This window comes from Melanotaenia boesemani, chromosome 7 (genome assembly GCF_017639745.1).
Source record: "Melanotaenia boesemani isolate fMelBoe1 chromosome 7, fMelBoe1.pri, whole genome shotgun sequence".
Taxonomy (NCBI): Eukaryota; Metazoa; Chordata; class Actinopteri; order Atheriniformes; family Melanotaeniidae; genus Melanotaenia; species Melanotaenia boesemani.
The window spans coordinates 33,545,550-33,673,160 of record NC_055688.1 but is presented as its reverse complement, the minus strand read 5'-3'; the positions used below and the strand labels follow the sequence as shown (position 1 = coordinate 33,673,160).

The 127,611-nt window shown below is 38.8% G+C and overlaps 7 protein-coding genes across 18 annotated transcripts in view; 3 read left to right on the top strand and 4 right to left on the bottom strand.

The window, feature by feature from the left end:
- slc7a2 (solute carrier family 7 member 2) overlaps positions 1-1,468 on the top strand; it is a 15,368-nt gene extending 13,900 nt beyond the window's left edge. For both annotated transcript variants that reach the window (XM_041991055.1, XM_041991056.1), the window contains exon 12: positions 186-1,468. In XM_041991055.1, the coding sequence (XP_041846989.1) occupies positions 186-373 (188 nt within the window). In that variant the 3' untranslated portion in view covers positions 374-1,468. The remainder of the gene's footprint in view (positions 1-185) is intronic.
- A 5,432-nt stretch (positions 1,469-6,900) lies between these two features.
- pdgfrl (platelet-derived growth factor receptor-like) lies at positions 6,901-14,663 on the top strand. The gene is made up of 6 exons (XM_041991069.1): positions 6,901-7,149; positions 7,729-8,002; positions 8,080-8,231; positions 10,557-10,850; positions 13,620-13,756; positions 14,205-14,663. Exons 1-6 carry the CDS (start codon positions 7,095-7,097, stop codon positions 14,391-14,393), a joined length of 1,101 nt encoding a protein of 366 aa, XP_041847003.1. The 5' UTR covers positions 6,901-7,094; the 3' UTR covers positions 14,394-14,663.
- Positions 14,664-16,637: 1,974 nt separating this feature from the next.
- Positions 16,638-51,405, bottom strand: mtus1a (microtubule associated tumor suppressor 1a). Of its 9 annotated transcripts, XM_041991048.1 has the most exons (16): positions 49,529-49,614; positions 48,698-48,781; positions 44,693-46,707; positions 44,276-44,501; positions 42,575-42,778; positions 41,313-41,405; positions 40,892-41,011; positions 35,888-36,090; positions 28,686-28,752; positions 20,465-20,679; positions 20,156-20,261; positions 19,949-20,022; positions 19,757-19,852; positions 18,981-19,097; positions 18,792-18,889; positions 16,638-17,713 (listed from the first exon to the last, which is right to left on the bottom strand). In XM_041991048.1, exons 3-16 carry the CDS (start codon positions 46,595-46,597, stop codon positions 17,485-17,487), a joined length of 3,753 nt encoding a protein of 1,250 aa, XP_041846982.1. In that variant the 5' UTR covers positions 46,598-46,707; positions 48,698-48,781; positions 49,529-49,614; the 3' UTR covers positions 16,638-17,484. The 9 variants fall into 9 exon arrangements, with proteins under 9 accessions (XP_041846982.1, XP_041846980.1, XP_041846981.1 ...); XM_041991046.1 differs by lacking the exons at positions 48,698-48,781; positions 49,529-49,614 and adding an exon at positions 51,325-51,405; XM_041991047.1 differs by lacking the exons at positions 48,698-48,781; positions 49,529-49,614 and adding an exon at positions 51,329-51,386.
- A 343-nt stretch (positions 51,406-51,748) lies between these two features.
- sybl1 (synaptobrevin-like 1) lies at positions 51,749-57,489 on the bottom strand. The gene is made up of 8 exons (XM_041991092.1): positions 57,342-57,489; positions 56,828-57,004; positions 56,630-56,687; positions 56,102-56,239; positions 54,718-54,808; positions 54,180-54,247; positions 52,935-53,027; positions 51,749-52,786 (listed from the first exon to the last, which is right to left on the bottom strand). Exons 2-8 carry the CDS (start codon positions 56,971-56,973, stop codon positions 52,718-52,720), a joined length of 663 nt encoding a protein of 220 aa, XP_041847026.1. The 5' UTR covers positions 56,974-57,004; positions 57,342-57,489; the 3' UTR covers positions 51,749-52,717.
- An 873-nt stretch (positions 57,490-58,362) lies between these two features.
- Positions 58,363-66,743, top strand: polr1d (RNA polymerase I and III subunit D). Of its 2 annotated transcripts, XM_041991099.1 has the most exons (6): positions 58,363-58,465; positions 61,028-61,125; positions 61,500-61,576; positions 63,133-63,215; positions 65,003-65,109; positions 65,423-66,743. In XM_041991099.1, exons 1-5 carry the CDS (start codon positions 58,427-58,429, stop codon positions 65,075-65,077), a joined length of 372 nt encoding a protein of 123 aa, XP_041847033.1. In that variant the 5' UTR covers positions 58,363-58,426; the 3' UTR covers positions 65,078-65,109; positions 65,423-66,743. The 2 variants fall into 2 exon arrangements, with proteins under 2 accessions (XP_041847033.1, XP_041847032.1); XM_041991098.1 differs by having other exon boundaries at positions 65,003-66,743.
- Positions 66,744-68,293: 1,550 nt separating this feature from the next.
- Positions 68,294-81,871, bottom strand: LOC121643576 (endothelin receptor type B-like). The gene is made up of 8 exons (XM_041991067.1): positions 81,715-81,871; positions 74,568-75,060; positions 73,581-73,693; positions 73,281-73,485; positions 71,704-71,853; positions 71,460-71,593; positions 71,238-71,346; positions 68,294-70,331 (listed from the first exon to the last, which is right to left on the bottom strand). Exons 2-8 carry the CDS (start codon positions 74,961-74,963, stop codon positions 70,191-70,193), a joined length of 1,248 nt encoding a protein of 415 aa, XP_041847001.1. The 5' UTR covers positions 74,964-75,060; positions 81,715-81,871; the 3' UTR covers positions 68,294-70,190.
- Positions 81,872-127,394: 45,523 nt separating this feature from the next.
- The window catches only part of cysltr1 (cysteinyl leukotriene receptor 1), a 2,812-nt gene continuing 2,595 nt past the window's right edge, over positions 127,395-127,611 (bottom strand). For both annotated transcript variants that reach the window (XM_041991071.1, XM_041991070.1), the window contains exon 2: positions 127,395-127,611. This exon is cut by the window's right edge. The gene's annotated coding sequence lies outside the window, so the exon portion shown is untranslated.

The window sequence follows — 127,611 nt, the reverse complement described above, 5'->3', positions numbered from 1 at the left end:
CAAATTATCCAGCCTTGCTGTCCTCATCCCAACAGTTTTTAAACATCTTGCTGGTACCACATTCAAAATGAGCATTTATTTTTGGAGAAATGATAACAATTCCCAAGGTCAGCATTTGATATATTTGGTGTAAGGCTGTTTTGTTAGATATCTCATATCTCCCCTGACACTTTCTTCTTTCTCAGGCTTTCTGATCTACTTTGGTTACGGCATGTGGTTCAGCGTAGAGCGACAGCGCCAACTTCAGGCTGCTCAGAGCTGCATCACCACCCAGGAAAACCTCAAGGCCAACAGGGAGAAGCAGTCCAACATAAGTGCAGAGGAAAAGGAGCAAGAGCGCTTCCTCTGCCCAGAGAAGATCAGCCAGTGTTAAAGTTACAACTCTTTCACAGACTCGGTGAGGCAGCAGGTGCATAGGGGCACTCAGCAACCATGTCTTAATGCACCTGTACTTACAGCTTCACCATGTGTGCTTCTCTCACTAGCACCTTTAGTCTGCAAAAGGCCGTGTCAGTGTTCTATATTAGCAGTGTTACATCACTGTGATGGGATCACGTCCTGTAGGTCGCATTGTGCTCACTGGAGCCGATGAAGAAAGAATAAAACAGACAGGTAACACACTGGAGAGTGATGCTCATGTACTTTAACAGTGAAGCAGTCGGTGCAAACCTGCAGCAAAGCTTGTCGCTTTCTTTTGGGACTTGAGATTTAAAATATATGGCACACCTTTTGTCTTATCAGTTGATTTTTACATTTTAAACCAATTTATGTAGGTGGGTTTTTAAATGTAAAAGTTATTTTTTTTCTGTTCTAGGTTTTGTTACAATGATAAATCCTGACCAACATCGGGGTGAAGATTTCCTGTGTGTAAACAAGTCTAAATGTAGTTTGGAAAGAGTTTGTAGCTTCATATGCATGCATAAAGCAATCAAAGACAGACCAATGTACAATATTTGAAATAGCTTTGTAGGCCTTGTGAATATGATGTAAAAACATTAAAATCTTTACTGTAGTTAGAGAAGTCTCTGCAGCTAAGATCTTATTTAGCACAGGGTTACTTTTTTATTGTTTCATGTGTTTGTGTCAACTATGAGCTGTTACAGAACTCTCCTCAAAATGTAATTGTGGTTTATTTTTTCACTCTATCACCTCATAATATGCTGTGTTTTCCTATCTATCTGATATTTAGTGTCATTTTGATACAGTTCCTGTTAATTTAACACTTAGGAAATAGTTCTATTTTTACCAAAAAGGAGTTTAATAGTTACTTAGAAGTTAAAGTTTTGTATAAAGTGCATCTGTCTCAACACATATTATTTGTGAAATGAGTGGTTGTGGAGTAAAAGTGCTTTCAATGTCTTATCGCTCGCCTGCACAGTCAGTAATTTTCACCATATGATCTGATATGGAAAAATCCTATCTTTTTCTTTTTCTTTCTTTCTTTGTCTTTTTTTTTTTTTTTTTTTTACAGGGGTTAAACACAGATGCTGTAGAGTTTTGGTTATTGGTTGATCAGGTTAACTATGTGTTCAATGTTTATTGTGGAACAGCCTGAACATCTACATGGACATGCAGAGACTTCCAATGAGGTTCCAGGATAAAACACACATTATAGAAGTAAACATGTTGTACTTGTATTGTGTCATTTAATACCAGCTGCACAAAGACAAAAAATAAAAAGTAAATTCCCGTAGTAGATATTTCTTTACTTCCACGACCTCTGAATGCAGAGGTTTCAGTGTACACATTTTTACCTGAACAAGGCATGAAGCAATAAGTCCTTACTTGAGTTTTATTGTGCATATTGCCACCATGTGGCTGCTAAGAAAACAACATATTTATGCCCCAGGTGTTGCTCAGAATATATTTAACTATTTATATTTACATATTTTTTATTTATAACTATATTTATAACATGAGTTATAATCAACACTTGTTTGATATTTACTTTTGGATGTCTTTTATAAAGTTAGTTGGATTGTGCAGGTCAGCTGCAACTCTCTAATGACACACTTGAAGAACGAGCGTTAGTCCATCAAAGATAATTATTATCTAAATAAAAATTATCCTTTTGTGTTATAGAACATCTCATGAGGAAAATCAGCCACAAATGCAATCACTAAGCATTTCTTATTCAGAACACTACCTGCAGACGGTGAAACCCGTATATACTCTGCTAGTACTGGGTTTGACCTTCTTTTTACCTCAGAACTGTCTTAATCCCTGGTGTCAAAGATTCAACAAGGTGTTGGAAACACTCCTCAGAGATGTTGCTCCATATTGACATGACAGCATCACACATGATGAGAATCTTCCGTTTTACCACATCCCAAAGCTGCTCTATAGCAGTTCCCAAACTGGGGCCCAAGAGCAGAGAGAATCCAAGAGGTTTTGACGGCACAGAGCCTGTGTGATTGTTAAAATTAGGGTCATGTCCAGTCAGAGACAAATCAAGATTTATCCACTTTTTTTAAAATCATTTGGATGTTTTGGTAACATAGAACCAGCGTTTGAAACTTTTAAAATCAGGTCCCAATATGAATAAAAGGAATTCATCAAAAATCTTTACAACAATATGTTAAAACTAGGGGTGGGACTCAATAAAAAAAAATCAAATTGATTAAAGTCTTTGTAATTAATTAATCTTAATTAATCAAATTTTAATCGCATAACAATAGTTGCCTCCAAAATCAAAGTTTTTTAATTTAAATGGATTTTTTTAATTGACTGATTTGATTTATTCCAGACATGTCAACGATATTGTACCAAACATAATACATACCAACACAAGAAAACATTATTTACACAGTTTATACATATGCATAAAATATATCTATACAGTATGAATAAATCTCTACCCACCATGCAGACACCCATCTTTATGCACATCTACATATTTATACACATACCTCCACACATATATTCATACAGCAACACAACTAACACACATACAAGTGTATGTAACATGTCTGAAAAGGAGTAGGACGAAGCAAAACTTATTTAATCTTACCCCTTCTTCAATAATCAACAATTACATTTTTAGTAGACGACTGTGTCAAATAATAGATACAGACATTAATCAAGTAAACTTAAGCTCTAGTAATGTCTGGAAAATGCATTTAATTGCATTTCAGTTCAAAACAGTAGAAAAAGAAATGAACAGACATAAAGTTAAAGTGCCATTTTAAGCACTTGAAATAACAGAGTCTACAACATGTTTAACAGAGTGGGATCAGCCAGTGGCAACTTTGTGCTTTTCATTTCAGTCTGACCTTCACGCAGAGGTGGATGGGGGCGGGGCCTGCAGCAGCACCCACTCCTCACTGAAAAGAGTAAATTCACATCAGTCTTCAAAAGTCTCCAATAACAACTAGAAAAAGTTGCTGGATTTGTCTCTACTCTTGTTTTTTAAAAGGAGTTGTGAGAGGGATCTGAAAACTTGCTAAATATAGCCTTGAAATTACCAAAGTTTGCAACACTGTGTTAGCTGAGGTCTGATGTGTGCGTCAGTATAATCGGTGTACCTGGAAATCATGCACTGACAAATGTTCTGTGTTGTTTGAAATGCAAACTGCGACTAAATGCATTCATTTCTATAAGGTGTTATTTTTTTATTTTGCAATTAATTAATTGTAATAACTTTGGAGGCTGCAGCTGCTCGGTGCAGCCAGCCCGGTTCGAGTCCTGGTCTGGGGTCATTTACTGCATTTCATTTCCCATTCTCTCTCTGATACCCTTTCCTGTCAAGCTACTGTTAAATAAAGGCCACTAGAGCCCAAAATCCTTTAAAAAAACAAACAAAACACATATATCTTTAGTCTAAAATAAAAAAAAGCTTCTTAGAAAGTCAGATCCTGCGCATCCAATCAGTTTTCGACCATGTTTTGTGTGGTTTAGTGATTGCCTCATGTGTGCTTTAGTGTGAAGTGTTGAAGTGCCTTATATCTGTGTTGTTTCTGGTGGCCAGCCCTCTGCAAACTTTGCTTTTGGCTTAGCTCCTTCTTCACAAGGACAAACCAATGCAGAGTCCGCATCATTTCAATAGTTTTTATTTAGAAGTCCAGATCTGCATCTGGTTCTTAAGCTGAAATCTTAACTTTATTTCTTTATTTGAGCTTTTTTTTCTTTCTGTTTTTATGTAATCAATTTAATTTTTTTTTTAATCTTTGTTTTTCTAATACAATAGTATTTTTTTCTCTGCACCTTGCTGTAATATCTTTATGTTTTGTGTAAAGCACTTTGAATTGTCTTGTACATGAAATGTGGTATACAAATAAATTTGCCTTGCCTTGCATCACTGCAGACGGCACACCAATCCACCTGTCGATCTCCCAATCCATCCTCCCCTCAGTCGTGAACAAGACCCTGAACTCCCCCACTTGGGGCAGGACCTCATTCCTGACCTGAAGAAAACACTTCACCCTTTTCCAGCTGAGGACCATGGTCTCGGATTTGGATGTGCTGATTCTCATCTCAGCTGCTTCGCACTCGGCTGTGAATCACTCCAGCGAGAGCAGAAGATCACAGCACGATGAAGCCAACAGAGCCACATCATCTGCAAAAAGCTTAACCGGATCCCCTCAATGCCTTAGCTGCACCCAGAAATTCTGTCCATAAAAGTTATGAATAGAATCGGTATCAAAGGGGAGCCCTGGCGGGGTCCAACCCTAATTGGAAAAGAATCTGATTTACTGCTGGCAAACTCCCATGCCCCCTCCAAGACCCCGAAGAGTTTGTAGAGCTGGTCCACTTTTCCACCACTGGGACGAAAACCACACTGCTCCTCCTCAATCCGAGGTTTGACTATATGACAGACCCTCCTCTCCAGGACCCCTGAATAGACCTTACCAAGGAAGCTGAGAAGTGTGATGCCCCTGTAGTTGGAGGACACCCTCCAGTCCCCCTGTTTGTAAAAGAATTGGACCACCGGCCCAGTTTGCCAGTCCAGGGGAACTGTCCCTGATGTACATGTGGTGCTGCAGAGATGAGTCAGCCAAGATAGCCCTACACTGTACACAGTGTTGACAGAGAACTGCTTACCCCTCCTGAGCTGTCGGATGGTGGACCTACTCCCTGAGCTCCCACCTTACTGCGGTGGTGGAGTTTGTGCGTCCTGAAGATCCTAGGAGCTATGTTGTCAGGGGTTTTATGTTCCTGGTAGGATCACCCACGGCAAGGAGATCTCTAGGATAGAGACCAGACAAAGTGAGATTCAACAGACCCCTATGATGAATAAAAACAATGGGCCCAGGTCTCCCTTGCCCAGACGTGGGTCACTGGGGCCCCCCTCCAGAGCAAGTTCTGGAGATGGGGCATGGAGGCAAGGGCCTGGTGGCCGGGCCTTTGCACCTGCGACACTGTTGGGCTCAGCCAGAAAGAATGACATGGGCCACCCCTTATGTGGGCTCACCATCTGCAGGAGGGGCTCCAGAGACAGCTGATGGGCGTCAGCAGGCTAAGTGGAACGTGGCTTCAGTGGTCATTGAGGCAAGAACTTGGGCATGGGAAGAGTTTGGAGAGGCCATGGAGAATGACTTCCGGACAGCTCTGAGGAGATTCTGGTCCAAATCAACATTGTACTCCCTAAAATTCTGCACGTTTCCTGGTGCATGATTTATGTTTCCTACCATGTCCCAGGATTATCTAATGGCTGCACTTCATCAGCAAGTGGTGCTTTAACTATGTAAATAACTTATTTTGATTGTAATAATATTTTATCTGTTTTTGAGTTGGATGACAATTTGCCCATGTGCCAATGTCCTCATTTTCCCCTAAATATTGTATTGTGTGAAATACTGTGTTATGTGTATAAGTAGCCTTAATTTTTACTGTTGTCTAAACTTGTCAGAATTTTTATTAATGTCGGCATTTTACACCCAGGGGCAACAGCTGAAAATGAGCTCAATAACACTAAAAATTTACAGTAATGTTCATCAGTGTGTACTGTTCCTGTCAAACAAACAAACATACAAACAAACAAATAAATACGTTGATCTGATGGTCTGATGAGTCTCCATTTCAGCTCCACATTCAGATGCTAGGCTCAGAACTTGGTAGAAACATCATGAAAACATGGATCCATCCTGCCTTGGATCAGTGCTTCAGGCTGCTGCTGGTGTAATCGTGTGGAGGATATTTTCTTGGCCCACTTTGGACCCCTTAGTACCAACGTGGCCTGGTTTAACCACCACAGCCTACCTGAGTATTATTGCTGACCATGTCCATCCCTTTATGACCACAGTGTGGCATCTTCTGATGCTACTTCCAGCAGGATAATGCACCATGTCACAAAGCTCAGATCATCTTCACCTCCAGTGGCCTCCACATAATCTCATGAGCTCCACATAACTGTACTATTCTTAAGCTGATTTTATGCATTTTGCATCTTTTTGTTAGTTTTATTTAACTGTTTTATTCTCTGCTGTGTTTTATATGTGCCTTGTTAGCCAGGTCTCCCTAGAAAAGGAGACAGTAGTCTCAAGGACTTCCTGGTTAAATAAAGGTTAAATAGATAAAAAGTGACAGTATAGGAGCTGTTTTTGCAGGTTTTCTGCTAAATCCCCCTCCCATTTCTAGCTTGTCAAATTGCTCCTAATGGGTGTTGGTTGAACCTTGCCTTGCATGGCAGCTTCCGTCATCAATGTGTGAATGTGTGTGTAACGGGTAAATGTGATGTTTATTGTAAAGTCTTTGGGTAAAAGTGCTTTATGAATACAGACCATTTACCATTTACCAAGGCTCAGATCAAAACAGAAATGCATAAACTGGTGGCAACGTCCATCTTTTATTCACAGCCTATGGCTTTAAGAATCACTTAGAATGTGAACATATCCTGTAAAAGAGATATAATTCACCCTCAAGCCCAGCAGATGGCTTCTGACTACATGTTTTCACTCTTGAGGCCTGACGAGAGGGAGGAAACATAAAAGCTCGGAAGTTATTTTCCCTCTTCTTCCTGTGAGGAGGATGGAGCTGCAAATCTGAACAGAGAAGCTGGAGTTTGCACAGGTTCAGTGAAGCTTGATCGTCCTTTCCTCCAAAACCCTCAGACCTCTTTATATCTGTACCCCTGCAGGGTTCGCACCAATCCGACGATGAAGTTGTGGGTTGTGCTTTGCTTGGCGTACCTCTGCATAGAGCTCCAAAATGGTGAGTAAAGTCTTTCCAAGTCTATTCACATCTGTCTGGTTTGAGCTGTGAGAGGAGCAACATTAATGTTAAAATGATCAGGACAACTAAGACAACTAAAGCTGTAACTTGGAAGAAGTGATTTGATTTGATTTGATAATGTTAGGCTGTATAAATGGTGGCTGGAGGGGAACCAGGATGTGTGATGGGTGTGGAAAGGGAGGTGTATTGACACAAAGGTAGATCATATTCACAAACTGCAAAGATAAACTTTGTGTTTAGTAGAATACTGAATTATTTCAAGCACAGCTCCTGATTTTCAAGCTGTAAAAACTTGCATACTAGTCAACTTGTGCAAGTTTTCCAAAGCGTTTCTGCAGATCTACTCAAACTGGCTGAATGTGAAGGAATGCAACATGCGTTTCTAATTATCAGGCTTTTGCTGCTGGCTTTTCCTTTGAGTTCTTATTCATGCAGCAGTAATGGATGAGAGATAACACTGTGAAAAGCAACACTGCGTGGATTTTACTCTTCCTGTTGAAATGTTGTCACAGCTGGACGACTTGCTGCCCTCCCTCCTCTGTGCCTCTGTGTATGCAGGTGCCTGCCAAGCAGTCAAGCGAACAAAAGACATAAGAGACGCCCGAACCCGGACTGGTTGGAAGCGAGTGAGGAATCGCCAACCTGATCTAATAGACAGAAAAGGTAAAGGCCAGTCCCTGCTGACGCAGGTTTTGGATAAAGGTCGCTTCCTTCGGCTGGGTCACATCACAACCCTGACCCCAGGGAAAAACCTGGAACTACGCTGCAAAGGAACCAGCATTGGATGGTCCTATCCAATCTACCTGAACACCTTTAATGACTCTCGCCTCAGGTGCTGCTAGGAAACATTTTCTGTTTCTCAAAGAGAGATTGAGAATGTAAGTCTGATCAATTATTCCTTGTCTGCAGCATCAAGCAAAGTGACAAGTACAGTCAGCTGATCCTGACTTCGCCGTCTGCTGCAGACACAGGGTCCTACAGCTGCTGGGTGATTGTGTGTGATGGAACCGAGTGTCAGAAGGACCAGGATCGCACTTATGACTCATACATCTATTTCACAGGTGATCCCTATAAAGAATACACTTTAAAAACATTTATTTTACCTTTATTTATACAGGTTTGACTCACTGAGACACATGGTTTCATTTATAAGAGTGACTTCTCCACAAGTCTAACAATAAATGTCCACAAACATACATTACAGACATAATTTTTTTTTTTTTTTTTTTAACTTGTCCAGCATGGTAGCAAACAGAATGATAGTCTGGCTGCTGTGTTGCGCCGAACAAATCTACTTTGCCAAGAGGAGCTTTATGGGTATAAGGTTCCTCTTCATAATCTAATTTTTTATTTATTTCTTTATTTAAATATATTGTTTTATCTTATTTAATTGGGATTATAGAATTTATGTAATCTTGCTGGACCTGACCGGAGGGGACGGAAAGAAAAAACAGGACTATAATGGAGAGAAGTAAAGTAGATAGAAGCAACGACCTTTCAGTCCAAAATAACGCCAGACAACCAACTACTACATCTGTACAGAAACACAACAAAGAATTTCTTACAACCTTTACAGGTAAACTAAGCTGACAGGTAAACGAAGATATATCACAAAAACAACCAAAGTACCAAAGACCCACATATTAAAAAAATAAGAAAAACCTAAACAAAAATAGCTTGTGTATAAACCCACTGGACAACTCAGTGACTGTATCAGCATGCAGAGGATGAGGAATGAGGAGGGATCAGAGATGAGTGAGATCGTGCAAGTGTGACCACGCCTCCACGGAGGCTAGAGGCAGACTAGGGTGGCCCAGATACCCGGACGATCAGCAACAATCCCGGAGCACTAACCCAAGCCACCCCATCACAAAGACTACCCCGGACCCGCCCCCAAGGGGGGCGGAGGAAGGCCCCAGCCAGAGCCCCCAATGGTCATGGGGCACAGACTCCAGCGGGCCAAGATTGGCAGCCATCAACCCCGCCAGGCACCGGCCATCCAGGGCAACTACAGCGAAGGACCCCAAACCCAAGAGCCCACCAAACAGTTAACCCTCCCCCCAAATTTTATAAGACATAACATTCTAATAAAAGTGCTAAATTAAATGGATTCAAACAAACAAGAACAACCCATCATTGTATTTTCCAGTGTTCTTAAAATGAGTGTGAAATTTTCCATTAAAATCAAACTAGACTGCAGGACTTCCTGCTTCAACGAATTCCAGCTGATGAAGGCCTGGGAGTGCAGACTAGGACTGCACCATCCGTGTGAGAGGACAATAATGTTGGTAGCAGAGTAGACACATCGAAGTCTGTGGATAATGGACATGTGGATAATGATGGCAAATTAATGAGAGTATAAAGTGCAGTGATGAATGGTTTACATTAAGTCCCACTCTGACGCTACTAGTTGTTAACTGTTTGGTGTTCTTCCTAAATGAACTTAGTCTGGGTAATGATCTCTTTTCTTTTTATGTGTAAAATTAGATTAACACTTCTTTTCTGTCAATATTGACCTGAAATAACCCCAGGCCAGGCAAAAACATAAATTATAACCCCCTAGTGGTTAAAACAAACAAACACAAAACGTGGCTTCTGGCATTTATATAAATATTGTCATCATAATCAAGAAGAAGAAAAATGGTGTTTGAAACAAGTCGTTTCCTGGCAGTGAACAAAAAAAAGTCTTGTTTATGAAAAATATATATATATATATTTTTCATAAGGGACCTCTTTCAATTTAAAACATAAATGTTGCCATTTAATGCATTTCACCAGAGTAAATTACGTCTGGAAAAGTCTACAGTTAAAAAATAAAACAAAGGTCAAATAATCCTTTAAGAACAATAACAACAAATAAGAGCAGGGATTAAAAAGTAATAAAATATAATAAAATAAAATAACATAGAAATAAAACATTAATTAGATTGAGATTAAATAGAATTCAGTTAAAAGCGAAGCTAAAAAGGTGGGTCCTGAGCCTCTTTTTAAAAACTTAACGTCTCTGCAGCCCTGAGGGTCTCTGGCAGGCTGTTCCACAGACAGGAACCGTAGTGGTGGAATGAGGTAAGTTTAAATCTGTGATTCAAAGCGAGACGGGCAGGGCTCAGGGATTTTAAAAATAGGATAAAACCCTAACTTTATTATAAATCAAAATGACAAATTTAAGCCTGAAGCGTCCCACTTCTGCAACCTACTTGTTTTAGTCATGATTAATACCATAGTTTAAAGTCACCATTAAAGATGTCTTATTGAGAAGGAGTGCAATTTATGACACACCATGTAAGCAGGAGGGGGTCAGGGCTGCTCTGAAATTACACAGCTTAGCTGAGCTCATTTTGTTCACAAAAAAATTAACTGTTGGGACTCATCTTTTTTCCAACCAGATAAAGACAATCTCTTTGTTCCATCTGCCATCCACTTTGAGATCGTGTACCTGCGTTCAGACAGGCCTGCTGTTGTGCCCTGCCGTGTGACTGACCCCCAAGTCAAGGCATCCCTGCACAGAGAGGTTCCTGCAGAGGAAATTACAGGAAATGGGACTATGTTGACCTTTGACCCCACTAAGGGGTTTGTCCTGCAACAACCTGGCCCAGAGCTTCAGGGGGTCTTTTACTGCAAGGCTATTTCCAAAGGCACCCCTCAGATCTCCACCAAATACCAGCTGCTTTATGTAGAAGGTGAGAACAAAGCAAAACTTAAACATCGTCACAAATAAACTAACGCTACTAACAGACATTTGTGCAGGAATGCTAGCCATTATCATGAACCTGTTACTTTACCTATTTACTTTACCAGCTTACTAAGAGTGGCAAGAACCACCATGAGAGGCATTTCAGAGTAATGAATCAAGTGCTTGTCACTTTGCTTTATCATCTTCCAGGATGGGACTGTATTTCAAAAATGTCAAAAGCCTCTACAGGCCTCTCTGCTGAGTGTGGTTTATAGGGACACTTGCCAGGTGAAATGAAAACAGTCTGGATTTTGCAGATGGGAGGAGGTGAATAAGAGCTGGATTTATAAAATGGGAATAGTGTGTGTTTTAGATACGGTAAAGTTGAGCTGCAGTGGTAAGTTAGACTGTCTGATGGAGATGAATAAGGATTTGAAATTATGATGATTTAACTGTTTAAATGGCACTAAAATGTCAACTAGGAGTGGCATATGTTTTACATGCACCCCACAGTGTGTGCCAGTAAAGTGGTCCTCCTGATGATGAGGTTGAAGTTGGAGCTGGACGAGCACAATATATCAGAAGTTTTTCAGTTAAGGTTCAAGACTCTTCATAGTGTCAATATTAAGAGTCTTTAATGATATATATCACCTGAGCATCACATTCTGGTGACAATGTGGTTCTAATCCTTGACCAGACTGCTGCTTTCCATACAGTGGACCACAACATTTTATTATCTTGTTTACAGCATCTTGTGGGTATCAGTGGTCTTGCTTTGAAATGGTCCAGGTCCTATTTAACAGATAGAACTATTTGTGTTAGTGTTACTGGTTCTACTCCTTTGTTTGTAGGGTACTGCAGGGTTCAGTTTTAGGGCCCCTGTTTTTATTGCTTAATTTACTATTATAAGAAAGCATGGTACTTCCTGCCACTGCTACGCTGATGATTGTCAGATTTGTGTAGCATTAGAGCAGAAGTATGCCGTTTCAGTTATACCTCTTCTTGGATGTCTTGGTGACATTAAAACTTGGATGGACCTAAATTTCTCAAAGTTTAATAATGAAAAACAGAAGTAATTGTGTTTGGACCCAGTGGCTCATGCAAGTCCCCCCGACTTGACTTAAGCCCTTTGGCACTGCTTATAAATCCAAATGTCACAAATCTAGGCTTTAGGATGGACTGATTTTAAACTGGATGGCCAAATTGGTGCAGTGGTAAGGTCCAGCTTTTTTCATTTAAGGCAGCTGGCGAAGGTGAAGTCCATCCTTTGGAGAAAGCACTTTAAAACAGTAGCCAATGCCTTTATTATGGTTGGATTCCTATAATGCACTTGATTTAGGAGTCAGCCAGTCACGTCAGGTATTTCCCTCTCATGTCTCTGGTTGGTTCAAAATGCTGCTGCATGACTTTTATTATAGTACCCACATTCTGGCTTCGCTCCGTTGACTGCCTGTGCATTTTAAAGTTAATTTTAAAGTTATTTTATTTGTTCTTAAATCTTTAAATGGGATTTTCTTTCCTGCTTGGTCTCTCAGGTCAGCTGATCAGCTGCTCCTTGTTGTATTAAAATCTAAAGAGAAGCTCATTGGGGACAGAGCATTTTCTATTGCGGCTCCTAAAAGGTGGAACAATCTGTCTTTGAATGTTAGACAGACCCCTTTATTGTCCACTTTCAAAAGATATCTTTAAATCCACCTTTATTTATTAGCTTTTGACTGAGCATGAGACATTGATTTTATTTATTTTGTGGTTTTTAGTGTAGAACTTTGTCTTTTACTTCTGTTTTAGTTGTATTTTTTAATTATTTGTATTATTAGTGTTGTTATTATTATTATGAGTGCCTATGGTATGGTATATTACAGTTTGGTTAAGTTAGGTATGGTATGGTTAGGTTAGGTATGGTATGGTATGGTATGGTATGGTTACGTTAGGTATGGTATGGTATGGTATGGTATGGTATGGTATGGTATGGTATGGTATGGTTAGGTTAGGTATGGTATGGTATGGTATGGTATGGTATGGTATGGTATGGTATGGTATGGTTAGGTTAGGTATGGTATGGTATGGTATGGTATGGTATGGAATGGAATGGTATGGTATGGTATGGTATGGTATAGTATGGTATGGTATGGTATGGTATGGTATGGTATGGTATATTATGGTATGGTATTGCATGGTATGGTATGGTATGGTATGGTATGGTATGGTATGGTATGGTCTATTATGGTATGGTATGGTATGGTTAGGTTAGGTTAGGTTAGGTATGGTATTGCATGGTATGGTATGGAATGGTACGGTATGGCATGGGATGGTATGGTATGGTATGGTATAGTATGGTATATTATGGTATATTATGGTATGGTATGGTATGGTATAGTATGGTATATTATGGTATGGTATGGTATGGTATGGTATGGAATGGTACGGTATGGTATGGTATGGTATGTTACGGTATATTATGGTATGGTATGGTATATTATGGTATGGTATGGTATGGTATGGTATGGTATGGTATGGTATGGTATGGTATGGTATAGTATGGTATGGTATGGTATGGAATGGTACGGTATGGTATGATATGGTATGTTACGCTATATTATGGTATGGTATGGTATGGTATGGTATGGTATATTATGGTATGGTAAAGTATGGTATGGTACGGTATATTATGGTATGGTATGGTATGGTATGGTATGGTATAGTATGATATGGTATGTAAGGTAGACCAAGCAGGGATGATTTGAGGATCATTTTTTTCTCTTTGCTTTGTTGACAGTACCCAGTGGGGCACCATTTGTGAGCCTTGAAGCCTCTCCAGATTCTGTGAGAGGAGGTGACGACATTAATCTGACCTGCACTGTGCTGGGAGAACCGGAGGTTAATGTGACCTTTACCTGGTCTTATCCTGGTCAGGTAAGCTAGGGATAGATGGTCGTACACATCTCCTAACCCAGTGTGCATGAGAAAAGATTTGTTCTGTTAGGTAATGGATGCACAGTAAAACAGATCAGAAATATAACTAAATTCAATAGAAAAATTACAGCTGTTTTTTCCCCTAATAGCATTATCACATTGCTCCACATTGTTAAGTAACCCAGGATGGACAAGCCCAACACTGGCTCTGGAGTCTGTTAATCATGCAGTTGTTAGCTCAGTGTCTAACCTTGCACATTAGCTTTTATTTAGCTCAGCAGTAAGAGAAGGTGGTGTTATGGTTAGCCTCTTAGGGCTTAGCGGCCACATACGTGGACAGCACTTTATGGAAATTCGGAATAAACTGTGTTGAATTATTCTCTAACATTATGAATGTGCATATGTCCTGATTCCATAATGGTAGCAAACTGTGTCTTGTTGTGTTTAGGATCAACGTCCTGTTCACATCCAAACATCCTGGAGGCTGGTTAACAGAGGTATGGGCTACACCACGAGGGTCTCACAGAGCATCATGACTGTGAAGGACTTGGAGACCATTGACTTTGGAAATTACATCTGTAAAGCCAAGAACCAGCATGGTGAGACGATTGTGACAACCAGTATTATCTCCAGTTAGCCCCAACGCTGTGGCTTGTGATAAGATTGTATTTGATATTGAGTTTATGACATGTTGTTGCAGACTTGATGAAAACCACATGTATACATATAAATATTACAATAAAAATTATCTAATTGCTTTGTTGAAAATTTAACTTTGACATTTAAAAGCACAAAAGTAGCTAAACTGAAAGTTTTACAGGAGAAGATAAACCCTGTAGGAATTTCCGCTATAACATCCTGAGGAAAGCTACTTGTTATTAAAAGATTACATCAGTGACACTGCTGCTGTTTGCATGAAATATGAGAAGTGGACTCCCTTTGGAAAAGTACACAAATCTAAATCTTCATCTCAGCATCATGAGAGCCACAGCCCTGCAGTCAGAGGCTTCAGATCTAAGCCAAAGCCACACATAAATATGTTGCTAAACATAAAGCTGTAAAAGAGACCTAGAGTTACATTTATTTGTAAAGGTAATGTTCTTCTTATTGTTGTTCAGGGTCTTTTCTGGAATATGTTGTCTCCTGTCTTTAACCCAATAAAACAGACTCCAAAGACATGCAGCCTCCATAAATTCATAGAGCTTGCAACATTAAATCAATACACTGCTTATGTGAATCATTGTTAAACCCACTGCAGAGCTGCCTCAGCATTATAAGGATCTATAGAAGCCCATTTTCTCACCTGCTTTTATGATTTAATAGATAAATCCTTATAAAGATTTTACATTAACTGAATATTAGCTTTTAATGAAAAATGCAGTCATCTGATGTCAACTCAACACACTTTGTCATGAAGACATGGTCAAGATGACCTGCTGAGGTTCAAACAGCATCAGAATGAGGAAGAAATAAAGTACTTTGAACGTGGCATGGTTGCTGGTCTGAGTATTTCAGAAGCTGCCGATCTACTGGGATTTTCACACACAACCATCTCCAGGGTTTCCAGAGAATGGTCTGAAGAAGAGAAAATATCCAGTGAGCAGCAGTTGTCTGGACCAGAATGTCTGGTTGATTTCTGAGGTCAGAGGAGAATGGGAAGACTGGTTGGAGATGATAGAAAGCTAACAGGAAGTCAAGTAACCACAGTTTCCTCTGAACACAAAACACATCATTTCTTAGCCCACTTTGAGCTTCTTAGTACCAGCGTGGCCTGGTTTAACCACCACAGCCTACCCGAGTGTTGCTGCTGACCATGTCTGTCCCTTAATGACCACAGTGTAGCATCTTCTGATGGCAGTGCTGATGTGTTTGAAGTCACACATATATTCATTGGAATGCTGCCAGTTTTAAACCCTCCAGATGTGTAATAACATGTTAATAACATGTTCCATGTACTGCTGCACACACAAAAAAAAAGTCTTTTTGTGTCACTTTAACTTGTAATTAAACTACAGTCTACTATTGTGGACCAGTAAAAATAAATAGCTGTCCCTGCTTCTGTAACAGGCCCGTTGCTATGACAACAGACTGGACTCTGCTGTGTTGGAAACCTCATTAGTTTGTCTTTAAACTACATTTAAAACAAACACTGATGCGTAGAGGGTAAAACCGGCAGTTGTTACACTTGCTCGTCTTCACATGGTTGAATCTGGGTTAAAGGTGAGCTGTTCGCCCGGCTGATGAACTTGAGGTGTCCATCTTTAACACACCTGACTCAAATGAATGGCTCATTAGCAGGCTTGCCAGGAAAGTAAAGTAAATCTGAATCAAGTGTGTTGGAGTTGGACAGAGCTAAAACATGCAGAGCAGTGGTCCCTGAGGACCAGGATTGAGAAACACTGCTCTGCTTCCGGTGATGTCATCACACTGAATGGCAGTCTAAGAAGAGTAGCTCCTGCAAGAAAAATAATCTTGTCTTGTTAATAACTTCCCAGTAAATTTTCACTCAAGATAAAACAAAGAAAAAAAAGCGAGACAATAATGGGAAGACGGACAAAAGAAAGCGGCAACAATATGTTCAACCAATGATGACAACGCTGAGAAAAGTCCTGGAAGGAAAAATGAGGAGGAAGCCAACAGCCTACCGCATGCTGCTAGCCTGACCAAACTTTTGGAAGAGTTGAGAGATTTTGAAAAGGACATGAAAGAACAACTAACTGAAATCAAATCTGAGATCACCAGTGTTAACTCTAAAATATCAGAGATGGAAAGACGAATGAATGACAGAAAAGAGCGTATTCAAAATACGGAACGGATGATGAGTAAGATGATCAAGATAATAACGAGAAACACTGATCTACAATAAATAAACATCCCAATGTCATGTTTATTACAAGACTTTATTCAATTGCATATTCTAAACAGGGTCAACACATCAATGTCAATTCCACACAAAATACTCAGACATTTCAAAGATGCAGTGTCCGACATGAACAAGCAAAGCTGCTTCTTTGTGCAAAGACCTCGACTTTAAAGCTGCATTAGGTGGCTTGAGTAAGGAGTAAGACTAGGACTGGTCCCTTGGTCAAACACAAACTTGAAAACAGAAACATTAAGGGCCATAAATGATCTTTAAGCTGGCAGTCCAGACATAAAAAACCCTTTAAAATGAAACAACGGTAGGGAAGTTCTGAACATGCTGTGGTGTTGGGGGGCCGGCCTGCATATGAATGGTACCACTTTGAAATGAAACACTTCTAGATTCCTTCGATATTTAGAATAAAAATATACCCGGCCTTCACTGAAGTCAGATTTTCCAAAGCTGTAGTCTCCAGAAACAAAGAAGCCCAGTTTCACAACGCAAAGCTAAATCTGCTCGTGTGTACACATGCATGTACTTTATGTGTGCATGTGCTGAGCTTCAGGAGAGAGAAGTCTGACGACATCTACAAATAAAAATAGTGTTTCAAACACAAAAGTCCTGAGATTTCCTCCCATTCATCGTATCAAAGGCAAATGGTGGCCTTGCTTATGAAGTGCTTCTGTGCAACAAATCTTTTTCTTTTTTTTATTTTTTTAAAACAACTCTTTGTACAGAAAGTGTCAGCTTATCTGATCCTGGAGGAGCAAAAGTCCAACTGTTTTGCTCCGTGAACTGGAAACAAACATGGCTGGTATTCCAGAGGGATAACATGAGGTTCTGCTTCCTGGGAGCAGGGGGCCCGTTGTTATCTGGGTGAGAGTGGAGGGCTGGAGAAGAGACCGGAGCTGCGAGGTGAGTGGAGGCTGAAGGAATGGGATGGGGAGGCTGAGATGGGAGACGTCTTGCGGGGGCTACTTAAGTCTCCATTATGGAGTTTCCAGAGTAGCTCCTCGTTCTCCATGGACAACCGCTTGTTCACCTTGGACTCCTTCTGAAGGGACTCCTGCAGCATCACCTGCTCTGTGGACAGCTGCCTGTGGGGCATTAACACAGGACAGTTAGAAACTGGAAGAACATCACTAGACATCGTTTTGTGTTTGACTCTATACTGAACTTTGATGTGAACAGCAAGTTTGAGATCAAAAGGTCAGAGAATTTATTTACTGAGGAAGCTGCACTTTGTTTCCTTTATGCACTTTATTGTTCATTTATTAAACATCTTTTAACTTTTTCTTTTACCTCCTGGTTTTATGGACTATTAAAGATGAGGAATAGTCTGAACAACAGTGTAAGGATCAATAAAGTTGTTTTGAGTCTTAAATATTTACTTTGTTTTAGACTGGCTTAAGAAATTATCCACAAGAACAACAAAATGAAATGTCTGGCGATACATATATATATATTTTTTTGTTTCATGTTAGTCACAAAAACTCAGACAGACCCTGCTGGTCTGCCCATTCAGCTCTACATCAAACCTTCTACAAATGTACATTTAATAAAGTGGGAAAAAAAACAAACAAACAAACAAAAAAAACACACACAAGTAATTTCCTGCTCAGTTATACAAGTGCTACAGAGGATTTATTGCCTTGTAACCTCTGGTAAACATGCACTGTTGCCAGAGGCTGCACCTCAGAAACATCTCAAATACAGGTCAGGAAAAAATAAATGTGCAGACAGCAAAGTTAGACAAAGCAAAGGAAACTGAGACAGAAAGGTCTCTAGATAGAAACGGCAACACACACTAACAGAAGCTCATGAATCATGACTTTATTCCTGAGGGATTACTGTTGCACTAGTTACACACTTCACAGCCAACAGGTTTACAATCACGTGTTCTGTATCGGTAACTTGATCATTAACAAGTTGGCTTGTTTTCACCTCTGAGCTAATTTGCCCTGTTCTTGGTGGACTGACTTAGTGAATCAGTTTTAGGAACTGTACACTCCAGCTGGTGCTGTTCTGATTGCCAGCTTAGTGAATTTGGCTTGATTATTTACACAGGCATTTCAGTGTAAAACTGCTCCATAATGAAAAGTTTTAGAATATTGGAATAAAATTTGTGTGACTACAGCTGTTCCAGTAAGTCCAGAGCTAAAAATGGCTTCGTACCTGGACAGTGCAGCGTGTCTTTCCATGCGGGCTTTCAGGTCTTCATTCTCCTGCTGGACCTTTTTCAGGCTCTCATCCAACTTCACATTTTTCTCTGTCTTTGAATAAAAGGAGGACAGATTTAATCACTTGTTTTTTCCCCCTTTTTTGTTGCAAGTCATTTTTTTTGGCATCAGCCCCAGTTCTCACCAATTTATCGACCTCCATCAGCTTCTTCTCCTGCTGGTGGAGCTGCTTGTTCTTCATCTCCAGCACCACTTTGAGACTCTCCAACTCCTGCTCCAGATACAGTGTGTGAGTGTCTTTCTGTGGGGAAGAATAAGTGCAATAAAATGTTTTAATCAAGTAAAGCTTAAAAATGGACACACACGACAGGTTCTGTAATTCTGATGTAAACAGAAACTCAGGTCACACAACAGAGGGCGCCACTGACCGGCTGAAAAAGGAGCTCTGGCTTCACAGGGACAATGATGTTTGTGTGTTTAGGTGTCACAACATTGAATTGAAGCACACATGATGGATACAGAACACAGAGTTGTTGCTGATGCTGGAGTAGCGAGCTAATGTGAGGTAATTAACTTAATTACACTGCTGTGCCAGGGCACAATGAAGAGTACGTGACAGCTACTTAATACTGATGAGGAGCGGCGGCTTCGCCGTACGACAGCACTCTGGCTAAATTAAAAACTCCCCTGCGCTGAGAGGGAGGGCAGTGTTATCAGAAATGCAACTACAGTGGATTTTAACTCAGTCCAGCTCACATTCTCACAGTTAAATGACCAAAGAGAAACAGATTTTCGAGAGTTAAGTGCATTTTTTTTTTTTGCTTCTACTGACCATTTATCTTTCAAGCAATCGCTGGTTTCATGTTTTCCACCGTTAATACTCCGAGGCAAACATCACTGGAGTCATGAGATGTTTCGAAGCTAAACTCCAACAATAATGAGTGTAAGACACAGAAGTACCTGACTATTTTGGGCCAGCTCTTTCCTCCTGTTCTCCTCAGCTGCTAGCCTCTCAATCAGGGCATTATTCTCCACCGTCAGCGTCTGAAGCTGTCCCTGTGGATTCACACAGCAAGCTCGTAAACACTGCTTCATCAAACTGTCATTAAATGCTTTGCTGAAGGCAAATTCTTCAAAAGCAAAACAACTTACAGACAGATTGGCTTCAGCATCTTTTAAAGTTTTGTCCAAAGACTTCAGATCCTGCTTGTGGACTTCCCTGAGCTCTGAAAAGTTCACAAGTTTTTAACACCAACTGTGCACCAAAAGGTTGAGGCTGATCATGTCATCATGATGCATGGGTAAAATAAAATGAAAACTAATAGAAATCTTTTAGTCTTTCCATACATGTTGACTCACCATCCAGTTTGGTTTCATACTGATGTTTCACACACTGCAGCTGCTCTGTGTGGTTGTTTTCTAATTCCAGCTTCATGGCTTCTTGATTGGCTTTCAGCTCTTCCATCTTAAAAGAAGAAAACTTAGTTATTTTCCAACAAGCAACGCTGCAGATCTAAAGACTAAATAAATAATTCCATAGAGAAGTAAATGATACGACTTCTCAAAGTGAGAAATTGAAAACGTATATTTCACCTGTAAAGTTTGCATAAATCTTGTTTTCTAACTTTCTTCTTGAGTTAAAATGAGTAAAATAGTTTAGGGACAGACCTGCTGCTGCATAAGCGTCTGGCACTTGTCAGCTTCCTCCTGGTGGCCGAGGCGAGCTCTGTCCCACTCAGCCTGGTAGAAGGCCTGCAGCCGCTGCTCCAGCTCAGTCTGGTCCTTCTGGTGCTGCTCCTGCATCTTCTGCAGCGCATCTTCAAGAGCAGCACGCAACTCTTCCTTCTCTTTCCCCAGACGCTCAGACGAGTGGATGGAACAGACTGGAAATAAAACCAGAAGGAAGCATTTTATCCACAAGGAAGTTTGCATCCTGTTCAGTGACAGTATGCAGCTGCGTGGACTGCAATATTCACTGAAAACAGTCAGTAAAATTGCTTTAGTGACCTCCTGTCTAAGAAACCTGACATGTTCACTAAGGAGTCCTTTTATAAATATTGAAATGTGAAACTAAAAAAGTCTTTAAAAAGGGAAGGAAAAACTGACTTTTGAGGGGGAGGTCCTTCCTGCACAGACCAGCTACAGCACAGTTATTTATAGGCGCAACAAGATATGGGAACAAGTTGCAGTTTAAACAGCCTTTAAATCTTTTAGCTACGTTATCAGTCAGGCTACTGATTTGCCATTTTTTATGTTTGTGATTTTTCTTCTATGAACCAGTTTCCCATTTTTTAACCAACTTATATTCCAGGACAAGAAGACTAATCTGAACTGGGGTCTGGACTGTAACAAACTTGATTGATTGAAAGTTTTTATTTGAACAAAAGACAAAAAAACAAAACAGGAGAACAAAAGGAATATACAAAAAAAGGAAAAGTAAAATAAGTCCTTGTCCAAAGGGAGTGGGAAGAAGCCAGCGCTTATTCAGTCCCACCCCTGTAGCCACACACCACTGCCTCATATGTTTATCATAATTTACCTATATAATAATATCTTTGGATCAATATTAATAATGATAATTACAATAATGTCCTCATCAATAACAGGAACAATATTTATACATATGTACTCAATAACTATAACAATAATACATGTAATAATAATAATAATAATAGTAATAATAATAATCACTGGCCCTTGTTTTCATACTTTTGGATGACCATGATTTTATGATGATGATGATTGAAATAAGTGTATATTTGGACATTGCCTGTGTTTCCACAGTTTAACCCCACATACAGACACACAAAAACTCATCCTTGTGGTTCTCAACAAGTGCCTTTTGAATGATGCATTTCCTCATAAATTATGACCCCCATCTCTCTGGCTGAAAAGATTTTGGATGCTGAGTGGTAGAAACTGCTTACTAACTTCATACATATCGTAAAAACAGAATTTGTGTGATCAAGAAACAAGTTTGTGTACGATAAGGACAGTATTCTACAATCCTGACAGTGAGCAAAGTGCATTTTATACTTGCTTCCCCACATCTCTGTACAGTTGGTGAAATATGGAAGAACTTGTGGACACATTAAACACTGCTGACTGACAGTGGATCTGAATTCATGGATAAAGGACCACAGACATACAGCTGGTAAGTTGAAGAATGTTTTTCTCCTTTTAAATTTGGGCCTCAAAAACAAACAAACAAACAAAAAAAAAACAATAACCACAGCTAATCAGACTGTGAACATGTAAAACTTTATGGATGTGAAATAATCTAGAATCCAGATGTTTCATTCAACCCTTTTCTTTAAAAAAAATCAAATAAAAAGAGGTGAAAAGCAAAGGGAGGAATTTTAAATACAGAGTCTGGGATTTGAGGATTCACCTTACTCAGAGTGGAATAATGGCAGCAAATCTGAGAACAGATGCCAAGTTAACACAGGGAGCATCGATCAAAGTTTGGCATGTACAAGCCAACAAAAGGAGCCAAGCACTCTGTAACCATGTACCTCACCAGTCCAGAAAACCCCAGCAGCTCACAGAGCTGAGGAACAGAAGCTGAAGTCAGACATTTCTGGGGCCACAGTTACTGAGATAATGGGGTTGAAAAGCATTAAAAAGGTAATAAAAGCGAACTTCCGGTGTGATGGCGAAGTAAGACAGACGTGCTGGTGACTGCTCCCCAATACTTTTGCAATTGACCTGCTTTAAATTCGCAATAACCAAGGATATTTGATATTACAAACAGGCCGAGCGGGTCAAGCAATATAGTCGAGGCCAAAACGTCGCAAAAATGCCCAGAGCACAAGAAAAGAACAACCCGCAGACTAAAGCTAACAACGCAGCAGCACAAGCTAGCGCTAGCCCAGGCGCTAGCGTGACTACAAGCGACCTGCTAAATGCCATTGGAGATCTCAAGACTGAACTAAAGGGAGATAATGAGTCCCTAAGGAAAGACATAAACTCGCTACGTGTGGAAATGGGCAACAAACTCGACAATATTACAAAAGACATGCAAGGCTTGACGGAGAGAATGGATGAAGCTGAGTCACGCGTGGGACAGGTCGAGGACGTGACAGTGAATTTAACCGAAGCGCTAATCATGAGTATCGAGCGACAAAGGACCATACAAAACAAACTGACTGATCTTGAATCCCGTTCCAGAAGGAATAATATCCGACTTTTTGGAGTGGGCGAGGGAGAGGAGGGGAAATCAGTGGCTCAATTCATCACGGCCCTTCTCAAACGGGAGCTACCATTACCAGCTGAACTAGATCTGAAAATCCAGCGAGCCCACCGAGCCCCTGCGTCTAAACCTCCACCTGACGCTCCACCAAGACCAATAGTGGTCAACTTCCAGGAATTTGCAACTAAAGAACTGGTACTGAAAGAAGCTTGGAAGAGGGGGAAGATTCAGGTAAACAACCAAAACATTTATTTTGACCACGACTTTGCAACTGAGATCGTCAAAAAGCGCAGGGAGTACCAAACAGTTAAAAAATGCTTAAAAGACAGTGGTATACGTTTTCAAACACCCTACACGAATATGCGCATCCATTGGGAGGACGGGGTCCGCACTTATAGCTCCGCACATGAAGCCAGACTCGAGCTACGCAGACGGGGGCTGAACGTGGAGACGCCGACTGCGAGGAGGGAAGAGGACGCCGCGGAGACTCGCCTACAGGAGATTTTGGGATGGCAGCGGAATCCCCAACCACAGCGCGCACGCAGATCTTCAACCGCGCAGAGAGCACAGGAAAAACTGAGGGAGTTTCAAGCTGGGCATACGCAACTCGACGGCCACAGCGATTCGCAGGAAAGGGGAGCGTCACCAGAAGAAGGAGACGTAACGTTGGACAATTAGGATGGAGGCAGCTTTAGCGCTTACCAAAACCTACATGGGGCCCTCTCATCTTGAGAGATATTACCCTCGACCTACCAACGGGGTCCAGGTGGGAGTGACATTTTTCCCATTAGGTGGGGGTTCCAAGTGCTGTTGGCACTTTTGCTATTTTAGTTGTATTAGATTTGCAGTTTGTGTTGTTACTGTTCATAGAGTATGTTTATTAGCGGGGTCTGCTTGTTTTTATTTTTTATATACAAGAAATGAGTGGGTCAAATAATTTAAAAATAATTTCAGTAAATGTCAATGGCCTTGGCAACCCGGTAAAAAGAAGCAGGGTTTTGACAAAACTCAAAAGAGATAGAGCACAGGTTATATTTGTGCAAGAAACTCATATGTCCAAAAGTGAACATGAAAAATTTAAAAAGTTTGGATACTTAAATTCTTTTTTCAGCTCTTACAAAAATAGCAGGAGGAGAGGTGTGATCACTTTAATCTCAAACTTTGTTAATTTTGAACTGATTGAGGAGGATAGAGATAAAGAGGGTAGATTTGTAATAGTTAAAGGGAGGATTGACAGTAATCTTGTGACGTTAGTCAATGTCTATGCACCACCAGAATGTAACCAGAAATTCTTTAAATTACTATTTGAAAAGATTACCACTTCGAGTGAGGGAATATTGATCTGCGGGGGCGATTGGAACACTATTTTAAATCATGCAACAGACACAACAAGCACTAAAAAATATAAAAACAACAAATCTAGGGATCTTAATATTCTGGTTAAGGAAGCATCCTTGTGCGATATATGGAGGGATTTCCACCCATTTGAAAGAGATTACACTCATTATTCAGCAGCACATAAAATACATTCCAGGATAGACTTTTTTTTATTGAATAACACAGACCGATATAGGGTAAAGGATTGCACTATTGGAACGGCAGACATATCAGACCATAATACCATAAATTTAACTATAAATTTAGATAATCGAAACAGAAGGACACTGTGGAAAATGAATATTGGAATACTAAATAATGAAACAGTAGTAAAAGAAATAAAGAAAGAAATAAGTGACTGTATAGATAATAATAGGACTGACCAAATTGAACCGACAATCATATGGGACACAGTTAAAGCAGTGATGCGTGGGAATTTAATTTCCAAGACAGCTTACCTTAACAAAAAGAGAAAACTAACACAGACAAATTTGGAACAACAGTTGAGAAATTTAGAGAAAAAGCAACATACAGATAAAGGCAATGATTTGGCAGACAATATTAAAAAAGTGAAAGAACAGTTATCCGATTTAGCCACTGCAGAGATAGAAAGGAAATTAAGATTTACAAAACAAACCTTTTATGAATCAGGCCCCAAAGCAACTAAAATTTTAGCAAAGCGTCTGAGGTCACAGAGAATGAGGAACTCAATTCACAAAATTAGAGACCCAAATAAAAAGGATATTCACCATAATCCTGAGAAAATACAAAAGATTTTTCTAGAATATTATAAAACTCTATATTCCCAACCCGATTTGGTAGATGGGATGGTCATTGAACAATATTTAGCAAAATTAGACCTTCCCTCTTTAGGTACTAGTCAAAATGAGAATTTAACCTTACCAATTACTAAAAAAGAACTTGACAAGGCTATAAGTAGATTGAAAACAAATAAAAGTCCAGGGAGTGATGGCTTCCCCAACGAGTGGTACAAAGTCTTTAAAGAAGAACTTGGTCCTGTGTTATTACAGTCATTTAACTCGACACTCAAGAAAGCTAAAAGTCCTCCCTCATGGAAAGAAGCTGTCATTTCGGTTCTACCGAAAGAAGGTAAAAACAAAGAGCATTGCGAATCATACAGGCCAATCTCAATCTTAAATGTCGACTATAAACTGTTTACATCTATAATTACTAGGAGATTAGAACACTTTCTCCCCGATCTGATAGACGAAGATCAGACGGGATTTATAAAAGGTCGTCAAACACAAGATAATATACGACGTACAATACACATAATAAATGAAGTTAAAAAACAAAATATCCCTACAGCCTTTGTAAGCCTTGATGCAGAGAAGGCTTTTGACCGAGTCAGTTGGTCCTTCCTTTTTGCTGTCCTTAAAAAGATGGGTTTCAACGAACAATTCATTAGGTGTATACAAGCTTTATATCACAAACCAGTGGCCAGAATTAAGTTAAATGGCGATTTAACAGATGGTTTTGAGCTTTTCCGCGGAACGCGTCAGGGCTGCTGCCTTAGCCCCTCCCTGTTCGCAATTTTTATTGAGCCTTTGGCCCAGTATATAAGGCAGAGTGATGAATTGGAGGGAGTAACGGTAGCGCAAGAAGAACAGCGAATTGGCCTCTTTGCAGATGATATCATAGTATACCTTCAAAACCCAAATTTAACATTTCCCAAACTCCTAACAATTTTACAAGATTTTGGAGATAAATCAGGATATAAACTAAATATTACAAAGACCCAAATTCTCTGTGTGAACTATGAACCCAATGAACCAATAAAACAGAAATATAAACTTAAATGGGGTGCTGATAATCTGAAATATCTGGGTGTCTTTCTGACAAGAGAACCAAGTAATTTGTATGAAATTAATTACAGTAGGATTAATAATGCAATACAGAAAGATTTAACAAGATGGTCAGCGTTAATAATGGACTTAAGTTCAAGAATAGAAGTAATAAAGATGAACCTACTACCTAGACTACTCTATTTATTTCTCTCATTGCCAGTTGGCATCCCAGAAACTCAATTTGTAAAGTGGGACAGACAAATGTCCAGATTCATTTGGAATGGGACTAAACCAAGAGTAAAATTCAAAACCCTTCAGCTAGAGAAGGAGAGAGGAGGGCTCGCCCTCCCAAATCTTAGAGGATATTTTCTAGCAGCCCAACTGAGATACATAGTTTATTGGTGTTCTTCAGAATATTATGCAAAATGGAAACATATAGAGCTCAATTATAGCATGTGTAAACCACAGACAAGACTAGGTGATAAAACTCAATCCCACAATTCTTCACAAAATAACGTAGTGGATTCTACAATTAAGATTTGGTGGGACATTATACACAAATACAAAATCGAAGGAGATTGCAAAATGTTAATATGGCCATCACAGTCTATAAAATTTAGAGCAGGACAATTAGATAGTACATTTATAAAATGGAGAGACAGAGGAATTACAGCTGTATGTACACTTACTGAGGGGGGAGTGTTCAAAACCTTTGAAAAGCTCAAAAAAGAATTTGAATTGGATAATTCTGATTTATTTAGATACTTGCAATTAAGGCATTTTTATGAGACAGAGATCAGAAAAGACATCTCACAGGAGGGGAACGAGCTAATCGAAATGTTGATTGATGCATATAAGAAATCACCTTCAAAAATTGTATCTAAAATGTACAAATACTTACAAAAGTGTAATGGCAATAACTCACTGTATATCAAACAACGGTGGGAATCAGAATTACATCTTGTGTTGTCAGAGGATGAATGGCATTCGATGTGTTTGTTACAGCATACCTCCACTAGCTCCAGACGCTGGAGAGAATTTGGCTGGAAAAATTTGACAAGATTCTTTATCACCCCCCACATTAAAAGTAAGCAATTAAAAACCCCACAACAATGCTGGAGACTCTGCGGTCAAATCAATGCCAATCACTCTCATGTTTTCTGGAAGTGTGTAAAGGTACGCCCTTTTTGGGATGCTATTGTTGAGACACTCGAACAGATTTTTAAATATAAGATTCCCAACCATTCCCAGATTCTATATCTAGGCTTGTTACCTAAAAATGTGATTAGAGTGGAGGATGTCTATCTGTTCAAGATAATGATAATGGCGTGCAAAAAAGTCATAACAAGGAACTGGCTTTGCAGTGACTCTTTGAAACCGGATCAATGGAGGGACATTATGGAAGAAATCTATGTGATGGAAAAAATGACTTACACCTTGAGACTGGAAACAGATAAATTCAAACAACGTTGGAAGAAATGGACACACTTCATCACTCACTCAACTCAAAATCTTTAGGATGATTTGAATTTAATTTGTCAGCAGTACCCCACAAGTTGACACTTCTTTATTTATATATTTATTTATTTATTTAAAAAATTTTTTTTTTTTTTTTTTTTTTTTTTTTTTTTTTTTTTTTTTTTTTTTTTTTTTTTTTTTTTGTTTTTTGTTTTTGTTTTTGTATGTTCCTGCTTTAATTGTAATTGAAAAACACACAAATAAAGAGTTTAAAAAAAAAAAAAAAAAAAAAAAGGTAATAAAAGCAATAAAAACTATTTCGTAAAAGTCTGAAAAATGTTACAGAATGAGGGTGTATAACATTTTAATTATGTGCGAGAGGTCCAAGGAGAAAAAAAAAAGAAAAAAACATAATCCCCTACAGACATTACAAAATGTTTTACTACACATGATATAAAAAGGTCTCTCTAGGGTCATTGTTAGTCTCTCGGCATCTCTCAAGTTAAGAATGTGTTAAGAGTGTAAATATAGCAGCTCTCAGCATATAAGAACAGTCATGTGGGAGTCCCGAGGCTGTGACAGAGGGGAGGGGCCAGAAAACTACTGCCTCCAGAGGTGAAAGCTGGTGTGAACATGAGTATTTGTGGCTGTATTCAGTAAAACAGCACTTAGACTGGACATAAAAAATGGGCCATGGTCATTAAGCCTCCTCAAGGCCTCGGGTGGTGTGGCATTCCACCAGTGGAGAACCTTCTAGTGTGAGGTCAGAGGTCAGAGTTGAGCTCCCTTGGGAATGGACTAAAACCACTCTAACAATAAACAGAAAAGGAAAAAAAAAAAACCAACACAACTCATTAAATGGAAATCTGATTTATAGCAAAGTAATTAGGGAGGTGGGGAAGAGCTGCAGGAATCCATGTGGGAAAAAAATGGAATCCTCTTCAGTTTACTTGGAAACATGAACCAATAAACATCTCGTACAACAGGTAAACCCAGAAACAGAGTGTGAAGTTTGCTGATAACCACTATAAACGGTGTTGGTAAGCCAACTTACCCAGCTCTCCACGAAGGCTGACCAGCTCCTGGGACAGCTCCCTGCACTGCCTCGTGGCTTCATCACGCTGCAGACAGAAACAGATTCTGTCAATATCCCTGAAATATTTAAACACAGCAACAGGCTTAAACGGTCACAACTAAAATCACAGATGAGCAGCAACTGCAAAGCTACGACATGTCATGTTGGCTCAGCTGTGTCTGACCGGCACATGCAAAGAGACATTAAGCAGCTCAGAGAGAAAGTCCACAACGGGTGATGATGGGTGGAGGAGTAAAGGAAAACTTGACACTAAACTCATGATTTCACTTTCACGCACACGCATCGTGTCACCCCGACTTCATTATCCTTTATGAGTCAGTTTTGCAGCTGGAGGCTGTGCTGCAGTGCTCCTGAAACACATCAAACTGACGCATACAAAATCCAGAAACTGCCTGTCACATATATAATAGCTGTGTTCCTGTGCTGATTCAATTCCACAACCTGACTCTCTACACATGACATTACACAGCTTCCATAACTCAATTATGCAGACATGAGAGATGGTAGGTAAACAAGACAGGTTAAACATCACCTGAGTGATCTGTTTACACTAGCAAAAAGGTTTCCACCCTGTCCTGCTGTTCTCCAGATCTGCATCTATTCTTCACAGCTGAGTAGAACAATGTAGAAGCCAGTTACCCTCTCTGCAGTGCAGGGAGCACTAAGGCAGGCTTTGCTGCCAGAACAGCCCATGGTCCAGCCTCAGCCTGAGGCTTGGGTGCCGGAGTACCCTCCAGTAGTTATGGAGAGCCCGTACTCCAGAATAAACAGTGGTCCATGCGGACGCAGCACCTTCACATGCAACTCCTCCCAGACTGCTCTGACTACATCTGAGGCAGGACTGGAAAAGCCGCTGCACTGGCTATGAAGACTCAGGCTGACTGACTGCAGAGAGCATTACCGTATTCCACCTAAACAAAAAAAGGGGGCGGGCTACAGTGTGCGCACAAGATCAGCCTCCCCACCGTGGAGGAGAGGCCACTTTAAGACAGAACTAAAGGCGGTGTAAGGGGAACAGGCAGATAAATTGCACAGAGCTGATGGAGAAGGTCTTGGGCTGTGTAATGACCCACCCAGGGGATGCCTGAAGAGGCTTTACTATCAGCACCACCACCCCCGACTCACATTAAATCATCCCCTCACCCCTCCAAACCATCACTTTACAATCTGCTCAGCTTCTCCATTAGATGGTGATTTAATGCTGTGACAGATCACATTTCCAGCTTCTCTCTGAGCAGGAATATTTACAGTTAATGGGAGATCAATAAGAATAAAGAAAAAAAATCTGATTTATTCCATCATCAAGTCAGTTTTCAAGTCATTTGTTTTGAGAATTTTTAGAATACATTTCTTACTCAGCGTTTTGTGACATTTAAAAACATTTTTCTTTTCTAAAGCAGGTGGATTTTTTGCATTTCCTCTCAATTTTAAATGTATTTGAGCAGCAAATTCTTTTTTTTTTATTCCTTTAAAGTTTAAACTAAAACATGACCTGGCCAAGAGGCCCCAGCAGGAATAAATAACGTACATATATACAAACATACAACTGTGCATACACATGAACCACAATACAACAATACAAAAAATACACCTAACAACGCAGAGCAAGTACAAATATATAAAAATGAAAGGGGGAAGCGAGTAGGTCTCAGTATAAGGGACAGATCTATATGATAGAAAAAGTAGTGGACAATGTTTGTGTCTAAGTGAGAGTCAGCATCGTCAGCAGGAACAAGTGTTGACAATAATCTGTTGAAGTCTCTGTCTAAACAAAGAAACAGATATCAGAGATGGAAGTTTAAGAGTGTTCTGCAGTGTGTTCCAGTCATTTGCAGCAGAAAAGCGGAAGGAGTTACGGCCGAAAACAGTGGAGGTTTTGGGAATAATAAGCTTAATAAATTCCGGTTGACCTTGTGTGATGAGTGCTGTGAGCGAAGTGGAGAAGAGATGACAGATAGAAAGGTGTCTTGTATAAGATTGACTTGTAAATAAAAAGAAACCAATGATGGAGTCGCCGGGTGTGAAGGGAGGGCCAGCCCACCAATTTATACAGATGACAGTGGTGGGTGTGGAAAGGGGCGTTTGAGGCAAAGCGTATGGCTGAGTGGTAGAGAGTGTCTAATTTTTTAAGGGCTGTGCTTGTTGCCATTTTATAAATGATGTCACCATAGTCAAGAATTGGAAGTAAAGTCAATTTGACTAAAGTGCATTTGGTTGCATGGGTGAAAGAGGCTTTATTACGGAAAAGAAAGGCTAATCTGGCTTTTATTTTGGCTTGAAGATTATTGATGTGGGTGATGAATTACAGAGATGAATCCAGCCAGATGCCCAGGTATTTATAGGAATTGACATATTCCAAAGCCGTGACGTCTAAACAGGTGAGTATTGGTAGGGTGTCGGCACCAGTTTTCCGACTAAAAAGGATGCACTCTGTTTTACTGGAGTTGAGGCGAAGGTGGAGGTTGTGGCAGGACTGCTTTACTGAAGTGAGGCCGAGTTGAAGAACAGCTGCTGCAGTTTGTGGAGAGGGGCCGACTGAATACAAAATGGTGTCATCGGCGTACAGGTGGATCCGGGAGCTGCCAGCAGCTTTATCTATGTCATTGATGTATGGATGGATATAATGGAGAAAAGGGTGGGGCATAAAATAGACTCTTGAGGCAAGCCTTTGGAGATAATGAGTGGTTCTGACATGATATTTTCTGCTTTCACCAACTGGGCACGGTCAGAAAGGAAGCTGGAGAACCAGTCACAGCAGGAGATGGATAGACCAATATTGGAGAGCCTTCGTAGAAGGATCTTATGGTCAACTGAATCAAAGGCCTTGGCAAGGTCGATAAAGGTGGCTAAGCAGACTTGCTTAGAGTCTAGCGCTGTGATGACGTCATCCAGGACCTTCACAGTGGCTGTTATACATCCATGGCCAGGCCGAAAGCCAGACTGCAGATCAGACAGAATGTGGTTTGAGTCAAGGAAGCAGTTTAGTTGTTTGAGCACTAGCTTCTCCAGGACCTTGGCTAAACACGGAAGTATTGAGATGGGTCGGTAGCAGTTTGGATCAGTGCCAGAGCCACCTTTGAAGAGTGGAAAAACCATGGCTGATTTCCAGTCAGAGGATAGAGTGCTGTAAGGACCTATTAAACAGACTTGTGACAGGTGCTGCAATAATGTGAGCAGCTGCTTTCAGGAACATAGGATGAAGACCATCAAGGCCAGCAGATTTATTTGGATCCAGCTTAGTGAGCTCATCCTGCACTTCTGAGCTGGAGAGAGGTGTGAAGGAGAAAGGTGTTTATTTACACAAAAGGTTAATAAAATTTATTGCACTCAATGCAAAATTTGCTCAGTAGAACAGTAGAGCTGGTAGTTACAGGGTTAAAAAGTATGGTTAGAAGACGATTAGCAATTGAGAAATATGATTTTACAGACCACCGACTTGGGCTAGACAGGTTTATGTAATTTTAATTTGATATCAGTGGTGCAAGTGAGACTAAGGTGAAAAGAGCAGAAATGTCCCCTGTGTATATAAATGATACTGTAGGTTTAGAGTTACACATGGCGGCTGATAAGAGATCAAAGATTATTTGCCGCAGATCAAGTTCTAGTTTCCTGGAAACACTGAACAGCAGGAGGCAGGTTGAGCAAATTAAAAACAATATATGTGACAAAGGTGTTTGTATTCGTCCATTAAAATGAAACATGTTGCAGCATTTTCTCTTTAAAAGGAGGTACGGCCCACGGGATCCACCACTTACACACCCCATCAGAACAGATAACAGCGCACAGTCTTTGCTTTGTTTTTGGCTGCTGCTCATAACCATATCAAGGCAACAGCTGGGACATTCTCGCACTATGATGGCGAGGTCCACCCTCCTATTCTTGGTATGATCAGTGACCAGCAGATTCCATTCTGCAATATATCAAAGTGCACTTAAAATACATGATACTTGACACTAGTAGCGTCAGATATTAAATAACTGTGAGACACAGTTATATAAACTGCATTCAATCCCATAACGGAGAGCAGGATTCAGCATCAACCAGATGCACTGACAGTTGAGGGCTTAAAAATAAGGCAGGGCATGAAATAGTTAAAGCTGTGTCAGAGGGAGGAGGCTGCAACAGCTGCTTTTCTGCCAAAGGAACAAGAATGTTTTTAATATTTGCAGATGTCTTGTTTCATAACCATGCTGTCCAAACAGAAGGATATGAGTCAAAACATCAGTGACTAAAGATCACGCTCTGTGCCTTGAATACCAGCTGTCACTTTGCATAGTTTAATACAGTTATTCATTTAAACACATTTTGCCCTAAATATGATAATAAAACAGCAATAAATGGGGTCCAAAAGTCTGAAAATCCCATATGTGGCACGCTAACTTGGAATAAACTCCACCACAGGTTTGGAAATTTAAAATAAAGGAGACTTTGTTGCAGAAATCAAAGTTAGAAGTAAGAACAATGTGTGACAGACTGTTTTAACTTCTTTGTAGAACACAGTGAGAGTGTCTTGTGTGCTTCCACTCAAGCACAAGTTCAGATGACAGTCAGGTGAATGTGATCTACTCATTAGAAAACCGCTCAAGTTTCCAGCAGAACATTACTGAGTAACATTGTTGCAATGACACACGGCACCAAAACCAAGTGAAAGTGTCAGAAGTTAAGACAGTTACTCTAACCAAAGGAGAGATTTTAATGGCATCAAAACTGGATCAGTTTCATCAGAGACCAGACGCGATCACATCATCAGGTTTTTATTTTTTCCCCTAAAAAGACTCAACGTTCCCTAAACTCGTCAGCTGACACATAATGTACGATTATCTTCACTCTCATAGTTTCCTTTAAGTAACTAAAGTAAATTCCAAAGACTGAAGCTTTTTGGATTTATACTGGAATAATATGAAAACTGTCAAATCAAGGTGTCAAACCATGGCTTTACGCAGGAGTTCAGGGAGTCTAAGACGTGTGGGCCAAAGGAAAAACACAACAATGAATGTCTTACAGCTGTGAGAAACATTTTCTGCTGTAGAGTTTAAACTGCTCATCAATGGATGTTAAAGAACCATGAAAGTCATGTAATCATGTAATTTCTTTTTCAAACTAACCAGCAACAGTCTTCACAAGGACACATTAAAAACATCCCTGTAATTAAATGCCTGCACAGATGCTTTTACTAAGCAGCAGCAACACTTCCACATTCTGTGATTGGCCACTCTGCACAACTGGAAGCATGAACGTTACAGTGGGAATGAGGACCAGAATGCTAATTTAGCGATATCCTCTCCACAACCTCATCTTGCCAGTCACATACACAAATGTGGAGGAGACCCTCTATGAGTATGTGGATCACCATCTTTAGAAAACCTCTGCATGACACTGTGGTCTTATCTCTCTCTCTTGTAAAAACTGAGGAAAATGGTTTATCAAGCAGAAAATCTGGATGTCTGCCAGCTGCAGACTGCATGGCTCTAATATGCAACTATTACAACAGAGAGGACAACACTTCCTGGTTAGAAGATCGTCACAAGTAATTGTTTACTGTTGTAGTAAGGTCCTAAATATCTTTAATTCTTATTCTTAATTTCCCAGCTGACCATCCAGCAAAATAATCAGGCCTCAATAGAATCATTTGAAAACTATTTTCAAAAACCAAACAGTCCATCGTAAAAGTATAAAATGATTGAATTAACAGTTTAATATGCCTTTGATCACATATTGGACAGAGCGTGCTTGTTATGCAACACAGAGCCTGGCTATGATGATGCTTACAGTATTACGCCAGCACATTTCTTAAGTTAACCAAAGGACTGGCAGAGCTTGTGAACCGCACCTGCTCAAACCCCTAAAGCTGACAAGATAAAATAAACGTACAACAAATAATTCCTTCATTTTTAGACTCCATGTCTTTCATCTCCAAGAGACTACAGTCAAACCATTACAGTCAGAACTTTGCTTTTGCAGCAGCTAAATGACAAACTATGCTGGTTGGAGCTGGGTGGAGGATAGCCGTCAAGCCTGTTTGCAAAGCACTCTGGAAACAACCATCCCTTGGGCCATGCAGTTTCTGGAAGTAAAAACACTAACAGCAAAAGAACATATTTTTAAAAAAAAGCACATGGGGTACATTTATCTAAATGAGAAACTGGTCTGTTGACAGTTTTAATGGATTCCATTAAAGGGTACTGCCATCTATATTTTTAATTGGGAATTTTAATACTTATAAATTGGAATTAGCTCAAGCGAAGGAAATGAAACGGCAATACCTTTTAGAAGCTATTCTTTTAGATATTGGAAACAATAAATCAAGGTCTATACATTTGGTTGAGCAAGCAGCACAAACCTCAAGCTAAAGCAGAGCAATGATGAACAGGCTGCCAAAAACATTCATCATTGATCCAGAGTGTCTGCAGTTGTTCTGACAACAGCAGGAATGTTTGGCATTGGAAAACATCCAAGATTGTCTGTCCAACCTCTCACACTGTTACATTTACTGCCAATGCTAAGGCTGGAAATAGACGTGCCATTTGCTTTCTGTTATATCAACACTTGTAGCTGTAGTCCAAGTAAACAGTTTTAAGACAAATGGACCAGTGTGTCAATACAAAGATTAGAAGGATTCTTCTTTAACTATGGACATATGTCTGTAACCTTATTTAAATATTTCAGTTTTAAATTGACTGTTAATTTGCATTATGAACTAGTGTCTTTCAAACTGTTCAGTTTCTATATTAAAAGTAATATCAAATTGGTGTTTCTTTATAATATATTGGAATATATTTCAGCTTTTTAAAATTCATTCAGGGGATAATTCTGCTGTTGTTGGAGAGATACTGTGATAGGCAACTCATATTTTAGTGTAAACAGTCTGCGTATAGTTTCACAATTACACATTCACATTATGAATAAAAGTAGTTTTGTAAGGAAAATGGAGCGTTTTTAGTCTTATTGGGATTCTGACATTAAAACCAGCTGAAAGAGCGCAGGTATCAAGTCACATTAGTGGCTATAAAAGCATAAAAAAAGCAACAGGTCTTCATGTTTAAGAGCTTTTCAAATATGGAAGCAGGAACAGATGTCATAATTTCCATTATTTGTCATAAAAGAGTTCAGAGTGATGACAACAATGAAAATGAAATTCTCAGTGAGTCAGTTTTTCTTACCTCAGCCAAAGTTTGTTGCAGGACGATGGCGACCGCCTGAAATCTACAGTTACTGGCTGTCAAGAGCTGTTGAAGCTGGTGGATGTTCTGGACTTCCTTCTCCACCTGCGGGACACTTGTTTGCACCACATTCTGAGATCCAGTACTCTGGTTTGGTTGGGAGGTTTGCTGGCGGGAGCTGGCCTTGGATTTGCTCTTGTCCACTGTGAAAGAACAGGAGTTGAGTGTTGTGACAACATTGATCATCAGCATACTCCCCTCCATGACCGCTGCAGACGGTCCAAAAACAATACCACCTGACCAACAGTCCTGTCAGCTTCACATATGAAACAAACCCCAGACTGGAAGCCCAAGATGTCTGCACTCCAATCAGCCAGCCTGACGATTCCCAGTGCTGCTCTTGCAATGCAATTAGTTTTCCATATCCTAATTCAATATAGTGCTCTACAGGCACTGGTCACCAAGGACAGCTTATTTTAGCAAAGTCATGCCACTGTAGTTTTGATTTACGTCAGCTTTATAAATACGTCAGTGACATATGATAGGAACCATCAATCCTACTAATGAAGAGCACATTGTTGCCCCACCACAACACAGACCACAGAATAAAGGGACGTTTACTCCAGTAACAGTAACTTCCACAGACTGTTGAGTGAAGAGGGAAAAAGTACAGGTTATTAATAATGAGCATATATTAAAGAATTTCTCTGGAGGAGGGTTTTCACTCCTGAGAGTGAAATGTATGTAAAACAGCAGTAAAGACAGTGTGAGACATTTCAGCAATACCAGCCTAATGAGAGGAAAATATTTCACCACCAGGGGACTAAAGCGACACTGTTGTTCAACAATATTCACTTGTAACTTAAAATCAAAAAAATTAGCTCAAATAAAACTAAATATGGGTACAATGTACGGAGTATTTATCATTATGTTCATGAAGCACAACACCTGGATCAGAGTCGAGTTAAATTTAGATGCAGGGAGCAGAGTATTACGTGAAAAACCTCATGAAGTCCAAGGTAAGCACAGGCTGGTGGATTATAATAATCTACATTTACTTTTTTTTTTTTAACAGGCTTTTGGTGACAATCAGGATGAGGTATCTAAGTCAACACGAGGAAGCACGTTCCTCAACATTTCTTAACCCATCAAGACCCGAGGCAACATGCAAGTATTGCAGTTCCCACGGTAACAAAGCAACTCAGGTTCAAATGGGTGGATCGTGAGATGTGGAGCTGTGGAGAAGAAAATACAGGCCTGATGAAAGAAACATATTACTAGTACTAAAAATAAAATAAAGAAAACAAGGCCAGCTCTGTATAAGAAATACTGTTGTTTACTGATTAAGAAAGCAGGATTATTGTAAAGCCAGTTTCTCTGGTTCACTGTCTAATTTAAATATTATGTAGACGGAATTTCCTGAATGTCATAGCTTTTTAAGATGAAGTTATTCTCCATCATTTAAGATAAGTGGAAAATTTGAGTGGATTAAACTCATATTTAGAAATAATGTAGTCTGAGTCCTCACCCTGGATGAGGGAACAGGATTATAAGTCATTGTTCAATCTTATTCAGGGACTGATGGAAATGAAGTAAAACCAGTTACAGCCACGTTTCCATGCAGCTCCTTTGTCTTGTGACTGCTGAGGGCCCCTGTGGGGTATTTTTGTAAACACTAAAATGTCAACAAGCGTACAGTTTTGTTGTTGACATTTTCTCCTCCTGTTGGGATGAGTCTGCAGCATGGCCTCAGGGAAGCATTAATGTTGGGTCTGATCTGAGGTGCTGCTTGTTCAGGATTTGTGTTGCTGGCAGCTCTAATGACCTCATCTGCCCTTAGCTTATTGGTTCTTGCTGTGAGGACAGACTGTAGCTGCAGAACACGGCTCCATGCTGCATACAAGATTCACAGCAGCAGGAACATACAGCCACAGACGGTTTCATTGTTTTTATGTCAGTATTGTTTACAACAGTAAAAAAAAAACCAGCAAAAAACAAACTTTAAATAGCAGGTTTGTCTTGTATTTTACATCATTTACATTATTATTATTATTGCATCATATACTAAATATGGTTAGAGAAAAATCTTTCTAACAGATTCAAACAGTTATCATTTTGACATGTTGAATTTTTTTTTTGACTTATGATGCCCCCTGGTGGTTACGTAAAGCTCACCAACAACCACGAACATCTGCAAACAGAAGACACACAACTCTGCCAGCGACTGACTCACTGAGCTAAAATCATCCTGCTGGGATCAAATATAAATGTAATGTGCTTTAAAGAAAATAAAAATCTAATTTATATGTACTGTAATGGCAAAGCAGTCATGTTTTCAATTCATTTACTTTTTTAAGCTTAAACATGATTAAAAAAAATGATTTAACGTGAAAATACAACTGAAATTTTTCATTAAAAATATATATTTAAAAAAACTGAAAAAGAAAATGAGTTTTTTAAAAAAATGTAAATATTCCATTTTTCACAGATCTCTATAAAGAGAATCTATTTGGATCAACATCTAAAACATCCATGGGTGGACATCATGAAACATGGCTGAATGTAAAAAATTCATGCTGTCAATGATTTAAATTATTCATAAATGATAGAGTGAGGGCAGCGAGTTCCTCGGTAAGGTCCTGGTGATGATTTAGAAAAAAGAAAATTTTTTATTTTTTATTTTATTATTTTTTTTTTGTGATGTTTTATGGCTTTATTGTCTCTGAACATTTACCGTTTGCTGCTGTTACAGTGATATTTACACCTGGAAACGTATACAGGTATCTTATCCATGGTATCTTTACATAACGCCAACTGTTACTCGGGCTACTTTCCATGGCAACCGTAGACCTAAGGCTATTTTCATCAAAGGGTCCAGATTCAGCAGTGACGACACATGTTGCTTTTTTTTAATTTCAGACATCCTCCCATGACCAGAATCCTTTTGTAGAACTTGTACAGATAAAACTGAACACAGAGTGATCTAGAGGCTGGACAGCATTGTGCTCAGTTGCTCTACGGAGATATCACATCACAGCACGAAGCATGTTTGGTGATGAGACCTCTCACAATCAGACACTTGTTATAGTGCACGCTTGCAAGAATCACTAACAATTAAACTCAGTGTAGAATGTGAATTACAGTGACAACATTGTATGGTCTGGAATAAGTGCTTGCAAACTGTTAAGTGTTTTAACTGATAGGTGTGTGAAGCAGGAGAGAAAAATCTTTCGTCAAATATTTCATTTTGGTTTTACATGAGATTGCGACATTTAATTATTTGACAAAAAAAAAAAAAAATTAACAGCTGTATAAAAATCAGCCTCAAACGTAAAGCAAAACAACCTAGAATATTTAACTGTCTTTAAAAAAAAAAGTCAGTTTTGGTGATTAAATGGTTGTTAAACGTATAACATTCTCAGTCTTTTCACCCGTTTAGCTGACCATGGTGTGTGAATGAAAGCTGAACCTCCTGTTTTGCTATGTATTAAGAAACTACACTAAAAATAGCTTTCAGAATCAGCTAACAGAGATCTGCTTAGTTATGGGCTTGGATTAATTTAATATAGAGACTGGGAAATTCTTAAAAGATTATTATAAAAATCAATGTCAGCAGCAGCATTCAACACTGAAACAACTGACTGACCTGCTTGGAAAACCACAGTGTTTTTCCTGCATCCCGACAGCAGCTGGATGTTTCGGAGTAAACCTTTGGCTGTGAGACGCACATGGATGTTTGACAGGGAGAGCTTTGGAGACCATAACATCTCTCTCAACAAAAAACAAAACACTTCGCAGCCAACAGTAACTGAAAATCTAAAAACTGGTGTTGTGATGTAGACACAACATACTGGCTCAGTTGACTGCTAATACAACAAGAATTGGAGAAAAATAAGAAAAAAGGACTAGACAGCAGTAGTAACGGTTGCTCCAATGAGACAGTCTTGAGTAAAGCGAGGACATCCAGTTCAACATGGCAGGTCTCCCAACTCTTAATTTAATTCCCAGCTGTGAGCACTGGAGAAGGTCAAAGGCTGGCCGAGGGTTTGTGGCACAGTATGATGGATGTGATCGGAATAAAAAAAAAAAAAAAAAGGAGAGGAAAAAAAATCCTTTAATCCTCTTGGTAAAACCAGGCTTCAGTTATTTGCCAAACACATAAACAGAGTACAGCAGCATCTCTGAGCTGGATGATGGAGGTTCTGTAGCACAGCCAGGATGCAAAGAGAGAGAGCGGGGGGAGTGTGGGAGGAGCAAACAGCAGAACTACAGCCAATGGGAATTTAATCTGGTCCCTTGATTCTTACTCTCATTTATTCCCTGTGACGCTGGGAGCAGAACGGCAAGAGAAGGCAGGCTGATCAGGTCAAGGTTTGTCCTGGTAACTAAAGTTATCAAACACAGAGCAGCTGGTGAAGGTTGCTGTGAAGAGAAGCCCTTAACTAGGACTGGAAACCATATTTGATTCAATACTTGATTTCCATTCAAATAAAGTGAAAACATTTTGGCAGCATTATTTCTGCTAAACTTTAGGCTCGTTCTAGCTGCAATGACACCATAAAAAGACAGAAGCCTAAAATAATTAACATGGTAAAGTATAAGATTCAGTAGAGAGCTGATATAAGAGCTTTACTGCTATTTGGATGGAAAATGCCTAACATCAAGTTTGTGTTTTAAACAGAAAAGGATCGCAGCTGGTTTACTGAAGCGCAGAAAGTTTGTTACAGAAACAAAAAGGATCAAATTAATAATTTAATTGTTAACAGGAAACACTACACAGAAGGAAAATAAACTTTTTCTGCATAAATGTTGGTTTTGTTTCCAGAGTAAATTCTTTTTTAAAAATGAAGATACTCTATAATGTACATACACTACTTAAACCCAAGCTACACCCTTGACAGGACAAGCAGACATTAAGTTGAAGTTGGAGAATATGATCAAATCAGTGTGATAAATCTTGATTGAGAGGAAAATGTGTTCTGGATTCAAAATGAAAACTCTTACCAGGTCCACGTGAAGTTGGCTGAACTGATCTTGAATTTGTAGTCCTTTTTAGAAGAGCAGCTGCAGAACTTGACGCTCCTTTGCTCGTGGAAGCGGCTTCCTTGCATGTTGTGGTCAAAGCTGTGACAAGCAGAAGGTCCAGGTGAGAAACCAGGTTGGGGCTGACGTGACCCATGATGAAGCAAGAACACTGAGAATCCCAGATGGTTTTAAGGTAGCGCTAATTCATGGGTTTGGTTAAAGTTCAGTTGGTCAACAAAGAGAGGTAATATGATCAAATTTAGACCAAAAAGACCTCATCAAGCATCATTATCACACAATTCAAACAAAAGGAAATAACCTCATAGTTTGAAGTTGAGGGAACAGTAGAACATAAACATGATTACAACCCTCCCCAAAAAAAAATAAAGGTGTATCTCACTTGGTCCACTGGTTTTTCCTGGGGTTGAGATGAGCCTTGATCTCAGTACCACAGGTTTAAGTGGGGTTGGTTTATGTGGAACTCCTCCAGAAACTGTTGGACAAGTGAAGGCAAGCTGGTTAACATGCCATGAAACTCAATATTTTTTCCAACTGCACCTACTCTTGATAGAGTACAAGCCATCGCCACTGACCTCTCACAATAGTTCATGCTATGTTTATTAGAGCAAGTACACCCTCACATACAACAAGGTAAATAAAAATGAGATGGTTAAAATATGCCTTTCTAGGATGGATAACTGTTATTTCACCAAACTTGAATGATATAAGTTCTCAAACAATGAAATACTTTCCGATCACAGAGCAGAATGACTTTTTCTCCAGTTTCGCTTACTCCAAAGCTTTTTACCTTTGCCATTAAATGCTGCTAACAAAGGGATGATACAGAAACGATAAGATCCGATGAGCAAACACGTCAACAGCGTGACATCACAGCTGGATGCTACACTGCCGTGTGCAAGTAGAGAAGAGTTATTAAAAATATGAGCCGGGAATTCGGTCCAAGTGCAGCTTCGAAGTCCGGTGTAGCCCGCCATTGGTTTTCAATCAGAAATGTACAGACTGCTCTCTTTTTGTTCAACCCAGACAACATCAGTAGTAGTGTGTCTGCTCTTACTCCTCCAGGCAACACTGTGTGTTAAGTAGAGTGGAACAGACCTTGTTGTCATGACAACATGAGGATGGGTCCCCCAGTTTGATAAAACAGCCAATCACAGACCTGCATGCTGTTGGAGATTCTGGGAGAAGAGCCCACTGTGTGAAAGTGGTCCTTCACTTCATAGAACACATACCAGTAAGTACCAAGTTCTCATCAGAGCCACTCAAACCTCAGCTGCAATCCAGATGAGATAACACAGGCCGGCAGCTCAGTCCATTCATTCAGAGTTTACAGGGTTTCTACTTCCTTTCAGAAACCATTTGAAAACATATTTAATATAAAAAAAACAGCATATATTGGCAGACCTAATAGTGTTACAATGACTGAATAATTTACCCCGGGGAAAGTGTACATAAGTGAGGAGCCCTGAAGTAGGTCAATATTTAGACCATTTAGACAGCAGCCCCTCCCCTCCTGGTCCAGATGTGTCCTCAAAAACACACTGAAATTCGTGACCTTATTGTTAAAATCAGTATGTGTGATGTCATAGCCTGCAGAGAATAAATACCTTTCTGAAAAACTACATACATTTTCATGAAACTCACCCGATGAGCTCCTATTTCCTTGACCCAGTTCACTATGAACATTGCAGTCAGTAAAGCCCCTGGATGGTCCCAGAGTCTTGCGGGGTTGTCTGTAAGGAGTAGAAGGGGGAGGGCCCATAAGAGAGGGGCGAGGAGTCTGAGGAGGCCAGGATCCAGTCAGCTGGGGTTTACTGCCAAGAGAGGACCCCTCTGTTCTCTGACTGCCTGTGAAGCAGTTGAACACAGCAGGTTGAGCAGCATAATCATCTTAGTTACATTAAAAAAACAAGTTCAAACAGTTTTGGAATGAATAATTTTAGATTTATTTTCTGGTATTTATCGATATAGACCTATATTAGATATACAGGGCAGCTCAGAGACTGAATAAAAAGTCAAATATGAAACACAAAGTCACATTTAATAGGACAGAAACCTGTATGAGGTTCCTAAACTTAAGTCTTAATCAGAGGGAAAGTAGTTAAGTATAATGGAAAAACCAAAAAACTTTTAAATGGTATCAACCTCAAACATAAATATTGTACAGAAAGTTAAATGATTTCTCAAAATGCAATATACCTCATTTGTTTCAAATATTGATTTTCATGTTATAACTGCCAGAGGACTCAAAATATCTTTTCCCTTGTCCTGTTTTCTTTATCTGCACAGATGGCCTCCCATCAGAGGACGAGTTCCACCTTCTCTCAGTAACTCATTTCACTTTGCACAGCAGCAGCACAGAGGGGGAAAGTCTGTTTACGCCAAAGACAAGAGATCAGAAGTGACATCTGTATCCAGCTCCGCTGCTGCAGAATGTGGCCGAGTTCATCAGCGGATAAACAGTAACCCAATTCAGAAGCTGCTCTATGTCTCCCTCTGATGGTGATACTATGTTAAAACAACTGACTTAGTTCACAATTTACAGACAATTTTATGTTTCTGTGGTAGTGGAGGGCGAGGCTTCAGGATCTCAGACCCTCATTTTCCATTACAGTGCCCTCTAATGACCTTGGGAAACTACGTTTTTTTTCCCCCTTTTTAAGAGGTAAGAACCTGATAAACATCCACAAGAAATTAATACAACTGACCAAATTCAAATGATCATTTAAAGCATAATTAGTGATTTTAACAAACAAAAATCATAAAGTGCTCACCGATGGATAGCTGTATAGATAAATTTAAACTTTAAAAGCTTGCCAAGTCGTACATTGCTCATGTACCTGCTGCCAAAAATGAAAGTTCTGAATCTGACTGCTAGTGCTGCAATAGCCCCACACTCATTACAGCAACACGTTACAGCAACATGTTACAGCAACACGTTACAGCAACATGTTACAGCAACACGTTACAGCAACACGTTAAAGCAACGCGTTACAGCAACACGTATTACAGTGAAACATAACAGATTCAAGCCAGCGAATAAGTGAAAAATCTTTAAGCATTTGAGGTGTATAACAGCACCATACTAGAGGAACGCTAGTTTGAAGAATCATCCTACATCAACTGGAGGCCCAAAATCCAGTTAAAGTACAAAACTCTGTTTTCTGCTGAGCTCCTCTCCAATAGGTTTGTTTTTGCCAGAGTAAAACAAACCTGTTGCACAATTCTTTTTTCATGACAGTGGAAAAAGCTGCCTGTATTGTCAAATGAAAGCCACACAACTTCATTTCATAGTGATAACAGACTCAGTGTGGTCCCTCACTGAGCGTTAAAGCCGAGTCCCACCTGCACTGTTCTGCTGGAACGGAGCTGTCCCTGCACCTCTGGAGATCCTGTACTCATCCCTCCCCAAGGCTCCTTGTCTCTGCCTGGTTGATAGAGGTGGTGGTCTGGGACTGGCAGGTGGAGGTTGTGGTAGTGTTCTTCTTTGTTTGGGAGATGGTAGACCGTGAGATCTACGCTTACTTTCATCACATGATTCACCTGATGCCGTTGATTTACCGGGCTCTGCCTGGAAATAGAGCGGGTTGATAAAATTCAGCCTCGAGGGCTTTTAACACATTATGTCCTGTCCTAAACAATTTTGCAGATATTTAGATTAATCTGGGGTTACTGGAAGAATTTACACTCAAATTAGCATTACTTAAATTAATTGTTCATTATTTTAAAATAATTGTCACTTAAGTCCAAGTATTTACTCACCACCAGGCTGATCTTCTTAACCTCCCTTGGTGAGTTGTCAGCAGGTCTCTTAGTTTCCTCAACTTGGTTATTTTGGGAGGAGCATTTCTGACTTGCTGGCTTGTTCAGACCCTGGTCTGTGTCAGCTTTAGGAATAGTGACACTAGTTGCGAACCTAAAACTTGTTCTCTTCTTGGGTGGCCTGGATGCTGATGAACTCTCGGAAGAGGAGCTAGGCCGTGTCTTGTGAAGAGGAAGCTTGTCCTGACCTCGAGCTAAGCCTGACCTGACCTCAATTTTGTGTGACACATCTTTCTTTGGAGTTGCTTTTGGATCCATCTGGCCACTTGTAGTTGGAGATTTTTCTAAAGACGATGCACAGGTTTGGCTGCCAGCATGTAGTGCTGAGATGTCTGATACTTGGCTCGAGGGTCCCTGCATCATTTCAGAGCTGGTGTTTGTGCAGTGGACAGGGAAAACGTGGTTATTTGCAGCTGGGTTGTGGTCAGCTGGAGATGCTCTAGCTTTGCTCTGTCCATCTACAGTACGCCCGTATGACTGTCTAACAGTTACACCCAAATTAGCAGCTTTTCTATTACTTTGTCTGTGAGCATCATATAACATATTAGAGGTGGAGACAACTGTTGTGCAAGTCGCTGTTTTAGCAAGAGGAACCCTGACAGCTGTCCCTCTATTTGTTTCACTCTGTTTATTCAATCCATTAGCTTGCAATGGTTTTTGTTGTGAAGCGGATCCTGGTACTACCACTTGATGTTGCGCTCTAGTTAAGGTATTAAATTTTGCACCACTGAGACCCGGTTTAGAAAACTTGTGAATTTCCATTTTCTTAAGTTTACTAAGTGATTTTGGGAGCCCTGCAACTGGATGCCGTTTATGGGACAGAGAGACTTGCTGCCTTTTTGCCAGCTGATGTCCTGGGCTGCCTGAGTTTTCAGCACAGGGAGAAAAAGGGGAAAGGCCAAGTATGTTGTTCTCAATGTTTTGTACTGGAGTTGAAGTGTGAAAATCATTTCTTTGCATAGGGGACACAAAGGTTATGCCTTGTTCTGGTGTAAATGTACTTGAAAGATGAGGTAAAGACTCCGCTTCAGTGCTGGCAGATGTGGCCTCGTTTATGGGATCTGCAGAGGATTCACAGATAAAAGTCGTTAAAAGGCCCCCTTCATTCTCATTTGGCAGAGCCACAACAGAGCTGGGTGTTGTAATATACTTTTCCTCAGTGAGAATCTCCAAACTATCTGCCTGAGTGAAGGTGACACCAAGACAAGGATGGCCTGTGTTCTCCTCAGTCATTCCTGTGGATTTTTGGCACACATCTGGCAGCGTGGTTGATAGGAAGTTAGATTCAAAAGGGAATAATAAGCGACTCGCAGCCGGAGAAATAGACGATTCATCCAGGGATGAGATGGCTATAAGGGACTCTTCTTCCAGACAAAAACTGTTGCTCCTTATTACCATTTCCCCAGAGCTCAGGGAACAGCAGTCATTCTCACTGGATCCTCTACAGGAAGTTTCACGTGAACTCAGCTGGTTCTCCCTCCAGTCAGAGTCTGGAGACATCCCTTCATCATTACCTTCATCCTCAGTGCTCTTATTAAAATGCAGAAACAAAGCAGGTTCAGTCTGTTCATTACTAGCATGGCTCATGCCTTCATTCCAGAAATTACTGCTGCTACTCACAGGTGTGGCTATAAAAGTTTGATCCATGGTTGAGGTTACAACACAGAGAAGATCCTCCTGACTACAGCTTCCATTGTGGACGTTACCCACAGGGGAACACGCAACTATGTTGATGGCTTCCTGTTCATTCAGGTTAGAAAGATTACTGTTGGAGTCAGGTGATACGTACACATTACTTGGACAGAGGACAAACTGGTCAGTGGGCATACTGAATGTCTCAGACATTTCAGAAATCTAATGAAACTTTTCCTATTTGTGTAGATCAAGTTCTGAATAATCTTGGTTCTGATAAGCAGCTCTGCAGTCCATCAAATTTGCTGACCAGGTCATGACATCTGTAAATACAGAAAAAAAAAAGTAATTTGTTTTATTATACTATATTTACTATATTTATACTTATTACAAAAACGCCAATGAAAACAGCCAGTATGAAAATATGTCCAGAAAACAAATGTTAAAGTTTCAATATATTAAGGGTCAAAGTTTATTTTGTGAAGTAAAGTGTAGCAAACATAAATGTGCAGTTAAAGAGAAGAAGTCTTCTCTGTTGAATCATGGTTTCATAAGCGCAAGTATGAACCAACAGTTTTGAGGGAAGTTATGAGTCTGCTCACAAGAGCCAGCAGATTTGTGGAATAACAAGTAAACGGACGTCTTAATAGCTTTGCTGTAACACTATTCTTACATAAACAGGCTGGACCGCAAAGCTTGCCAACCACTTCTCTAACACAAAGTGCTACTGTACAAATCACAAAAGACTAAAATATCAGGTAACCAACACCTAGAAAATATCCCAGTATACAACTTCAAGGCATCCTCCAGTATTAAAGAAAACTGAATTTATTTAAGGGGAAAGAAATGTTAATCTTATTTTTATAGCTCCAGATTTTCATGATTATATTTCAATCAAATTCAGCAGTCTTTCATTATCACATTGAACATGGAGCATTACGTTTTGGGTAAAATGCAGAAAAAAAAGGATCCATAAAATGCTGGATTATCAACCTTGTACTTCTATTATTTTATAGCAGTCTACAAGCCTTTGACTTGACTGTGTATTTTGCTGCCAAGATGGTTTCTGTTGCAAAAAGCTGTAACTGCAACATTATGAAAACAATCCTGCAGCTGTACTGCCAAAGTGTCCAAATAAGCCTCTTCTCCGCCTGAACTCTAAGGACCAAGCAATGCTGTGCTAAAAGTGTGCCTGAGCTTCAGGGTTACAGCCAGGAGCACAAACACCTGCTGTCAGAGTGCCACATTCAGACTGCAACAAGGCTGAAGGGCAGCAAAATATACAGTTTACCTAAACACACATTTATAAAATCAAACTGGGAGTGTTTTAAAGTTATAACCATGCATATATTTTCATTTTTATGTTAATAGTCAAAATCTGCCAACTTTAATCTCTGATAAAAATTATTCCAATAACCCTGTTCTTAATCAATATGGACAACAGGAACAGGCCTGAATGAATATTAGGTTTGTTTAACCCACCTTACTTCACATCATAATCTCCCAAACCAAATAAGCCTTGATAAACTGCTTTGTACATTGAACCTTGGCACGAACTGCACATCCAAACCCCTGCAACATATTAACCAAATGAAATAGAGATATAGAGCACTTGTTTTGCACCTGTGACATACCCCATGACCTGACTATGTTTACAGAAAAATAAAACCATGGACATTCAAGCTTAAAGATGGTGAAGAACAAACAAACAAACAAACAAAAAAACAAAACAAACAAAAAACACAGAAAAAAATGTGATGAGCAAAACTTTTCAATAAAAACTTATTCAACTACAGAATGAGCTAACCTTCAATACCTCCATTCATCTTCTCTCCATCCAAATGATTTGCAGCGAGGGAGAAAATACCTCCACAGTCAGAGTCAGCTGTGCCTCATTTTAGCTTATGAGAGTCAGTCTCTGCTTTTCTTCTGAAGCACTAAATCCAGCCAACTAGGCAGACAGTGGTGTGAGTGGCAACTATCCCATCACTTCCTCCTCCTCATGTTCAGAATCAGCCGCGCATCAATAACAACATGGCCTGAATAAGCGTGCCTCCTGCGCAGTCCTTAGCTTAGTTTTTCTGTCTCTCCCCTCCCCTCGCTAAAGTAACGTGACTTTGTCCAAACTGGCTTGCTGCAGCGGTGGGTCAGCAAGCTCTCCAACAAGCTCCTGTCAGATAGCATCAGCAACTATGGGGCTCAGTACTCTGGCAGTACAAGCATGGTCAAGGTCCAGCTAGAAACTGTGCACACAGTAAGGTTCCATTCCCAAGTTCACAAAAGGAACAAGTCAAGAGGAAAGCAACATGTTACCTTATCCAAGCACAGGGAAGGGGGAGTGGCCATGGACAACGAGACTGCATTGGCATTCACTGTTGCTAAGCAGCCAAAGTCCTTCTGTAATAAAAGGAGTGGATCAGGCGGTTTTTTTTGATAAATGAAAAGGGGAGCAGGGCAAAGGGTGCCCAAGTTCAGGAGAAAATGTGCTTAGAGACCATTATTAACTGTGCATCCCAACATGGTTCAGTATTTAAAAAAATATCCAGCCAAACTGGGAAAACAGTCACATATTTAAATGTTTGTAGTATACTGCCTTACTCGGCCTCTGCTCAGTCTGTCAACAAAACAGTCAGAAACAGACATGCTAATCACAGTCTGTAATTGTTTCTGGTGTAAAACAATAAACTAAATAATTATAATTAACAAAAAAAAGTACTGAAACACACTTTAAGGTGGCAAAAATAGTGTTATTGGGGCTGAAAGGTTTTTCAGAGCCCTCCACTGGAATAAATAAACAAATATCACTGTTCAGTGATGTGGCCTCATGATGTGCACAAACAGCTTGTCATCTGATCCTGCCGCTATGGCAGAGATGTGACACTGAAGCCTAAGACCCCTAAGACCTATGCTATTTCTGCTTAATCTATACAAGGCCGATGACCCTGGGAACTAAGGTCCAATCTTCACTAGAGACAAGATGTAAGCCTTTATATGAGGCATTATCCTCTGAGTTTAAAGTGTCCGTTTTATTTGTGAAATGTTAAATGCGTCTGTTCAGTAATAAGCAACTGAGCTGTTCAACAAAAATGAAAAACGCATACCCATTTCTGATAGAAAATAGAAAAAAAAAGTTTTCACACTCACCAGTGGTGGTAAAATTGTGATATGGTGACGCTCCATTATCACAACATCAAATTTAGATGATGGCATTCAAAGATGTTATATGGTCTGCTAAAAAAAACCATTCAAAAAGTTTATTTTACAGTTGCTTCAAATTAATTTGTAACAAATGCAATTCACTTGTTTAGGTCTCACAATGTACAGCAGATAAGGAAGTAAATGAAAGTTACTGTCTTCTAATTTAATTATCCATCTAGAAGGCAAAATGAGAGCAACAGAACAGTGCCTCTCTATCCACGAAGCCCCTCAGGCACCACAGAGAAAGCCCACAATGGCCTTTGCCTGGCTTTCCATGGATGACTGGACATATCCCACAGTGAACATTTATGAATTGCAAGGCCAGCCATGAAAAGCCCAGACACAGTGCTAGCCCACATTACAAAAGGACAGCAGGTCAAAAGTGGGGAAATAAACCAGCAGTGCCGGGACAAAGCTGCCCTCTGGAAAACACCATGGACCAAAGTCATACCAATAAGTCTGCTTGGAAGAAAATGGCACAGAACTGTATTTTAGTTAGAATATTAGTTAGTGTGCCCCAGCATGATGAAATACAACTTCAAGGACAACAATACGATCCTATACTGCACGGTGGAGAGTAGCACAGGTGACGGTAGGTGCGCAAACACTCCTCATTTTATTAAATCCAAAATAGTGATGCATATAGTGAATACACAACACTAAAGCTTGTCAATGAAACAAACTATTTTCACAGAGGAATGGCGCAAGCTGGCGATCACGACAGCAAGAAGAAACCCCAAGATTAAACTCTGGAAATGATTACAGAACAGGCCGGACAGAAAGAGGCCTTAAGAATTTGAGAGCCCACTGTCCAATCCTAGAAATACACAATCCAGAGAGACATGGGTATAAAATTAACATAAAATGTCCAAAATCTGAAAAAATATCCAAACGTGAAATTGGAGAGCCACAAACAGATACCATACCAATAATGATCAAACTGAGAAATAAAAACACAAAAAGCGTTTTAAAGCACTGTAAAAAGACTAAAGTATGGAGCAAAATTACCTAAATAGATCCAAGACAGTTTGGTTTGGCACTATTGTCTGAATATCCTCTTCCTACTTAGGACACACAGGTGACCTTTGACACATCTACACCGCCCAATGAACCTGTTTCAAAACCTAGGTTGGCTTCATGTGACCTTGAGGACACCACCGCCATGTATTTAATCATAATTTTATCTCTTTGTAAGCAGATAAGTAAGATATTACCAACATCTTGCTGGGTGTACTCTCTCTTGAGGTTAATTTCTGATCAAAACAACCCCTTCCCTGCACCTGACAAGACAGATAATCCCTACGAGATATCTTCTTCTGGAGTAAAACTAGATTGGGAGTTAACATAGTATGTACGGAAATACTCCCTAAAAGAAGTTCCTTTGTTTATGGTCTGGTAACAGAAAACATCTGGGTTGATTCAGATATCTTAACAGGTAATAAAAAAAACAGTTACTAAAGAAACACAATCAGCTGCCACTAAACGCTCATTTCAACGGTCGGGGGGGAAAAAAAAGGAGAAAAAATGGCGCTAACGACAGTTAAAGTAGCCTTTTGCTAGTTTTCTGGTAGCTATCAAGCACACAGTAATTAAGTGGTATTTGACTTCGGTTTATAATCTTATAATTTTATACGTAAAGCATATATATTTCATTAAAAGAAAAAAAAATCTGCCTTACCACCGGCCCAACATTTCAAACACGAACAAAAATGAATTTAACGGTAGCTAAACTTCTAACTTACCTACCACACTAGTTCACCAGCAATGTCTGAATAATTAGTTTCACCTGCTCATCTCTTCTTTCCAGAGTCGTCATCAAACCAACTCTGTTAAAATAAAAGTTTATCTTTCGTCCATTAGCGTGATGAAAATGGTTGAAACGCTTACAAATATGAACCATTTAGCCTGTACTGGTTCCATCAGTTAAAATAAAAAATTAGTGTCTTTACTGTTATTTAAATTCAGAAATTTAATAATATTAAAAGATATAATACGTTTTGACACCTGTAAAAACCTGTAAATTTTTAGTCTTATCCAAACAGTTAATTTTTTGTAAACCCATAATATTAATGATAATAATATTCATAAAATCTCTTTTGAACCCTCTTCAAAATAATAACATGCCACAGCAACCTTTTTAATATTCCAGGTGTACCGATCATCCACTGATGTCACGGGATTTTATTCATTTAAATCTGGATTTACAAGTATTAAATAATTACATGATCATAAGCAATAAGATGTCAGGAAGCATATCTATATACATTTTAAAAAAAGAAAAAAGTGCATTGAGTTAACAGAAAAAAAGTGCACACTCAGTCTAAGAAATGTAAAAGGTAAAAAGGAAGCCTCCAATCAAGTCCATAGGCAGGAAGAGATCAAAATCATCTTATAATTAAGACTTGCTTTAAAATAATAACCATTAAATATCAGTAATATCAATCAAATGTACAATATTTATTTGTATGATCATATCTGATACTTTACAATATCTATTTTAGATGATACTGCTCGGCTTTGTGGTAAAACTAAATCAGAAAACATGTTTACTGCATTAGTTTAGTGTAAAAAGAAAAAAAAAGAGCTTTCGGTTTTATAACTGAGGACCAAACACAACATTGTGAGGACTTCCTGTCACCTCTGGCACAACATGGACGCTACCAATGCTTGCAGGTTCCTTATATTTCTGTTGACTCAAAAAATAAAGCAGAAAATTAAACTTTTGCTATCGCTGTAGTTCACATTGAATGGATGAATTAGACAGACAGGTGCAGGACAGTATCACAACCTGATACATCAGACCAACAAGTGCATAAGACAGGATGAATGTTCCAGACAGACATAAGACAAGGTTTATTGTTCCACATCAGCGTCAGGCCACGCAGAGGCTGTCCTTTAGTGTGGATATGAGGTGGGACTCCCTGTCCAGAAGGCAAATAAATGTGCAGATTTTTAAGTGAGGGCAATGGAGGCAGGAGGAGGAGAGGAAACATGTGTCTTCTGGCGATGTTTATGGTAGGGAAGTAACATAAGGAAAGCAGCAATTCCTTTAGTCCGTTGGCAAGCAGAGTTTACAGGCACTTCTCCCCCTCGTCCATCTTCCATTATCTCCCCCTTTCATCCTCACACCCCCTCTTATTTCTTGACACATGTGGGCCAGCTGAGGCCTCCACAGGCTGCAGAGACAATGATGTAAAGGACCACCTGAAAAGAGCACAGAGTTCACTGAGTGTGGAATTAATCACATTCACTATTAACTGCCATCAGGGATGATGGATAGCGCTGGGATAGATTTCAGTTGAATAATCTAGTGAAGTCCAGTTTAGCATCAGTCGCTGCTGTCTGTACTTACCAGACAAACCAGCACGACAACTATCGTCAGCTTGAGGTTCTTCATACACATGGCTCGTGCAAGGTTACGGCTCGTGGTCTTAAACGTGACCGACTGGTGAAGAAGAAAGCAAAAGATATGATCAGTCACAATATTTGTTGAATGGTAGCTTCCTAAATTATTTAAAGCATTAATTAAAGATCATGCACATGGACTCTCCTGTTTAAAAACTGTGGCCAGTCACATCAAACCAGTTTTAAATCTTTAGACTGGCTTCCAGTCAGTCACAGGGTAAATCTTAAAGATTTTAAAACCCTACCGATAGTCTACAAATCACAGAACGGTTTAGGCCCAGAATCCATCTGTGATATGTCCAGAGAATATAAACCTAGCAGAGCTCTTAGATCCAAAGACTCTGGTCAACTAGTCCAGACCAGAGTCCAGACCAGAGTCCGGACTAAACATGGAGGAGCAGCATTTAGCTGTTACGCTGCAAACAAGTGGAACCTTCACATCTTTCATGCACTTTTTAATACATCCTCTGCACCTTGCTGTAATGCTTTTAATGTTTTATGTAAAGCACATGATCTTGTTCATAAAATGTGTAATACCAATAAACCTGCCTGGCCAGAACTTGCTTTCTACCTTGGAAACAAAATGTGTTTCTCTTTTAATACAAGGAAGACACTTGCTGCTACATTTCTGCCTGCTTCAGACTACGGAGATAATCTTTTAGACATGCACGCCCCTGCTCAGGTTTGGAATGTGCTTGACTCAGTTTACCACACCTCCCTTTATTTTCTCATTTTTTGGATTGGATGGCCTGATCTGGCAACCTGACAGCATTTGTCTGCTCCCTCCATATCTGTGTGTACCTCCGACAGAAGTCTGATGTGCTCTCAGGATTTCTACACATTGACTGTCCCTCATGTTCTTACAGAGAGCAGGAAAATTACACTTTTTCATACTGGTTGACTTTTTTTGGTCTGTTTTATTTTCATCTGTTTTTATTGTAACCATGATTTTAACTTCTTTGTGGGTTGTGCAGGTGCTTTTCTTGGCCAGGACTCCCTTAAAATAATAATAATAAAAAAAAAAAACAAAAAAAAAACAAAAGAGAGATCTGTGATCTCAGTGGGACTTTCCTGGTTAAGGATTGGCTAAATAAAAAAACAAACAAACAAAAAAAAAAAACAAAATAAATAAAAATAAACCCATCAGAAAAAGTAGAATGAAAATGGAATAAACAACAGCTTTTAAACTCACTGAATCAACCAGATTTTCCGTCTTGTCAATCAGCAGCTCCAGCTTCTCTCCCCTCTGAGCTACCAAGTCTGTACAAAAAATAGAAAGCCAACGTTAAAACACCGGGAAAGATCAGTGCTGAGCTAACGTCACCACTGAGCTAAGGGGGAAGCTACCTCATGTGAATGCTGCCTTCTGTGCATGCATATAGCTGATGGAGTTAAATATACAGAACCCAGTAGAAGGAGTATAGTTTGTACATGAAATCAGTTATGACAGGGGTTACAAATTTTTGTAGAGAAAAGCAGTCTTGATTCCTGGACTGAAATATTGCTGCTTATATTTTTAAATGCTTCCCCCCCGCAGCTTTGAGAAGAACAAACTATATATCGTCCAGTTCAACCATAATCAAGACAGCTGACATCTCCAAAGCTGACACCAAAGCAACAAAAACAAAAAGCATTACAGGACGAAAAGGATAGATATGCCTTTTTAATTTTATGGGTGAACTTGCACTTGAAGCATGACTGTAATACGAGGAAGCAGGAGAGACGCTCACCTATGTTGCGGACCATGATGCCCTTCAGGTCATCCACTTGCATCTGAGTCTCTGTGACACGATCTGGTCCCCGTGGGTCTGAGTGGTGTTTCTACAAAGATGAAGAAAATAGAAAGGAAGGATGTTAAATAATATTTTGGGACTACTTAATGAAAGAAATACTGTTCAGTATTACTGGAACACCGTATTAATATGTAGTAACGCAAACAAAATACTGGCAGCAAAGATGGATGACTTAACTTTACAATGTTTTTCTTTTATCATGCAGCAGATTCCAAAGTTTTTACAAATGACAACAACTCCTTTCATATATTTATAACTGAGACACTGAGGCTCATTTAAGACAGTAGGAGGGTTCTGGTCGGTCGGTCGGATGGAATTAATTGATCAATTTGTCTGTAAAGTTCCCTGAGATGACATTGTTGTGAAGCGACGCTATACAAATAAAGCTGAATTGAACTGAAATGAATACTTTCTGATCAGGGCTGATTTTGGAGGGTAAAATAGGTTCAGTGGTCTCTGAGTCAAGGACATGTACAGGGAGGGAATGGACACAAAGAGAGTCTCTACTCTCTGAGGAAATTGCCTGTGGTTGACTTACTGAAAATGAATCAATCATTTATTAAGCACTCTGATCAATGTTCCATCTTACTATTATTTTGACGTATTCAGTGCTTTCAGTTTCAGAAAAGAAAAGAGGCTCCACAGCATGACAAATTCTCCACTGCATATTTTCCTGAAAATAAGACGTTCTTTTCTTTACAAAATTCAGTTCACTGCATATAAGCAAAGTTTAGAAAAACAGATATACTTTTTTCTTTTAAATAACACGGCTTAGAACAGCTCATTGTCGTGGAGTGGTATACATCATTCAAATCTCAAGAATCTTAGCTTTCCAAAGGTGTAGGTATTTGGAAGAGACACAAATTTTTTTTGTGAAATGATGTCATGTCCTTCACACAGGACATCTGGTACCAACGAGTTAAATATGGCTGCCAAATCTGCCAAAGAGAAATAGTGAACCTTTTCTTTAGGCTAATTTGAGTAAAGATGTGACAGCAGTGATCTTGAGGTCACACCAACAGGTCTTCACCTTTGTACAAGTCGAGGCATAGAGAAGGTCAGAGCCAACTTCAACGCCACATCTAAAACACATTTTTGATTCATTTACCTTCTGTGTAGTGAGATCTAGTCAAAAGAGTGTGGCATATCTATCAATGTTTTTGTTGTTTAAATGAATTTTAACATTTTCTTAAAACATTGATTATAAAAAAATTCATATGCATTATCATCTTTTTATGTTTTAGAATATGGACAACTGTATCTATTATAACAGAACTAAAAAGTCTGTTTTTCAGTTCGCTCTGGCTTCAGTCGTACTTACCATCTGAGCGGCCAGCGTAGAGGAGAACTCGCTGTTCATGGCGTAGGGGAGAGCCGTTTGTGCCCGGGACCCGTACGTTGTCTGGAATCGCTTCTTGACCTCACCAAGGAAGCTGAATGCACGTGACCTCTCAAAGTCCTTCCAGAAACAAGCGTGAATTATATAAGAAAATTACTAGTCACTTTTAAACTATAAGGAGCAATGTATTTGCTAATGTACTTATTAGCCAACTTCTGTTGGAAGTATGTCAAAAGTAAGAAAGATGGAAAGAGAGGAAGAAACTATGGTTTTGGTAAAATAATAATGTAAACTAATCCTTTTTTATATTAGTATCATAAGTTTAAATTCCCATACAAGTTCTTATTACCTTATATCAACTAGTTTATTAAGTGCATTCATGGATTAAGTTCATGCCTCACCCTTTGATGCAAATTCCTAGTAGGTTACAGATTAATAAAACGAAACAAAACAATCCTAGCCCATGGCAACAAAAGAAACATCTCAAATCTTAACAAAATAAATACTTACATCATCAGTGATGCACAGGTATATGATTCTGTCATGGCAGATGTAATGAAAGAGATAGCTAAAAAAGAAAAGGGAGATGTGTCACATGAGTTTATCAACAGTTTTCCCATGTTATACACTGCCATACACATCGGACCACACCTCAACCAGTCCATGTAAACATACTACTGGGGCAGATGTAGTCGCATCAACTCCTACCTGCCGTGGCTGTAGGTCAGTTTGTTGTTCTCTGAGGGTATTTTGGCTAAAATCTGTTCAGTCACTTCCAGGAAGTTCCCACCGCACCATGCATGCTTGGCCAGAATAGTGGTTCCACGAGCCACCACAGCAAACAGGATTGCCATGGCAAAGTTGGGGGTTCAGCTTTCTTACTTGCTATCGGCAAAATGATAATAGTTACTGCTAGAAGTAAGGCGAACAGAGTAAGTTAAACACAGATGAGAAAGGAAAGAGCGAAATACTGACATAATTTAGCATTATTAGCAACAAAAACCATTATTATTGCTTATATTGTATAGCAGTGACACTCGCGAAAATTAAAAAAACGAAAGCTGGTTAAAAGGTGGCTGAGACAACAAGCTAGCTAATTATGTTTTTGACAAAAATATGTTGAGGCGTTTGTGAGGTAGTTTGTTGATTAACAAAATATGGACCATTGTGTCTAGCTACATAGCTAACGCACTTTACAGACATACAAACACAATTTTATTACCGCGAATGTGTGTCAGCGATGTTTAAAGTAGCTCATTTAGCTCTAATTCCCACATCTAAATATGTTACAGCTGCTAGCAAGCTAGCTAATCCCTTTCGAGTGACTTCTGCTTAGCAAATCCTCCACAACGGCAACAATGTCGCGCTAGTACTGGGTAATGTAGTTCTTTTTCTTTTATATGTCATGCGTAGTTAAAGCGATTGTTTCACTCTTGGAACTACATTTTTTCAGACTAGCTATGACGAGGTTTCATCGTCACATGTTTTCATACGTTTATCTCTGTGACAGGCTGCAAAATATTGGTAATTTGTGTCCGCGTTTGGTCTTACAGGGGACTTTGACTCAACCAGTGTGAAGTTTCCAGACAAGTTATTTATGGCACAGTCTTCTCGTACAATTTACAGAAACGCTGTTATCATATTGTGGTGCTGCAGTGCTGCTGAAAGAAAGTTAAATCAATATCTAAACCTGTTAGTGTGGCAGTATTGTATAATGTTTCCCAAAGGTTGTGTACATACAAGTGATTTAATGTGGCCTACCAGCACTGCTATTGTAAAAATTACGGTTCTAAACATATTGATATAAATGTGCAATGAGTTTTTATACAATAGCATTTTATTGCTGCTTGGTGATGTTGCACACTGGCTAAATACCATCATTCTCCATGTGTAGACTCTTATAGACTATAGATATATAAAAGTTACAGACAAGCTTTGGCTTTCAAATAAGTAGTACAGGGGATCTTAAGATGCAGATTTATGTTTTTGTTTTCTTTCTTTTTTTTCTTTAATTCACCTCAAGTTTATATTCCATGCAATCAAGTAGCTTTTCTATGACACAACTATTATAATTGTACACATATTTCCAAAGTCATACTCACTAATACTGTGCACCCTTTTACATTATATTAATGATATTGTTCTAAATGTTTACATATTGCAACTGATACAATTGTACGTCCTGTTCATGTTTGTGTGTTCAGACAAACAAGAAATAACCACCATTAGGAAGGTGCCTCGCTTTCTGCCTGTCAGACAGCGCGGAGGGGTAAATACCACATTTTGAACGTAATAAGACCGTGAAGCATGGCCGGTGAGAGTGAAAAGAAACGAGTACTTGAGATGGTAAGAGGATAGAATGGTTAATACCTTGACAGTGTATTCATATATGTCTTTAACCTGTTTCTACTCCGTTGGGAGGCAGTAGTTAAATATACTAAACTGTGAGAGGAAGCATCTCGCCGCCTGTTAACTCCTCACGTGGGTAGCTATAGTAGTTAGCAACCAGTTATTCCACCTGAACCCACATCACTCTAAAAGTTCTTCCATTAATGCAGGTTTAATACTGGTTATTTTAGTTTAAGTGGGTGAAGTTAAGGCTACCTGTAACGCTAATGTGTGTCTGTATTAACCATCTTCTTTCTGAGTGTTTGGCTAACTCGCGTTATCCGCTGGGGGACGGTACAAAACTGGATCTTCTCCCACTTTCTTAGCCTTCTTGTATTTAATTAGATGCTAATAAATAAGAAACTCAACGTGACTGATTCTCCTACTTATTTACTATTATCCAGGAGAGAAGTTTGGACATATTTGGACCAAACTAAGTCTCTTAGATTTATCAGTTTCAAAGACCATTCAGATGCATTTTCAACCAGTTGTTAAATGGTAAGTTAAACAGTTCAATAATAGGGAAGACTACAACATATTAAGACATGACTGTACTAACATCTACTGTGGAGTAAGTATAAGAATGATCTCACTAATCTTATTTATTATAATATACATAAACATGGATTTATAATGAAATAGCTAAACTTTGCATGTTTTTATAAATTCTTTTGACAGGACAGTTTGCGGCAGACTAAACCCCTTGTGGACTTAAAACTTAACAAACCCTATACAAGTTTCTGTTAAAGCCGGATACACATATTAATGATGTTTCTCAGAACCAGAATAGGAAATTGTGTGCACACAGTTGCTCCATACCAAAAAAAGAAATAAGATAAAGATAGAGATCTCAATAAGAGATCAGTCTGCGGATCAGTTCGTTTAGTTTGTTTATGTCTGCAACCCTCCGCCTGCTGCCCCAGCATGCAGAAGCATAGTGGATAGCACTGGCCACAACAGACTCATAAAACATCCTAAGCGGTGTTTGGCAGATGTTAAACGACGTTAGCCGCCTCAACAAATGGAGACGGCTCTGGCCCTTCTTGTAAAGTGCAGCAGTGTTCTTAACCCAGTCCAGTTTATTGTCAATATGCACTCTAAGGTATCTGTAATCCTTCACTACTTCCACATTGATGCCCTGTACTGAAACAGGTGTCGCTGGTGTTTCGGATCTCCTAAAATCCACAATCAGTTCTTTAGTCTTTGTCACATTAAGCTGCAGATGATTCTGTTCACACCATCTGACAAAGGAGCTCGATATTCCACCTCATCTCCTCCACTGATACATCCAACTACAGCAGAGTCACCAGAAAACTTCTGAAGGTGGCAGGTCTCTGTGAAGTAGCTGAATTCAGTTGTGTAGAGGGTGAAAAGAAAGGGGAGAGGACAGAGCTCCAGTGGTGCTGACCACCGTGTCCGACACACAGTGCTGCAGGCGCATATCATGTGGTCTTCTGGTCAGGTAGTCCACAATCCAGGACACAGAAGAAGCATCTACCTGCATCTTTAAAGCTTATTTAGAACTTTGATAGATTAAAAAAATAGCTGAAATGAATGAATGAATGAATAAAGATGAGTAAAAATCCCTGGTAGCAGTGTTAATTTTATTATAATTTTATTTAAGAATGCCTGATCTGATTATTTCCTGGAAAATGTCCAAGACAGTCAATAGCGGTCTTGACCAAGTACATAAGAACTTTGATCAGCTTTATGATTATTTTTTTATTTAACCTTCACTTACACAGGTAGTCCCATTGAGACACAGTCGAATTTGCAGCAGAGGCCTGTTTTGTAGAGATAAACATTTAATTACAGTTACATGCAGTTCTAACAATACAGCAAGTTCCTATGAACATATTAAACGGGTCGGATACCAATTAAAACTAAAAATGAGAAATTTTGGTTTTGGTGATTGTGGCCAGTCAATAAAAAGCACCAAAATAATTTGGTAATTTAGTTTTATTTAAACTGACGTGTGCTTTTTAGACATCCTGACGTCACTCTCCCGATGGAAGTGCACCCATGAAAACGTTCCCATCCTGCTCTCTTTAACCACTTTCCTGTTGCCTGTTTCTCTGTTTTTTTCTATTGTCCTTTTTTTCCAGGAACTTAACCAAACCTAAAACTAAGTCTGACCAGTTGCTTGTTAATTTCATACCTTTTTTTTTTTTTTAACTCTCACAGCTTTTGAACAGCAGACTCTGATTGGTCCACAAGTCATCAGTTTAATCTGTAATTGGTAGAAAATCTTGGTACGACGTATTAGCTACACCGTTTTCTTTCTTTTTTGTTTTCTTTTTTGTTCATCTGCTTTTTTTTTGTTTAGGCACCTAAAATGTCTGCATGAGACTTTCCACTTGCCCAGATAAAGAGTTTACTAATTGTAGTGTGTCAATGTCAGGTTTTACAAATGAATAAAAGGGGCAGAAGTTTAGAATATTTGGCTGAAGCTACGTGGATTAGCTCATTTTTGTACAGATTTGTCTGTGAGATTTAATAAGTGCTTATTCTGTGTTTAAGGTCCAGGCTGATGGCGCCGACGAGGGCTGTGTGACGTTCGTACTGCATGAGGAAGACCATACGCTGGGCAACTCCCTCAGATACATGATTATGAAGAAGTCAGTGTTTTGTTTTTGCTTTAAACTAAACACGTAAAAGTGACGTATTTGGTCTGTTTTCCTTTTGGTATTTAAATCCTGCCTCCACCCCTCCCACCACAACGTGCAGCCCGTTTGTGCAAAGAATATATGTGTCAGTTGTAGTTTGATCCTAAGGGGACTGCACCCCTCAATCCCTCGATGCATAAAGATAATATTATCAGCTCATGAGGCTGACTCCGTGTACGTGATTCCTCGTTGTTTTCTGTGTTTTGGTTCAGCCTGCCAGAATGAGCTGAAAGGCTGATTAACATTTTTCCACTAACACGCCTTTTAAGCAAAACACTGATAATAATCACACACCTCACTTTGACTTTCCTGTTTTTTTTTGTCAGCCCGGATGTGGAGTTCTGCGGCTACACCATCACCCATCCGTCTGAGAGCAAGATCAACTTTCGCATTCAGACACGAGGTCAGAGGCAGGATTTTAATACACATCACACCACATTTGTCTCTCACAATCAGTGTTTTTTATGTTTTTATTTTTAACTTTGCACACATACAGGAGAGCTAGAGAATAGATATTTTCAGGCTGTTGTAAAGTAAACATGTTGATTGGAGTCTGGTGCCTTAACTTAGGTCAGTCAGATGCACAAGAAAGTCCATTGTCGCTCTCTTGAGTTGCGTACGAGCTCAAACACGCCCTCTTGTTAAGAGCCATAATGACTTGGAACAACAAAAAAAAGAAAAAAGATTGGCTGCAGGGCATTTTGCCAGTGGACAACTGCATTTCCATCACATGAAAGGCCTCTACAAGAGTGAGAAAACAGCTTGTTGTTGTTGAAGTCGGTTTCTGGATGCAGGGAGAATCTTTCCTCATGGCTTCGTCACAGCAAAACACAACTACCTTTCAGGCGTCAGATAAAAACCCAGTTTTCCTGCTGCCTTTAAACATAACGCTGTGTTTTCAGGCTATGTTGCTATATTTATTTCTGCCATTAGTATTCCCCACCATGACCGCCCTGAAAAACTGGATGAAAGTCATCCATGTTAATTGATCAAAGAAGACGGAGAGGACAAATCTGTTCATTCATTTGCTTTTATTCTTGTATTTTTGGTGGTTAATTAGATTACAGTAACAAGATACTCCTGATAAACGTGGCTTTAAATGAAAAAAAAAAAAAAAGAAAAAACAAACTTTCCATTTATGAATCTAAAAAATAAGGAAGAAAATTGTAACATCAGCAGTTATTGGCTTCATTGAGTTAATCTTTATTTATGAAATGCAATAGAAGAGACATGACACGATAAATTAATTAGATATGCTTTGAGCGCCTTCATTCAGTGTTGGATAGACATTTCAGCAGGAATAGTATTACTCGATATTCACTGATATCATTTTTCTATATTTATTTACATGTTATGTTTTACTACATAAGCCACTATAAGAGCCAATATATGAGACTACAAAGGAAAATACTTGTATTTTGTATTTGTTTTTAATGTAATACGACATTTTTAAATCATAAGTAATAATATAAACTGAGCAGTGAAAACTAAATGTGAAAATAGATACGGCTTGCAAAATGTTTTTGTTTTTATCCCTAATTCCCTCCTAAATTACGTTAACCCATTTAAACATTAGCCAGCGTACCAGCAGGAGGAGAGGCGTGCTCCTCCGCTGGATTACAGCTTAATGGGTTGATGACTGCAGCTCTTGATCTGCATGGATGTCGTGCTGAAAGTTTGTCCTAAAGCCGAACCTGAGCTTCTTGTCATGTTGGGAATGTTTGGCTTTGTTTTTTTTAAGTGATGTGGTCAGTGGGGTTAAGGTTAAATAACTTTGGAGGAAAATCCATGACTGTCAGCACATCTTTGTCTTCTTTGGTTGTTCTGCTGATGCATTTCACTGAAGAACGAGGTGCAACTTTCCGTTGGCTAAGGTGCAGTTTGTCTGTTAGCTGCTGTTGTAACTTGGTTTGTTGTTTTTATTGGTTTTAATCAGAGTTGTCCACTGTGGATTTTTAGGGGGAGTTCCAGCCGCTGAGCCGCTGCGGAAAGGCCTGAATGATCTCCATGAAGTTTGTCAACATGTTCTCAACACCTTTCAGGTACACCTGTGTGTCTGTTTTGGATAATATGAAAACAACAAAAAGAAGTTGACCTGCAGTGGACTGCTTATTGAGCCTGTTTACATGACCATCATAATCAGACAACCTGGATTAATTGGATAATTGCAATAATCAGATTTGATGCGTTTACATGCACATCTTCTGTTAAAAAGATGGAAGCAACAGTTTTTTGCACATGCTACGACGTAGAAAAACGAAATAAATCAAATATACGGGCCTACATGCACGAAGACGTCAGAGAGTTGGGGAGAAATCTAGGTTTGTTAATCTGATTTCTCATAATCACTTAACTGTCATTATTATTTGCCATTATATGATAAAGCAGGTCACATTTTTACGTCTACATAACCACTTGAATGATCTGATTAGAAATCGGATAATGAGCCGGTTCACTTTCACCCTACTCACCACTGCAGTGACCCCCTCTCATCAGTCCAGCTGTATTATTACATCATCTCTGACCCCAACAACCCACTTTTTGCTCAGTGGTTTCGCCATCTTAATAGTCACGGCGTTGAGTTTGATCCAGAATCTTTACTACCCTCCTTCTTCAACTAGTCTTTTTCTTTTTTTGTACTACAGGGGAGAAGTTCTCATAGCCATAGAGTCAACAGTAGGTTCTCCACACAGGGTCCTTGTGCACGTTTAGTTATTAATTTATCTGGAGCCAAATTATTTGGAATGAAAAATACAACCAAATGATCCAATGACATTATAAACCCTCTGTGCATGAGACATGCAGTGCAGAAGGTCTTTGCACACACCAGGAAGCAGCGATTCTAACATGTAGCATAGCAAAGTCACGGGGAGAAACTACGCTAAACTGGCATCCAAACCAAACAGTTTAAATTCTAAGCAAGTATATGGGACTGTAATAAAAACAGTAAACAGCTCTGTCCACGTCAGAGCTGCTGCTGATTTCTCCACACAAACAAGGAGCCATGAAAGCAGAGACTGCTGAATACAAAGATGTCTGTCTCACCACCGTGGGACAAAAACTCTGTGAGCCAGCAGCCAAAATAATAAATTATATCCTACTTTTGTTGTTGTGGGGTCAAAAGTTTTATGCCAGCTCTAGAAATCTTTGCCTTTGTTTGAACTGAATCATGAAGGTCCTGCTGGTTTCCATGAAGGTGAAGGATGGAACTGGAACGGCTTCTTTGTTTGATTTAATTGGTCCTGTTGTGTTGGACTTTAGTAGTTCTTATGTCATATTTTTTAGATGTGTCTGATGTTTCTATTTATTTTATGGTTTCTTATATTTCTTAGTGACTGGTTATGTGCAGCAAGTTGTTTCAACTGTGATTATTTTCAAGGTTTTTATAAATAAAGTTGGGATGTAATAATGCATTGATTCAGTGGTTCAGTAGCATCAGTCTAAACTGAAATTATTAATCAGTCTATAGTAATTATTAGTAAAATGTGCTTTAGAAAGAACATGTTGAATAGTTTATATTTGTTTTGTTCCAACAACCAAATGTATTGTTATAATTAATATTTGAATCTAATAATAATGGTATCATCAAACTTGTTTACACCCATTTTGTACACTATACATGTTTACTTTATGCAAATAAGATCAAAATACTCCACATGTGTTAGTCTGTCTGCTGCTCACTGCAGATGAGGAGAAAATATTGTTAACATGGTAGTTTTCATTCAGATTCAGGTTATAATCAGGTTATTATCAGAATATTGTTTTTTTTTGTTTGTTTGTTTGTATCTCAACTCTGATTTTGACTACATGTGTTTTCATTTTATTTTAGGCAAGAGTTAATGAGTTTAAAGAAAAAGAGGAGCAGCCCATGGAGCTACCGGCATCGCCTACACAGGACTGTTGAGCTGTCAGAGGCGAAATTACCTGATAAAATTGGTAAAAAGCTTTTGAGATACTGGAGGAAAAATTACTCCGACCTTCCAGAAAAATCCAATAATGTCACGTTGAAGTGTTTGTACAGTTTTGTATTGGTATGATGATCACACTGATTTATCATGTGTGTAATAAATGTGCACAAGTTTTGTGTTTATCATTCCTGTCTTCTGGATTGATGAGTGGATCAAATTTAAAACAAGAAACTTGCCATCAGACTCTTTAATTTTCCTATTTTTGGGGTGAATTTCGTGCAGACCTTGTAACACTTCTCACTCAGCCATTTTACTGCTTTGTTCAATGTTTATTTTCACAGCCTCTCATGTAACACCATACTGAAGGATGTCCAGACCCTAAATGACAAGTCTGTCAAACAGCACATCGCTCTCATTGGTCCTTTGAAGCCAGATTTGATGAGTGGAGAAGAACTGGGAGCTGGAATGGCCTTATGAATGTCCTTATTAGTAAAGGAATGTGGTGTGAGGGAGCCAGAAAGACGGAGGGGGAAAACTAGGATGAGATGTGTGAATAATTAGGCTGGAGTTATTTGAGGTCAATGAAATCCTTCTAACGGTCACATGATGTGGGAACAGACCGTAGCGACTTCAGCTAAAAAAAAGAGAGGTCAGCTAAGTTTTGACATGTGTGCTTATCAGGAAAAAAAAGAGTATTTATTTGCAGAGACTTGAGGAAAAAGATTAAAGCCATGTGTACTAGTTATTGAAGGAAGAAGCTAGCGTTGCTGGTACAGGAATAAGCTATCAACCTGCACCTGTGACAATGTTTAAGGGACTTAAAAGATTCAGTCCAGTTCACTGTAAACCGGTGTTGAAACAAAATTGTATTATAATCTAAATTAGTACGGTTAATTTTAATTGTGTTAATATAATGCCACTTTATGAAATTTTGCCTTTCTGAGGAAATCTGTGGGTTACACTGAATATCCACTTCAGTGTGGTTCCCCATCCTGAGCATGAGGGGACGTTGGAAAGAAAAACCTCCATTTTAACAGGAAAAAATCTCCAGTTCAACCAGACTCAGGATCATTTACCTCCCATCAATCAGCCTAATGGACTAATATGAAAATCAGATTTTCTCAACAGACCTGCTGCAGCGGAACAAGTGAGGGTGTCTCGTTGTAAGAAGTTAAGCATATTTGAGTTTCAGACGTCAGTTTTTGATTAGGACGGTTTTGTTTCCAAGAAGCAGAAATAATCTTTGTAATTGTGTTTGTCAAATGACCTTTGAGTCTATGAAACTAGAGCAGCTGCACTTTTAGAACATGTCATTTTCAAAGTTTCATTTAGTTTTTTATTTTGTTAAAACCCTTGAATTAAAGGTGAGACACAAAACTAGATTTGATACTGTTAAGCTGTTGCAGTGGCAAGGAAGGGTTTGATTTTATTTTGTAGCAAAACTGCTTATTATCTGTACTTAAGACAAACTGGTGAAATATTTTGTTAGGCACTCAGCTTTGGTAAACACCTGATAGACTCAGATTTGACTTTCAACAGCCGCATCAAAGCAGCCACTAAGAAGCTTTTTACCAGCTCAGAAACATCAACAGAATGAAAAGTTTAGTCTCCCAGAAAGACCAAGAGAAACTCATCCATGCATTCATCTCCAGTAGGCTGGATTACTGTAATGGTCTTTTAACAGGACTTCCTGAAAAGAGCATTAAACATCTGCAGCTCATCCAGATGTTGCTGCTAGAGTTTTTACCAGGACTAAGAGATCTGAACACATCACACCAGTTTTAAAATCTTTACACTGGCTTTTGTACTGATTTTGTTTCTCTTCATATTCTTTTATGTAGCTTTTAATGCTTCCTCTGCATCCCGCTGTAATGTCGCTTATAATGTTTTATGTAAAGCGCTTTGAAATGTGCTATACAAATAAACTTGCCTTGCTTTTTCCTAAATGAGAGGAGTCTGTTTAAGCTTTGCTGGGAGGAGCAGGCTTTAAATTTCAGGTTTTATAGATGTATACCTTTAAATGGTGCTGCAACACAAGCAGATAATGGAGAACTTATTTGGGCTCATGATGATCAAAAATCTCCCACTTTCCCAAAAGGACATGACACTAAAATGTGTCAGACATGCACAGAAGGAAGATACTGAAACGCCAGTGCCCCAAACCACATCAACCATGAGACATTGGTATGACTTATTATATTGTTTGTTCCTGAAAGAGTTGATTTCCAGCCGGGATGGGGATGCTGAATCACTGCTGGGAATAGATAGTTCTCTTTATAAACTGTTGCGCCTTTTTTGATGTGGTTTTGTAAATGTCAAGAAGCCCAAGATTTATTGCATGTGGGATAAATTTTAGTTTTATTTAAAACACACTGTGATGAAACGCCACAATGTTTGGTTCAGCAGCAGGGATGGTGAGTTCTCTCAGCTAATCTGGTACCAGTTCACTGCAGCTCATGTGAAAATGAGGGCTATGAACGGTTGATTTATCAAATGTAATTCCTCTGATTATTTGGTTGCTTGAGATAATTGTATGTCTTTGACACTGAGATAATTCACAGCCTGCTGCCAGCACTTTGTTATTTTTCAGATATCCATCAAACCCCCATCACATTTTTTCCCCTCTGGCATTGCTGAAAGGTTTTCCCCTCTAACTCAGACACTGAACCTCAAATTTCAACCTGCAGGAGTTAAATCATTGGAAAGTAAAATTCTTGCTGATAAATAAAGTTTTTAGTCTTGTGGAACTTGTGGTCATTTTCCAAGAAACAGCTGAACGGAGACAAAACAGAACCTCTTAAAATCTGTAACGTGAGCTGATGTTAAAAAGCTTTTCCCAGATTTAATCAGCTCTATAGCACCAAAAAACTCTTTCTTGGAATTGACCGATAATGACCTAAACAATCATTTTAGACAAGGAAAAGTTAAATGTTTGACGTAATTTTTCTTTGATGGTCTTTGAAAGTAGATGAAAACCAAATGTTACAGCTATTTTTTTTAAGTTGAGTCCATTGCATATGTGACCTTTTAACAGGATATTAATAATAGAGATTACTGTTATGGTTCAGTCCCAGCAAAAGTTCACCACCCCTCCATATAGCTGGAAAAGTTGAGAAGCTTTGCCACATTATCTTTATTAAAGATAATAATCGACCTTTAGCCAATGAAATGTGCTTTAACAGGTCAGTGAATAACTCAAACAACATGCATGCTATAAAATAATATTTATTACTGCATACTCTGAACACATATGTACTGTATAAATGTATTTAAATCAGGACCAACATCGTATTCACACATTTTGGGCTTCAGCCTCCCATGATTCCAACATGTTTCCACTCAAAACTGCTCTGAGCCTCCAACATATGGTCACGTTTAGATGTAGCTAAACAGGGTGGAGATGGCACGATTTGACACCAGTTTCACGAGTTCCTGTTCAGCTGATTTATAGATTACTGCAACATGTGGGAGAAAATATATAGTCCAAGCAGGAATAAAGTAAACATGTATCAGCTTTACATGAAAGATAATCTGAAAATATATATTAAAAACCATTTTTTTAGCAAGGGTTTGAATCGAGGTGAAGATATGATCCACTGACTGTCTGTAGATGTTATAAATTAGCCTTGTATAAACAGGTTTTGATGGACTAGGTTAAATTGGACATTTAATTGAACTAGTTTAGTTTCTCTTGTATAAAGTACATAAACTCAGTAAGTTATCCTAAAATCTACTCAGGATGATTTAAAGATTCTCAGTATCCATCATATGCTTGCTTTTTCATTCATAGGGAGGCTTACAGTCCAGCTGACATCAGCCAAGATGTGGGGTTCAACCTGGTTGTCCCAATAACTCTCAGAAACAAAAACTTACAGTCACCCCAATGGCTGATTTAACATGCATGTCTTTGGTAGGAAGCTGAAGCACTGGGCAGAACCCTCCTACTGCAAAGCACCCACGTACCGCCCCAAGGATCAATATGTAGTTCAGTCAATCCACCTGAAGACATTCGCCCTGCTATACATATTTACATTTCCATATAAAAAGCATTTAAATGGCTCAATAGTAACAATAATAATAATAATAATAATAATAATAATAATAATAAAAAGTAATCAAAGTAACAGGAACAGGAGCATCTTTGCAGCGTTACCTTTGTCTGATGAAGGAAACATTCAGTAATAAGTGAACACTTCAGGTTGGAGGTTTACACAAGCTCTTCATGTGCTTTGTGTTTTCTCAGAAAAATAGAAGCTACGTTGTAAGACGGGGTAAGGACTTTTTACACGAAGCATGACACATCATCTGGTGTTTGCCAGTGTTCTTAGACAACAGCTGCCACCACATGACTTGAGAAGAAGCGATAAAAAAGATTTCCCATGTGCAACTCTCCACATGACTGTAAGGTACACAGTGGGGCCCATTTAAATCGGGTATGAAGTAACCAACACATATAGGAATTCAGGACAAACTACATACACTTCATAGTCAAACAATCAACTACTGATCTTATATAAGTAAAAAGACTGGCGCCTCTGAGACGCTGGGTCTCAAAGGTGCCAGTCCTTTGAGTCTCAAAGGACTCAGCGTCACAGTTTCCCTTGAGCTTTCCCCATGAGGTGTTAAAGCTTTAACAGGTTGTACTGATCAGTGCTTATTCATACATGAAGCACTTTGGCTAGATATAAGCAAAAGTCGCAGTCTACACGTAAAGAATCCTGTACATAAATTTACAAATGACTTGATTCAAACATCTACAAATGTATTTGACTTTCTGGTCCAGTGAGAGCCCTTAAAGTCCTCTACGCAAGCTTCAGTGTCAAAAGCATGAACACATGTATGCAGCTTTGGTTTCATCATAGCTTCTGCATTTAATAATACAGCCTGAACGGCTACAGTCTTCTTATTTCGTTCATCGGTTTGGGTTGGCGTCTGAGTCTTTCTGTCTGTGGGGAGCTCTGCAGAGGAGACTTCCACCCCTCTCCATTTCCGCCCCCTGACTCAGACCTGATCGTCGACATGTTGGCAGTGACTCTGCTGTTTCTCCGTGATGGGAGCTGATGGGAGCATCTGTTTGGGAAGTTGGGCTGTGCAGCGAGGGTTGTGCGTTTATGAAGAGCTTGTGTATTTCTGACTGGAGCGGGAACTGGAGCGGTCCAGTCCGTTTCCATGGCAAGAGCCCTTCCATCGGCCTCCTGAGCCTCGCTCATCCAGAGGAGATGTTCTGTAGCACCAGCAGCACAGGCAGGACTACAAAACAGCAACAAGAAGAAACCCTTTATTCAATCCTCAAAACTCCCAGGCCAATTTAGCTAATTTGGGTCCACAACATGAAGACAATATTTTCAGGACAGTCTTGGTTTTCAGATTATGAGGCTAAAATGACGTAAAGTTAATGTATTAATAGATATAGATACCATAAAGGTCAACCAAAATAACAACACAGAATTTATTACTGACAATTCTTTGTAGAAATAACACACAGATCAACAGTGACCAAGCCTTTTCTCATCTGCATGTTGTTCTCTCAAGTCTTGGCTTTCAGGAGAAAAAATATTTTCATTGAAACACACAACAGAACCTATTTACATATTTACACTGTATTCTTCAAGCGGTTTTTACTATTTACACTTATTTATGTTACTATTTACCCACTATCCTTACAAAACTTTCTCCAACTCAGCTTGTTTTTGGTGCCATCGTCCTTCAAATTAATCTTATTGGCTTTTTTTCAGCCATTGAGGAACATTATTTTTGTTCTTGTCTCTTGTTGATCTTTAAGCTGTTCCTGATTGGACATAACCATAAGTTAAAGTGTCTAATTGGATGCACGTTTAGCAGGAAAAGGCTGTTAATTCAAAGTAGAGGTTACTTAGCAACACAGGAGTGATAGTGATCTTTGTGATAAATAATGGTGTTATTATCATGGACCACTCATTGTGGATTTACCATATAGAGTCTTTGATTATTTAAGGACTACATGTAAACCTCCTGGATGGGATATGAATGCCTGGGAAACTTCTGTAGATCACCTGAAGGGTAAGCTATCAACCAGAATTGACCCCACAGAGTTACACACTACTCTTCCTGAGAAACTGCTGACAGTATAAACAATAGTGCAGAGTTTTAAGAATTAATGTCAGTGTTCCTTCTTACCTGGAAACAGTTTTTAAACTTCTGGCTGACAAAGTAGAGGGCAATCGGGTTAATGCAGGAGTTTAGAGAGGCCATGTTGATGCCGATGTAATCCATCACTAAGAGGAAACTGTCGGGGAAAGGGCAGAGTTTACAGTAAAGCCTACAGGAAGTCAAATAATCATTAACAATGAGTTCTCGTGAAGCTTTCAGTGAGGTTCTGTTGGATATCTTTGAGCTTACCTGAGCAGCTCGCAGCGGTTGGGGTCATTTTGGTCGTAGACTGTTTTCTTCAAAATACGGCTGAGATGAAGAGGCAGCCAGCAGAAAGCAAAGATCAACACCAGGCAGAACACCGTCTTCGCCACTTCCCTCCGCTACACCACACACACACACACACACACAGACACAGAAAAATAAACAAGACTCCCTTCAGTCCTCTTTCAGACTCTGATGTATGAGCTCTGCTGTCATGTTGCACATATACCTGCTTCATGTGGTCGTTGAGTGCGATGCGCATGCCTTTTTTGCGACTGAGCATCTCACAGGTCATGAGCGTGTAGAAGATTCCCGTGCAGGCCAAAGGGAAGCAGAAATAGAAGCCAAACAGCCACCAGTCTTTGACTTCCTGGTAGAACTGCAAATCAAAGACAAAACATCAATGTCTAACTTTTAATCTCAACAGCAGAAATAAAGCAAAGATATTCACAAGACAATGTCAAGCATGCAGTTAAACTTGTATAGAAACATATGGCTCGAAACTTGAGAATTGTTTTTGACTTTCACAGTTTAGTGAAAAATCTTCCTCTTGTTTCCATTTTCCATTTAGAAAATCTGGTTTTGGCAGACTGGAAAATATTTAGTCAATTATATTAGGTCCCCTCCTTTACCCCAGTGTCTTTCCTTTTGTCTGGAAAAGGTCACATATTGTAAATGTTTTCATAATTTCTGTCTTCTTGAGAAGCTTTATGGGCTCTCCATTATGAACATTATGAGAAAGAGTCACGATAAAATGATTTGCATGCAATGTACTTGATTATATTTTTTTAAGAATCAATAATTATTTTTTGGCAGAGAGAAAAAAAAAGACTGATTAAACAAAAACTAACTGTACTGTTGCTGTCCAGGCTCTTTGTTTTGACGCAAACCATTCTGCTGCATTCTGCACCAGGTTGAAAACAATCTGAAGTTTGTTCTTTCTCAAACTAAATGAAAGTTCTGGATAATTTTCACCATATGTGTGTGGGACACTGATACAAACTAAATGCACTTTGCCAAGCAAATGTTTTGCTCTGGTTTTATTTCTTAGAAAGAGAAAAGTACACAGCAGTATACAGTGTTGTTGAAATCATTTAGTTGTTATCCATGAGCATATTTTCATGTGTGCATTTCTTCATCCTTATCTCACTTTTTGAAATAAAAGCCGTTACACGATGATGGTGCAGGCATTATTATATTTTTTGTCTCAGAGCTGTGTTCAGACTTTCTGTATGAATAGCAACTCAGGTCAGCTTATCACTTTTGGACCAGACTGAAATATTTAAGCATCTACGGAACAAAAAGCCATGAAACTTTGTGCAGATATTCGTGATGCAAAGAGAGTGAAGCCACTTTGCATGCTTATGCAATCATTGCCAGTGGTTGCTCATGTGTTAACTTCTAACTGGAGATAATTTAAAGCTGACAGAAAACAAAGGCTAAGAGCATAAGAAACAAAGAAAATGAACAGCTAAAATGCTGAAATGAGCATTTAGCTCGGAGCGAAGCTTCATAGGGATGCTAGCTGCTGTTCTGACAGTTTGTAGGTGTAGATTCTTGAAGATGTTTCACTTCTCATCTGAAAGATTTCAGTTACAGTTGTATGCACAAAGGCATTTTTGTATTGTTATATAATATAATTATTTATTTAATTATTCTACAGTGAGTAGGATTGTATTGGGTGACTGACTGATGTCTTTTGAAACTTAATGAGCATGAATGCAGTGATACTGTGATATCCTGACAGCTCTACTGATAATACAGCTTCTCCCACCACGTCGGCTGAGTAGCACGTCAGGTGTCTACCTTCATAAAGCTGGTGGCTTGTTCTGGATGCAGCAGGCAGATGCGCAGCTTGTTGCCTCTGTACGGCATCTCCATCATGTCAAAAGCCAGTGCCTCAGGTACTGCCAGCACCACAGCAACCAGCCAGATCAGCGTCACCTCCACTGCTTTCCACACAGGGATTCCCATTCCCTTCACCCTGCTCCACGATGTCACTGCATGGTAGCTACGGAAACAGGAGGCAAACAGAGACACATACAACAGCTGCTTTTAATGCTAATATTATAATATTTGTCTTTAAATGTATGTGTGTGTACTCACCGATCAATACTGAGGGCACACAAACTGAGGACTGTGATTCCAACTGAGGCTTTCTGGATGAATGGCATTAACTTACAGACGTACACCCCAAACGGCCAGTCTTCAGCTATTAGCTGCAGTATAACAGAAAAGAGATTTGAAATCAGAGAAATTTAAGTGTCACCTGTGCAAACACAGAAAAATCCCTTTAAGGTTCATTTAGAGGTCCATTCTTCCTCGTGTCTTCTAAAATTAATTCAGCTAAAGCCAAAACGTATAACAGGGAACTCCTCCTCACTCCTAAAGTCATTCACCCAGGGTGGAAAAAGATCTGTTCAAGGTTAGGACAGAGCATGTAATAACAAATGGACCTACATATTTCATCATTCCACTGTGTTGTAGCTGCTTAAATCAACTTAAAATGCATTGTGATACTATCTTTATATCTAACATTAGGGTTAGAGTTCCTACATCAGCAGAGAAAACAAGACTCGGGATGTATAATTGTTAGATTTTCCTGGATAAAGCAAACCGATTTTCCAGCTTCATTCAATCAAAGTGAAATATATCAGATTTGGAAAGCTAGTTCAGGACGTCTTCTGCTTTGGCTTTGACTTCACCTACCAGCAAGCCAATAGATATTTCAGCTCCATACAAACACAAGCAAGTTGATAAAGGAGCATTTTCCACATGTCAGCTGCACCTGCTAAACAGCTGGTTTAAATTCGCTCTCACAGATGTTTTGTTTGTTATTATGAATGTTTAGGAGGCAAAAAGCCAAAGCAGTCTACATACATAATGATAAAAATAATATAAAGGCACAGCAATTAACTAAAAGAATGAACAGGGTGTGCCAAAAAAAATACTTTTAATCTGCTCTCCAGCTCTTTTAAAATTGAATATAGATTCATAAATGTTTATAAAGCCTCTAAATCAAGATTGTACATCAAGCAAACCGCAAAGAGAGGAAACACGAGACAGATGCACAGAAACTTTAAATGTGGTTACCTTGTACACATTGATGGGGATGGCAATGATAATATAAAGCAGATCCCCCAGCGCCAGGCTGCCAATCAAGACGTTGGGTCCATTCCTCATACACTTGTTCCGATATATGATCCTGAGCAGCGTAGAGTTGCCAATGATCCCCACCACAAAGATCAGACAGGAAATGATGGTGTTCACATATTTAAAGGTGTGTTTGATCTCTGTGGGCTTTATGCACATCGGGGGGAAAGAGTTCCGTGGTCGGCCTGGTTGTGGGGGCAGAGGCTGGATGGCGGTGTTGTTCCTGGATGGTTCTAAAGCTTCAGGGGTGCCCTGAGAGTCACGGACTAACCTGGAAGCCCCAGCCTCCGTGGTCACCCAGAGACCCAGCAGCAGCAGCAGTGCGATGGCCCTCATCCTCACACAAGATGTACAAATGGGTGCACACACATACGTCTGCACACTGGGCCTTGCTTCGAGCCTGGCACAGTGGTTTTGACCGAGCTGGGGTGTCCTGCAGACAAAACATATTAAAAAAAGAAAAGACAGAAATTAGCTTGATGGCAATGACAGTCATTCAGTTTCCTCAGAACATGAATTTTAATAACATAATTGATTTACGATGTCCTCTTTAGGAATGTCACAGTTACTTGATTTCACAATTAACTGCAGTATTAATGCCACAATCAGTTAATCATAGAGATCCATCTCGTCACATAAATCACTTCCCATAAAAGATTATGTCTGACCCACATTGGCTGATCAGTACAACTTGTTCAGGGAACAAAAACAAAGTTATGCAACATCCAAGTGTTGCTGCTTGTGTTGCAGAAGAGGCATGTTAGAGTGGGAAAGTACGGCAGAGGAAGAGTTATTCCCTGCAAACGACCCTGTCAGATTTAGTCATCCTTGTTAAATTTAGTCATCCTTGTTGGATTTAGTCATCCTTGTTGGATTTCTTTGGTTATAGGAAAAGACGACCAAGGTGTCATTGTGGAGGATGACTTGCCAGCGTAAGCATGCCATGACATAAGTTGCAGAGAAAGTAGCAAATACATTGAATGTGTGTCACCTCCTGCAGGATAACCACCTGGCTTTGTTTCCCAAAGTAAAGACAAATGTGCAGTAACCCGACATTAATGTTTACCCAACAAAACACTGAGCTTACATGTTATTGCGTCATTTATAATATTGTAGTTGTGTATTGGGTTGTATTGGGTTCACTTAATGTTTCATTATGCAGATGACAAAAAACAAAAAAGTAAAAAAAACAAGAAAAATTTCACAGTCAACTCAGTTTGAGGTTGATGCCTTTTTGTCATCCGTGTGCAACAGACTGTAGAAGAAACTGCATTTGATTACAGATACGTGGTCATGTTTATTTATTTCCCTTGTTCCAGTATTGTTTTTGTGTCAAACAGCAGCTATTCTGCTCAAGGACAGCTGGAAGTCAAAGCTAACTAGATGTTTCTAAATTATCTCCTCAGGCTGAAAAGAAATGTTCAAAACCCAATTTTATAAATTAGTTTCCAGAAAGAAGCCTTCCAAGTTCAGGTGGAGGTCCTGTAGCCTTTTCCATCTGTGAGGGATTGACAATTAACAAGTAGGATTTACTTATTGTTTACAGAACAGAGGGAATTTAGCTGGAATGAGACTTTTTGATTACTTTTTTGCTGCTATATTATTTGTCATGTTGGAATCAAAAGATGGAAATAAATTAAACTTACCTGCAAAATTTTAATGTTGTGAGATTAATAAACTATAATATTGATAATCGTGACATCCTTAAATTTTATCCTTCTTCGCTGGTCAATTTTAAAATTGAAAGAGTTTAAAATGATCATTTACCAAACAGTATCCAAAAGTTTTTTCAACTAAGGGAAAATAAATTCAGTCTAAGAGGAACAAACATGTTTAAAAAAACAAAACCTAAACTTCACTGTAGCTCCACAGGAGGGTTAATTATAGAATAGCTGCAGTAAAGACATAAAACATGTCAAACAATAGGCAGATTAAAACAAATAATTAAAAATTATGTAATTAAAAGATATGATAAGGCTCATTGGAAGCAATGCATATTGTGTATTATGATTTATTTTAGTTGGATAATATTATAAATATCCTGATGAATGCTGTGTAAGTTTTAATATCAAAGGGGCAGGTATTTAACTACATTCTATACCTTTTTTTTATTTGAAAGCTTTAATTCTGTGTTAAATATTCACTTTTTTGTTTGAAATTTTTGTTCTAAATAAAATACAAATAAAAAGAAAGAAAACAACAAGCAGAAAACCGTGTTTGTTTATCATGGACAAGGTTGAGAAACACTGGAAAGGCTTCCACAGAGAGGAAAGTTCCTTTGGGTAATCACAGTTGAGCCAGTTATTTGAGACTGATCCCCCTCGTTTCCCCTGCTGACGCCTGGCTGACCTGATCACAAGAGGATGGCTCTAAGTGGGTCAGCTCACACCTGGTATCAGGATGCATCTCCACATGAGCCTTTGGAGCTCTTGTGATCAGCTCTCACTCCCCGATTCTACTTGCAAATAAACAACAGCACATCATTTCCTTCTGGCAAAGGCCAAACGCTTTCATCTTCGTCAACTGGCAGGAAGCAGCAATGAGTTTTTTTTTTTTTTAAATTAGATATTAAATGTTTGTTTTACCGGTTGCCAATATATTATTTTGTCTATTTTTAAAGTAGCACTTGTTTAAAAAATTTCTTTAAAAAGGGTCTAATTTCTTAAGAAAGGAATGTAAAGATTGTGTAAAATTGGGTCTAAAGATGAAGCATCTTTCAACTATACGTGCTGCTGCGATAATATCCAGAAGCAAAGATATTTCATATAAAAAGGGAGCAGGGATGGCTTTGTTGTGGGCATTTTGAAGAGGGATGAACCCTTCGCTTCTCCCTTTTAAAATTATTTGAACTTATTATCTTGTTACGTTCTCTCTGGAATGATAATCTGATCGCCTTCAATGTGAGAGCTGAGCAGAGCTCCTGCCATGAGTTCCTGGTCAACAAAACAAACCCCACAAAGAAAAGTAATAATAAATAAAAATGAGTTTCCTTTTCCTCTTTAACATGATGCATTATGAACATACAGATTTGAGAACGTTTCCTGAATGTGACTGCATCTCTGTGTCATGGTTGCAGTCACGCCTGTTCCCAGAGCCGTCAGCATGCGAATGCATCATACAACATGCTTCTTAATTCCTTTATCAGGCTGCTAACATGTTAATGTATGATAATTATAATACACTTTGCACACAGTTGACATGAAAAAATTCACCGAACAGATCAAAGAGAATCTTTATGCATCTTTGGTCCAACAGTAACCAGAACTTAAATGGTCGGGGTTTTGTTTTTAAGAGCTGAAGGACTTTTCAGCTCTGAGTCTGTTGCATTTCCTCTGAGATCTGGGATACAATTTTGATTATGCAAGTTAGCACGACTGTTATTTATGCTTTACAACATAACATTTTATTGATCTAAATTGCTTCTTTGATATGGCAGCCAGGCTGCCTTTGTTTTGTAATTATGAGGCATTGCTGCAGATGAACATTTTATTACTCTAGTTTCACTGCTTGGTTTTTGTAATTTCAGCTCTCTAATGAAAAGTCTTCAAACGAATCACGTAACAGATAAAAAATTCCCACAGCTGTGACCTTTCAGCTGTTTACACCGGTAGTTTCTTCTTTGTTGTGCTTTTGTGAAACAAAAGTTAACCACATGATGAATGTGGTGAAAGCAAACAGCATTTAACAGCAAGTGCTGACATCAATCCATCTTTTGTCTGCTTGGATATTCAAAAGGCCTCCTTGACATTTCATGCAAAGAAGGACTAAGTAGTTTGAGAGATCCTTCACAATGTAAAAGTCTTTTGGAAAGTTTGGATAGCATGGCATCCTAAAACGGCATCCCTTAAGGACCCTTGCTTGACTTTACAAGCACTCGCTGTCTCCCACAGCTTATTGTGGCTGCGAGTGAGTTTCTAATAATGATCCCTGCAGAAAACCTCAAATTAACAGATTTTACAAACTTTTGTGGAGACCTGAGAATCAAAGATGACTGAGGCAGACTCTATCTCAGGCAGTGAAACCAGTCAGACGTGTTCAGTGCTGCTAACTCCACCCAGGAAGTTCAGGGTAATCTAAAGGCACATTCACACCAGGATAGGACCCGGTTCAGTTGAGCAGGTAATTCTAATATATTTCATGCCTTCCTTTATATTGGTTTGCTTTCACACTGCACTACTAAACTATCTGAACAACGATACACAGTTACAACTGCTCGCTAAGGGTGAAATTTCCCTGAAAAAACCTCTGACCAAGAAGAAAGAAGCAAAGAAGGAAGTGATGTAAGATGCATCGTAGAGCATCGTGATAACTTTCCATTGTTTACTTGAGTTAAACGAGTCGGTTTTGGTCCTGGCCAATCCGTGAGCTGGATTTTTCTTCTTTCTTCTTGGTCAGTGGTCATTTCAGTGAATATCGCCTCTAGTGAGCAGTTGTTACAACTGCATCACATCTTTGAGGTGGTTTAGTATACTTGACCAAAGTGCAGTATAAAAGGGACCCATATCAAAGGAAGGTAAAAAACACACACACACACACAGAATATCCTTAGATGTTTTACTTCTTTAACAGGAGTCAAAACATGGGGGGGCTGAGGAAGAGCCCTGAAAGACCCTGGCTCCCCAGAAAAAGTAAAAAAGAAGCTTTTGAATCCTTAAGAGGAAATTTCACTTGAATCAACATGTGTTAAAATATTTTTACTTGAATATTTAGACACACACACATATATAAAAACAAAGAAAATTATCAGCATATGCACACAAAGTTTTCAGGCAGTAAGAGCATTGTCAATAAAAAAAAGAAGATTAATAATAAAAGGAGTGGGGGTGGTGACACACAAAAACAAGCAGGACAAATGGACTAGTGATTACTGAGGTTAGATGAAGAACAGTGTATCTGTGTGTCCGGTGTGTCTGACAAAGATTCTTTCTCTCTATCAGACAGAGCTTCGCTCTGAGCCGCTGTCATGTGTATCCCCAAGAAAGGCCTGGGGCATCTCACGATAAATGGGCTGATTGATGAGGATGGCAATATCTCTAGAGCAGAAACACACAATCAGAGGAGTCGTTCACTAACATGCTAAATGGTAAATAGACTGTACTTGTTTAACGCTTTTCTAGTTATATGTTGACCACTCAAAGCACTTTTACGTTGCTTGTTCACCCATTCACACACAAACTCATACAGCACTTCTATTGTTACGTATTAAGTGTGTTCCCCATCACACACATTCATACCCAGATAAACACATCGGGAGGCAACGTGGGGTTCAGTGCCTTGCCCAAGGTCACTTGGGCATGTAGTCAGGGAAAGCCTGGAATCGATCCACACACACACACACACACACACACACACACACACACACACACACACACACACACACACACACACACACACACACACATACACACAAATGCCATCTATGAGCTGCAAATCTGTGCAAAAGTTTGGGGAGAAATGTTTGGATTAAAAAAAAGTTCATGCCTAAGAAGTCAACACACACTTTCAGTACTATTCATAAATGCATGCAGCCCTCAAACTCTGCCTCTTCCATCTCACACACACAAAAACAGAAAATCACATGGATGAGCTCACACACATATCACAAGGAATCAGTTTTGAAAAATTTGGCCATCATCCATCCATATCATGTGAATGATGCCTTTGTGTTGTATAACATGGCAGCTTATTAGGTTCTGTTAGAGGAAGATTGTCTGATTTCATTGGAAAGTTGAGTTTTAATTGGACTGATTGTCTTAATCTAATAGATTTTGCCTTCAAAACCACCTCTGACATTCAGCTCTGCTGGCTCAACTTCTTAGAAAAGAAGAAAAAAAAGAAAGGAGTAAAACAGTTGGCGAGCTGCAGAGTCAAAGTGGAGGGGGTGAAATGTGGAGGTCAGAAAAAGTGGACTTGTGTTTTGGGAAGGAGGAGAAGGAGAGGTGAGTGCTGAAAATGTGTGTAAAAGAAAAAAAAAGAAAAAGAAAAACACTGAAAAGATGAAATGGGAGGCCAAGATTGAGGAAACTGACCTGCTGCACTGTTGACAAGAACGATAGGAGGAGAAGGAATGCACAGGAAAGGCAGAGACAAGAGGAAAGGCTGAAAGCTGAGGTTCAACGCCTGAGAGGGAAGGAGTCATGAGGGCGACCTGAAGGCTGGAGATGGTGGGAAGAAAGATCCTCACCAGCAGATGTCTGAGAATATAGTTCAGTCAAATTTACATCAGTGGTTTTGTATAAGTTTTACAAACTGGAAACTAGAAATCCATAGTTTGGATTATAATTTAGACATAGTTGGCATCTTTTTCTAACTTTATACTGAATAGTCTCAGCTGCATTGTTCTGGGTCTGAAGTGCACAAATTTATCTTTCTTTTTCCTCTAGAATTTGCTTAATTTAAGTACTAATCTGACAGAGCTTCAGATGATATGTTAAAAATAAATTATTAAAATCTGCAAGACTTTATGTAAACAGATATTCCTTGCAGCATTCTGCACAAAGAGCAAAAAGAACTGATCTAAATATATATTAATAACTTTAGTTATTAAACAGCTAAACATAAGAAAATTGTATTAAAAATTTAATTAAATCAGATATTTAACAACCCTGCATCTTAACTGAAAATTATGGATCCGTTTTTGGTGTTCATGATTGTTTTTCTCTGTTATTCTTTCCCTATTTTATTTAGGAACACATTCATCTAAAAGCAAACATAGAGGCATGTTTTTTTTTTTTTTTTTTTTTTTTTACGGATGGAAAAAGTAAAAAAAAAAAGAAAAAAGCAGGGCTGAAAATGTTTAAGATTCATTGTGCTTTCATTCAAACGTGACAATTAACATTTACAGCCTCATTTTAAATTCTTTGTCATCGTGTGAAATATTGCTTTCCCCTATGTGCAAAGATCCCATCAATCTTGTCAATATCAGACAAAAACAAGTTTAACTTTTGGACTCAACAGCACGAGGAGATATTTATATAAAGACAGATTGATAGAAAGTCATTAAACTGCGGTTACGCCCGCGTTTCAAATTGAATTAAAGTCAATGACGTTATCAATTAAATTTTAAAACATTCTTTAAGGGACTTACCGGAGTTACGGTGTTGAGTTAGACTTCAAAATTTTCTGAATAATATTCCAGTAGCGTTCTTTTATTCAGGCAGATGATTGTGGTTTAATTAGAAGTTATTAATCAGAAGGAAAAGTTCACGGTGCGTCCAGCGGTGCCAGCGGTGCGTCCGCTCTGCGTTTACTGACTGCGCTCTGCAGCCGCAGCCTGACGGAGTTTTTATAGCCTCGAGCCGGGAGGCTGCAGAAGCGACCAATCACGTTCCAGATACAACCTTCAGCTCTGGTTGGGATTCAGCCCCAAAGCACGCGCGCACATTTAACAGTTTTTCTTTTCTCTCTTTTTTTTTTTTTGCTTTTTTTTCTCTGGATCTTCTTTCTCAGGTTAAAACAAACAAACAAAACAGATTAGATGCAGAACCAAAAATTTATTGGTAATAACAATGTTACAATAACAATATTAAATCTCTCTCTCAAAACGTTATTAAAATGAATTCATAAGATTCTTTTTCTATACTCCTTAGTCCGATTCAGTTAACAGGTGAGAGGCGGGGTACACCCTAGATGGGTTACCAGTCCATCACAGGACCAACACAGAGAGGCAAACAGCCACTCACGCTCACTCCTAGAGAGAATTTAGAGTGACCAATAACATGCATGGTTTTGGACGGTGGGAGAAAGCTGAAGAACCCGGAATGAACCCGGAAAACATACAAACTCCACATAGAAAGGCCGCCCTTCAAACCTCCCCCAGCCAAGGCTCGAAACAGCGACCTTCTTGCTGTGAGGTTGCAGTGCCAACCACCACACCACTGTGCCTTAACTGTGTGTGTCCTTTCCTTAACTAGGCTATTATTTATTATGAACTGGCTTGCATTGATTTGTCTGTAAAGTGCCCTGAGATTACGTTGTGAAGCGGGGCTACGCAAATAAAGCTGTACTGAACTGAATTGAATTTACTTTTTATATTCAATATACAAATCCTTCACACTGCTTTCCTCTCAATTTTTCTCTGATTGAGGCACAGTTATTCATATTTGACACATTCTGTGATAGACCAGGATGTTGTTATGACTCCATGTATGCCACGCTTGTCCAGCCACACATATCAGTTTGTAATTTTAAAACTGTCAATGTCTCATATGCACAGGACTACAAGTAGAGTAGTTGTGTATTGATGGTGTAAAGTACCTATTTCCCACTATAAAACCTACAGTGAAATTTTCTGAGCATCAGTACAGATACAGGCACACACATTCATTCACACACATCCCTTTCCTTTCCACTGTAAAAAACAATCAGTAAGTGAAACAACATATTAGAAGCATCAACAAATAGGTAAAATGTTGCACGAGTCTCACGGTTATTGCAGATAAGGCTGACAGCAGTGATTGCAAACATCAGTCAAGTGACTGACAAAGACGTCATTACTGCAAATAGATTTTTATTTATGTCACCACAACTTTGAAATATTCTCATTTCAGAGCATTTAAAATCTGCAACCTGCTCATTTTCATACACCTATTGCATGATTAACGTGCACATCTGCCGTGAAGCATTTGCATGACTATAACTCAGAAGACACATTACAGATGCCAAAAATTATTTAATGACTTGATCTAGAAAATAAAACCATCACACAGTTATTCTTCCCTCTTTGTGATACACATGTGCACACAAGTCTACTTTCACATGCAGACAAGCTGAAATATTTGGGAATATTGCTACACTTCACACACAGACACCCACACCCATCCACACACACCAAACAAAGGACCTTTCTGTTGAGTCTCTTTAATGACACCCATCCCCTGCTCTATTTTGGGAGGTGACTATTCCTGGTGCACTATTACTGACATTAGCACAGTCTCATATTATTATACCATTAACGGACATTATCACCATTATACATGGCACTGAGCATTGAACTGCTCTGCACCTGTGTGTGTGCGTGTGTGCGTGTGTGTGTGTGTGTGTGTCTGTGTGTGAGAAAGAGACAGATGAGAGGATGTGCTCTCGTCCCTGATGCTGTGCAGTACGTGACTTTGGCTGATGGACATTTATTGTTTTATGAGCATTTACTGTTGGACAGTTCTGTATTTTCCTTCCTTCTCATCCTCTACAGGAAGCAAACACAAACTTTGCACTTGCAGCACTTCCTGTAGCTCTTGATGAAAGGGTTTAAAATAAACCATTTCTTTAGCCACAACAGTGGCTGTATTAACAGACTGATAGAAGCAGAGACTCTATTTATGCCTTTAAACTTGCTTGCATTTTTCTAGCCGTTCATCTCATCCATTGAAAATTACTCCTCAGGGCTGTTTTTGCTGGAAGCCACAGAGGCACACAGTTGTTGCATATTTCAAGTTGTGATGTGACTAATGCAATTTCAACGTACGATGTCCTGCTTTCAAAGCAGGCCTAAAAATAATCATCTGTTTTTCTTCTGTTTACATCAACATGACCTCTTAAATTCTCACGGTTCTTTAAATTTTGCAGGGAAAACCCAGAAACATCTTCACAGATGTTTTATTACGCTAAATGGAGCCAGACACAAACTTTACGAGCGCTTCTTCCTTTAAGACCAATTATATCCGTCATTTTTTCATAATGTGGAAGTTTTGACTTCAATTAAAACAAAACATTTGTGGGTTACCTCAATATGCAGAAACATGTTGAGTTTTGCACACAATGAAGCAATTTGCTTTTCATCCAAATTACATCTTGTTTATAGTTGATGTCTACTACAACAAGAATGATCAACCATCATGTGAAAACCCTGTGACTTCTAGATGTCTCTGACTTTTATTTACATATTTGAATACTGTTTTGCCTTTTCAGTACTTGAAAAGTAAGAAATAACGAAGCACAAATATGTAAGGAACAAAAATAAATGACACCTTTTTCATGTGTTTTTTATCAGCACATGTTTAAAAAACACATGTTGATGTTCTTTCTTTGATTTCTCAAACTAGAAGCACTCAGGCAGCGAAGACCTCTGCAAAGCTATTATTTATTTTTATTTTTATCTTTTTTCAGTGATTGTGGGCATTTTTTGTGACTTTGTTCTTTTTAAAGAAGTCTTTAAGAAGCTCTTAAAGGAATCTTTTAGAGATTCCCCCAAAATCTAATCATTTATTCTTTAGTCCATTTCTGAGATTTCCTGAAAACTGAATCAAAATCCAATGTTTTGAGTTATGTTGCTAAGAGACAGACGGACAAACTAATGCACAATCACAAAAAGAATGAGTGAAAACTGAAGTCTGTCCTTACAGGTTTCATAAGAATAAGAGGGTCTGTAGAATCTAGGTCAAATTAATTGATTAACATTTAATGAATTTATGGCTGAATGTATTAATGACTTGATTCATGTCAGCAGATCTGGCAGCCTCTATCTAGCTTTTTTGGAAGTTATCATGTTATGTGTTGAAGTTCGTGACAAGTTTGGGACCAAGTGGACCAAATGGAGAGGACCGACATCTTGAGACAAAGAGGAAGAAGAACTGTTTTGGCTGAATTGCTTATTAATTCTCTCTTTTCAAAGTTGATAACTATTCGTAGCCTTAGATAATAGAGTTAGTGATAAGTGATAGTTTTAATCAGTGGAGTTTTGATTGTTTACCTGAGTTTCTGATCTTTATTGTTTTATGTTTGATCTGAATAGTAAATTTTATTGAACTGTAAGCTTTCCCCTGCTAAGTTGTGTTTAATAAAATTCCAAACCTGCAGTTAAAGTCTAAATCATGATTAGACCCTTAAGGGTTCTTAAGGTGCACTCCTACCATCAAAATAAGGTTCTTAAAGTTTAGTCTAGCCAAATAAATCAACATATCTTTGAGGCTTACTGACCGAGCCTCTAAATTAATACCTGGCAAAGAGCTGGAGCACAGATCATGAGAGGAGAGCTGCCATTGACTGGTGTGTGTTTGCATTTAACTGACTGTCACTCAGTTGGGTGTGTTACCAGAGGAAGTAAGGTAGTGTCCAGGGTGAAGGCAGTTAGTAATGAGGCGTGGCTCCTCGCCTCCATATTAAACAAGTTTTAGTCAAACTTATTAGGGTAAGTCCATACTTAGACTCAGATCTGAGAGATGGAGAGCTAAAACTGATCTATAAAGGGGTTACTGGAGGTCAAACACAGCACAATCAGAAAAAACTGCAGACAAAATCAATTCGATCCAATTCATTGTGATCCAATCAGTATTCATACAAGCCAGTTTATAAAAATACTTGCATGGATGCACAACAGCTGAAAAACAAAACCTCCCCTTTAACAGGAAGGAAATCGTCTGCTCAGCTTAGGGAGGGCGGCCATCTGCCTCGACCCGTTTGGGGTGGCAACTTAGGTTTGAAAAGTTGCCTTCAAACAAACTACAAGACTTCTGGAACAAGACGAGTGTAATGTAGAGAAGTCTGGTCATGTGCACAGCAGCATGTTTTATGAAGAGTAAACACACCGTATCAACACAAATACCTCATCAGGCAGACTGGACACCTTGCAGTTATTAAGTAGACCATGAACTCCTCTGGATACCAAGGATTCAAATGTGAAGCCATCTGTCTGACAGTTAAAGCTTGACTGAAACTAAATATTTCAACTGCACAATGATTCCAAACAGCAGTAAAGAAAAGAAAGGAATCGAGGTGTTGCAACGGTCCAGTTTAAACCCAGACCTCAGTCTAATTGAAATGCTGTGGTGGGGCCTCAGGAGAGCTGATCGAATGCCAGCAAACTTCAATCAGCAGAAGCAAAATTGTGAAGAAGACGGGGCCAAATTCCTCCAGAAAAATCATTACTTCAAGTTCTTGCTGCTAAAGGAGGTTCTATTGAATCATGGGTGGACTTGGTTTTCACACACTGTGTGTGCATTTTGATAGAGTTTTTGTTAAATATATAATGATATGGTCATTGCTGTGCAAGAAAACACAGTTTCTAACCAGGGTCTTTTTAACTCTCACATGTATGAACATTCAAATGCTCCCTGAAGGAGGAACAAGCCAGTGCCCTCCTTGTGTTGGTCCCAAGTCTGGATAAAGGCAAATGGTTGTGTCAGGAAGGGTGTCTGGTGTAAAAAATGTGCTAAATCAATATGCAAATCAGTTCAATGTCTCTGTGACTGAGATGGAGGCGGACGATTCACTGGGGCGACCCCTGAAGAGTAAAACCCAAGGAGAAGACATTAAGTAATGCTCTAATGAACTGCATTATGTTGAATTGTGACTCCACGCAATCCAAAGCAGGGCTTTGCAGCAGCAGCCACCAGACTATGAGAGGACTGCACCAGACAGAGGCGTAACTAGCACAAAGTAAAATGTAATTTACGGTTTAGGGCGTACCCTGGGACTTGAGGCGTTCCTGGCTGGTAAGACCAGTCTGCAATAGTTCACTGGGTCCCTCAGTGGCCAACCATGTGCATTTCATATTGTAAACTTGAATTGAACTACACATGCACGTGGGTTAATCTATGTCTACACACTCCCCGTCAGTTTGACAGAGAAATTTATTTTCTCTGTCTATTGCTGATGCATAAAGACCAATGAGAATCTTTACCAAAACATGTAACTGAGTCAACATATTGGGAGCATTGCAACCATAATGAATGATACTCTTGTCCGAGTGTCTATAACATAAGGCATAAGATGTCTGAGCAAGCAGAAACTCGACATTGCTGACTGGTTTGATGGTACAGTAACATTCATTATGAATTTAGCTGGAGCTGCTGCTGCCCTACAGCATCCCGAGGCTGAGAAACTGCACTTCACAATTTTTGCTTCCAGGACTCCAGGTGACATTGCATCGTGTCACATGCTAGCAAGCAGATATAAACAGACCAGCTGTTTTGAATGCACACTGTGGCTGATTCAGCAAATAAACACAACAAGACATTATTGGAAGAAGAAAGGAAAAAAAAGAGAAAGATAAGACAAGAGTCAAATTAAGACTTTGGCTGGAAGGAGCACACAGTACAAGCAGGATGTAAGATGGATGTTGAACCAGCCATCAATAGAGGACACATCACTGAGAAAATCTGCAAAAGTTCTGTAGTGCATCTTTAATGAAAACTTGAAGGATTAAAAAGAAGGGAAATGTGTTCATTAAAAAGATGTAATTGCAAACACTATGATAAACTGTTGTTACACAGTGCATCATTATAGCTGCAATCATTTAAAAAAGAACACAAATGTGTGACTCATTATGATCTATATGGAATAAAATGTCTTTTGAGTCTGTAGAAAAGTATGTGAAAATCAGGTAAACACATCTGTTTGCACTTTAATTTTTAATTGATCATGTAGACCAAGCAAAAAAAAAAAATTACTCACCTGTTTGCAGTGACCCTGTCTATCTGCTGTTTTCAGCATCTAAGCTATTTGGCAGCTTTGATTCTGTTACCTGACAAAACAATGCATTCGGAAACAAGATTTTCACTTAGTTACTGTTATTAAAGACTCAGTAGAAGTAAGGAAAATAATTTATTTGTGATTTAAACTCTGTTGATTCAGTTTAAAATAACTCCTGATGCCCTCTTTTCTTTTTGTTTGCTCCTGAAGTTCTGACTAAAGACACAACTGTTAGCGCCTCTCTCTGCCACTAGCTTGTGCAAGCTCTTTCATCAGGTCAGTGACAATCATGTTAGCAAGAAACAAAGAGCAGAGCCAAGTGAGGGGCCTTCCAGCTAGAATTAGAGGATTTAACAGAAAATACCAGGGAAAAAAAAAAGAGAAAACTATTGTGTAAGTTTGATTTATGTTTCAGCCTTGGTGTAGAAAGTTTTACTGACACAAATCTGATTCCATACAGGTACAGAGTCGTGTCTTGCATCGTCTTTAAGTGTGGTTTTAGCTTTGTTTCCCAACATGTTTTCTTAGCTTGTTTCTTTAGTGTTGAACATTTTGCTGTTTGTTGTGATGTCGATTGTGAGGCTAAAGTCTTCCTCACAGATCCTCTGCTGGCTAATCTGCTTTAATCAGTGTTGAAGATGTTGATTTGGAGCTGGTAGAACAAGCAACAGGGACAAGGCACTGAATAGCAAGCTTAATATTTGGATGCATTTTCATGGGTGCATGATCCATTATGACCATTTAGCATTAGAGCTCATTACTATTTGCACCAGTTTTCTATTCATACTGGATGCAAACTCCATAGTTTATGACCATTTAAACCCATTGATGTGTTTAATGTTGCAGAAGCAGAATTCTCTGTGATATAAAGGGTATTATGAATGTGAATTATGAGGGCAAAAATTGTTTTATTTATGTCTCTAAACACTACTGTCAGGTCTCAAATATATTCAGCGAAAATCATTGGAATAATTTTGTCATGTCTTCAGCTGATGTTTCGAAACCTGTAAGAGCGAGTAGATTTTTTAAAACTATGTCGTGATATGTAAAATCTCAGTTTACAGAGGGTGTACCTCATTCTCACATGACTTTATATCTAATAAAATCTCAATAAAAAATCATTAAGGAGGGACCTGTTTGATGATAAGAGTTGTGAGAGAAAAATCAAGAAATCACTGGCCGACAGACACTCCAGACGAGGGAGTCTGGTTATGTGGGGCGCAGATGAAACTTTAACCATAAATCAGCCGAAGCTGCGCAGCTGTGAGCTTTTCCTCCCAACTCTGAAGACAAGTGTAAGCATGTGTTTCTTCTGGCTACAAATCTAAAAGTTATGCCTTTTTTTTTTGCAGTTCCTTGACAAACAGATCGTGCAATATGAAATTTACTCGTGGTTTTGAGCAGCGGTTTGTGCACTGCACACACACAAATACGCTCACACAACATAAATGTATAACAAGCAATAATGAGAAACATTTAGCAAAAATCTTTCTCATGTGGCGTGATTCCCAAAGTCAGCACTGACACCTCCTGCTTTCCTCCCCAACACACACACAAACACACATACACACACACACACACGCACACGCACACACACATACATACCAACGTGCAGTCTTTTAATTTTGCAGCTGTCTGCGGCTCTGATCTCCCATCGGACCAGATCCATGAGGTTGTGATGTAGGTTTATGTTTGTGTAATTCTGTTCCTCTGGCTCTGAATGTCAAACATGTTTTTTCCTTTTTTCCTGTGCTTAATAAATGGCTCACAAGGAGGGGCTCTCTGGTTTTGACAGTCCTTACATCTTGAAGCACTACAAATTCAGAAGAAAGTACTTAGCACATCAAAACAAATCCAGACAGACTAGCTTTCTCATGTCACAACAGAAATATTAAAGAAACTACAAATCTTACAAAACTGAGCTAAATAAGACTAAAGTTAAATCCATGCATAGACCATTTAACTGGTTACATGTTAAAGACGGACTTCTTTATTATTATAATTTATTTTATCAGAAATATCAGTGTTAGAAAGGCACGCCCATAATTTATAAGAACTTGGAATTTAGTGCAAGTAAGCACACCTATTCTATGACACATGCTGTTATTTTACTTTACCAAAAGTAAAAACGATCAAGCAAACTCTTCTCTACAGATTAATTTATCAGTGAGATTTATTGTCCAAATATATTTCATAAACAAATAGTAAAACTCATTTTACACTATCACCAAAGCAGGATGAAACAAGTATGAAATTATTATGATATAATGTTTAAATGAAATTGGTAGAGGAGGACATTTGCATTGTTCAAATTAGTAAATAATAATGAGTGGGTTAAAGATAAAGGAACTAGGGTGAGTATTTTATAGGTGAGTAGTGATGTATGAGCAAATATGTGATGAAAATAGTGTTTCATTATTCATATGGTTGTTGTAAAAATGATACAGAGAGGTGATGAAATTAACAGCATTTTAAGTTTTGTTTGTAATATTGTTGGTTTTGGAAAATTAGCGTAAATTTTATAGTATTGTTTTTGTTGTTTTTGTTTCCATCAATTGATTTTGTATATTTTACATTATTAGTGTATTTTTGTAAACGGGAATTGGGTTGGACCCCAGGAAGAATAGCAGCAGCAGTGAGCTGTAGCTAATGGTGATCCACAATAATAAACAATAAACATAAACCTTGATTCTATCTTAATCGACTCCATCGACCAGGACAACCCCTAATCACAGACAGGAACTCAAGACTGCACTCAGTTCGGTTGTTGCTACCATCATCGCTCTCTGGCAGTTAGAACAGACCGTACCGCCAACTTCCTGAACTTGTCCATAAGCACTCTTTTAACAATTCTAAGGATTTCCTCAACTGATGCTCTGCTGTGAGTGTCACATCCCTCAGGACACTGACCTCACAACGTTTGGCTGAAGTTGGAATGCATACTTCTGTCAGAGAGGCAGATGTTTCTTGTTGGTAAGTGAAGAGGTACTAATGACCCCCTTCAATTATCTTAAAGGAGAAGAGGGCTTGTTGTCCTTTCTGAGAGGTTGTTGACAGGGAATGAGGTAAGGAGAGTTCCTCGGCTTTTCTCCTGAGACTTTCTAAAGCTGCCACTTAGAGGTAAAGAGGATGTAATCCTGGTCCTTATTAAATGACTTGTGTGGGTTGAAGGGACAAAAATGCCCCAAACACTAAATAGTTAACCAGCTTTGTTTCCTAAACATAAATGCTTGTCAATACAATCTTTTATCTTTACCTTTGGTACACTGGACTTTGATTTCACCAGATACAGCAACAGCTATACAAACATCTTAGTCTTTGTTTAGAGGAATGACTGCAAATATCTTTGAATACGGTTTGTTAAAGGTGTTTATCGTGTGCAAATAGAGGAACCCCTTTGAGGAGGAGCTCACATGTTGTCTGACTTGTCCCAGAGAGATGAATGCAGGAATCCTAGTAAAATACGTAGAGGAAAGGACATGCAGCTGATGGGACGGGTAAAACATTTTTCTTCTGCTGCAAAACCCTCTGTTGTTTATCAGGATTTTACACTGACACAGGCCAGCAATCTATACATTCTTGCAGACCGAGCACCCTCCCCCTGATGGGAAAGCCACTCCTCGGTAGCCATTTTACCCCAAACTAATAATGATCAACATAGTCCCAATGAACGAGAAAATCCCGTTCATTGGGGAGCAACCCTGCAACCAACAGGAGCTGCAGGATTGGCTTAATGGCTGCCTTTAATCACAATATTTTAATTTCTTGTTAATAGCATTTCATAGGCACTCGTGGCACAGGCCTGGAGAGGTTGAAATCATCTTGCTGAGAGAACTTTTTGTGTTTAAATGAATTCACCTCATCTGCTCTATTATCATGTGGGGTCCCGCAGGGGTCTTTACTTGGCCTTCCTTTTTCTCTGCATCTGCTGCCCCTTGGGTTCCATTGTTATGCAAATGATACTAAAAAGGAAAGATGCCTACTCCATTAGAACATTAATTAACTATCTTGAAGATTGTAAAGCTTGGCTAACTCTCAGTTTGTTAAATTTTAATGAATAACAAAACCAAGTGTTGGTGAGCTGCTCCAGTAGACTTTCTCTGGGATCTCTGGCACAGTGTGGAAAGCAAACTATCACAAGCCATTTTAAGATGAATGAGGATTTTAGATTGGATGACCAAATCAGTGAAATGGTGAAATCCAGTGTCTTCTGTCTCAGATAGTTGGCAAAAGTTAAAAAGATCCCATCAAAGGACTTCTTTAGAACGGTAATCCATGGCTTTGTTATAACTCAGCTGGATTTCTGTAATTCTTTGTATGTTGGTGTTAATCAGGCCTCTCTGTCCCGTCTTCAGCTGGGGAAAAAATCTACTGCTTGCCTTTGAACTGCGACACGGAAGAGAGAGCACATTGAGGTTTTATCCTCAATTCACTGGCTGCCGGTATATTTTAGAGTTCAGTTAAGAAATTCTTTTGTTTTTAAATCTTTAATGCTCTCAGCCTGCCCTTTCTTTCTGAACTGCTGTATTTGCATTCCCCTTCCCAGTCGCTCAGGTCAGCTGACCAGCTGTACGTGGATGTGCTGAGACCAGAGGGGACAGGACTTCTGCCGTTGTGGCTCCCACACTGTGGTGGAAAGGTTTCTTTTTTGTTGTTTCTCATCATAAGGTATCAGACCTGTATAGTTTGGCTTTTGACCCAGTTTGAACTGTTGATTTTTTATTTTATTTATGTTTTGTTCTCCTTTATTTAACCAGATAGAAAATTCATTGAGATTAGAAATGTCTATTTCAAGAGTGACTTGGCCAATAAAGGCAGCACTACCACAAGTACACACAAGTACACAACTGAGAGATTTTTCTTCTCGAGCCTTTAGTATCGACTTAAACTTCCCCAGAGAGATCAATTTAATTCATTTTAAATCAGTCTGAAAGTTATTCCAAGTGGAAGAAGCAGCATATTTAAAAGCTTTTTTCCCAAGTTCTGTTCTCACTCTAGGAATCGCCATCTGTGGACCAGAATGAGAGCGAAGGCTATATCGAGTCTGGTTCTTGGACATGTAGGTAGAAACATATAAAGAAACTTGGCCAAGAATAGTTTTATTTTCTGTTGGCAAAGTGCTTTAGAAATAAAGTTGGCTTGGCTAGATTCTGGTGGCAGATAGCAGCCTCAAAGTTTACATGTCCATGTCCATGCTGCATTTGGTTGGAGCGGTTTTGGCAACATAAGGTGGGCTGATATTAGAAGGTTTTTGTGGCTGAATGGTGAACGCTCTGTACTTAAATAGCGCTTTTATCCAAAGAGCTTTACATGTACGTCACATTCACACACTGATGGCGGAAGCTGCCATGCAAGGCGCTAACCACGACCTATCAGGAGCAATTCGGGGTTCGGTGTCTTGCTCAGGGACACCTTGACATGAGCTCGACCGGGCTGGGATTGAACCGGCCACCCTTGGGCTACAGGACGACCACTTTACCCACTGAGCCATGCCCCTTGAAATTTACTGTCCTAACTTACCCGATCAAGTAGAGCTCTTCTTTTAAGTCACATAAGGATGGGCTGCTGCTCTGGTCTGGGCGGTTTCCATGGTGATGGCCTTTGTGGTCATGGGTGGGGTTGCTCCAATGTGGATGGATCCCAAAGGATCCCTATGATATCGTTTCCTCACCTGGTTCATCTGTGCCAAGACATATACAGTACCTGTTTATGTTATTATTTTTATAAACATATTGTGTTGGCGACAGTCTGTTGAAAATGTGGTAGAGGGGTGAGAGATGGAGGTGGGTTCTTAGTGTGCTCAAAAGTATGATTGTGTGTGTGTTTCCCTTAACAGTTCTGTAATAAACCAGAGCGTGTGATGGTGTGTTTTTAAATTTCAAAAGTTGTTTTTGATGTGGAAGGCACTTTGTGTTACTTGTGTAAAAAGTGCTTAATTTGATTTGATAAGAAAAGCAGAAATTTATAGAAATTTAACAACAAACATTAGATCTTGCAGATCTTGGAATTAGATCAAGAAAACTTATTTTTGCCTTTATTCACAAAGTACAGTTGCATGCGACTAAAAAAAAAAAAAAAAAACTGGTTAATCCCATAAAAATGTACAATACCAGTAAACATGTTACTCCACAGATGCCCAAGTTAGTGTTTGACATGACACCAATTTCATTGCTGTTTTAGCTGTTAAGAATAAGTACTGAACACATCAACATTTTTTCCAGTAATTATATTTCTAAATTTAAGGCAGTTAATTTGCATAGCACATTTCATGAACACGACAATTCAACATGCTTTACATAAAACATTAAAAGCATTACAGATATTAAGAAATAGTAAACGGCAGCAACAAATAACAAGAATCACAAGAAAATCACAAATTACATTAAAATGATTAAAAGCATGATAAGTTAAAAAGTTACCATGCAGATTTCATGCACATGAAATTTTTTAACCTGGATTTAAAAATGTCTACGTTTGGTGAAAGTTTAATCTCCACTGGCCGTTTGTTCCACTTGTTTGCAGCATAACAGCTAAATGCTGCTTCTCCATGTTTAGTCTGGACTCTGGTCTGGACGAGTTGACCAGAGTGTTTGGATCTAAGAGCTCTGCTAGGTTTATACTCTCTGAACATATCACAGATGTATTAATGGATTAATAATAATAATAATAAAACAGATTTCTGGGCCTATACCATTCTGGGATTTGTAAACTATCCGTAGGGTTTTAAAATCCATTCTGTGACTGACTGGAAACCAGTGTAAAGAGATTATTGACATGAATTTTTCAGCAGATGTTGGTTACAACCCAAATCATCCATACAAACTCAGAAACCAAGACAAATAAGTTCAGAAATTAAGCTTGTAATGAAATGGAATGGCACACTGAAAAAGAAAAAGACAGACTATAATGGACTATTTTGGTAATGACAGCTTCATTGCTAAGTTGTATGGAGCTTCTCCATACTCCTTTACTCCTGTTTGGAGAAACTAGTGGCATGCATTGCTAATGTGTGATTCTGTCTCATTTTCCACACAAATTCTTCCTCAAATCTTGAATGTTCTGTGAACATCTTCTATGACCTCTGATCTTTAGTTGTTTCCATAGATTTTCTATAGGCTTGAAGTCAGGTGATCAGTTGGGCCACTCTAGCAGCTTTATTTTCTTTCTCTGAAACCAACTGAGAGTTTTCTTGGCTGTGTGTTTGGCATGAAGATGAGACACACAAGGAATTAGAAACCTTGTTCATCTACTGGTTAACGCAGGACAACTTATTTGTGTTTTTACCAACATCTAATGAAAATTGAATGCCAATAACGCAGTTAGATAATATATATATATATATATGATTAGATGGTAAAATATTTATTATATCTGCATAATGTTGGTCTGAATGACAGGAAAAAGACAAATATTTACAAGCAGAAACAGGACATATGACCACCTGTCTGATCAGAGTTGAATATATTTAGTTAAAATTAATCCAATCCCCTGTTGTGCTTGTATTGCAGGACAAAGACTGTGGTCAAATTACATAGTCATGGTCTCTCTTTAAGCTTAGCTCAGCTTAATGGTGCACTTCTCCTGGATCTGTTCTTGCCGTAAGTACAATCAACAGACCATTTTTCTCACTTTAAGCAAGCTACACTGTGAATACAACAAACGAGACTCACTTCCACATTGCAGTTGCTCCAGACTCTCATTGCTAAACAGTAGTATTTGGAATGCCATGACGTCCTGCAGCTTATCAAAACATCTGGACAAGGCTGCCACGCACAAAAACTACATGTGGAAATGTATCTTTCTTTCTTTCATTCAACACGTGCTAAGCAATCAGCCGTTTTTTCCACTATTGGTTTTACTTTACACCTCAGACAGGTTTGGCTTTTGGTTAGGAAAAAAGTTCCAGGAGGCATCAAGTTTTCACTGACCAGACAGACCCTTCAGCTCCGAGAAGGATACTGTGACGTGGTTGAATTGGAAGGATAACTGCATGATGAAATCAGAAAAGTGGAGGAGTGTTGCTTCATCAGGAAACAGGAAATGAAAGTAGCATGGTTAATCCAGTAGGATTTCATCTCTTACAACTGTATGAATGTCAGTCCTTCTCTGTATGTGGGATGATGTGTAAAGTCTGCACATGTTCTTTGAGTCAGTCATGTGTGGTCCAACGTCAGAACTCAGCTGTATGGTGAAGCAAAGCCCACCTGGCTGCCTAGATGACACGAGGGGCATGAAACGAGGTTTAGTTAAAACAGTGGTTCCCAAACTCGGGGGCCGGTCTTCCAGTGGGGGTCCAGAGTTACGGGCGGTTTGGGGGAATTACCAATGGGCAAACGATGATGAATCAAAAACAGAGAGATCAACTACCAAAAACAAGACAACAAAATATGATGATTCATGTCTTGTCCTTGGCTTGACCGGGTAATGGTCAAGTAATGGTAATGGTCAATGGTGGGTAGTGAAGAGAGACCACAGTGTGATGTATGTCACAAAATATCAGCACCTGACAGCATGAAACCAAACAAGTTATAACGCTATTTGGGGACTTCTCATCCTGAATGCAAAGAAAAGCCTGTTGATTACTTTAGAAATAAACTACCCAACTGTGGTATATAGCAGAGTTGTTTTACTAAAGCAGCATTTGTCTCACTGAATGCTCACCTTGCCTGAAGTAGTTTTTCTTGGTTTCCTGGTTTGGAACATCTCACACTATAACAGAGAAATTAATAATTCCTTCTGCTACTGACATGGTTTTAACTATAGTTAACAAATTAGTAGCCAGTAAACTAAAGACCACTTTGGGGCACACTTCTTTATACGTTGCTTTGTAAGCATCGGGGTACATGTGATAGGGGGTCAGGGGAGGCTTGGCTTGTTGATGAAAAGGGGGCCCTGCACTAAAAGTTTGGGAACCACTGAGTTAAAAGCAGAAAAAATGGTAACATCCACAGAATTTAAATCAAACTAGAAAACTCTGCGTTAGTGATCTCAGATGTTTTTTAAGTTGTTCATGATTTTAAGCTTGTCTTCCTGCAGGTGCTCATGATGATTGTCTGCTGTGTTTTCTTATACTATTAGTGGATGTTTTCTGTTTCTTTACAGCTGCTGATTGTCAATTATTTTCTATTTGTAGTTGTCTGTTTGGGCTTAATCTCTCTCTTTCTCTCTCTCTTTTTTTAAAGTAATTTCTTGAAAACACTCTTTCACATGGCACAGATGTCGTTCAGCTCTGGTGGCCAAACAACATCTGTCATGTAGTACAGCCAGATAGTGAGGTTTCAAACATAATGACATCCTTTAAAGCTTCAATATGAGCGAATATTTCCTGGATTATTCATCACATGCTCCGAAGCTTTGGCAAAGTACATCCCATAACTATCTGCTAGGACAGCATCTTCTGTTATATTGGAGTAAACAGTCAATTTCTTTGTCCACTGCTTCCTGCCAAGTCCTGCATTTGAGTCCTGGCTCCAAACCCTGACAAACTCAGCTTTTGAGTGCTCCTTTTTCCACTTTTTTCAGAGAATTTATTTATTACATCATCTTTGTACAGGGATAGGTTGCTAACCTTTGTTTTAATATTGTAGCTGTTACCCTTTAATCATTCCATTTTCTCTGAAGTGAAGCTTTGGTCATCAGTTATCTACAGAAGATACTGCAATAAACACCATGGACTGTAAAAGTCATTGCTCAGAGGTACCAACTATTAAATCCAGCCCCACTGGTTGAATTATGTGTTTTCTGACGTCACGGTTTTCTGTTTTCTATTTATTGCTTTTATTTTGTACAGTAATGCCTTGTGTCATTTCTGGTATCTTCACTTCTGATGTGTTCCACCTGTGTCTTATTGTCTTCCCTTGTCAGTGTATACACAGTACATCAGGGATGGGCAACTCCAGTCCTTCAGAACCACAGTCCTGCAGGTTTTAGATGTTTCCCTGCTCCATTACACCCGGTTCAAATCAAATGGCTCTCCTCAACAGCTTGTTGTCAACTTCTGCCCACCATTAATCCGATTCAGGTGTGCTGTAGCAGGAAATATCCAAAACTTGCAGAACTACTGCCCCTGGGGGATCAACATACTTCTTCCCTGTCAGTTCTTCTGTGACCTGCATTCCAGCAGTTTTCTCCTGCCACTTCTAGTATTATTACCCTGTATGCCTTGTGTTATTTGCCTTTTCCCTAGCCACCTTGGATATCTATTGTCTGCCTTTTGGGTCTCCATTAAAGGACATTAATATTACTCTTCTTGCATCTGAGTCCTTTCCTCCTAAACCAGTTAGCTGACACAGAAAAGTTACAAATGCAAATATATATATATATATATATATATATGCATATTTAGGATTACTAAATTAACTTATTAAAGTGTTTTAGTGTTCCAACAGTGAAAGTTTAGTTCATAAAGCCAGATCAAAGCTGCACAAGCACTCTGTTTTGTGGGAGTTCATATGATGGGGTGTTTATCTCCAGAGCCAGGGATGCATAGATAAGATCCTGACCACCACATCACTTTAATTACAGATGTGAAGTGCAGATGTGCTTCCCTGAGCAGCTATGTGAGTCTTTAGTAATCAGTGTTTATACAGCAGTATATTGTACAGCTCAGCCCTGTATTTATAGCAGACACAGAAACAATCGAGGACTCCCTTGTGATCACAGAGCTGAGATTTAAGTCTTGTTAGTTTTATTTATATAGCAGCAGATTTTAACGCACAGTTGGTCTCCTTGGGGCAGTTTAATTTAGAGTCCTACTGTATTATAGAAAGAAACCCAGTAACTCCCACATGAGCAAACCTAGTTACAAAGGAAAAAGGAGTAAAACAGACAACACAAAGTTTATTAAATGTATTGTATGCAGTGCTTATTGCATCAAAATATGTCCTTTTAGTCTGTAGTATCGTAAGTAAGGAATAGTTCAGAATGAGGTCCAATCGCTAACCTTACACCATACTAATAAAAGAAGCAATAAATAAACCAGTGAAGGTAGTGCAAGGTCAAACGTTGAGCCTTGGAACTGAGACAAAGCTTAGAGTAAAAGCCAAAGACAGCATTATTACAGTTTCCCCACTGCATGTCTGCTGTTCTTAAGATATAATAGCACTTGGCATGTTGCAAGAAACAGTGGGGAATTTCAAAGGGGAAGTGCTCTGCACAGAACTTGAAACTTGTCTGTTAATGTCAAGGTCCAGTTTTGTGACTTGGGTGGTTTCAGGACTCTGAGACTCCTCATGGATTGAACAACAAACAAAGGGTTGCTCAACAGTTCAGGGCTTCCTGTGCTTTATTTCTCTTTTCTTTTCTAATGTTCTTGCTTGATGATGGATCTGTACTTCTTAAAAACTTTGCACTCTTTACCTCCAGAATTGTGTTGTTCCAGTTCTCTTAGTTCTCTTGGCCTATGATGTGTTTGGCATTGTTTTTCTGAAAGAAGGAATGTAATGCAAGGCAATAAGCAAAGATGTCAGCAAATGTTAGTCCAAAAGCTGTATGGATAGTGCTCATGTGGCGTATGACCACGTAGGTAGATAAGGCCTCTAGTATGGTGGGTAAAAAGTAAAAACTGTGTACATTACAGAGACAGTCATGGTGTCAAAAGAATCCATTATAGTCCAAACCACGATTATTGTCTAACTCTGAAGTAATACTTTTGTCTAAACCCAAGCTTGAGAAAAGTATTTTAGTGATTCTGGCTAAATCCTGTATTTCACAAAGGTCCATTTAAAGTGCACTGAACTAAGTTTATGATTGGATCAGCAACTTTAATTTGACTAAAAACATTCTTTGTTTTATGATCGAGTAAAATAAAATTCTAATAAAATGTGATTACAAGTCAAGTCAAGTTTACTTGTAAGCATGTTTAAAACAACAGACTTTGACCAAAGTGCTGTACAATTTAAAAACAACAAGAAAACAAACACAAGAAAGACACAAATACCAGAGAACACCACAAAGGCCTAAATGTGAAAAATTTAATCTATGTTGAAAGCCAAGGAATAAAATGGCTTTTTAAATGAGTTCTAAAAATGTCCACTGTTAGTCCTGAAAGCCGTTCCACTGTTTGGGGCCAGCAACAGAAAAAGCTGTGTCCCTCTGTGTTTCAATCGGAAGCATCTGATCAGCAGAGCTCACGGCTCTGGAAGAGGTGGGTATTTATTTATTTATTTTTTAACTTGTCCCATCCAGCATGGTTACAGGCAGAATGGCCTGGCTGCTGTGTTGAGCTAAACAAATTTCCTTTGCCAAGGGGAGCTTTATGGGTACAAGGCTCCTCTTGATAATTCGATTTTGTTTTTTGTTTTTTTTAATCTTGAGTATAAGTAATGCGGCGTGATCAGAGATGAGTGTGATCATGCAAATGTGACCACACCTCTACGTAGGCTAAAAGCAGACTAGGGCGGCCAGAGACCTGGGCAATCAGCAGCAATCCTGGAGCATGAACCCTAGCCACCCCACCACAAAGTCAACCCTAAACTTAGTAAGACTACCCACCCAGAAGTTGTAAAGATATGAAGAGACTGGCCTATTTGAGGACTTCAAACAAACAACACAATCTGAAAATCCGCTCTAAAATGGACTGGCAGGTAGTGAAGAGAAGGTGTTCTTCAGGGATTAATATCAGGTCCATTATAATTTATTATTTGTACAGATGAAATTGCTGCTGTTTGCAGATCACACCATATTTCTGTCTTAAATAGACAACAGGTCCAATGAGTAGCTCAAACAATGAACATTTCAATAATTCAGCATGATCTTAAATAAATAAATAATAATGTCTTTGCATGGTAGAGTTATAGCCTGGTTTGGGATCCAGCAATAATTTAAATTCACTGACATTGGTTTTAAGAATTGTTCTTGAGTTTGTCTCTATGTAGGATATCTGATTAACTAAAATGTCAATTACAAAAAAAGCATAAAACTTTCCTCCTCAGACTGACTACTTTATTGTGGTGGCAGAGTTTGAGTTCCCCCATGAGTTGTTGGGGACATTGGTTCCTAGGAATGTTTTCCAAGAAAAAATTTGATCTCAGAGAAGAGCCTTGAATGACTCATTTCTTGAATCTTGCATGAAGGTCTGAGACAATACCTGTACCTGTACCTTCACACATCTCAGCCTCCCTGCAAAAGTTTGTTGTAGGGTGTAAATAGCCTCAACATTTGAGGATCAGGATGGTTTCGCCCAAAGCATGGAACCGTGAACCAGATCGATATATAGTTGCTTATGTAGTCTTAGTGTTGGCTTCTAGGTCCTTATATGACCAAACAAGAACTGTGTCTGCATTCTCAGCACAAAGCTGAACTTGTTCAAGGTATGAGCTGGACTCTGCACTTTCTCACCAATCCTGTTTGAGGTGTTTAAGGGCAGGATCTCAACGTATGGTCGGGCAAAGGAGGGTCTCTGGTTTGGCAACCGGGTAGCATCCCAGCTTTTTGTATGTGGTTTGCTTTGAACTGTTATTTTTCATAGCCTGTAAATACCACCTGTTTTGTCTCTTATTTGTGTTTTAAATTGTATTTGCTTCTGCCTATCTTGACAAGGACTCCTTTTAAAATTTTCAGCAGCTGATTCCTTGTAAAAACCCAGGCCAAAAGCAATGATCCTAAAATGGCACAAAATCTCTTCTGACTTCTCCAGTGTTTGATGCTCAAGCCTGAACTCCTTTGAACTTGCTTCTCTAAATGAACAAACAACAATAAAATCGTATTCATATTTTTATAGTTTCACATATTTTTTTAAATGAGATTTTAGCTGTTGTGGAGCAAACCCACAACTGGTAGTGATCCGTACATTAGCTCTGTATTATATTAGGAAGTATAGGTGTGCCCATGCATGTGTGCCTTTGCTGGCATGGTTCAGTTTTATCACCATGATATCACCAGGAGAAAGCGTCATAATGAAAAACAGAGCCTAGAACAAATTCATTCTGTCATTTCTAACCCCACACCCTGCTCTGTCCACACTTATCTAGAGCAACAAAAAAAAGTGTTTATATTCAACTGATGCTTTGAAGGAAGGAGGGAGGGGAGGTTGACATGGCAGGGGCTGATGCAGGGGGATGAGTGACCTCACATTGTGTGAATGTTTTCTCTTTTGAGGAAGTTGGACATATTTTCCTCTGAGCAGCACACTGATAACCCCAAATACACATCAAACATGTACACACACATGCACACACTTCACAAGCCGTCCAGTCTGTGGCGATTCCCACCCGACTTGACCTGTTCTGCCCTGGGAACAGGAACACTGACTTCCAACGTCAACAACTAGGAAACCTGCTGAACACATCCGGTTTATTATTGGCTGAGCAGTGTTTGGGCATAGGTTCTGATTTCCTCATTTAGCAACAATATAACAGTAGAAGAGAGCAACTGTCAGGATAGGTGGGTACTTCCTGTCTTATAAGGGCCTGTGCAGGAAACTGTGTGCTGATGCAGAAAAACAGCAGGAGAAATGGATGCATAGAGATAAATTAAAAGGCTTGAACGTGTTTCTTGTTCAGAGTATGAATTAATAGAAAACCTTGTAAGAGTCAGTATGTTTAATTATGTTCTGCCCCTCGGCTCCATCTTTTCTTGAAACATATAGTTTACCACCATCTTGAAATGGAATTGCTGTTAAATGATATGTTTTCTCTCTCTTTATAGCTCGCACAAAGATATCACCATTAATTCCTTCAGTCTATAAGCACTTAACCAAAAAGGCAAAGGTCACTTGTGGCTCACAAAGAGGAAGTAAAAGTCCAGGAAAACAATCAAACAGACATGAAAAAAGGAAAACCTCAGAGTCAAACAGAAAAACATTACTATGTCATCTAGCAGCTCTGCTGCAGATGCCGTAAGCGTTTCTGTCTTAAGTGTTCCCCTGTCAGACAATTTCATGCTGATCCACAGCTGTGCTCGTGGAAAAAAGGCATGAAATCCTGTCAAAACGTTCTCATATGCTTTACATATTACCATTTTGCTTCTGGCTTTGGTGAAATTTTAAGGTAGGTATACCATGAAGATATTATTTTAAGGATTCTCTCTTCTACCTGCCCCCTCTCATGTCTGTAATCCTTCTGCTGTCTGTGGAAAAACAGAAAACCAGCAGTGAGGCCTTTATTCTCCATCCATCTTTAAATCAGCGCCTGCTGAGGGAGGTTTTGTGGATTTTTGTGGGCTCTGTGAAATTTGTCCATGTTTTTTTTTTTTTTTTACTATAAAACCACTGTTTACATAAGCTAACCTTGTTGTGGTGTTGTGTTTCAACATTCCTTACGTGCTAAAGACGTTACCAAATTGAACTATAAATTGCAAACACAGTTACTGGCGTTAAGGGCCACTATGGTATTATGTGTATTAAATTGAAGTAGATTATAGGACAGACAATGTCCTGCATTCCTAAAGAGAAGTACTATATTTCTTCACTACATAGATAATTATGCTATTATTGTTAGTCCAGGTGTTTCCTCATATTTTTTGTGACAAATACAATAGTGTAGTTTTTATAAGCAATGACCAGCTAGCCTTGATATGGACAGGAAGTGGTTTGCTATGAGCATTGTAGCCAGTGACTTCTGCATGTGGTAACTTGTCGGGGTAACAAACTTTATGTTTATGTGCATGAGCACCAGCCCCTCTGATTCAAAACCTAGTTTATTTGCTCAGAAAGTCTGGTTTATCAGGGGAAGTGTGAATGCACAAATAAACTGTGTGAATTAAATAAGTGAACTCTGGTCCGCCAATAAACACAGGTCTCGGCCCACTTGATGTGAACCAAATACAGAAAACAGGCTACAACAAAGGGCATTTTGGGTTCAACACAGGGCATTGTGGGTAAATGTACCCAAAATATATGCATAGGATGCTGGACAACTGATCTTGATCCAGCGCCGCCTATGGTGTGGACAGGAATATTTTTTTAAAGTATTTATTTGAGTTCATTTGAGTACATGTAGTGTGAAAGCATGAAATCTCTATGAGAAATCAGTGTTCTACTAATGATTCTCTGTACATGCACTGTGCTTTAGAAAGATTTTATGCTAAGAAAAAATAATGCCACTCAAATATTTTACCGTAAAGTCTCTGGGAAGAATTACCTTGAATCTTGGTATTCTTTAACTTTGATTTAATCTCATTCCCAGGTGGATTTTCCACCTGGAGAAGCATTTGTTCATATAGGCAAAACTTAATGGTGATAGACTAATCATATGTGGATTTGTAGCTAATTGGTATTTTCTTAGAGGAAACTATTGGCAACATGGCCACAGCAGGTGGAGATAATATTGACACAGAATTATTGCCAATGCTCTTTTCGAGAAAAAAATTGTCTCCCAAACATCTAAATATCTAGAGCTGAATCAGCCAATAATGGGCTGTGTTAGCCATTTTCATGTTAGCAGGGGATAAAGCACTTTGACTTTACATATCTGTGATCAGTCCAGTCAAACACCAGAGCAGAAATCTAGCTCTGCTAACAAAACATAGTGAGCAAACAATGAAATGAAAAACAGACAGTTCAGCAACCAAAAGAAAATGCAAAACAAATATTATGAGCCATATCTTGTCCTGGTCGGTGGGTAATGAAGCGAGACCACAGTGTGCCATACATCTTAAAATATAAGTGTCTGACAGTATGAAGCCAATTCTCATCCTGAACACAAAGAAAAGCCTGTTGATTACATAGAAAATATACTACTCAACTGTAAATAGCAAAGTTGTTTTACTAAATAGGATCTGTTTCGCCAAATACTCAGCTCACCTCATTGGATAAACCCTAACTGCTTAGAATTTCCCAGTCCATAAAGTCTCATACTATAGCAGTATCCTTCCACCACTAACATGGCTTTAACTATGCTTTAACATACTTTAAAAGTCTAAACTAATAACCAATAAACTAAATATTTTGCAGCAGATTTCTTTGTACATTTCATTGTAAGAGTTGGGGTGCACGTGGGAGTGGGAGTGACATTATTGTTTGGAGGAGCCTGCAGAAAAAGTTTGGGAACCACCGCCTTCAGCTAATTTTATACACCTGAAATATTCTAAAGACATTCTGGAGCAGAAAGTGAGAGCAAGAAGTTCCTGAACATTCGCTCTGGCTGTCTATCTGACGTATGTGCAAATGTTCTGGAGCGTTTGTGGCTACTTTCTGCTACTAACGAATGTACATGTGATGCTCATATCAATGCAATGACTAGTCTCATCTCCTGTTCTCATAATGTTGTAAAGTCTACATCTGATTTCTGTTGCTGTGGATACCTGCTCCCCAGCATCTCCTCTCCTGTATTTCCAGCCTGAAATGCCATCAGAAAGCCTCATGCTGTGATGTGCCTGTGTGAACATTCACAGCAGAAAATGTCTGGACCAAATTATCTGGTCGTTTTCCTGAAAATATTTAAAAACAGTGTTTTTTTTTCGGTCTTAGGTTAAAATTATAATATTGCTGTTTAAGTACCCAGAGCAGGCTGCATCAGCTGACCCTTAACTGCATGACGCCGTTTTTTATTCAGTAAAAAGACTTTAAGGAAAACTAGGATTTATCTTAACCTGTTGAGCTTGCTTTGCAGTATTCAGCTACATTATAGACTAATAGATAACAAGACTACAGTTTATTTTAAAACAACTTTTTTATTATAAGAATGCAAGTTTTTAGAAATCAAAGCAAAAATAAAATCATTAACGGGCTGACGTGACCAGTGTTAAACTGCATTAGGATCTTCGTGGCTGACTCACTAACTGCATCATTACGCTACACACACACAGACAAATGTGATTCCCATTCTCAGTATTTGCTACGAATGGATGTGGACACTCCTCGTTATACCTTTGCATGCAACATAATTGTTTGCAAGACATCTACATACATGACAATAAAAAGCAAACTGAGCTCATTATTCTGTAGTAGTCATCAGTTCTGGAACCAAGACCAGAAAAAAACAAACAAACAAAAAAACAAAACAAACAAACAAACAAAAAAGATAGACGAAATAAAGTAATAGAAAAATATAACTCTTTAAATTTAGATCAAAGGACTTGAAACTGGCTCAGGTCAGATAAATAGGGTTAAATTCCTCCAGTAAATTATTTTTTTATGGTCTTTTTCTTCATAAGTTTCAGTTTCTGTGTTAGAAAGGCTTAAGCAGGTTTATGTATGCATCTTTAATGCTACCAAATCTTTTGATGCAAACAAGATGGGATGAGTTAACTATCTAGTTGTTTTGAGATTACAAGGATTGCTTTCTGAAAATAATTTGTGTTGTTGCCATGAGAAAAAAAAACAAAGCCATTGGCAGGAGGCAAACAGGCATGCCTTAACTTACTGTTATATATACTGTTATATAACTTCCCAAAGAAGTTAGATGCAAAGACATGGACCATTTATCAAGCTCACTTTCATCATCTCATGGCCTTGGCAAAACAAAACACATTTTCTTGTGATAGCAAGTTGGGGGTTGTGACGTGAAAAAAGGCAGATATAAAAAGATGAATTATCTTTATAGCAAGCCGGGGGAACTTCTTACTGAAGAACCTGTTTGTTCTGTAGAGGGTCTGCAGTGTTGTCCATTATGTTTAGCAGCTTAATTATTCTCTCCATATTTGGTGTAGATTTTGGGTTGTGCAATAATCCTATTTATTTCTCTATATTAGCATGCATAGCGTCTCAAGCCTCAGGATGCCATGTCATGGTCACTGTTAATTATTGTTGCCATGTGTCTGTACTGTGACATTGTTTTGTTTTGTCTGTGTTCTTTGTATGGCATTGCAGCCTCCTTACACTATTGCCCACTACAAATTTCCCCCAGGGACAATAAATTATTTCTTATCTTATCTTATCTTATCTTATCTTATCTTATCTTATCTTATCTTATCTTATCTTATCTTATCAAGTTATCATGTCCACAGCACAGAGCCCACCCTCCTAAATCATCTTCTTTATCCTCCATGGACACGTCAAGGTTTCCCGAGATAAAACAAACTTTACTTTGTTTTGCTCACATAAACTTTCTTCTTCTGCAACAGACATGTGATTGTAGAGAGCATCAGCAGCTTCTTGAGGCACATGGTCGTTTAGCACAACTGTGTTATCTTTGCCTCTATCGTCCATCTGCAGTTTTTTGTTTGTAAACTCCAGAGTGAATTGATTGGACCAAATTTCAAGCTGAAATTACATAGTAATGTAATCATAAGGTCTATGGGATAATAAAGGAGGAAATAGCGCTGTAGTTTAGCAATTTTAGGCAGTTATTTGACATTTTTTTGTTATTATAATTTTTTTTATTCTATTGCCACAAAACAAAAAGAAAATATATTGCATGTATGTATTACACTGCTTTTCTCCTACTCATTGGCAGGTAATTATGTATTAAAGTAAAACTGTGTCTGTGGACATCCGGACAAATGATTTGTGTGTGCCTCCACTTAAAATCCAAAACAAATTGAAATTCTATTTTATTATATCTTGTGTATCTTCCTTTTCATAAAGCCTTAGTTTGACGCTCTGATCCCTTGCTTTTATCCACATGTCACTTGTAACAAAAAAAACTCCACAAGATCTTTCGGATTCAGTCAGTTTACTTTAAAACTTCACAAAAAATGGTACATTAGTTCTCTATAGTATGGAAAATAAAAATAAATAAAACATAATGCCATGAAATGAGAGAAAGAGAGGTAAAAAAAACTATGTGGCTCTACTCCAGGCTTGCCTGACTGTTTTTTTCATCAGGTCCCAGCCCAACCCCTCTTAGCCTGCCAAACCAATCTAATACGCAAATCATCTTAGAGCCACAATATCCTCTTCGAAGTCACAAAGATATCCATGCACGTAATTAAATAAAGCATTTTTCTGGTTTTTAGCTTGAATTACAAAACACTTATATATTAAATAATCTGAAAACATGCATGAAATCTTTAACATAATAACTTTAACCATAACTTAACTAAAACTTGCATTTAAGCTCCTACATCTTGTATCCCATCAGGGATGCACTATAAAAGATCAAATTTTATACTAGAAGAAGAAGTAAAAACATCGGTATCTATTGTGAAATTTATGTCCCACTCACATCAACCATAAATCTGCATGTAGTCCTATAAGCTCAGTTTAGAAAAGAAGACACAAACTGGAAACTACTGGATTTTGTTTCACAATGTTTTGCTGTGTCTCTGTGTGAAATACTCTTTGTTTCCCACTTTTTTTGTGTTCATATATGCCCCCTCCTTCAGAGGTCAGAGGGTGGGACCATCTGTCAAACTCCACTCATGGGCCTCACAAAGGACAGATGTCTTGCTCAAGGGCATTTCCAGCCGACGCCTGGAAACAACGATGCTTAAAAGCCTTTAGTGCTCAGGTTGAAACATGGTTCGTCTGTCTACCAAACCACCCAGTTGAGTGTTATGTGTGGTCACTCATGAGGGCTGTAGAGTTTTTGTCCGTCTCCTGTGACTTCTTGTGCATTTTTAGAGGGTTTGTGTACACATGCAAATGTCTAGGTCGATTTTGCAACAAGAGACTCATTGCTTTAAATGAAGCTCTCATGCGTCCCATTACTGACTGGCAGACAGTGTAATTGGGAGCACGTAGCTGCCATTTGTTCAGTCAGATAAGTAGACATCGTACATCATTTTAAAGTGATTGTTTCTTTTATGCAGCAAACAAAAAGGTTGGAGGACAAGAGAGGAAATGGGAAGATAAAAATGTATCTATACACAAATGACTGATTCTGACTTGTTAATTGATTTCACATTTACCCAGAAGCTGCATGAAAGTTAAATCTATCTGTACTGTAACAAACAGATTCTCTTTGTGCTTTGTGAAATGTCTGCTCTGGTTGAAGGGTTTTTGCATCTGCACGCTGTGTGTTTGAAGGTAAGCTTGTCTTAAAACAGCATGGTGACTGTAGGTTCACAAGTAAAAAAGAAATCTTTAACCTTTTTGGCTGCCTGTACAGTATCCTACAAGAATTCATGTTCTCAAAAAATGTCCGCTGGCAGGTTGTTAACAAATCCAACTGTACATCTGCTTCACATTTTTCATCCCTCCTTCCGTTCTACTGACTGAAAGACTGTGAAAGCAGTCATCATAGTCTTTTTTCTTCTTTCATTTACTGCAAAAATGACCAAAAACCATTGTAATTTCTGCTGCTTTTCCCTTTATGCTCATAGTGTAAGAGAATATCATGTATGAATGTAAGCATCAGTCCGATATTATATTCCCATGCGAGATTTGCGATGGCAACACAAAGCTGAGCTAACTTAAAGCAGGGGCGTAGCACGAAATTCTGGGCCCTCTGTACAGATCATCTTGGTGGGTTTCTATGTGTTCTCACACATACTTTTCCTATTGTATAAGACAAAGATAAAAAAATATGATTTTAGTTTAACTTCTAACTGGCACTAGTCCTGGTTCATCTGGCAGACACTCTTCTGCATTGCTCAGCGTCTTACTGTCTTCCTGTTCCTCTTCTTTCATCTCCTCAACTTCTTCACCACCTTCTCTCTCAGTCTGGTGCAAGTAGGACAGACCATACAAGCTAGACCAGTGGTTTCAAAACTGGGGGGGCACAGCAACATGACGGGGTGGAGGGGCATGGGATTAGGAAAATGTAGCGGACAAAGCAATGTTTTGACAACTTGGTCTCTTGGAAACATTCTGGTCCACACCCCAGACAACCTGGTGGCAATAATGCACCACTTTGTTTTTGCCAATCGCCAACAAATAAGAAGAAGAAGAAGAACTGCAGAACAGAAATCAGAGTTCACTGAATGCACCAGGACGATGCCAGGAGGGATGGAGCAGGAGATCGACAGGCGGATCGGTGCAGCATCTGCAGTGATGCGAACTCTGCATTGGTCTGTCATAGTGAAGAAGGAGCTGAGCCAAAAGGCAAAGCTCTCAATTTACTGGTTGATCTACGTTCCTACCCTCACCTATGGTCACGAGCTGTGGGTAGCGACCTAAAGAACAAGATCGTGAATACAAGCGGTCGAAATAAGTTTCTCTGCAGGGTAGCTGGGCTTTCCCTTAGTATAGGGTGAGAAGCTCGGTGATCTGTCTCAGAGTAGAGTCGCTGCCCTTCAACATCGAGAGGAGTCAGATGAGGTGGCTCGGGCATCTGGTCAGGATGCCTCCTGGGTGCCTCCCTAGTGAGGTGCCCGTGACATGTCCCACTGGGAGGAGGCCTCGGATTTGGGTTGCAAGGGCTATCATAATCAAGGTCAGTTTGCCTGAATGAAGGTGCAGAGAGAATTAATTTTGTGATAAATATGGCTGTACCTGTAGGGCCGTATCACCCCTCTAAAATTGTGCAAAGTGGTTTAGTCCACACCTGGTGGCTCATATGAGCAGTCAGACAGCCAGAGGAGAAAGTCATGTACTTCCCAATGAACGGGAAGTCTGGATACCAGAAAAGGGAGAGACAAATCGGGGGGCAAGGACATTAAGTAAGGGACAGCAGCTTCTGTTTAATTTATTTGAAAAAGAGATGAGCAGCACCTTAACGAACACAGTTTTAACATCAGTTGTCTGCAGGCAGCTCAGTGGGATTCGTTTAGGGACAACACAAATATATTACTATCAGAAATTTGCCTAACTTATTACCACAAATCATTTGACTTACAGACCTTATTTCTGCCTTTTCCCAGTCCTCACTCACATACACCATGTTTGGTATCAACTGATTCCTTGTAATTTCAGAATTGTGAAGATGCCACTGAAATCGTGTTATACGTAAAACTAAATGCACCAGACCCCAAAGTCTGTAATGTTGATAACAAATAATCTACCATTTCTTTAACTAATCAAATAAAATAAGAGTATTTTCCTAATTTAAGATCATAATGAATGATGGATCATTGAGAGTCTGATTATTATATGACCTACAGTTGGTGCTTTTGAGTCAGAATTAATATCTAATAAAACATATCTAATCCAGAAAAGGGGCTGACTTATAATTATTACTAAATTACTTCGTTCAGTGCATTTACTAGAAAATAAGGGAGTGGCTGTCCAGTGTGCATGTCATAAGACACAGAGTAAAATAAGTTCACAGTAAGATAGGAGGTACAAAACAAAACATGTTGAACCCGAGACATGAAATACAACACATTTTTAAAAAGTTAGGACATGGCCATCTGTAAACATCTGGGAACTGCATGAGGAGACCAGCTGCTGGACCTTTGGGGGAGGAATGTTGTTCCATTCTTGTGTAATACTAGCTGCTCAACAGTCCTGGTCATCTTTGTTGTATTTTTTTGTTTTATAATGGTCCAAATATTTTTACTTGGTTAAAGTTTTGGACTGAAGGCAGGCCAATCAACCTTAACTTCTCTGTTCTGATTAGTCCTGGTACATGATCTTTTATATGAAAGGCTAATCCCCCTCCATGTGTATTGCCAAGACATGGATATTATAATCAAGTAATACAGAAATATCCTTAATTTTTATTCTAATGCTATTAATATTAATGTGAGCAATCCTCAAACCCTTATTTGCCCATTCGTGATAACTAGTCAGACATAGGGCTTATTATGAAAGAAATTTATTGTAGTAGACATGAATTGATTGTACTAGACATTTTTACGACATCATTTCTAACACAAAATTTCTACAGATTGTCAGGTTCCTAATATAAATCCCTTTTGCATTTTCTGTCGCACCTTTTGGTTTAATAAAACCCTTATAGTCCAGGCTGATTGGATCATGCCCTGTTTTCTAAGTAGCCTAGCTTTCCTTGCAATGTCTGCTTTTTGGATGTAGTTAGTGTCAATTTGTTCCTTTAACTTTTATTTTTGTTTTATGTTAGTACCACTTATTTTTCCAGCCTTTTTGTGCTCCTCTTTTAATTTCTTTGAGACGATGGTTATGCCACCAAATTCAATATTAACTAATATTTTTCATAAAACAGCAAAATGCCTCGCTTTCAGCATTTGATATGATTTTTATGGTTTAATCTGATTAAAATATCAGTTATACATATTTTTATTTAATTTGTTTTTTGCTTACGAGCATTACAGGCTGCATGGAAGGGCAAGACGGCGGTTTGCAGTCAGGAATGTAATAAACTTTAATAGACTAACAGTTTTGTTTGTAAATTCTTGTTGAGTCAATAATAATTTAACTCAATCATAAAATGGTATTTTAATAGTTCGGATTTTTGGAACAGGCTTGTGGAAAATATAAGTTAAAAATAATTCACAATAATCTTTCCTGTCTTTTTATGTTATCGGTGTTATTTCTGCTTTCCTTATATGATAATATTAGCAGCATGATGGTAAAGTTTGCTTCATAGGACTCAAAAACTTTCAACTTTACCGTTGAACTTTACAATTTCCCACATTTAACAGAGATATGATCTGCTGTATATACACCTTAAACTATTTCATTTAAGGAAAAATGATCAGGATGTCACTAAGTGTATTTGAAATGGGAAATCTTTCAGTTATTTTTCCTGTTAAAGGGGAGTTTTTCTTTCCGCCTGTTGCCCATCACCCCTTGCAAACTCAGGATGGGGGATTAAATCAAAGTGAATATTTGATGCAATCTGATTACAGTAAACTGAATTGAATTGGATTATAATTAGATTGTGCTGTATTTAAATTTGCCTTGAGATGACTTTGCTGTGAATTGCTGTTGTACAAATGAAGCCAAAATGAATTGCATTCAAGATTTGCGTAGAGACAAATCTATAGATGTTTGCATGCTCAGTCGTCTCTAACTGCATAGTTTGGATGCCTTGAGTTTAATTTTAATTTTTTAAATGATGAAAAAAAATTTAATAAAACATGAACTGGTAATTGTTCAGAATGGGAACTTGAAGTGAAAGCCAGTGATTCATCATGATCTCTGTTTCTCTGTTGACTCTTAGCATTGACTAGATTAATACTGGCATAATCCCGTAATGCTGGGATAAGATGTGCTGTTGTCGGTTAATTGGGGGAAATGAGCGCTGTATCAATAGGCTGCATTGATGAGATCTCAGGGTGAGTGAGGGGACATGCGGTACCATGCCAACATCATGATTTGAGCCCTCAAATCTCCCGGAGAGGCTTCCTGTACACTCGTTGGGGATAACAAGTGGTCCATTGTGTAGATCTGAGTGCGTGATTTTGTGTGTTTATGTGTGTGTCTGTGATGGTGCAAATGGATGGTTGAGGATAGCCCTGATGAGAAGACTGTGACCAGGTGTCATGTGATGGATGGAAGCTAATACAATAGCCACTTGAAGAACGTAAACAATGTTAAAGCCCGGTAAGTGTGTTCTTCTGCATCACTGCACAGTGACCTGACCCACACAAACTCTGTAGGAGCTCTCCACAGACACATTTACATTAAATACAGACAAAATACTGATCATCATTTATCTATTGTGAGTAATGATCCAATTTTAGATATTGATGAGGTGCAAAATAATGTGAATTTTTGTCTTTTTAATAACTTCTGCAGCAATATGACAAACTTGCTCTGGTGATCTATTAGAGCTCATCGCTCCCTACAGAACTTTAATTCCTGGAGCTTCCTCGAACAAACCACTTGCTTCCCTCCACCACATTTCTATTGGATTAATGTCATGACTTTGACTTGGCCAGAAAATATTAACCCACTTTTTCATTTTTACTTGAATGGCTTGTGTTCACAGTGTGTTGTTTTCCAGCATGACCCATTTTCTCCTTATTCTCTGTCCACAGAGAGATTTCCCAGCATTTTACTTCAGCATCTACTGCTATAATTCAGGACTCCTAGTCACGTTGGTTTAGGAAAGTCATTCAGCCCCTGATGCAACAAAACAGACCCAAACCATGATTCTACCACCACCTGTTTCTGTAACGCAGGACTCCTCAGAGACAAAGGCAGGTTAACAGAAATATCAAAAGAAAAGGAAGCCAAGGCATGTCTTATCAGCCTTTCTTTCTCTCAGACACACACATAGAAATCATCTGTTTAGAGCCCTAAAACTAAACTCAGAAACCTCTGTGAGGATAAACTGGAGATGAGGTAAATAAGATAAAAATAATACACGAAAGCATGACAGGTAAAATATTTCTTCCCCCCAAAAAAGTCTTTTTGTTGATTTATTAAATAACACAATAAAATATTCAGAAGTTCATTAGGTCCACCACTAAATAAAACATTTTGGTTAGTCTCTGACAGAATGAATGTGGTCAGAAAAACCGTGAGCTCTCGTACCTGGTGCACAGACAAATGCTTACAAGACAAATATTCACAACACTGATAGAAAAATAGACAAAGGCTCACAAATTGTTTTACAATATTTATTTTTCAAAAAGAAATATTATCAAATGAAAATTCTGTTGCATGTCACATAAGACATATCCCTTAGGCCTAAGCATGTGAGAGGGATCACATCTCCTTGACAAATGAAATGGTGAGTGTGACTGACTACCTGTCACTCCTGTCATTTTTATATATGGGCACAAGTCTTAGCTCATCATATACCAGAACTACTCAAAAATACTCAAGACACGAGTATCCAGAGCTGCTTAGTAGGTGCTTTTATTCTGAGCAACTCATCTATAAAGGGACCAAAGCTTTGTGATGATGTCATGACAATACTCAAAACAATAGCTGTGATATGTGATGAATGAAGTGTGGAACAGGTGTGATAGTAAAGCAAACTAAAGAAGTACACAAGAGGCATCTATGAAGGGGTCAGAGCCTTTTTAACTTTTATGTTATCAGTGTGTGAAATAAATTGTGACCTTAGGTGTGATAGAACTACGAAGGAAATCAATTTCATATACAGATACTGGTGCATTGGGGTTTCATAATTAAATCGATATGTGAACATATTAAATTTTTATATCTCTATACTATCTTTTTTTGTTGTAAATATAGAATATAAAACTATTTGTGAGCACTTGTCTCTTTTTCTGTTGGTGTTGCAAGCTTTTGTCCCGTGAGCATTTGTCATGGAATCGTAACAAGTTATTAGTCAGTTATCTTAGACTAATATGTGAATTCACATAATGCGATTTCATGGAAATACAAACTCCAGTTAGTTCCAGTTTGCTCTGAATTCTCTATTAACAATAACTATGAATGGTCTCTAATGCCCCTGTCATCCCTTTAAAAGAGTGTATAATGGCCTAGTCCACACCTGCACCGGGTGTTTGAACTGAGTTATTTTCCTGCTGTAGCCTACAGGAGTGATGGACACACGGGAAGCAGGGAAAAGTCACGTCTTTCCCCTGGAAACGACAATAAGGCTACCAAAAAAGAAAAGAAAGAAGAGAGAGAAATTGTCCTGAAAAACCGAATGCAACAGACCTAAAAAACTGTAATATTTCCACAAAGTGATCTTGGGTTATATTAATTTCATGAAACAGAGGGAATATTCCAACTTTAAGGCCACAATGAAAGATGAATAAGTCTTATTATTATGGCCCACTGCTGGCGCATTTGAGTCATAGTAAATGTCTTTTAATAAACTATATTATCTTGAAAAAGGGCTATTTCATTTCATTTCACCACTAAGTTATAAGATACAGGAGGTTCACAGCAAGACAGCAGGGAAAATATAGAACTAGATTAAACTCCAAGATTACTTTTTAACAGCATGTTTTTGAAAGACATTTCCATCAATCACTAATAATAATATTTTTCAGCAAATTTAAATATTTTGGGGTGGGACTTTAACACGTTAATTATGATTAAATAATTACAAAAAATTATTGCATTAAAAAAATTAACACATTTAATCAAAGTTTGTAAAATCCAAACAACCTGATATGTTTCACGTTTTTACAATAAAACCATTACGTTATAACGTAATAGTTTCCTAATTTTTTATTTTTTGTTGGGGTGACAGCTCCACGTTTCCTTACATTTAGAGACAGAGATATTTCTATTTCTTTTTCTATTGTTTGAAACTGAAATGCAATTAAATACATCTTTCCAGACATTAGAGCTTTAGTTTGCAATATTAAAGTCCATGTCAATTATATGATTCAGTCATCCACTAAAACCCATTAAAAAAAAATAAAAGTTGGTTTTTGAACAAATATTGTTATGCAAATTAAAATGTTATTAATCAAGATTATTTAATTTACTCTAATTAATTAGATAATTTTTTTAATCGAGTCTCACCCTTAAAATAAACAAGAGTAAAGTCTGACTATTTGACTTTTATTTAGCTGGTTTTTCAATGCAAACCTCCAAATTCAGGTGAGAGATATCAAACTACATAATCTGTCTGCATTTACCTCAATAATCTGACATTCATTTAGAGCTTGAATCCATATTAATTTATACATTTGATTAGATTATAAATTCTTTATTTGTATGTTTTATATTTTGTTGACAACACAAAAAAGTATTTTTTCCCCCACAAAGTCTATTTTAACCATATTATTATTTATATGACTTTGTGTTTTAGTTTCAGCAGCAGGTATTTGGAAGCAGCAGTAACAGAGGGAAGTAGATGGAGCATGTTAGAAGAAATAAATATCATAGTTTCATAGTTATAACTGTTTTCTTGTTAAGATCTGTGTAAGCATATTCTGTGAATCTTACATTGTAACTGCGTCTGTGTGTGTATATAGTCAGTAGATGCATAGCTCATTGTTCTCATGGGAAAGCTGAACGTGACCTTGTTAAGACGATAACATAGTTTTAATCCTTGTCCAGAACAATTGTATCCTCAGTTCACACTCGGTTCATTGTTGGAACTGTTCACAGTTTAAGATAAGATTCTTTATTGATCCCATGGTGGGGAAATTTCACTGTTACAGCAGCTAAAACACAAAGTAAAAGAGACAATAAACAATAGACAAAAAAAATAAACAAACAAACAAAAAAAAATAATAATAATAACAGTAAAATAAATAAACAGTATTTATATGCACACCCTGACCCAGTTTGATGTGCAGTGGTGAGGTGTTGTTACACAGGTGAATATGGATATATAGAAGATATGAATTAACCGTATAATCACATTGATGGGGTCCAGGGGGCTGCCGCACACTGAGCTAGCTGTTTTTATCAGTCTGTTGAGCTTCTTCTTGTCCCTCCCAGAACACCCCCTCCACAGCAGACCACTGCACAGGAGACCACAGACGCCACCACAGTCTCATAAAAAGTCCTCAGCAGTGGCCTGCACACACCACAAGATCCCGGCCTCCTCAGCATGAGAAGACGACTCTGACCCTTCTTGTAGAGCGAGTCAGTGTTGTCAGTCCAGTCTAGATTGTTATTTAGGTGGACACCCATGTACACATCCTCACTCTCTCGATGTCAAGTCCCTGGATGTTCACCGGTACAGTGTTGGATGAGGGTTTCCTGCCTAAAGACGATCACCATCTCCTTTGTCTTGTTGGCATTGACTTGAGGGTGATTCAGTTCATACCAGTCGACAGTCCATGATGACCTTCATGTACTCACAGTTGTTCCCCTCTGACACACATCCCACAATGGCAGTACTGTCAGAGAACTTCTGGAGGTGGCAACTGTCCATGGAGTATGTGAAGTCTGATGTGTACAGGGTAAGAGGGAAGGCGAGAGGACTGTTCCCTGGGGGCCCCAGTGCTGCAGATGGGGTTTGCAGCTTGCAGCTCGTTTGTCTTTGTGCTGATGTGAACTTTTTGCAAGTAAAACTTTCTCAACCAGGATTCTGCTGGTCTGTTGTTCCTGATTACAGATTTTTTTAAAGATTATTTTACCAGGTCTTCTGAAACTTTCAGATGTTTTAAATCTGTGTTAAAAGCTTTCCTTTTTGCTGTCTTTTATTAAAACAACTGTTAATTCTTCACACTAGAACTTTGATTTCTTGCATTTTATCTATTTTATTTTAGCTTGTTCTTTCTGTTTTTATTTAATTTCTTTAATTTCTTTTTAAAGTTTGTTTTTAATGCTTTTTTTATTGCTTCCTGCATCCTGCTGTGATGCTTTTAATGTTTTATGTAAAGCACTTTAAATTGTGTTATACATGAAATGTGCTATACAGATAAACTTGCCTTGGTTATCCAACAGAACATGATTTTTATTAATTCGTTCATTGTATGAATATAACAGGTCTGTGTGATCTGAGTAATGGGGCCCTGTGCCCCAGTAGAACCCTTTGTCTAGTAACGCTCCTATTCTGCTGCACATTTTTGTCTTGGGTGATTTATTTGGATCTACCACACCCGGACAGAGTAGTTTCAGTGTGTGAGTGTGTAATCTCCAGTTTTAAGGAATGGTTTGTGATTTTTTCTTGCCTGAAAAGCATCAACATCTCTTTTTCTAAGATGCTTATAACTAATTATTTTGTGTCATGATACACTTCAACAATCATACTGCTCCTTAAAACAAAGCGCCCCCCTTTCCCTGACTTCGATCCCATACATTGAATTGCAATTTAATTAAATTGAACGGGTAATCGTAAAAAGTCACACATTTTTCTCTCTCAGATATGTAGAAATTTCCTCATATTCCCAATATTTATCCAAATATCATGTACAATCTGTCTTTTTTTTATTATTTATCTTATTTTAGGACTTGTGTTTAACAGCTGCCAGTGTTGTAGCTCATATCTGTGCAGAAATATAGAACATTCAAAACATTTTACAACTTTTATTTTTTCAAACTTTTCAAACAAACTGGAAAATTAAATGGTATGGTATGTCTTAGTTTAAAAAGCTTTACCACAACCCTCTCTAAAACCCTGCTGTGTTTAATCCGTGAGACTTCTTTGTTCCTGAGACATGTTTAAATACACAGCTGCGTAGAGGTGATGCAATATTTACATCATATATGAAGAAATGTTGAATTACTCAACAACCTGTAAATATTTGTAAGCACTAGCACAGGATGTCGTTTCCCAAGTTTTTTTTTTTTTCTTTGCAGGCCTTTCAGAGCCAAATCTTGGTTGTTATTCTCTCAGGAAACAATAATTATTTGTACAGTCTGCTGAAACCTTGTGCTAAGCCAATTTAACATGGGACAAAGCAAACCTTCAAACAGCCAGATATGTTTCTCTGTGGGTAGTGGATAATCTAAAAGACAGACCCACAGAGTAAGTTTAATATCCCTGTCTGTCACCACAGTGACGCACTTTCCCTGCATACCACTTGTTACGCCGTGTTAGTGGATGGTCTATTAGCACCGTCCCCTTTCAATTTCTGTTCTCACTGCTTCAGTAAAGCTCCAAATCCTCTTTTCTTCACCTCATTGCTTCACAAAGAAGTTTCCTTCCTAACATCCCAACCTGAAAACAGCTGCAGCTTTGAATGTCTTACAATCCCAGACAAAACGTTTTATTTGAATCATTGTTCTCCAACTCCAATTTTTTTGTTTTGTTTTCTTTTTGCCAAACATAAATTTGCAATTTTGGCATTAAACTGCTCTCTCACTGTTGAGTTTAAGAATCTGAAAAGGTCCAAACCACAGCTGTGGACTCTCACTAAGAATAAACCAAGCATTACATGTGCTTGGATGGCCAGTAATAAAGGAAATGAGTGAAATACGGTGAAAAGGAGCTGGTCTTGTTCACTTGTTAACATGTGCAAGTCAGAGCCAAATTTGGGCTCTGAAGAGAGCTGTTCTGTTCAAATGTGCTGTCCTAGATTTTGGCTTTTTATAGAAAAAGTTTTTGGGCTTCAGTTTTTTAAGAAAATCTTCTTGAAGTTTGTGCTCAGCTAAGTTGTCACGCCTCTGGTAGGACTTTCAGAACGAGGAATGACGTGACGGCTTTCGCTGTGAACAGCTGCACTGTAACCACAGGAGACTATAAAATAATTTGAGATATTGAGCTAATTTATAATGAAAATCATAGAGAAGACAGACAGAAAACAGAAAGTTAATATAGTGAAAACCAAAACTTGATTTTTTTCTTGTTGATGTCTTTTTGGTCACATCCAGTACCCGATCTTTGAAAAAAAAGGTGAGTGATATTAATAAAGGATCTATGTTGAGTGAGCCTCTCGACTTTTCTTTGTTCGGTGGAAAATAAAAGCCAGGCTTTATATGATTTGGGGAAGTGATGTGGTGATAACATTTTTGAAAGTTAAGCAAACTGAAGGCTCTTTCTCTCTACATGCGTCATGCCGTGGACAAAAATACACTAGTAGCCCAAGATACTTTCAATGAGATACACAGTGGCTGTCATGGAAGCTGTTTCTGTTCACAAGCTTCCTGTTAGAGCAACAACAAACTCTATAAGTGGGGGGTGGTGCCTCATCTGTAGGGTGACTAAGTTCAAGGCAAATGTGAGGGGGGGTTGTTATGTTTAGTGGCACATGATGTGGCGAAATGGGCTATCTGAGAGGCATTATTGTCTGTTTCTTTGATTGATGGATGTCTGAGTATTTGCCTTGCATAACTTAACTTCAGTGGATCTTCAGGCTCCGGGCTGCTATTACTATTGCTTGGAATTTCCACCTGACAAAACATCCTTAAATGTAATTAAAATAGCAGCAAAATGACCAACCTTGGGCTGTATGGATGCCGGCCACTTGAGAAGGGAGAGACTGGAAATGGAAGCTGCAGTGTGTCCACATCAAAAGATTAGACAGAGATGGAAAACTACCCCAAAAAGATTATATTTTGAATGTCAATCAAAATTGATAACATGACCCTGAACAAGTGCCCGTTCAACACTGAACCAAATCTGAAGTAACGTAAATGAAGTGCAACAATGCTCCATTTATTTAAATAGCAAGTAGGACTCTTCATTTTAGCTGTGGAACTTTGGATGGCGCAGTAAGCAAACTTCTTAAAGTCCTGTCAGCATCTTAATAAAAAAACATCACTCTATCCAGGGTGTCAACACACGTGTGAAATATTCACCTTCCCTGTTAGTCAGAAATGAGCTGAAGTACACCCGTAAACACTCAGCTTGTCCTTTAACGCTGCTCTCTGCATGAAAAGAAAATTACATCTGCACGTGGTCTTTGATGCAGTGGTCATGTTCAAAGTGTATATTTGTCACATAAGATGACCACACAAACAAACACTTGCACATGGTATGAGTGCACTCAATAAACACAGCAGTACTTTGCTTGTGTTCATCATCTGTATGCTAAAGAGAAAAGGGCAATTCAAGGCAGCTTAGTACAAATCATGAGTTTCTGTGTGAAGGAATCATGTGAAGGCAGTAAACTGGGACAAGGTTATGGTTGCTGACCTGGCTAACCTCTGACCGCTTTACACCCAGGGCCACTAAAAGGACCAAAGATAGATGATAGTGTTGCAACAGTTTGGATGTATTCTGTGTGTACATATCATCTCATTGCAAGCACATCCCTGACTGTGGTTCCCATCAGCTCTGAGCTTTTTTTATCTTTCAGTTTTTGTGAGAAATTCACAGATTGTGAAGAAAAGCCTGAGGAGCCAAATGTTTCACTCCAACCTTGTTGGGGTTTGGAGAAAAAGGAATCCTTCATATCTTATTGCAAACTTGCAATTTCAATGTTCTCACATCCTCTATGAGAGCTTTGAAAAAGTTTTAAAAGACATCAGATGATACCTCACTTGCTGTGTTTGAGGCCCGCCCAGAAGCCTTTAAATAGTTTTTTCTTTATTTCTTTTAATAAAAACATCCATAAAACAAAGTAACTAAGCTTCAGAAGGCGTCATGTGATTATCTGTAAGACTGAGAAAAATAAAAAGGAGACTAAAAATTGCTCTTACTTTCTTTAAGGGACCAGATGTCTGAGTCCAAATGAATAAAAATGTTACATATCTGACAAATTCACTACAAAAACTAAATATAGGTGATACCTGCTTTCGTATTGCCCCCAGTGTTGTAAAAGTCAGCCCACGTAGATTCATGGAAAAAGTGAAAGCATCTTGGTGTTATAATTAAAAAAAAGCATTTCTCTCATTTAGTTTTTGGCTGTAAAAATGCTTTTCAAGCAAATTAAAATGTCAGTTTTGGTTTAGAGATTAAATAGACTTTGAACAAAAGGTTTGTTTTTTTGTTTTGTTGTAAATTTTTCTAAAACTGACCTGAAATGGGATAAAAATGACTGTATGATATCCTCCAAACCCTAACCTTGAAGTTCTAATATCTAACCTCACTCAATGATTTAGAAGTCTAAACCTAAACAAATAGTCAGTGAAAGCTAAATATAGACTATGTCCACACAAACAAGAGCTTTTCTTTCCTATGTCCCCAGACAGAAAAAGACATGTGCTCATGGCAATGTTTACAGAAAAGTCTTTGTTGCTTGAAACACTGTCAGGAACCTGCCAAACCAAAAGGTGACGCTCTAACTCCCTGCCTCTGAAACCAGCTTGGGCAATCAAAAGATGGCTGAAGGCAAAATCTTTCACGTGTATTGACTCCAAAGTTCTCACTTTTTTACTTTAATATAATGTTGGCGTTAGATCCATTTAGTTAACAATGTTGGTAAAATATTGTTTTAGACAGTATTTGAGGTTAACAAAGAAGTAGGGCTACTCTGAACTCCCGCCTCTAATGGTTTCTGGCTTAACAAGCTGTCCATGAAGCATAAGTTTTATTTACTTTTAGTCATTGCTGTGGAGCCCAGAGAGCTCACTGGTCTTTGACTGCACTTTATTTTATTTTAGGTTTATTTACTCATAATTTCTTTGGTTTAATCTTTTGTCACATTTCTGCAATAATTACTAGACTTTTTGAGTACAGAACAAAGACAATTCACACTTGGTCTCTGCAGCCAATAGAAAGCCTTTATAGCCAGTGCCAGTACAGTAAGCAAAACTCATAAAAATGTGGACAGGGAGCATTTGCAGTCCTAGTGTGTTGATATTACCACGTATTGTGATACAAGCTACATAGATGGCAGTGCACAATCTAAAGCTACAACCACACAGAGACAAAACTGATTCAAATTTTTAAAAAAGTTTCCTGTAAAAATGGGATAGTTTAAAAAAAATGTGTGCATCTACACAGGGGTGGAGCTAGACGGGTGGCACTGGCCACTTCTGAAATCTGAATGAATAAAAGTACCATCTCAAGCAACTTGCAGATCACTGTAGGAGGAGGACAAACATGCATTGATAACCAGTGTCACCAGTGGGGAAATCATGTAATATTAAGTTGTTAGTGAATCATTTAGGGACTAAAGATCAACTCAGTTGATCAGGATATACCCTTTGGAGCTGGAAAATAACAAGATGCTCAAAGAGAACCTCAGTACCCAAGTTACTTACCCAGAGCAACATGATTTTTCAGTTTTAATCTGACTTGACTAAACAGGAGGCTAACAAGGCTGCTAGTTGATTTTAAGGTACGTTGCAGAATGAAAATGTGGACACATAGCCTTGGACACAGCGTGGTCAGAAACAAGGATCCATTTTACCACTGCCACCACCAGACAGTAAGGCTGGAAAAACAATCCTCCTACTACCATGTCAAACACCTCAAAACTAAAAACTTACTTTTCTATTGAATTGTTGCAAATATTTGCACTTTGATGATCCAGATTATTAACATAAAGAGTCATTCATTCATTTTCTGAACCACTTAGTCCATTAAGGGTCACAGGTAAGCTTGACCCTATCCCAGCATTAACAGGTGAGAGGCAGGGTACACCCTGGACAGGTCACCAGTCCATCACAGGGCCAACACATAGGGGACAAACAGCCATTCACACACTCACTCCTAGGGAAAATTTAGAGTTATCAATTAACCTAACATGCATGTCTTTGGACGGTGGGAGGAAGCCGGAGTACCCGGAGAGAACCCACGCATACACGAGGAGAATATGCAACCTCCACACAGAAAGGCCACCTCTCTCAAGGGTCTAACCCCCCCCCAGCTGAGATTCAAACCGGCGACCTTCTTGCTGTGAGGCTGCGGTGTTAACTACCACACCACCATGCAGCCTTAATGTAAAGATGTTATTTCTTATGTCCCTCTTATGTGACCACAGTTGTGACAGCAGTGTATGTGGGTGTGGGTGTGTTGGAGAGAGGAGCACAATTATTTTCCCTTTAAGAATAGCCACAGCACTCCATGCACTGCTGCTTAGGCAAAACAAAGAACCCCGTCTCACTGACCCCATTGATTGAAAACACCGTACTCCTCAAAACTTCAAATTTACTGTTAATTGTAAAAGTTGCACACTTTTCTCAATCAGATATGTGGAATTTTCCTCATATTCCCAGTATTTATCCAAATATTTATCCAGTGCAGCGCAGATACTTTCATTATGATCGGTTACATTCCAGTTACAGAGAACACTCTGGTACAAGTACTTTACATAAGTTCCTTTAATTTGTTCCTTTGATTTGGTAATCATTCAAGCTGCTGAAAGTAGCTGATTCTGGTACCGTTACACCTGACACGTGTTTCTTTCTTCATGTTATTTAACCACTTTCTTATGTCCATTATCCAAAGCTACCAATTTATCCTACTATCAGAAGTAGCTAGCCAACAACCGAGCACCAAATACCATCTCGTAAAGGAGTGATTCCCAACCCTGGTCCTCAAGGCCCACTATCCTGCAGGTCTTAGATGTCTCCCTGCTGTAACACACCTGATTCAAATTAAATGGTCCTCTGACAAGCTCTGCACAAGTCTGCTAATGAGCCATTAATTTGAATCAGGTGTGTTGCAGCAGGGAGACCTCTAAGACCTGCAGGATAATGTGCCTTGAGGACCAGGATTTGGGACTTCTGACTTAAAGAACACACACACACACACACACACACACACACACACACACACACACACACACACACACACACACACACACACACACAAACGCACAGCTTGCAAAGAAATTAAGGGATAAGTTTTCTTACCGTTGAAAAAGTACACACAGGAACTGATTCTAGAACCAGTATGAAAATAATGGTTAAATAATTATAAATGAAAATTATATTCAAACGTATATAAATTAAAACAAAACGGCTAGTAGCTGGATGGGAGGGTCAGATTTGTGACCGGGCCCATAATTACCCTGTTGGGCTCTATCTGGCCCTGCTGGAACAAGTCCAAGAAAAACAAAATCCAAAACATAAAGAAATAAACATATGACCTATGATGAACAGCAAAGAGGAACGAAACACAGTTTTTGTGTGTTTATACACTGACACAAATAAACAGCTAGTGTGGCTACATGTAAACAGGTATCAGGTGTGAAAGAAGAAGAGAAGGCAAAACCAGCTTAACCAAATTAAGGAAAACTATTTCCTCATAAAATATGGAGTAAAGTTGCCTATAACCTTTTCTTTTACACTGGGCATAAAACCCCACCATTATTAGCTAAAACAAGGCTTTTGAGAGCAATGTGAAAGTGTCTAATCGGCACTGAATCATACGCCAAATTGCTCTTCAGTTGTCACAGGATTTTATTTGTTGCATCAATGGGAACATAATACCTGGGTTTGTACCTAGGATGTTGTTATCTGGGTTAAAAAAGTGGGAAAGGTTAATTTTCTTTCCATAAACACATGTTTACTGACTGTAACATCTCACATGAATACTGACCACAAGACTGAACAATTTTTGCCTGGCTGCAAGATAATGGGATCGCTAAACAGCTGGCAGCTCACGCAATCCAGTTGTGCAGGGCTTTGTGGCCCCATTAAAAAAAATAAACTAGACTAATCAATTCAGAGAGTTCTGATTATTTGAAGCACAGCCAGCAGAATACAGTGTAATGCTAATCCTTCATGCTGTTACAGTTACAGTGTCCCTGCTATTAGATACTGGTATGCTCGACTGATAACTTGTAGCCCCCAGATACAGGATAAATAAACTACTACAACCAGAAAAGGATTAAATCTTATTGTTTTAAGAGGTGGACATGTTTTGATGCTTAAACCTAGGCAAAAAATTAGAGTGAACAGTGAGGTTGAAAGAAGCTGGAAACAAAGTGAGTAAATTATTGTCCCAAAGGAGTCTCAAACTCATGTCTTATCATTTAAAAATGCCGTGAATTTGCAGCATTTTTACTCAGGAACATATACAGGAGTCTTCTCATTGATTCATACATAATAATATCAAATGATGATGTGGGATGTTGTGTTGACTGGTATTATGAACATATCTCAGAGATGCAATGAGCTTTCATAGGCCTCTCTGTGAATTACACAAACCATCAGATAAATCTAAATTATTGCATGGGGGTGGTGTTAAGAGAAAAAAAAAAGCATATAAAAATATTTTTCATGTGATTATTTTATGACTTTACCAAATCACTGCTTGGACAGCCAGACAGAGAAGCAGGCAAGCAGCAGTAAAGCTACAGGCCTGCAATAAAAGCAGGTCCCCCGGAAAGTTCCTCCAACGGTTTCTGATCTCACATGGTGAGCATTAACACATGTTGCAAAACTGACTCTGTTGCCCCCGAAGGAAAACAGGTTTTATACTTAACCTTTCTCAGAAACTAATCAGTGCTTGGGCTACATCACTTAAGGGGCTTTAAATCTAGAGGACAGATTTCCTTCTGTTAAAAGGGGTACACTGTCGTCCACACTCTTTGGAAATAACAGCAAATTAGCAGGGACTTTCCTTCCTTCCTGTATAGTGAGTATCTTTGCAAGATACATTAATATTTGCAGCCCTAAGAATCCCATCTCTAAGATAGTTGAGCTCTGCACACTGAAACAAACATCTTTTTGTGCAAAGAGGGGCGAGTTCATCATGTGCTTGATATTATCTGTGTATGAAGCGGTAGTACAGTGGCCTTCTATGTTCCAATCAGCAGTGTGGTTCCTCAGTGTTGTTTTGTATGTCTAACTGACCTGCAGGCTGAGCGTACAGTAAATCTCAATGATGTGGCTTCACAGAATAAGTGGATGCCCCTACCCTCTCCCTATGCCTATTACCTCCACTAATATGTTTATATACCATACAAACCACCTCATGACTTATATGTTGTGTACAAATTTAATTTGTGAAATTGATTCAGAGTTTGTAGGAATTGACTAATGGTTTTTCCATGCTAGGACAAATTATGTTAATAACCTATTCTGAAGCAGAAAGAAACTACCAATTTATGTGCTGGTGTGACCCCCAGTGGCCAGAATGAATAACTCTCGATGCAGAATGATCTGAATTTCAAAAGACAGAAATGGAATTACTCCTTCTTAGTCTATTTTAATGCAGATTTTATATGTGTATACAATTATTTGAAACATGGTGCAGCGAAATATTTTCAGGTATTTCAATAAAGAATTGAGTATTTTGAGTATTGGGGTTTTTACTGATGATGGTGGACTTTAAACTTCATGTTTAGTCAACAATCAGGAAACGATATAAACCAAACTGTAAGCTTTAAACATGATACAACTGATGGGTTATTGAAGTAGCACAGCTTATTGAATTTGACAGTCACAACAGTCGTTAGCTATTGTTTCCCCACTCTCACCTAAAGCTAACCAGCTGTTTCGTATTTACTGGTCAAATACGAAAACCATGTCAACAATCTCAATGAGTCAAAGCAAATAAGTGATTTTGCCAAAATGCCACTTTGTTTATTTAAAAGGCACAAATCCAAATATTTATTTCAAGTGCATGTATAAATTGTAAAAACTAGCATGTCAATAGTACATGACAGAATAAAGAAAGAACAAAAAACATAAAAACAAACGTGTCAAAATAACTTCACAGCATGAGAAATGTAATAATTCACATAAACAATCATGGTAAAAATCATCTAAATATAT

Excerpts from the sequence above, each read along its gene's own strand:
- mtus1a (XM_041991046.1), bottom strand. The coding sequence starts at position 46,597 with ATGTCTGAGACATTCAGTATGCCCACTGACCAGTTTGTCCTCTGTCCA. Across the intron at positions 36,091-40,891 it reads GCCAACTTCACGTGGACCTG|TGGACAAGAGCAAATCCAAG; the intron begins GTAAGAGTTTTC and ends GTTCTTTCACAG. Across the intron at positions 20,680-28,685 it reads CAGCCTTCGTGGAGAGCTGG|TCTGTTCCATCCACTCGTCT; the intron begins GTAAGTTGGCTT and ends TTTTATTTCCAG.
- LOC121643576 (XM_041991067.1), bottom strand. The coding sequence starts at position 74,963 with ATGAGGGCCATCGCACTGCTGCTGCTGCTGGGTCTCTGGGTGACCACG. Across the intron at positions 73,694-74,567 it reads TCCCCATCAATGTGTACAAG|CTAATAGCTGAAGACTGGCC; the intron begins GTAACCACATTT and ends GTTATACTGCAG. Across the intron at positions 73,486-73,580 it reads TGTGCCCTCAGTATTGATCG|CTACCATGCAGTGACATCGT; the intron begins GTGAGTACACAC and ends CTGTTTCCGTAG.
- polr1d (XM_041991099.1), top strand. The coding sequence starts at position 58,427 with ATGGCCGGTGAGAGTGAAAAGAAACGAGTACTTGAGATG. Across the intron at positions 61,126-61,499 it reads AGATACATGATTATGAAGAA|CCCGGATGTGGAGTTCTGCG; the intron begins GTCAGTGTTTTG and ends TTTTTTTGTCAG. Across the intron at positions 63,216-65,002 it reads ATGTTCTCAACACCTTTCAG|GCAAGAGTTAATGAGTTTAA; the intron begins GTACACCTGTGT and ends ATTTTATTTTAG.
- sybl1 (XM_041991092.1), bottom strand. The coding sequence starts at position 56,973 with ATGGCAATCCTGTTTGCTGTGGTGGCTCGTGGAACCACTATTCTGGCC. Across the intron at positions 54,248-54,717 it reads CATCATGGTCCGCAACATAG|ACTTGGTAGCTCAGAGGGGA; the intron begins GTGAGCGTCTCT and ends TTTTTTGTACAG. Across the intron at positions 52,787-52,934 it reads TTGTCGTGCTGGTTTGTCTG|GTGGTCCTTTACATCATTGT; the intron begins GTAAGTACAGAC and ends TGCTCTTTTCAG.
- pdgfrl (XM_041991069.1), top strand. The coding sequence starts at position 7,095 with ATGAAGTTGTGGGTTGTGCTTTGCTTGGCGTACCTCTGCATAGAGCTC. Across the intron at positions 8,003-8,079 it reads TTTAATGACTCTCGCCTCAG|CATCAAGCAAAGTGACAAGT; the intron begins GTGCTGCTAGGA and ends CCTTGTCTGCAG. Across the intron at positions 13,757-14,204 it reads CCTGGTCTTATCCTGGTCAG|GATCAACGTCCTGTTCACAT; the intron begins GTAAGCTAGGGA and ends TGTTGTGTTTAG.